The sequence below is a fragment of the Magallana gigas genome, chromosome 1, assembly GCF_963853765.1.
Source record: "Magallana gigas chromosome 1, xbMagGiga1.1, whole genome shotgun sequence".
Classification (NCBI taxonomy): domain Eukaryota; kingdom Metazoa; phylum Mollusca; class Bivalvia; order Ostreida; family Ostreidae; genus Magallana; species Magallana gigas.
The window spans coordinates 9,325,103-9,469,281 of NC_088853.1; the positions used below are offsets into that span (position 1 = coordinate 9,325,103).

Consider the following 144,179-nt stretch of genomic DNA (forward strand, 5'->3'; position numbering starts at 1 on the left):
AAAAAATTACTATACTATGTTCATGAAAGACTAGTACAGATAAAGAAATGCGAGGAACCTTTTGGGAGTGTCAGTGATAGCTGTGGGAGATTTCTACCAACTTCCACCTGTGAAGCAGCGTAAAGATGAAAGACTTTATAAAGACAACGCTCTTTATCCTTTTGATTATTGGGTAGACCTTTTCATACTGGTGGAGTTAAAAGAAATTATGAGACAACGTGAAGACATCCCGTTTGCAAAAGCGTTGAATACACTTCGAACGAGAGAATTAAAAGAACAATTGGAAGAACCAACCAACGCTATCCTAAATGACTGTGTACGAGAGGGACCTGAAGATGTTCTCCTCGTCTATTCAACAAATGATGAAGTCAACGCCTATAACTTGTCAATGCTCAGGAGGAAATGTGAGGATCTTGTTGAAATAAATGCTCAATACTTCACAAAAGATAAAACGACTGGCGAACTCATCCTGAGAAGCAAACCTATGAGTAGGTCTAGAACAGATAGTCTTCCAAGCACCTTATTGTTGGGTCTCGGTGCAAAGGTCATGCTCAAAAGAAACAGCAATGTAGATGACGGCCTTGTAAATGGAGTTATGGACACTGTAACAAAATTTGTTTACGGTCAAAGACATGCACAAAATACTGTTGTTGCAGTGGTAGTACTGTTTAAAAATATAAATGTTGGGAAGAAAACTGGACAGAGAAGTAAAAATGGAAACCTTGTTCTTATTGAAAAAGTCCAAGAGGATATTCCTGAGCAAAAAACAAAAAATGTTGTTCGACATCTGTTTCCATTACGATTGGCTTGGGCTTGTACAGCTCATAAAGTACAAGGAATGATAGTTGACAAGGTGGTAGTTAATTTAGACCAAACATTTTCACCAGGACAGTCTTATGTTGCGTTGAGTAGAGTAACGTCAAAGCAGGGATTATTCATTGAATCGAACAAACCAGAAGAGAATGCCGAAATTAGAACTACCAACCTTTGAAACATCTCAGAATGGCATTGAAATTTATCTTCACAACATTCAAAGTCTAGGTAAACATTTCGGAGATCTCTTAAAGGATAGCCGATGCAAAGATGCAGACATTATCTGCCTAAAGGAAACTTGGCTAAGATCTGGACAAAATATCAATATGTTTGATATCAAGGGTTTCAATTTCTATCCAACAAATAGGCAAGATTCTTATGACGACACCAATGCCCAAGTTTCAAAATTACGTGCCTCAAAAGGTGGTGGAGTAGCTGTTTACATTAACCAAACCACAGTTAACAAAGTTGTCAGTTTCCTTCCTGTAAAGAATGTAGAGGTTATCTGTGTAAAATGTTTGCCAGAAGATATAGCAGTTCTCGTTGTCTATCGCCCGAACTCTGTGGATGTTCCACAGTTTTTAGCGCAACTCGAAAAAGTGATTGCATATTACAGATTTCAATGTAAATTGTTTGTTTGTCTTGGAGATTTTAACGAAGATGCAACGTCTGCAGGCCCTATTCAGAATTTTATGATTAATAAAGGTTGTAAGCAGATTGTTTCAAAACAACAGAGGGAGCTACTATTTTAGACCATGTATATGTGTCAACATCTTTAAAGGCAGAAGTGGTAAAAATGTCAACATACTACAGCTACCACGATGCATTAATTCTGAACATCAAATCCAGAAAATAATTATTAACTGTTTCAACTCCTTTTTGCGCCAAAAAATATAGTTTTTGACAACAATCAAGTCTCAACTATTGTGGGCATTCTACATGTAAATACCGGTACTTACTGCAAGTAAAAGCCCAATTCAGGAGGATACTAGTAATATTTACCAATCGTTCTAATTAAATTCACAATTTTCGACATCCGATTTGCAAAGACCTGCATATAATTTTAAAATTGATAAATTTAACGCTCACTTTCATCTTGAGATCTTGCGAATGATCCTTATATATTATGTTATAATTTTATCATCTGTATTGTATAACAAAAAATTCACATTTACGGCTGACATATGCATTTCAGTTTATTTATGAAATCATGTTTAAAAATGAATTATGTGACAAACTTTTAAACTTATTAAGGACCAAAAAGAGTCTAAATCTATTCTAGATTTCTCAAGAACGAATTTCTAAACACTTGATGAGCAAATTGTGTTTAGAATTATAAACCCTTTATTCAGTATCAAGAAAAAAAGAATGGTCCCTCAAACAAGCGACTAAGAGAGAATTTTTCATTTGTTTCATTACATATTTTCTGATAGATTATATATTATTATATATTACATATATATGTGATATTGATATCATCATTTCCATTATTAAGGTAAGGTTTGCGGCTTGCATTTTTTAGAGGTTGTACCAAAGTTACATACCATTTTGTTCACTATACTAAAGTCTTTTTTCTCATGAAATTCAAATGAATTTTGTACGTCCCGTTTTATAAGTACAAAAGGTCAAAGTTCATTTCCAATTTTCATTTTGAGGAAATGTAAACAATTTCGTGAAAATATGTACATTTTATATGTGACTATTATGGGGGTTATTTATGCTTAAAATGTTCGAAAATAATATCACTATTAATATCATGATTCACTTTTATTAATTTATGATGAACTATTTAAATATAGAATAAAATGCAACAAAAGACATAATTTTGGACTACTATTATGTAAACGAAAACATCTTATTTGAAACCTTTCCAAGTCCACCGATTTCAGGAAAAACATATCTTAGAATATGTGTAATCTGATGTTTCTAAAATACTATTCAAAACCATATGATGCGGATTTCGTTTTCGTGAAAATTGATAAAATGCTTGTGTCCTCTTGTTTTTTCATTTAAACTCTAAAAAACCCGCGAAATAAAAAAAAACTGAATCAATTATGACGTCATATAAACTTTGACGTCATAACTGAAATAAAGGGTAGTTGGTGTTACGTCACAATGAAAATGTGTAAGTTATCTCCCTGTAACCGCAAACCTTATCTTAAGAAATTGACGATTTTGCGATTTGCGGTTTGTCCCTGGAACTTCTCCTGAACGATAAAAGATATTGAATTCAAACTCTCGGCTATAGAAGACAAAAGATCGTTGATTTTATTTTCATTTTGATCCGACTTGAATGGGGTCGAATCTCGCTTGGACCCGAAAATCGAGATTAAAAAAAAAAAGCCGTATTTTTTTTCTGGATTTCTTTGTTTATCTATTTTCTGAAAAATATTTTGTTAAGACATGTAATGTAACAAAAGTTTATAATAACAAGAGATCTCATTTGATTTCAAGAAAAAGAGGTTGGTTCTATCAAGTTAGGGGACCAAAGGGCTCTAATGTCTTTTATTTGTTGCCCTTTACTGAGAGATGTTCTTTGAAATGCTTTAGAACCAAATATAAATATCTAATAGTTATTGTTCTAAGAAATGTATTGATTTAATCATTTGTACGTAATAAGGGATTAAAAGTTAAACATTTTGATCATCCATATCGCAAAAAGGGAAACTTTTTTGAAATGCAGTATAAAAGAAATAATGTTCAAAATGATATACTTAACAATATGCAATATTCACAATTTAGTTAAACAGCCCCAAAATGGCGGTACGGGATTGGCTCTTTAAACGTTATTTCCCATAGATCTCAAGAATGGTAACGAATTTCTAGACATAGCGATACAAATAGCATTAGTACTTTACACCATTTTCCAGATTATGTTTTGTTGTCGTAAAATTCAAAGTCGATGATGTCTTATCACCTTTTAAAAATTTGACGGAAGACCTCCTCGTTGCTCGCAACGAGATCGTGTCTAGTTATTATTATTATTAGATAGAGCTCGCTAAAAATCGTAAAAACTTAGCTTTACCTATACAAATAGGTTATTTTGTACATCATTATGCAAAATTGTGTATGCTCGACTTTTACTGTCTTGCTAAAAGTTCAACTTTGTTTGAGCCTTATTCCATAATATAGTAAAAATATCGAATGTTTTGTCAAAAATAATTTATTTCATAATATTTTTGTGGATTTTAAAATAAATTCTACTAATAAAATTAAACTTTATAATTATCCTACTTTGAGAACTTAAACTCTGAGTAAACAACGTTCTTAGGTAATTTAGCACATTACTTCCTTTTTTTATTCTCACCAAGGCCTTGACAACTGACTGTCAGTATTTTCAGGAAATTATGAGTTGTCTTTTCCATTATCAAACTGGAAAAACAGGGTATTCATCACCAAAGAGAAATCAAAGTACTGAAAGTACTGAAAAGCGCTAAGCTTTAAAGATGAAAATTAAATCATATTTTACATTTTTTTTTTTAAATGTAACCAAAGTAAGAAGTTACTAAATCATATAGGTAGGTTTATTTTTGAATCATTATGTATTCCTCTTTTGATGACTATCAGGATAGCAGTAATTCTAATATGTAAACGGTGTGACCGTTTGACCGAGCGCAGATTTAACACAGTGCAGTTTGGCTTTTGTAGAACAAAATTTATTTGAAACGCACACAGTAGGATCCGCCTAGTTGCCTAGTCAAATCATAAGCCAAAGTTTAACTAAACGTCGCGTGCTCACTCTACATTATGACGTCATGTTTCAGACGTAAAACGTACACGTACGTTTTGTCTTCGGAAATAGCCGAAGAGAGTTACGTTATTCCAAACTCTTTTTATTTCTTCGTTCATTGTTTATCAATTTAATTCATATAAATGCCTCGGCAATAAAATTGAATACTTTATTTAGTATCTAAAAGATCAGTTCCTTGATGTTGATGTTTTTATTTTCCATCTGATAATTTGATAAGATATACTTAGAATTAGTCGTGTTTCTTGATGAAAGCAGTATTGAAACTTATCTGGTGTCGTCTTTTATTTCTTTTAATTCAAATTACCTTTTATTGAAAAACTAGAAAGCTTTAATCGAGTTTAGGGACAATAATCATCGAAAAGTACCAGTCAATCAATGATCAAACTAACTTTTTAAAAACAAAATGGCTGCCAATATGGCGGCACCCAGGGCTGGAAGAATTTTTCTTTGGCCTTAGTACCCCCGATTCATCTTTAATTTTTCACTGATTTTCTTATATATACGTGTTACCATTAATCCTCGCTTCGCGAGGCGGGCTTTTTCCGCCTCTCGCTGCGCTCGGTAATATGGTAGAGTTAGTTACAGTAGTTGTTAATGTGTAGCAGTGAAACTTAAGGTCGAGATATAGTAAATGAAATATGCCTAAAGGTTTATGAAATTTAAGATATTATTTATTTCAATGATGCCTCATAACATTACTTTAATTGATATGGTGAACCGGGCCTTAAATTTTTGGTAAACACAATGAAAAATCATGTTTTAAATCGTCATTCTCAAGGAAATATGAAGGAAATAAGTCACAAATATTGGAGTTTTGTCTATTTTTGACTAATGAAATATGTCTAGAATGCCTACAGTCTCTTCAAAAACGAAAAAAACAAGCTGTTGTCCTCCTCGTTAAAATGAGGTCAAATTGAATATAGGTATACAATTTCTTTTCCCCAAGATTTAATATAGAATTTTTAGAAATTGTTGCATTTTCTACATAATTCTTTAAAAGCCGTAAAGCACGGTAAAGAATAAGTCAAATCAATTATTACGTCATATGGTTCTAGTACCAAAAAGACACTCTGGTCTTGACCTTAATACATGACAGATAAGTGACTCTTTTAAAGGAAATTAAAAAGAATAAGATTGTAGTCAATGGATTTTATATTTATTTATGTTGTTCTGCTTCATAAACTTTTGTATGTTAAAGGTAACATATATTGCAACAGCAATTTCTTCTATGGCAATCCTGTTGATTTGTAGTCTTGTTTGCTTTGTTGGTTTGATTTACTGTAAAAGAGGTAAAACAGAAAGGTTTGGGTTAATCTAATTATCCATGTATATTTATTAATTAAACAATATCAATTTGCAAAACAAACATATTCTCACCTTTATTATTTGGTCTTTTACAGATATTATGTTGTAAGAGGGTTTATTTTCTTGAGCAGGTTGCACTGTCTGTATTACATGTATTTCAACTTGATTATGTCATTTAGGTTGTATGTGAATTTTAATAACTGCAATGTTTTGTGTTAGCTGTGTTCTTCTTCCCAAATGGTATTTGTTCTCAATCTGAAAATAAAAGAATGTATATTAGATATTGTTATGAATTAAGTTAATGCAATAGTTATGGAATTGAAAGTTGAATACTGTGGAATGATTAAAATTCACAGTGGCTCAATGCTAGTGATATCATGGTAGTCATTTCCATAAATTTACATCCTTGATGTAAAAAAATTAAGGAAGAGTTATGTTTCTAGACTAATAGAATATGAATTCACCCATTCACAAAAATCATTTTCACAATTATAATGAATAAGCAATTCACAAAAATTGGTCCCAATGAATTAAAAAGATTTTACTGTATATATTAAGAAGAAGTTGGTATTCAATTTGAATTTTTCATTGATATGGCATAAGTAATTTAGAACTTATTGGTTTGATATAGGCATGATGTGTTAACTTGCTGCAGAGAAAACAACTCTTATACTGTTACATTATGATTTGATGCATGATTGTATTTTGAATCTTGCTTAAGTGAGAAAAATAAGCAAAAATTGACCTGCAAAATTTCATGTGTAAGGTAAATAAGCAACAATTGGTTTGTGATCAGAGTAATAAGACTCTAAAGTAGCAGCTGAGATTTCAATACCGGACTGCATGTTTGTGTACAGGTGGTCTAAACAACTGCCATAATCTGTTGTTGAGGTCTGAATAAGCTGTTGCAAACTGTTATTGTCCAAAAATCGTCTCAAAGTATTTTGATTCAGAAAGTCTACATTTGTATCCCCCATTATGATGATAGGCTTATCATTGTCAAGGATGTTTAGCAAGTGATGAAGGACATTGCTGAGTTTTGACAGACAGGTATTTTGAGGTGAACAGTATAGAAAAACAACTTGATACAATCTGTTATTGTGACAGAAACAACATTGCACAGTTTCAACATCTTCACTTAAGAATAATTTCTTTATAGCTATAAACTCTAATTTGGAATACACAACAATTCCTCTGTATGACCTTGCACCATTAGTTGCATTAGTTTCATCAAATCGGTGGATGTGGAAACCCGGTAGTTCATAATCCTCATTTCTATCAGTATCTTTTAGTCTGCTCTCAGATATTGCAATTATGTCACTTGCATGCATATTTTTTTCATGTACTAGTTCTTGAATGTGCAAGTGAAGAGACCTAGTATTATGGTATACAATCTTAATATCCTCAGAGATATCTTTTAAAATTGGCACACAGGAATGCAACATGGAGTCTGCTCTTAATCTGTCCATTTCTTCGATGACATGCATAGAGACTGTAATCTTTTTTTCATTTAATTCCAGGATGTGGACATCATCTAATTTTCTGATGCGACTCAGACCAACATAATGCATGTGTTCAGTCTTTCGATTGCCAAAATGAAGGACTGCTTTGTTCATTGTTGATCCTTGTGATTTGTGAATAGTTTTTGCACATGCCAGGCGTAAAGGGAACTGTCTACGAATAACAAAAGCATTTCGAATTTGACCAACATTGAAGTTTCTAGTTATTTCTAGAATTGGGGTCCATGTCTTTTTACAACTTGGGGTATACAAATGTGTATACTTTTCCCGAGTTTTAGCTCCAATTAGCAAACTTTCAAATTCAACCCAGATTATGCTACAACGACTGAAGTTTTCTACTCTGAAATCTAGCTTCTTTACAATACAAGAAGTACCATTTGTAAGGCCATCCTCAACATCAACATTAATACAAATTTCTGCAGGCAGGTTTTCAACTATCAACAGTCTACCTACCAATCCCATTGTCTTTGAAGGATCATCAGGTACTTTGTTTAAGAGTTTTGTCTTGGATTCCTCTTTGGCATCACCAGCAACAGTATCTATAGCAGGAACAGTACATTTTCTTTCATTATCTGATCTTTCAAATGCTTCCATATTGTGCAAGTCAACTTGAGCATTAATTGTATATAAATGTTGCAAAGACAAGATGTTTGAATTGAGTGTGGGTTTAGATATTATCCTTTGCTTTAATTTAGCAATATCATTGTCTGTTTGCATGCCCTCTCTTAACCTATTTAGCAATTCTGCAAAATTGCCATCTTCCTTCTGTCGCATAATTTCTGTCAATTCAAACATTTTGAAGTGATCTTGCCAAAGATTTGTTGCAAGAGGTCCATATCCATCTTGCAATTGTTTGAATATCCAATTATCAAATACTGGCTTTAACTGAAAGAGATCTCCTATAGCAATAATACTCACACCTCCAAAGGGTTGTTCCGTTGCAAATATTTCCTGAAGTCTTAAGTTGATGAAGTTGAACATTTTGTTTCCAACCATGGATATTTCATCTATGAATACCACTTTTAGTGATCGAAATTTTACGCGGAAAGTGTCTAGCTGCTGTACATCTAATGGTTTGAATTTCAGGTTTTGATTTGCTGGAATACAAAATAGGGAATGAATTGTGTGGCCACCAATGTTGTGTGCAGCTTTTCCTGTTGGAGCACATAATACTGCTTTAATCTCATCAGGGCAGTCTGATAGAGTCTTTGTGTAATATCTTGTGATTGCTTGGTATAAAGCTGTGATCAACACACTTTTACCTACACCTGCTCCACCAGTTAGGAAGCAATAAAATGGGAAATCATCATTTTTTATTTTATTCAAGATGTGATAGAAAAATATCCTTTGTTTTTCATTCAAATTCCTTGTTAGACACATAAAGTCATTTTGATTCATACAATTAACAAGTGTTTCACAATTGACTTGCTTTCTTGTAATTCCAAGGTCAATGCCTAAATCATATTCATGACCCACTTCTTTTGGGTTGAAACAACCATGATATATACCTTGGTTTTCTGACTGTTCATTCAAGTCTATTTCTTCAGCATGTTGAACTTCTGGTGCAACCAAATGGCAATCATTATATAATTCATCACTGTTGTTTTCCACCATGTCAGCAATTCCGTCATCCATTTCATACTTTTTTTTGTTTGCATTTATGACAGATATTCTTTTATCATATTGTGCTTCGTAGGATTCAGATTCTCCTAGCAGGTCTTCCATTTCTTTCTTCCATGGATAAAATAACATCAACTGTTCTCGGTAGAAATTCTCAGGATCTTGATCTTTATTATACCTGACATAACGAATAACTTTATGCTTTTTTCTTTTTTTCAACAATGTTCCATTTTTCAATGGAATTTCTTCAACAAAAGTTTGGCTTTCATTGTTGCTTTCATCTAAACTGATAACATCTTCATCTTCTTCAATATGTTCATCTTCTGGTAAAAACTCTTGGTTTTCTGTTCTTTGTTGACCCATTTTCTTTGGATAAACAATATCATATCCTGAAATATAGTCAGCCAAACAGCAATTTTGTAGCACTCTTGGTCGACGCTGGTATCTTTGCAGAGCATTATCTGACTGAATATCAGTTGAGTTCTCTGGCAAGTCAGCTAAAACATCATGAGGCTTTAACAGGAAAGTACGAGTTTCACAAGGTGAAGTATTGATGAAGACAAAAGATCTGGTACATGAGCGCAATGGTAATTGCAAAACTAAATATACTGCCTCTTGTGCACTTATTTCAACATGTGAAAGAAATTTGTTTCCAATATGGCGTACTTGTTGTTGCAAATTTTTGTTTCCTTGTCGGGCTTCTTTGCATGCTTCATACATGAGGTTTGACATTCCTCTTTGTGATTTTGATATATAAGAAACTACATAAGCAGCACATGCATAAGCATCAAGAATGAACTGCACATCAATATTTGCTTCCCAACATCTAAGAATGAAGTTGTTGTATGCATTAACCCTTATTTCTGAAACATTTCTTTTCAAAAATACCTTTGGGGTATTTAAAGAAGACCTAATTGCTCTAATGTACAAATCTTCATTCATATTTAATGCCTTCAGAAATTCAGGAAATGTCATCTCTTCCCCTGATTTCAATTCACTCAGATATGAACAAATTTTATCATACTGTTTTCCAATATCTGGAAATTTTTCCTTTTCTAACTGTTCTAATGGTTCTAATATTTGAGTGCTGGACATAGGAGGCAAAGGGAAGTTAAAACGGCAAATATTTTGTCCCTTTTTTCTGCAAGTTCTGGCATGCCTGTGAGTTTGATAGTTAACTAATTTTGGTATGTCTTTATTTCTTTCACAAGTAGAGTGTTGGTGTACAAACTCAGCAATTTCTTCATTACTGTTTTTACCAAACGTTGGTGCACCTTCTATCAAAACAAGCATATGAATGTGGGGTGAACCTCTTTGCTGGAATTCTACACGATAGAAATAGTCCAACACATTTCCTAGTGGAGCCAATGGTGATTTCAATACATCAGATATAAATGCCTGCACCCTGTGATTGAAGTATCTTGTGCAAGTTACTGGGTCTGCTTGGATGAGCTCACACCTTTCAGTCCATGTCAGGTTTTCTATGTCATTTTCTGTAAACTCTTTTTCTTTGACCAATTTACCTAATGTTTTAAGCAAGTCAATCCACTTACTCTCAGCAGCTGACAAAGAGCAAAACCAAGAAGGTATGCCAAGCTGTCTGATCATTGCAAAGAGATCTTTTTTGGCATTTTCCCAGTAAGCTGGTGAGCCGCGCAGTTTTCTCAATACCCTGAAACCTTCATTTAGTCTTACAATATTATCAAATTCCCCAGGGTTGAGTACATTTCCAACAGTAACCTTCCTCCCTTCAGTCTGACATTTTCGCATTGCTAGAGACACTTTATCATGAATTTGCTTTACCTGAATTTTCTTTAGTTTGAAGAAAATATTTGGGATAGAACTTGCTGCCCGCCTGTCAATGCTACGCAGTTCCCATTTACATATGGAGCTATAATGAACAGGAGTTTCCCGGTCTTTATTTTCAGGGCGCAGTTGACCACAATAAATTGTGGGAAATGATAATATTTCTGCATATTTGTCTTGGTACAATCCAAGAGGAGTCTGTCCTTCACCAGGTGAAAATGACATGGTTTTACATAACGATCGCACATCAATTGGATGCAACAATGTATCGGTATTGCCAGTCAGTCTAGTTTCAAAATTAGGATCTTCTGTCCACACATCAGAGTTTGTATCATCTGAAAAGCACTCATTTTCCTTCTTTACACTTAATGATTCTTGTTGATCTGTTGTACTTTGAAAATCAGGCTCCTTGTTATTTTCAATATCAAATCCTAACCAATCCTGTTGCTCTAACTGTATGTTCCAGTGTTGATTGATCGTAATTCCCTGACTTTGAAACAAGAAACTGTTTTGTATCAGCCACTGAAGAGCTTTAATACATTTGTTAGGTCGAATAGCTTCTTGCAATACACAATGTTTAAAACTCTGTTTCCTCTTCAATTGGACTTGTATGGTTTCAGAGTCAGATAGTGTTCTTGGTAATGTGGTGACTGTTGTTGTAACATCCGACGGAACATTTACAATATTTCCACGTAAACGTTTTTGACCTCCACGAGGTTTTTCAACAAGTTGCATGAATGGAATTCTGGGGCTTATTAACCTTTCTTCTAATTCAGTTATGAACAACTCTTGAGGTTTAGGAGGAAATGCCATTCCATTTACAACAGCCAAAGCTGGAACTTTGTTTGCCTTTACATCGTTGTAACATGTATTGCAAACCCATTCAATGTTATCTACACTGATAAATCCTGTCAAACACTTCATTGCAAATGAAGAATTTTGAAGATGAATTGCATTGTGCACACTTTCTTTGAACCATGTCTGGGTACAACAAGAACACACATAAACTGGACCATGGGACACTTTTTTGTGAAAACTTTGAATTTTGTTTTCAATTCTTTTTTCATTGCTAAATGTACCAGAATTATGGTGTACATTTTTATCACTAATGAGTAGATTTATGTCTAGTAATTCCTGGTCAGAATCAATTTGATCTGAAACATTGATATTCATATGTTCTGGAGGAGAACTATGATTTGTGTGTAAGGTTTTATTCTGTGTTATTAATGTTCCACTTTCAGAAATGATGGACTCATTTTGGTCTGCAACAGGTTTTACCAAATGAAATTGTAAATCTAATGTACAATCTATATCTACTGCCCCTCTTTTCCTCTTTTTGCCATTGCTAATTTGGAACAAACAAAGTTCATATTGCACTTTTTCTAGAGGAATTGTTCCATTCAAAGACACACACAGATTTCTCAGAAATAAACAAATATTCTCTAGCGAATGAAATACTGTTACTACAGCTGTTCCATCTGGGCAACACAATCCATCCGATCCTCTGCTATGCGAGTCAAAAACATAGTATGCACCAGTTCTTTTATAAAACTTGATTGCTATTGCGGCAGAATGAAAAGTAAGAAGCAAAGGTACCTCCTGACGTATCATACTAGAAACAGAATTCAAGCTTGATTCTAGGGAAAGTCCTAATCCATCTAACCCACCTTTTTCACACATAGTACCTACATATGTTTTTTGTCCACGAATTGTGAAACATCTACCATGGTACACAATGAATTCTGGCAAATCTGAAAAATGTAAGAAATCTTGATTGTGTCCATCACTGCGAAGCTTCTGGTACAAAGTATCTCCAAATATTAATACTGAATTGACATCATGTCTGTCAAATTCTTCAATTCGTTTCAGATATGATTTCATAATGAATGTAATGCAATTGGCCACACACTGCCTTCCTCTTGAAAAGCTTGAGAAACGCTCATTGCCTTGACAAAAGTCTGCACAAACAATTTTTCTTTGATTTTCTACTGAAACTGATGCACCAGCCATTTTACTGCATAACATGAAGTACAAAACTTTTCACATTGGATAAAGCTTTTGTTATATTCTCTGCATGTTCTCAGCTGTTGAATTTGTTGTCCTTTATATTGTTCTCAATATTGTTCCAATGTTGTTGTCAATTTTTCTCAAAGTTTCTGTTCTCAATTGTCCTAGTTTTATTTTCTATGTTGTTCCAGTATTATACTAAAAATTTTGTCTCAGTATCTGTTCTCAATGATTCTCAAATTGTTTGTTCTCAAAAATTGTCTCAGTTTTTTTTCACATTTGTTGAATTTGTTCTCAATATATCTCAATTTCTCAAAATGTGCTCACAATTCTATTCTGTCAATGTTTCTTAATTTCCCTGTTCTCAGTTGTGATCTCAAAATTCCCCTCAGTCTTTGTTCTCAATTGTTGAATAATGTTAATAATTTCCTGTTGTTTGTTACAAGATTATTCTTTTAAATTTGTTTTAATTATTACATGTTTTCAATATTTGTCAATTTATCTGGAACAGTGCTGTTGTTCTCATTCAAATAGCTATGAAATTTTAAGCAAATTATTTGTTTTCAAATATTAACAGGTTAAATAAATATGAAATTTAATGCTTTTCTTTTATTGTTTTAATTGTTCTCATGCAGTTTCTCGTTGCCTTCCCATTATTTGGGTTTTGTTGTAAGATTTTCTAATAATATTCTAAATGCAAAAAAAATTTGAATTTGATATTTATTTGTTAATACTGTTATAAGTTCTTTCAAACGCTAATGAAATTCTCCACTTCTATGTTGTCAAAATTACTGTCTGTATTTCTTACAAATTTTTAGTGCAATGGTTTTGATTGTCAAAAAATAATATATAACAATTTGTTTTGCCTAAATCAATTTTTAAAAATCACAATATGCAAAAAATAATAAACGTCAAGTAATTCACATCTTCCGAAGTTGAAGAAACTAACATGTGTGATGTACACTACCAACAGCCTATACGTCTTTATGGATAACGACGCAGTGTTATATATTCAACGAAGACTATTAACTAACATATTCATCTATGAGCAAAAGAAATAAACTATAGTAATATTCATATACAGAACAGTAGTCTGCACACAATATGTTTTAAAATACCTTGATATTTTGCCTCGTCTTTCCTTTCTTTTCTTTCTCCTTTCTTTGTTTACAAATAAACCAACGTTCTCTGTGTGTATTCCTGCGCGGGTTTTGGAGCATACAAATTAAAGATAACTTTTAAAACTGTTTACAAATTTCCAAGTTAATTTTTAGTTCCTAAGATAATTTTTACCGATATGCCACAAATTTCCTTTAATTTATTTTATGTTTGATATGCGAACTATTTTTCCACACTAGTTCTCCATGCAAAGGATTGACTGGTCCCCATTAGAAGTGAAAGTACAAGGTGCGTTGAGTGGCAGTCAAGTCGTACACACACCAATTCGTATACATGTCAAGTCGGTGTACAAGATTGGTGTAATAACATTACAAAATGTCGTGCGAAGAAAAATGAAAGTATCAGCATTATGTTGAAGGTTAAGCTCGAAATATCTAACGTTTTGCTGTCCTTTTTTTACGATTTTGATATTTTACATCCCTGGGAATGTAAAATATTAAAACCGATAAAAGTTAGGAAATCGGAAGACTGCACTGATATTTTGGAGTATCGAACGGTAAGGCTAGCCTATCTTAGCCGGTGCGTAACTAACTATGCTCATACTTGGCATCAAAATAAGGATGGCTTCATGTACTTAAAATATTCTAAAAAGACAAATTTATTATCATATTCAGCGATAATAATCTTGATCCCAGTATATTTTATCAGTATGATATTAGGTACATTTCTTACCAATTTAAAATCACAGACCTGAAAGCTAAACTAGCGGTCCTTTCAATACGTCAAGGCATCTATGACTTAGCAGCTACGCTTGTTGCAATGATCTTGATTGCAGTCCAGATAAATAAACTTACAAACACAGTCTTTTTTGTAACACTATTTTACTTTAATAATGCATTCAGTTGCAATTGCATAAAAAATAATAATAAAAAAAAAACAACTAATACAAATAGTTAAAATTTCAAAAAACTTATAGCACCATGCTAAAATTAAATGTCAAACATAAAATTCTGAAAGTTCCTAGTAACCCACACTCCCTTCTAAAAAATTAAGGAAGGTCTGCAGATAAATATCTTTAAATATCTGACTATTCATGCTGTAATTGTTGATTCATTTATACATACACGTATAAGAAACATATAAAACATATACTTTTCACTCCTTTTGCAAAACATTCTTATAGACACATTTTAATAGTTTTCTAGATAGGCGCTATGATAGCTGCTTTAAAAAACAAAACTGTCCTAGAGAGGAAAAGAACATTCATTTAGACTAATTAATATAATTGTGAAAAATATGAGGAATGGTTGATTATAATAGAATGGGGTTGTCTTGTGTAGACAAGAAATCTTACAATTTGAATTTCAATCTTGCATTGACCAAAAATTACAAATTAATGAAAGGGGTTTCTTTGATTTGCTGAACAGCAAGCTTCATGAGTTGAAGTAAACACAGAAATCGCTCATTTGGTATTCAGTAAAATATTAGAAATACTGACCAAAAAATGAGGAAAGCTTGTCTGGCTACTATTCAAAAAATTTGCTAAATACTAATATAGACATATATAAATACTTTCAACATACCCTCTTGTACCAGCATTTTCATTCAATCTCAACATAAAAAGTTCAGAATTGTCATGTATTTTTCAAAATACAAAAAGTGTGTAAAAATACTTCCTAAATTTGCAGAACAATAAATCTTTGACCTGCTTCAATGCACACAAAAAATATAAATGCTAGTGCTACATCTATATTTACATACAACATACTGTGTAGTACATGCATTTCCATTTAATCTGGACAAGAAAGACCAATATTGGGATGCATATTCTAAATTCAAATATTTAACACATACTTTCCTCAATTTGTGGAACAGTTGTGTTTTGTTTATTGAATAATTTTTCAGAACTTGATAGATTTTCAGAAAAATTGTAAATAAATATAAGTAGCTTGTCCAGCTACAGTACAAACAAAAGCTATATACTAATGAACTATGTACATTTACATACGACAAACAATGTAGCATGTCCATTAAATCTGAGCACTGGGAAAATAACCAATATTGGCATTTTCTTTCTTCCAATTACAAACAAGTGCAGAAATACGTCCTGAATGCTGAGCAGTCAAATTTTGTTCGAGGATAAACTATTGTGGTGAAATAATCAGAACAGTCAATTTACATTGAATCTAGATACAGAAAGGGACAAATGTTGGAATAATTTTTATCTTGAAACAAATTAAAATACTTTAGCAATTTTTTCCTTATTTGTTCAACAGACAATATCATTTACAAATTTAATTCCATATTCTCAACTTGAACTTGTTCATGAGCAGAGAAGGCAAGTCTTAGGCCCAACAACCTCGGTCCAAGCATGGTTGCATCAATTTTGAATGGTATTCTGTTGACCAAAGAATTCTCGATTTCTTCATCAGTCATAAGGCACACTTCCTCGGCTCTACCTATAGCACTCCTCAACATGTCGTTTTCAACAACAAGATCTTTATATCCTTCTTTATCTTCTTCTCTTACGCAGACTTCCCACATAGATTCGGTGAGGCTCAGGGCCTCAACTGTCCCTTTTATGGTGACTTCCAAGGGTTGTATTTTCTGTATATAAAAATACACATTTGCATAATGAATGAAGTCAATAAATTGGTAGGGCTGGGGCGATACTGTACTTGACATGAGATGCGATATGATACATATCACGATACATTGCAACGTAATGATAACATGAATAAGGGTTACAAATTTATTCAATCTGTCATTGTATTACCGCATGTTCAAAGTTATTTTGATATATTTAAAATGAGCACTGCACAATTTAAAAATTACTTTAGTCTCGTATACACTACTTTTTCATAAACAAGTAATCCAAAAGCTTTCCACACTCCAGATTTAGCTTCCTAACAGTTTTAACAACTTTACAAGGTTTTCCACCATCTTTGTACTTTCATATTAGGCACGCGAACTAAAAATAGCCGATATATGAAGCTCGGATATTTTTGGAAAATAAAAGTTTGCTTAGGTATCGTTGTATTAATGGTAAATGTATCAATCCAAATATGGTCAAAATAAATACAGCGATGCACCGGTGCATCAGTGGATCGTCCCATCCCTACAAATTGGTAAATTAAGTTACCTAATGTTAATTAAAGCTTTTAGTGTAATACAGTGAGACTTTATATTTAAATGTGTAATTATTTGTAAAATTAAAGTATGACGTTTTATTCAAAAAATTTTGAAATAAATTTAGTCTTAAAGTTTTAAAAATGCACCTCAATTGTTGTATTTCTTGTGCTGTTTAATGATCGTACTCCTTGCCACTCATTAAGAAGGCAGTGTAAGATTTGGAGAAACTCTCCAATGCTGTACTCTTCTTCCGAGAGTTCTCTCCACAGGGTCACATCAATTTTCGCATTATTTTCTTCCAATGTAATCGTCTTAATAGGAGTATCATTACCATTAACTTTAACAGTTCTTGTTGCCTCATTCTAAAAGATAACACAAGTAATATTACAGACAGATGCACAGATTTCCACATTGAAAAAGCATCATAACAGATAAAGATTTTGCATAAATTTTTTGACTTCCTGAAATCATCAAGTGGTTTCTTAAGGCTGAAAGCTACTTGTAAAAAGCATTTAGTGCTAGTCAACTTTCATCGACATTATCTTACAACCCCTACATAAGTAACTAAGTACTTATTTAATTGCATATGTTCTAAAAGTTCATATTATACTATTTCGATGTAGAGGCCTAACCTTTGTGGACATGTTTTGACTCGCCATTTACTCAATGGCAATGAAATTTTACGCACAGTTTCAAGGCGGAAAACACTAACATTAAATGAACAGGTCAATACACATAAAACAAGAAGTTTGTTAAATAATAATGTCCCCCTACCTTGGACATATATTAAAGGGTGCACTAGCCCTTATTTTGCACAGTATACATTATGCATTATGGGCAGCATACATCATAGCAAAAACCCAACTTGATCTAAATGTTCTTATAATAAATCTGTATTTCTTTCTTGTTATTTTTTTTTTCTATGTAAGCAAGTAACCATAAGGCATTAAAAAATACATTTAGGTAATTATTCATAAGGGTGGATATGTGTGTGTGAATAAATGTCTGTTTTTTTATAAATAGAAATATTTAAAATCATAAAAAAAAAAATAATTTCCTTTCAGTACCAGCAACTTCTGCAAAGAAAATGAATGGAAACTGTTTGTGGAGTGATACACATCAACAAAGCAATATGCCTTCCCTTCTTTGAAAGGGGTTTAATGAATACGCAAAATCTAAGATCACAAAAGCAACAAGCATTCTGAGAGTATTGCATAAGCAATACACGTCCCCTACCGGTTTGTGGAAATTGTGAAAACAATGCACTGTTATGCAGAAAATCGAACCCGAACATTAAAAAATTGGAATATAAAAAATTAATTTTCTCGAAAATATGTCAACCAGACGCTACAAAAGTGTAAACTTGATCTGTAGTTTGACATTTTGAAGCTGTTCAGCAAATTTCATAGTATTTCTCAAATGCATAAAGAAAAAAAGTGTGGAAAACTGAAGTGGGACAGACAGACAGAGGGACGGACAGACAGACGGACGGACAGACGGACGCAGAAGAAAGCTATAGTCCCCTCCGGTGAAAACCGGTAGGGGACTAATAATACATGTTAGCCACCAGTTTCAGGTGCGCAATTGGGTGAAATGACGTGAAGAGTTTATATATCTATGTGACATTGCCTATTTACTATGCTACTGTATTGGTGTTCAGCTTTAAATACCTTTAAATTATGCCAGACATAGTTTAAGAATGACAGTCAGCAGGAATTAAAATTTCAGGAAAACAGTACAATTTGCAAGCAAAAAAGAAATTTGAACAACATAGTGACTTGAGCAATTTGGCATAATATTGTATTACGGATTCAAACTTTGTGATTCTAATGCCGATATATTTTCTGTGCAAGAATTCATATCTGAAAAATTTAGAGGCCACAGGATCATGGAGCATTTTCAGAATAAGTTTAGATCTCAATCCTTAATCAGTGGCGTCGGAAGCAAATTGAAAGTAGGGGGGCTAGACTAATCCTCAGAAATCATGACAAGCAAAAAACAAAAACAATCCGGGGGGAGGGGGGTGGGGGTGTAGTATACCTATGCCTCCAGCTTCTCAATATTTCAAGGTAAATTTAGGAACAAGGAAAGGAACAATTATGTTTGCTGCGAGAAAAAGTGGGGGGGGGGAGGGGGGGGGGGCGCTGAACCCTCTATGATGCTATGTGCTTAATGGTTAGGTCTAACTTTGCAACGCCTATGTTAATAAATTGAATATTTATCATTTAAATTATGCTTAAAATTTGTAACTTTGATTGCAATATAGAGACACATTATATAGCAAATCATCTTTTAAAAACAGTTTTCAAAAAATTGGCAAATAAAATAAGACAATGTACAAATTTGGTATCAAGTCTTTGACTATCACTGCTTCATTTCTCCTGTGCCAGTGCTTTTCAAAAATAAAATAATACAGAATATTTTACAGGCAATTTTTTACCTTGATTATCTGGCCTTTCACTGACAAAATGCTCCTCAGCGGTTCATATTTAACTTCAGCCAATTTCTTCTCTGGGGAAGGGGGCAAGATGAGTTGAATTGCATTTTCAATGATCGAATGAGGGATTTCCAAATTGGGTCTCCCCATAATGGTGGTCTTAGAGGACATTGCTATTTTCCCTCCTTTCAGAATAAAGTTCCTGATCATTAATGTCTTTCCCTCAACTATTTTGGGTTGCTTGGACTTGTCCGTTAGCGTCGCCAACATTGGTCCCGATTGATCTGCGATACTGAAGTTGAGTAACTCTGCCTGTTGCCCGTTGGCATCTGTAAATTTTGCAACATGCCCCTTTTTAACAACCTTAACAGTAATACTCTCCATGTATGGGGTTGGCCTGGTGCTGTTGGCACCCTTTAGCTCCGAAAGGCTTTTCTGAGCCATTCTGAAAAAAAAATATAAATATCTAAATGTAGAATTTTTAAGAGTTCCCTATATCAACATTTGATAGACAATTTCTGTTTACATGCAATCTTATCTAAAAATAATAAAGAAAAAAGAAAAAAACAATTATACTTGACTGGTTGACTGTAATTATATTGACAAAATTATAAAAATCTTCTCTTTCTTTGAAGCAGGCATAATAATATTAATTACTGAAGTCATTTTTTCACTCTATTTTATTACAAGTCTATTTGGGTACGTCAGATTGGTTACAAGTTGACTGTAATTCAAATTCTCTAACATAGTTGTAAAACAGTCACAATTATCGATATGACATGTCATTGTTTTCAGTATTCCTGATCGATCATTTTAGAAACCAGCCTGACATGGCCATGTGACATGATTTTTCTCAAATTCTATTTCTTATTGTTTACAATGCTTTTAATATAAGTAATGCATTTCAATGATCAACAAAAATTTGAGTGTCAGTTGTAGAATTATTCATACATATTTATATTTATACATCGAATAACCGAAATATAAATTAGTAATTTTTTATTAACAATACATATAACAATTAATGATGAATTTTACTCGCATGCTTTTATATATCAGAGAGTTCAATTACATGCATGCTCATCTCATAATTTTCCAACTATCTAATCATTTTCCGTCTTGCAATTAGGCCTATACAAATTATTTACAATGATTAAGACATTAATTTAATATATTTGTGGTGAAATTTTTTTAAAATAAGGATTAGGTGTCATTTCTGTAGATTGAAGTGTCATTCCGGTAATTCTAGGCGTCATTTCGGTAAATACTGTCATTTTGGTAATTCGGCTTACCCAAGATACAGAACTCCGCAACTCGTCTTACTATACAGTATGCATATATAGCTTTTTAAAATTGAAGAGAAGTAATCTAAATTTTGATTAAAATCTTTATCATGCTCCTTAAACATGTTAAACGTTAACAAATAATATAGAAATCTAAATAAATGACGTTCAAATCCAAGAGGCCTATGGAGTACTGTTGTTGACAAAAGTGCTCGCGGTGGATATTGTACAATCTTACGATTTTTAAATGTTCCGCCATAACGTCGTATATTCGTGTAGTATTTACCTTTTCTCGGTCTACTGCCCACTTCTCCGCCTTCTTCAATACAATTCGTTGTTTACAGTCGATCTTGTCCAGCCCACAATATTATCTTCTCGTCTGATGGAAAGTAAATAATGTATTCCTCCGCATAAAAATGAGTATGTTAAACAGCTTTAACAGTGACAATTTTATGTACAGAAGATTGTCAATTTTCATACTTTATACTTTCATTAAAATGAGGCAAATTTTTAGTTACAATAATTTTGTTTTACTGATATAGCTTTATTTTTTAAGAGAACTATATCTCGCCCCTGCAAAAGTAAAAATAAACCCCATATTTTTCTTTCATAACTTAACCTGGTTCCCGTCCGTGTTGAACGCCACATAAGCATATATAATGACTAGTCCTCTGTTTCTATCTCAAGTCATTCGGATAACGCTCGCCCTTTTCCTTAACCGATAAAAGACCGCTATTTGCGGTGACGGAAATGGCCGAACTGTTACGATTGTATCTCTAGTCAAAATTGTTGACGCCAGTAGGTGGCGGTATATCGGAAACGCGAAAACGAAACTGAAAGTAAGTTTAGAAATCTGATGACAGAAAAGCGCTACAGCTATGCTTAGCGCTTTAAAAATGAGGTATAAAAAAATATAGTCAGTAACAACTCTAACGAATGTCAGAGACATTTGAACAGTTACATGTACGTTGTTTTTTGTTGTTGTTGTGGGTTTTTGTTAACGTAAACGTTGTGACAAAGACGCACTATTTGAACATGTATTACATCTTTTTGCATATCATACTGTTATAGAATATTCTTTTTTTCCAAAGTATAAATGAATCATTGATATCATTGAATCATTGATATCAATTTGTGGATATTGTTTGTCAAATAATCATAAAAATGCGCACGTCAGATAGAATTGCAGCAAAATGTTTTAATTCAAGAATGGCATTCAACAATAATCTTATTCACTTTTTTTAAGATCAAAGGTATAATGTATCTAACACTCGTTATAAAGTTGGTTTAATTGTTTTACTTCAATAAAAAAGTATACCTTTGTTTTCATATTGTTGATTCAAAGATATTGACAAACAACGAAACAATTACCTTTGTTGCAAAAGGATCTTGACCAACCCACGTCACAGCCTTTTTCGCATTGACCAGTCATGTGATTACAGAAAGTATTGCGTTTACAGTACCCAATACATCTTTGTTCACAATCTTGTCCATTCCACCCATGAGAACACGCTGTTAAAGGAAAGTTTGCATTCACTATATTGATATATTTTAAGCATGTTGTAAAAAGGCTAAATGACGGATTGTTCACATTACTTTATCAAAAAAAAAAGAAAGTACAAATTGCATCTCTCCAGCCAGGTTTACATGATAAACATGTTCCATTGTGTATAAAACATGTGTTGTCTGCACAATGTGCTGGACAAGGTGTGTCACAGTTACTGCCATATACACCAGATTTAAAACACCCTTAAAATAAAGGTATACTCAAATTTCTTCACATCAATTTTAATGCTTTTTAAAAAGTATTAAAATTCTATGTAATTGTTTTTGCAGTTTTATATATTTTTAAATGTTTTCACCCTTTTTTTGAGTGAGGGGTATAAATTGTTACCTGACACTATAACCTCACAAAGTTCAGTGTATACTGCATTGATCCGATAATCTACAGGATAATGAACCCTGTCTACCCGTTCGTTGTAAAAAGTGACATAACGTCCCTGTTTAACACAAGTTGCTGTGAAGTTAAGAGGTGGCAACAAAGGGCCGTCCTTGTAGCACAGGGTAGATTTTTCTTTAGTACTCAAGTTGGATATGAATAATGAAAATCCAGCAAAGCGGCCTCTTTGTCGAGTCTCTTTGAATCACAGAAAATATAACAACATGGAATTCAGCCATATTAACATTCTGACTAGCACCGCAATTAACTCTAATCAAATATCATTTATATTTATTTATCAAATTTAAAAAAAACATGATTATTTTCTTCCTCCTTAAACAGACATGCCTTTTCATAATTGCAAGCAAACCAGATCTAACATATGAAACCAGTGTGGCAGCAGTGAGGGAGGATATACAATTTAAAGATTTTTTTTTAAAGTGTGTTAAATTGACGGATGATTTAATGCACTATTTTATAGAAAGCATTTTTTGCACAGTCATTTACTTTGATTTCATTTTAAAACTCCTTATGAAATAGGATTTTTATCATAGCGACTCATAATACAATTGTATTTTATATATATATATATATATATATATATATATATATATATATATATATATATATATATATATATATATATATATATATATATATATATATATATATATATATATATATATATAAAATATACAAGTATATAGAACCTGAGCATTTAAAAACTATTAAATACGATCGAAGTTATTGAGAAGGATGAGGGAGCAACGGAATATACAGTTGGGCTATCTGTTGTTGTTGTTGTTTTTTTTAAAATAAGTTGACCCTAGGAATGATACCCCTTACCCGTACGTACCCTTCGATATAATATAACGAAAATATTGTTTACGTTAACAAACTACAAAATATAGTGTGTTCAAAATAAAGAAAGATAATCTGAATAAAGATCCAAATGACAAAAAAAGCTGCAAAAAATAGATTTAGTATGATGTTATTTGAAGGATATAAGTGTTAACTAGGCTAGATATATTACTTATGACCTCTGTTTTAAAATCTAATTGATGGGAACATCAATGCAATGTAATGTGAATGTAATTAGTTGTCATAATTTGAAATGTCAAGTCTTTTAAACAAACACTACACATTTTGTTATTATCGACAACTTCAAATATTACATTGCATTGACTTGGACGAACAATTAATGTCCATTAAAACAAATAATGTGCCACTGGTTATTTTATAAATTAAAGTGCGCTGTAAGAAAGCAGTTATCTGTAATCTATTTCTGTTCTTAAGACTTAAGATATAGTTAAGTTTTGACAAATTTTGCTAGATTCTCAAAAGAGATGGAGAAACAAGTGCGAGGAAGCTTTTTTTGTCTTGTAAATGCAACATTTTTACTACCTGTTTAATTCTATACAACAAATTGTATTCTTAAAAAAAACCCCAAATCGAATTCTACTGTTGACTGGTGTCAAACATTTATACATCACGTGATATAATTTAGATTCAAGACTTCATGATATACATTTTGAATTTCGGAAAATGTATCACATGCAATTGAATGCTTATTGATACAGATAAACAGTTTTAACTTTTAACACATATACTTAATTATTGTATCAAGCTAAGTTTTTAAAAAGCCAAGGCGTGGAAAACTAGCTGTTATATCTCTTCTTATTTTATTCAACATTATTTGTTTCTTATTTTAAACATGAAAATCATAAATCTAACCGTGACTCTCATATTCTTTGAACAGGATTGTTATGCTGTAGATATTGTAAACTCCACCAAGATCCACCTGCCACGATACATTCTTGTCAGGGCTTGTGTTTCCAATAATTGCTGTTCGTGTGCAAGTTGTAACATTCCTATCTAATGCATTTTGCGCAGAAAAAGCTGGTACTGGATAGCCTTTGAATCTGTCTGTTTGAATCACCTTTTTACCGTACGATAGATCATCTTTTTAAAAGAATGCGATCATTAGATTAAACAAATTGAAGCATATAATCGTGATATATATTTAAACTGTCGTTTAATTAATTGACCTTTGTTGATGGTGTGTACACATTGATTTCTATTGTTTTATATATTTGTATTGGGAAAAGGCAGTCTAAGTTTTGAAACTTGTGGCATATACCAATTGTGTTATATATTTTATAAGCTGTGGAGAAACCTGTAATTTGCAACTAAGAATGCATTCTCTAATGGAATTTCGTTATTAAAAGGCGTTTTTTCGTTCATTTTTTTGTGTATTCGTTTCTTTCACATTTACCTTTTAATTAAACAACCTACCATAAGCAAGTACCGTAAAAAGTCCTGATAAAAAATTGATTGACGTTTTCAAGTCCATACTTGTTCACAAAAGTGCATGTAAACAAACTGCATGTGAATCAGGAAGTTTAATTCAAGGGTCGGTGTCTTTGCATTACGGTGCGCCATTTCTGGTATTAAGAATCCTAAAAGTTATTGAACAAAAATATCATTTACCTTTACTATTCAATATTTGTAGGTGCAATTCTATTTTCTAATATAACACTATTAGAGCAATCCGATTTGAAACGGATATGATTTATCTAATAGGCAAATACTTTTTCGATGTAATCAAGCTAACCGACTTACACATATATTATGCATGTAGGTAAACTCCGTTTAGCGCATCTATTTTCTGGATATACGAAAGTTTATTTAATCACTTTTTACGGCTTCCTTCATTTCAACTGTTACCTCTAGTTGTCAATATCACCCTAAAATCAGTAAGCAATTACGTCTAGGACATTGAACTTTGTTAGCGATGCATACATTGATATAGGGGTAAATGTGGTTAATTAAGTCAATGGAATACGCCAATAAGTTAGAATTAGAATGTTCCACAAGTGATAGTATAAATAAATGTCATATTCATAGTCATAAATCTAGTATTTCTTATCTTATTTATATTTTAGTTGCGTTCAATTTTACATTTAAAAATGTCAATATTGTCCATTTCTAATGCCGATAAAGTATTAAATAAATATCATCTCTCCCGTTTTAAAAAAAATAAACTCAATTTAGTTCAATGTGTACATCTTTCGAGGTTTCTTAACTTTTATGATGAAGTGATAAATCTGCATTTATATTGTAAATAAATATTTTCATCCAGATGCAGTGACTATTGTTCTATGCATTGTACAGGTTTTCTGGTAAGGAAAAGTTTGGCTTTTGATAATTCGACAAGTCTTCCTTATCTACGCTCTCTTCTTTAGCAGGCGTGGATATCAAACACAACTTGAGTACACCAGTATTTCACATCATGCCAGCCTGTAACGTGTGTTGGCATGTGTCAGGTTTACAGTTACTCGGGAGCAGTTTGTTCCTTACAAGCTACCGGTCAAAATGAAAAACAAAAGAAAGATAATCATTGAACAAAATTTTAGAAACAAATATGCCAATACTGAAAGCTACAACATTTGTTACACCGAATAACAACCAACGACTGTTTAAATATAACTTAATAATAATGTTTGCTGTACTCTCATCTATTTAAATGTATCAATATGGGAACATTTATGAAAAAAACCAATACTACATACTACTATATATAATACATCGAGCTAAAATAAAAACAATATTTTTTTCCATTTCCTGTACTTTTGCGGCCAGAAAAGAAAATTATATAAAAAAAATAAATATAATAATGTAAAGAATCTGATGCTGCCATATCTGTTAAACAATGAAACTTATAAAAACAAAGAAGTAGTTAAATGGACAACATTTTGACTAATCAGTTATTTGTGTTTGACACCAGTCTAATATATAAATCAAATGGATATATGTATGAATATTTTTTTCGGCCAAGGAGACGTGAGGTTTTGTTTTATACACTAATAAATTGACTGATACGTCTCACCATTGTTAAAAAAATATTCCGAGAAAACCATCTTGACATCCAGTTAAACAAACTCCAGTTACATGGTAACATGGTTCATTGTTTACACACTTGCCACTAAAACGTTTTCTGTATTCCATTCCAAAATATTAAGGTGAACACTCTGTATAAAGATAAATGTATATAAAAAATCATCAAGAATAAGTGAGGTGAAAACGATTTAGTGAAAAAAAAACGGACCATGCACATCTATGAAATACATTTATTGTGTTAGGTGTTAGAATAGTAAAGCTGTTAAACAGAAACGTATGAATAATGATGAAATAACCTTAACTACAATTTCGAGAGTATATCCCGGTTTACATCCTACGCCACAGCGACCTGTCTCTTTATTACAGGGATAACCATCCAGACAGTGTCCACTACAGTTGTTGACACAGTTTTATCCATAGGTCCCGTCATCACACTCTTTAAGCGCTGTTAAGGTGGCAGGGGACAGTTTTTTTGATACAATTCATTGTAGCCAAGGGATGCATGTCTTCGGAACTCTGTAACTAGAATTTCCTCAGTTCCCATTCAGCACAAATACCTTTAATTCACTCTTTATAAGGCCAATCACCAATTTCTGAAGAAAATTACTAGTCAAAACCTGTAAAATTCTCTACATACTGGTTTTAATGAGATTTTGACCCTTTCATATTTTGCTAACTTTTCATCATTTTTCAGCTTTTTAGACCTCCCCCAGCTAATTCCCTGCAGAGGGTTGACCTTCCGTACCGCCTGCATGTTGCACTATCACATGTCAGAAACTTACCAGTGTATAGTTTACAATGTCCCATCCACCTACTTTTCGTGTTATTTTACCTCCCGTCTGTAACTTGCAATTTCACTGTGTAAAGTCAGCACAACAGTCATAGCCGCAAGTTTCGCATTTTACTTCTGATTCTCATGTACCTAACATAAGGGGCCTACACATTGCATATCAATTTCAACAACAGACACCCCTCTAACTAATGATAATCATTAAAAATCATTTCATGAATTTTAGCAACACTCATAAGCCTTCAAGTACAGCAACTCTCAATTTTACAAAAATATTGACCAGGTACTTTATTCGAAACTGTCCCTTGCTACCTAAGATTAAGGAACAATATCGATGCACATACCATTGGAAATAAGGATACCAATTTCAAAAAATTTAAATAAAAAAATCACACAGTTTAAAATGACGCTGCGTTCATTCCTGTTTTTATTTCAACAACAACAAAAAAAAACCCTAAAAATTTGCTAGTATGATAATAATATATGCTATAACATGACATACAATTTGTATATATTTAGAGTGACGGTCTGATTTCTGATTCCTATGCAAAGATATATATATATATATATATATATATATATATATATATATATATATATATATATATATATATATATATATATATATATATTATATGCCAATATAAAAGATGTAAAAAAAGAAAATAAATTGCCGTGAAATAAAAAATTGTAATATAGTATCAATTCATTTTTTGTGTCCAAACTTTTATTTTATTTTATTCATGTTCACTGGGGGAAGAATTCGGCCACTTTCCTTTTTTGTGTGTGTGTGTGGGGGGGGGGGGGGTTCTACCTAGAAATATATAGAGAAAAGTCTATTAAAATCGTATTCTTAATATACTCTATTTTGCAAAAAAAAAACTGTAACTTGTAAGGAATCATCTTCACGTAGTGTAGGCTCTAGTTTGATCAAATCATGATTCCTGGGGGTAAGGTGTAGTAACCATAAGTGCGATTAACATTTTACACATTAAATTGACACAATGCTAAATATGTTGAACCACACTTTTGTTTATTTATGTATATATATTATGTCCATTTTTTTCTTATCTGCTTTTTTTACATGCTAAGATTAAACTAAAACAAGGGGCCACATCGCTCACCTGAGCAACAGTTGCCCTAATTCTGATCTAATTAGCATTACAGTTTCAAAATATCTTGACAACTAAGTACAGTAGATCTTGCTAAAAAAAATGAAAATCTGCCAATTTTTATCCACCTCTTTTTTTGGTAAATACCAAACCCCTTTTGTTGTTGTACCTGTAAGAAGATTTTTCTTTATTCCTATATACCCCCCCCCATTTCGTGGCCCCATTTTTCTCTAGGGAATCATGGTTTCATCATACTTAAATCTGCATAACCCGTGCTTTCACTCTAAGTACTGAGTTTTGGACCGAAAACTTTCCAAGAATATTTTTAAAGATTTTCTCTATATATTCCTATGTAAAAATTCAAACCGCCATCACGGCCCCGCCCTACCACTAGGGACTGTGATTTTGCAAACTTGAATTTACACTACCCAAGGATGCATGTACATAAGTTTAACCTTTTGTGGCCTATTAGTCTTTAAAAAGAAGATTTTAAAAGATTTTCTCTATATATTTCTATGTAAAAATTCATCCCCCATTGTGGCCTAACCCTACCCCTGGACTATTTCTTAAACAAACTTGAATCTACATTATCATAGGATGGTTACACGCCAATTTGAGCTTTTTTGGCCAAATAGTTTTTAAAAGAATTTTTATTTAAGATTTTTTTCTATATATTCCTGTATAAAATGTATCCCCCAATTGTGGGCCCACCCTACCCCGGGGACAATGATTTGAACAAACTTAAATCTACGCTATATGAGGATGCTTCCACTCAAATTTGAGCTTTCCAGGCCCAATAGTTTTTGAGAAGAACATTTTTAAAGATGTTCTCTGTATATTCCTATGTAAAACTTGAACCCAAAATTGTGGCCCCACCCTACCCCCGGCGACAATTTTTTTGACAAACTGGAATCTACACTATCTGAATATGCTTCCACTCATATTTGAGCTTTCCTGGCCTAAAAGTTTTTGAGAAGAAGATTTTTAAAGATTTTCTCTATATATTCCTATGTAAAACTTGATCCCCCCATTGTGGCCCACCTTACCCCCTGGGACTATGATTTGAACAAACTTGAATCTACACTATCCGAGGATGATTCCGTTTTAATTTTAGCTTTTCTGGTCTAATAGTTTATGAGAAGAAGATTTTTAAATATTTTCTCTATATATTCCTATGTATAACTTGATCCCCCCATTGTAGCCCCACTCTATCCCCGAGGACCATGATTTGAAAAAACGTGAATTTACACTATCTGAGGATGCTTCCACTCAATTTGAGCTTTCCTGGCCTAATAGTTTTTGAGTAGAAGATTTTTAAAGATGTTCTCTATATATTCCTATGTAAAAATTGATCCCCCCATTGTGGCCCCACCCTACCCCCTGGGACTATGATTTGAACAAACTTGAATATACAATATCTGAGTATGCTTCCACTTTAATTTGAGCTTTTTTCGCCTAATCAGAAAAGCTCACTTGAGCCTTTGGCTCAGGTGAGCTAAAAACACCATGTTTGATATAAAGTGGAGTTGACAGGGATAAAAAAGATAACTGAAATAGATGATGTAAACATGAACGTGGCGTTTATTCTTTTTGCAGCAGCAGATTGAAAAAAAACCCGAACTTTTCATTTAATTTTAAACCAGTAATTCGGTATTTAATGCGTTGTAACTCCCAATTAAGTTCTTTTGGTCAAATTTCTCTATAATATTTGCCACTGTTCCATATAATAATTTCATATAATAAACTGTTTTAAAGAAAGAAAAAAATTGCCACCCCCACCCATTCAACTTCTTCGTTTTGTACATTTATCATTTATTAATTTTAATGCACAGTACAATACATTCGCACATGCTGTTACAGCCACCTTTAATCAGCAGCCACTCGCCATGATCGGCCAGTTTTAATACCGCCCGTTTTTTCACTATATTTTAACTCTTTTAAGCGGCCACTTGTCTAACGCGGCAAGAGGCCAGTGTTTTTAGATCCCATACTTTCAACATGCCTGTTTTCAATGGCCATTTTGTCTGTTTTGTCACATGACTTCTGACTCTGACATGTGACAACGTATCAAAAGAAGTCAAACTTAGACAGCTGATAATGGGTTAATGAGAAATATTTCAGTGTGTAAAATGAATTCTGCTATAATTTAAAGAGATAATAAATTATAATACCAGTTTTGTGTTGTTCATATATATTTATGTACTTAATTCGTTACAAAGTAATTAGATTGCCAGTCTTGAGCTTCACAGCTGAACATGTACCGCAATTTAAAAATAATGTCCGCACCTTTTTTTCCTGAAAATTTCTTCGTGAGAAAGGGGTGCATGTTATACACCCGAATTGGATTTTGGCACTTTTTTCACGGTAAAGCATTGGCTATCGTAGTTCAGTAGACAGCCTTTGTACGGAAACACTACTTCTGTTTGTTTACCGCATTAAACATCTGAAAATAATTGTTTGAGCGTATTTAGCAGAAAATATTTTGCTCTTAATCCGCTGTTAGATAAATTGAATTAAAACGGCCATTTAAAATTAATATAAACTGTTTATTTGGCGACGCGAGCTACGCATTCACCATCTCTGTTTACGCCACCATTACATTTGTTATTAATATATCTGTGCAATAGAGCCAAAATGAATATACTCGCTATTTGTCCTTCATTAATTTGAAACCTTGAATAAAAAGCCACTTGTCTTAAGCTACCAGTTTATAATTGTCCCACTAGTGGCCTCTTAATACAGGTGCGACTGTATGTCCATTATGGACAAATCTATGTATAAGGTTTACTACTAATATGTCATGTTAAAAAATGTATGAAATAACAAAAACATATTTATTTTTATGTGTTTGCATACTTTAAACCAAAGTTGTCAGCACCCGTTCTGGAAAGTTTGTTTTTTTTCATCATAACTAAAATCGCATCAGATTCTTTCATTCCATTTATTAAGATTTTTTATTAACCATGGATTGCCGATCAAAGACATCAGTCTGCAATGCATGGATCTACTAACTCGTCCTGTCAACTCGCGTCCTTGATTGCACCGTCCTGGAAAGTTCTCTCCGGTTTTCTCACCAGAGGTCGTGCTTCCCAAGCGTCTCTTAATCAAAACTAAAATCGCGCTTTCGAAAAACAATCGACTCATTTTATCTATTCAATATTTTCGAAATTGTTTTTCTATGTATACCCTAAATAAGGTCCGAGTATAATATATATAAACTTTTAACATATTCATTCAATATTATTTCATTGCAAGCATATTTTTCTTATGAAATTCCCACTGACTTGGATCCGCCAAAGCGTGTCTACCACCGTGCTCTCATTTTTGCTATTTCGGACAAGTTTATCTAAAATAAAAGTAGGTTTTAAATTTACTTCTCAAAAATTATCTATCTGGTAAAATCCAATGATAGCTTACGGACATCATAACACACGTGTTGAAATATCAAATACATAATCAGTTAATCTGGTGCAGGCGTTTCGTAGGTTATTGGCAAAATGTCTTAACTTATAAGTTTAGAAAGAAAATATCTTTTAAAAATGATAAAAATGATAAAAAACGACTTTTTCAGATTTAATAATTTCAAATCACATGCAAATAATCCAAATCTGTTAACAAGAAATGGTTTTGAATATTGAGGTCCTATTTCTTCTTTCTTTGTCTCATATAAGCTACGGATTACAGGTATAATGGCAGTTAAATGAGTTAAAACGACAATTTGGGTTTAGATTTTTTGAAGTTTTTGTTTATTTTCATAAAACTCATAAGTATCCCATAAGTATCCACAGTATCCATACTGTTCACACAGGTTTGCTGTCATATTGACAGCTTCTTTTTTTCAAAAATTAGTTTTCCGATTTTGATATTTACAATGCTTCAGTAGGGCATTTTTGTTAGGCAATCAAAATTAGAGTGTAATTAGTTGAGTTATAAGTTTCATAAATATTATCTTTTTTAACACTGGCTTAAAATTAATTATATGAAATTCTTATAATCTAAAGGCATATTTTCAAATATAAATGTGCATTATAATCAATGTTGAACTGTTCACTTGTAACGATAACAAATATGGTTTAGCCGACACATGTTTGGTCAGTAACCAAATTGTTCGTCTCTTGTCCCCTAAAGAAAAGTGTTTCTATTGATTTCATAAATGTCCATCTTTTAATATCTGTTATTACACATACATTTTTGCAAATTGTTGAGAGTTATTTCATCATTGCAGTACAGTATTTTGATAGGTTATTGAAATTTCTTCTCTTGGTGGACCAAGTTCTTGATAGTGTTGATCTTCATCAGTTTTAATGACTGAGTCTGCGTAGTGTTTGGACCTTTTCCAGCATGGATAATTGAAACCAAGAATAGAGACCCTATTGGTGTAAATTCCCCTTAAACAAATATGTAACACAATGAAAGCGATGCTTGTTATAATTACTACATAATTATTTAGTTTTATAGTGTAATCAATTAACCACATATTGTAAAAGAACATTGCATTGCTAAAACATAAGAAGACGAAAAATTTTGAATACTTTGAACAGTGAGATTACCTAAAGAAAGACTCACCATATAAGTGCAAAGCAGCCGGTGAACAAAACAACGTTTATTATTACCGATACTAGAAGAAATATGGTTGGTGTTGAGATGTCTTTATCATCATTTGAATTTTGTAGAACATCTGTCAATCAACATTAAATATGCTCACAGGATGAAGCTCTGCCATTCAGTCAACTGAATGTTAACTGAATGGTCTGGAAAGGTGACTGAATAGCACAGCTATGCCATTCATGCATCTTTCAATTATCTTTCAGTCACATTTCAGTTGACTGAATAGCATAGATTCATCCTGTGACTGAGATTACTTTTATAAAACATTAGATGAAGTTTGCATGAATAATTTACATGTATGGTTTATTACTTACGTCCACTACATAACAAATTAGTATATCCCGGATTACAACCATTTTTGCATTGTCCATTATGTTTTTCACACGAGGAATTGTTCAGACAGTGACCACTACAGTTATTAACGCAGTCAAATCCGTATGTTCCGTCAATACACTCTGTAACAGAAACAGATTATTTAAGATGATGTTCCTTGAGTTTTAAAGTCCCAGAGCAAACGTTCAGCTAAAGAAAAGCAATTACAGAATGAGCAGTGCCAGTACACTGAACGGAATTTGTCGAACGATTGTCGAGCGTAAACGGTGGGCGAACTTAGCACGCAAATAGTGTGCAAACGCAAACTCAAAGTGAACGGTGAACGCACAGAAGACGAGATGAACACTTAGTTCAGAATAACTCGGAAGATATTACCCGACAGTATCTAAACAAGTATAGAGATTAAAGCAAAAAGTTTTATTTTGATTTATTAAAGAACGTGGTCAATAATGCGTTTAAATTCTATCCATTAAATTCTAAACAAGGTTTGAAAAAAATATTGAGAATGAAATTCAATGCAAACGTGAAAGATATTCAATCCTTGGTAATGTTTTCAAAAATCCTTTACAGTGTGTATGTCGTACATTTTAACTATTTGTAAAAACAATATCGAGCTTATGTATTAATGTGGTAACTAAAATGTAGGAAAATGCTCTTATAGTTTAAAATATACAATAACATCGGGGTAGTTGATTTCAAAATTTATGCAAAATAAAATTAATATTAAAATTTATTCCTGTTTATTAAATCGCATGTTTTTTCCTTTTGCTTTGAATTACATGTCGTTTTATGATATTTTTATGGGCTAAAAAATTCCTTAATTTTCTGTTGTTATCATTCTGAATTCTTAGTATGCTAAATGGGTGTCATGATCATTTCTTAATCAGATTGATATTTATGTTCAATATAAAGATTATAAGACTTTCTTTCATGCAGTGACAAAAAGCAATTCCTACATAACCTTATTCTTTCTATATTCATTAAAATAATAAAATGTTTTCTTTAGTGATTCCTGAGTGATATGAAAGTTCCAACATTGTAGAAACAATACAAAATCCATGTTAGCGTGTAATGTATTTTTTCTGCTACCTTTATAACCCGCATGAATCATTAAAAACAACACTTTATTGTTTATATTTACATCTTATATTTACATCTTTTCATTTGACAAATTAATGTATTTATTTAAAAAAAAATAATTAATTTAAAAAAAACCCTTTTGCCGGGTCGCATGCTGATTGACGTTTTTCATACTAATTGTTTGGCCATAATTAATCATCTAATTGTCCACGGACTACCTTTTTTTCCCCGATTACGACAAAGAACACACGGCAGGTGTAACCGGTCAGAAGAAGTTTGGTCACTCCTCCTACGCACCTGATCCTACCTCTTTGAATTTGTATTTCGTGTTATGTTTTTTTTTAGATGATTGACAGTTTTTATATTAACCCCTTCACGGTAACTGCGGTACTGCTCTTTTGCAGGGCAAAATGACATGGTTTGGTGAAATATGACGTAACGTCAATTGTTTCATTTACGTCATTTAATTATCTATCTTCTGAAATTTCGGCAAAGTATATCATTTTGCCCTGCAAGAGAGCAGTACCGCAGTTATCGTGAAGGGGTCTATTGACATTTTTCATTTTAACTATATACATAAGTAAGTGGGATTTTTAAAAAAAAGCTATTGCTTTGTTTTAAAAATTCATGATTAAATATATTCACACTATCGAGAGATGTTTACTCCGTTAAAATATTTATTATCAAAACCAGCAAGTTTTCAAACTTTCTATGAGCCAAAAGTTTTGTTATAGGAGACTTTGAAACATGAAATTCATAACATTCTTTGTCTTTTAAGATCAATTCTATGTAAGAATCAAAGATTTATAAAAGTGGTGGCCACGCATAGTCACCAATTTTCCTTATATTTCATAAATGGACACACCTAGGTGTAAAACGCAAAGAACCAATAAAAGTTGGTTGCTAGGGGTAGCCGTTGCCATTGTAACCTAGGCTAAAGATGGAAAACTAGGAAAACTTACCTAGTTTGAACCCATATTAGAAGGCTTTGTAAACAATCAAAGACATTAAACAGCCTATTTTCAATTATTTAATTATATCAAAAAATCGACGGAGAAACCAATACTTTACAAATGTTACCATGAAAACCGTTACAAATTTTTGAAATCATTATTTTGCGTTTTTTTAATAAGCAGAAATAGGAAACTGTTAAATTCTTACATTTATATCAATGTCCATGCTATATAAATTTTATTTTGAAAATTGACATCCGTTGCTATAGCAACAAGGCCAAAAAATAGGAAAAACTGAGAAAATGAAGCTGATTTTGATATGCTTTAATTCCCGATTTTAGAATCTTATTGCAATTGTTTAGTTGGAACTTGTAATAAATATATAAATTTTCATTATATACCACAACAAGCTTTGTTATGCAACAGAGAAGTGTTGTTTTTATGAAAAATTAAGTTGTGTAAAAGTCCATAACAACGGCAGTTATTTTTAGAAAATTTCAGATATTTTTCAAGTGTCATTTAAGTTAAGAGCATACTTTTTTTCTCACCATTTGATTTTATATATTTATTTATTTTAAGTGAATAAAATCCATTCAAAGATGCTTAAAAATATTATAATTTTCCTTATTTACAAGCTTGTTACCATAGCAACGGTTCTCAATTTTATATTTAAATACTTAATTGCACAATTATAATAGTGTTGGCCAAAAATCAAAGATTTGCACTTTTTATAAGTGTTTAGCTGACAAAAATTCTGGCGCTTTTAAAAAAACCAATTGACATCCTCGCTGTTTCAAATATTTTCCCCATGTTATAAAGATTGTACCTCTATTACAGAGAGACCCTGTCCAACCTGCATCACATCCTCCGGCACACTGACCAGTCACGTGATCACAAGTATCATTGTCTTTACAATGACCTGCACACCGATGACTGCAGTTTACACCATACCACGTTTTTTCACATTCTGTTAGGAAAAAAAGCCAAAATAAAACAAAACGTCATCACTCTTTCATGTTTTGAAATTGAAACCAAGCTTTTGCCAAATATCGATAAAGAAATCACTACTTAAAACTTTTTATGGTCTAATGAGTATTTTAGTCGAATTGATGTTAACTGTTTGTAAAACAATGTATATATTTAAGCAGAATTTCTCCGTTATTACACGTTTACATGATAAACACTTTCCATCGTGAATATGGCATGTATTTCCGCTACATTACTATAAATACAATATACTATCTACCTTTTGTGCAATTGTCTCCATTCCAACCTGCATCACACATACACAAGCTATCTGTTTGTTGACATGTGTCAGATTTACAGTTAGGAAAACAAACCAGTGAACAATTTCTGCCATGATATCTTTCCTTGCAAGCTGAAATATAAAACTATTTAAAGCAACAGATGGTGGTGACTGTATTTTCGGCTCTTTTTTTTCCCTTGTTGTTGTAACGGTGTGTTCAAGTAAAAACGAGTATCTGCAAACAAATAAAAAATACTTCCATGAAATCACATGTGTTTACTTTCTAATAAATGTAACTGCATCCACTTATATATACTGTATGTAAAGTGCTAATCGAGGAAAGAAATAAATGTACATTGTATGCAAATTTCTGCAAAAAGCAAGTTATAATTAGAAAAAATCTTACAGAAACAATGGCCATCTGTGTGTCGACATACTATACAGTTAGGAGGGCACCTCAAGGAGCAGTTTGTACCGTAGAAGCCTTCAACGCATGCTAAATAGTAAAAAAAAAAGGTATAAGCCATCAAAAATATATTTTGAAGTTTTTGAATTGGACTTTATGAACACATGACGATGCTCTTTTAATGTAATTAAACCCAAACTTGCAAAATTAAAACAAATTTTAAGTTTCAAATTATTTGAATTCTTATTTGATAATTATGTTCAAATGATGAACTGTTTGTTAGCTTATGATATGTTGCATATTAAAAAACAGTAGAAAACACTGTCCTGATCAATGCATGTGAATGAACTTCGTACAATTGTTACATAGTTGTCCCGTGTAACCGTCTTCACAACCATGAGGACATACACCGCTGACGTGATCACAGGGTTCATTGTTTATACAATGACCGCTACATCGTTCACTGCAATTTGTTCCGTAATATCCAGATAAACATACTAAAACATAATGAACAAATTAAGATAAAGTAAAAACAAATTTCATTTTCCACAGTAGTTATCTTTGGTATTTTTCATAGAAACCCCTGAATATATTAAAATATGTAAACAATTTACTTTTGCTACAGTCCATGTTAGCATATCCCGGAGTACACCCAATATCACAGTGTCCAGTTTGTTTGTTACATGGAGAGTTATTCAGACAATGACCACTACAGCTGTTGACACAGTTATATCCATATGTACCGTTAACACACTCTGTAACCGGTATATATAATTTCACACATATAATGTGTATGTTAAAAAGATAATCCGTGTTTTATACACACGAGTACATGTATATATGAATTACATACATGTATCTATAGTAGATCGGTCACACTCTCCCTTTTAGTAAGCAAGTATATGGGGTTTTGAATGAGTTTTTGTTCTTAAAATACTCCAAACGAAATTGATGATAGCATTTGTTTTGATGACAAATGTTGACAAAATGCCATTACGTATAATTTTATCTTTATAATTGTTATAGGATTTTTTTTTATCAAAAAGTAAATAAATTTATCTTAATGTATATGATTATTTGATATTAGCATTAAAAATATACAAACTGTACAGGGATATTTTTTTAAAATTATAACCCTTTTCACAATAAAATGTTTATGTAAATTAAAGCATTAAAGCATGTTTTAGCACAGAAGTATATATAAATAACATTCATGTATCTTAAATTATTCTGTCACACTCTCCTTATTAATGAACAAGTATATGGGGTTTTAATTGAATTTTTTTTACTAATTATACTCTAAACAAAAGCGGATGATAATGTATTGCTTAAGGGTCCAGTATCTAGCAAAATGACATTTTGACGACAAATGTAGACAACAAGCCATTACATAGATATTTATTAATATATTTGTTATTATTTTTTAAATTAAAAAGTACATACTTTTGTTTCAATGTATATCTTATTTTTTTTTATTTTAGTAATAAAAGCTATTTAAATTTTATAGTGATTGTTAAAAAGAGATTATAAATAATTACCCATTTCACACATATATCCAGTCCACCCAGAATCACACCCTCTGTCACATAGACCAGTCACGTGATTACAGAAAGCATCGTCTCTACAATGTCCTGAACACAGTTGGCTACAATTTTCACCAAACCACCCTTCTTTACACTCTATTTAATAAAAAAGGACCTCTGTCACAACTTAACCTGGTAGTAAACATGTATAAAAACATAGTTAAAAAGTCAATGTATTTTACAAGAAAAATAAGAATAATTATTTACTCTTTTTCTAAAACACCGTTAAACTATCACTTTGCCTATTATATACGAGTTGTTTTTTACTTGAAATCGATATAGGTCTTACTTGTTTCACACGATATTCCAGTCCATCCGGGTTTACATGTAAAACAGTTCCCATTTTGTATGTGACATGTGTTGTCTCTACAGTTGGTGGGACATGTCATGTTACAGTTAAAACCGTATACTCCAAATTTGTTACACCCTTTATCAAAATTATGATAAGGTTGATAAAGATATTGTAACATATAATTGTTGTATACATTTCTAGGATATTTGAGAATTTGTTGATAATGTCGTCCTCAGATAAAAATTCCATAATGTTTCTATCCTCCTTAAGACGACTTTACTTAATCAATAGTGATTTAATGATTTTTTAAAGGTAGAGTTACTAAAGATATATTTATATCAATAAAACAATAGATAAAAAATATAATTAGTAAAATTTTTTTATAATGGACCATTTCAAAAAAGTGTTCGCTCTACTTCTCTTTTTCAATCGAACCAAATATGGAAAAAAAGTTTTTGTGAAAAAAATATGGATATGTTAAACAACAAATTAACTTATAATTCATTTATGATAAGATTAAAAATCATTATTTAATATCAAATTATACTTTGTCTTGTATACAAAAAATATAATATATATCACTCTGTAAACTGGTAATACTATATTCTATAAATAATTTAATTACACCACTACCTGACTTTGTATTTTGGGAAGGGTTTACATAGGTTTATTTTGTTGCCCGATCCATTTGATTACTCAATAAAATATGTTTAAATTAAAGAATAATGTTTCTAAAGAAAAATTGCAATCAACTTTCGAGTAAAAATCTATCAAATATATGATGCAACAACCTAAACGCTGCTGATAAATTTACATGTAGTTAACATAAGTTGTTCCCAACCATTGTTTTCTATGTTATCGACTGAAAAATGTATCTCATATATGCTGTTAAAACACCATGTTTTACAATTAATTAACAATTAAGTTATTTTGTTGTTAAATGCAGAATTTCACGGATGATGTATTGAAGGTTCTTTTCTACAGTCTATGTGCACCAGTTTATATCGGTTAAAAAAAGAAAGAAACTGCTGTACTCGCTTTTACTCATTTACTTACTCCTTGATGTGCAATATTACTGATATATAATTAATCAAATAGATAATTTCATGTATAATGGAATGTAAACATGAGTATTAAGTGATATATCTTTATCGTCGTCGTGTCAATGACTGTCGTCACTTGAGTGGACGAATAATCATAACGTGCTTTCGTGCGTTTTTCAATTTTTATGATCACCTGCAGGCAGTTATTGAGACGACGACGTCAAAAATATCTCATTTAAAAAGATATATCAAATGATGGCATGGCGTTGAACAGCTTCATATTTTGTAATGAGCGATTCTTCATTAAGCGTAAGTAGTTGTTACGTGGTATGGAGAATTCGATGTTTGTAACAATCACCCCTAAAGACAGCATCAATATGAATATAATGGTATCTAATAACGTAGTTCACTTTTAAAACATAATATTCTAATTTTGTTTCGTGTCTATTTGATTGTAAAGACATGTATATAATTTAATAATAAATATAATATAAAAAATCAAATAGTTTTTATCAAATATTTATAAAAGATTTACGACAATATCAATACCTGTGTAACGATATTTGTTACCCTAACACTTTAAAGTCTATCTCATATTTAAAAACAATAAGATAGATAGAACTGTGATTAATGGGCTAACACATAATCGAACGATAAAATATTCTCATTAGTGGTATGCATTTGCATTCTGAGTAAAGTCATTCTTTACAACCTAAACCCATTAATTACTTAATAGCTTGTGAACTTGTGTCAATTAAGGGTCCGTGCTGCTGTGAAATTCAATACTGGTCTATTTTTGAAAATTTCATTAAATTAAAAAAAAATCATAGAAGGTAGTGTACCTTGTATTATTACTTCACAAAATGCAGTAAAAACATTTTGCAGTTCATATCCGTCTGGGTAGATAACTCCATCAAGTCGTTCGTTGTAAAATATGACGTATCGTCCATGTTCTATACAAACTGTTGAAAAGTTTAGGGGCGGTAAGTGTGGACCATCTTTGTAACAGAGAGTAGACCCAGATATGTCACCAGTATTTGATACATGCAGAGAAAATCCAGCAAAACGGCCACGCTGTTGGTTTTCTATAAAACAATTTCAAAAATATGATAATAAAAATAATAATCAAATTTGTGGCAAAACCCTACCCCAGATCTAGAGAATCTAAATCATGGTTTAAACAAATTAAAATCTATCCTATCTAAGAATGATTCAACAAAAGTGACATATTGCTTGACCTATTTGTTTTTTTAAGAAGAATTTAAAAAATGATCGCCATATTGTAGTCCAATACTAACCATGGGGTCATGATTTAATACCTCAGGATGATTCCATACATACAATTTAAGTCTTTTTGTTGTTAGAATATGCATGAAAGCAATTTGATCTTATTCCTAAAAACACATTTATCATACTCTTCCAAAATAAATAGACTACATTAAATACTCACCAAGACCTTTATAATTTTTAAAGAGAATGTTGATGCTGTAAATGCTGTACACACCACCAAAATCCACCTTCCACCACACTGTCGTATTAAGAGATCTAGTTCCTATGTCTACTGTCCTCATACACGTTTGTGTATTTCTATCCACGGCATTGCCTGCGCCATACAGCGTCTTACTACCAGGGGGAGTCGTTGATTGGGTGGCAGTTTTATGGTAAGATAAATCATCTTTCCAAAATAAAATACAACAAGTAAGAGTAAAAATGTTTTAAAATTATTGTGAAAGAAAACTTCAAAGAGAATTAAATCATCCGCGAAATTAAACATGTTCTGAAATACTTAAATACCGGGAATGTCTTTGTATAGGTTGTTTATGGAAAAATAAATTGTTCCCATTCATTTTTTTTTTAATTTTTCTATAGATATCTTGTCCTCCCATTTATGTTTTTACGTTAACAGGGGTTAAATAGACATATCAAAAAATCATAGAGTAAAATGGTGCTGACACTTTTGTCGCCTTTTTAACTCTTCTAATATTGACATCACATAGTTCTTCTTTTAGGATATAGTAACAACCGTTATTAGTGAAGCTTAATGATATAAATGTTATTAAGCATTGCAACTGCATAGCCTAATGTTATAAATTATTGCATTTACCGGGGACCTTGCCAACGCCAAAGGATATATATCTGCCTGATAATACAATTGTATCATTGAGCGTCGCACAGCAGCCCATCTCCACCCACAACCGCTAATGATGCAAACATTTTTATCATTACGTGTTCAGTCGCACCCTTTAATGATTGAACATTGTAAAATTGAAAGCTTTTTTTATGAATTAATATGTTCAGTTCCTTATTTATATTTAAATCTGCTCAGCATTGTTCATATGTTATTTTAACCATAGCATGTACCTGCACTGGTTTTTTAAAACAATTTTGCATTTATGATGAAACTTGATAAAGACAGACAGACAGACAGACAGATAGGTAGTTAGATAGATAGATAGATAGATAGATAAAACATTCCTAGTGATATTCACTCTGTTCATAGAGCTCCAGATATCTGTAGGACTAATTTAAAAAAAAGGTATAAATAATGTAAATACTTTATATTATATGAGTACTTTATTCCGCGATCCCATCCCGCTTTTTTTTTTTTATCAAATCGCGAAAATATATTACTGCGAACGCGTAACATCCTCATTTCTTTTAGTTCCCGACTCTCAGATAATAATGGCGAGACTTTAAAGGATACTTTTTGCAATCTTACTCGGATATTATATTATTTCATTGCGTTTAAGGCGTTTACTCAGGATTTGAGTTCCCAAATTTGGATTATTATTAAGTTCAATGTAATTAGTAAAATTTGTTCTAAACACAAAACAATATTTGATTAAATGAATTATTATTGTCATAACGTTCGATAGTTTTACTTTTTTATGGAATGAGGCTCAAACAAAAATAGATTTTTTGCCAAACAGAGGAAATTCGGAATACATTTTGAAGATTTTGTTTTTTCCACTAAAACCTTTTTTGGCAGTACTCTAATATTTAAAGTTAAGGTTTTATATTTTAGTCTATATAATTTTGCATATTTACCGTTGGTTTTATTTTACTTTTTCATTAAAAACAAGGGTATTGCACGAATTGCAAAAATATTGATACATTCTTAAAAACGATAAAAGACACCATATCAAAAAAATTTGATCATTGACCTCATATAAATTTTATGCCAATAAAATAAAGTCAAAATTAGTAGTTTGATACTATAAATGTTTTTTTTTTTATTATCGTTAATTTTTTGTGTAAAATTGGATCAAAAATAGGTGGGGATTTGAAAACTGATAGAGGAAATTTGGACTAAATATATATAAACATTGTTGCTAAAATCTAAATGCTTTGTATTTATTTAGTGCTAATACCATTCATAAGCTGTATTTCATTTTTTAAAGTGTTTTATTATTTGTAATACTTTAACAATTAAGAAAATCTCAAAACAACAACAGCAACAATGGATGCACTTTCAGCAGATGCAGAACTATTGAGCCGAATTTTATGGATTAAACACAAATAGTAAGCCGACTGAATTGAAAAATGAAAGGAAAATACATGCGATGGCTTGTGATATTATTCATTTTGCAGAATGATTTGTAATAAAACTAGTTTTCATGTGTTTAGGCAACTGGACATAACCATCCAAGAAAAGGCGATCGTGGACGAAAATAGTTGATATGTCGACAAAGAATAGTATGTATAGGCGACTTTTGTAAACGTTGTGGTAAGTAGATTGCCAGTGATGTACTTAAATGGTATATCTGCCGCTTGGAATGCGCCAAGGGAGTTGTTGCATTGCTCATAGCTTTGCTTTACGATGCTTATTCTGATGACTGATCACGTACGTGTGAAAATTTAAAAATCATCGTTACCAAATTTAAACAGCAGAGTTACCGTTAAAGTGTATAGGCCTATATGTTCGTTATAATTATTCTGGAAAAGGAGCAGCCAGCCTCAAAATAATGTTGATTGATCTCAAGCAGACGAAATCGTGAGAAGACGATTAATTTTATATTTCGTGAATCAAATAATGTGTTTTGTTTATTTTCTAAGGTTAAACTTTCAAAATTTTATGTTTATAAAGTTGTATTTTGTTTGCTGACAATAAACAGACACAACTTTACATTTTGTTGACAGTGTTTATTTTGGAAATTCCCGTTCTATAAATAGTGTTAGATCAGAACGGTTGAGAAAAGTAAATCCGGCAAAATTTTTATTGATGCAGGTATCAAAGAAATTTTTTGACCAATCAGAAGCGCCAATATCTCATCAAACGAATAAATATTGAATGATTAGACAATCAAATCAAGACAACAATGTAATATTTGTGTTTAGTACTGCTGATAGTAAAGTCAAATAAACAAAAAATCTATTACAGAATTAATAATCAAGGATACCGACTTTAGTCCTCATTGCGAATGTTTTGCGAGTTTAAGTAAAAAACAATGTATTTATACCCTTTCATAATTTGTTTTCGATTCCACTTATTTGATTGACCAAATAAAACAAAATACAGACAAAATGTATTGATTTAGTTTTTTAAAGGAATATATTTTTAAACCCATGTTTCTGTTGTTCGTTAGGTAAGAATTTTCACTATTTTTTTTAAACGTTATGATAAAATAAAATTTATAAAAAATAACAAAAAAACGAAAAAGAAAATGTGTACACCTATAAAATCTTACACCCATATTAATACTATCCTGAGGGCTGTTTTACTTAATTGAATACATTTGTATTATAGCAAATATTTAAGAAACTTGGTGTATTCTGATATTTTGAAAAATGACTCCCATTAAAAAAAACAGTCGGTATATTTTATTACTTTTTAAATATAAGGTAGAAAATGATATTGCTAATCACAGTTTATAATTTTAGGATAATTGCTATTGTAATATTTTTAATCTGCTTCGAAGTGCGGAGAATGACAATTTTTTATATATTCTTATGTACCTGTATTTTAAGAAGCACCAGATTGTAAATTTTATTATTTACCACACTCCTTTATATCATAGTTGGTGTAAATTACCTACGGATAAAAGTTTTGGCCAAAAAAACCCAAATCGGCCTCCTTACACCTTCAAACGAAACCGTGACGACTACTTGATATTTATAATGCTACTTACCATACCCAGCTGCCACAAAAATTCCCACTAAGTACGTTTTAAAAGCAAGTAAGTTCATTATTGCAAGATTCATGGTTTATGGTCCAACCTTACCCGGACCAATCTTACCCGGAAGCTTTAATTAATATTTAAAAAAATATATTGATATGGGGCGCCATTTGTGAACAAAGGAGATTATGTTAGGAAAAGAAAAACAAGTATAGTTATTTCCTAGTAACCTGTAAACACCCCCCCCCCAAAAAAAAAAAAACACAATTTAACAATGAATTAATTTTAACATTTTAACATTAAAAAAAGATTGTTAAACAATATGAATTGAGCTCTGTGCTCCATCAAAAATAAAATACTCACATAAATGTTCAAAAAATGTTTTAACCACATATTCCTAATGGTCATAAGCTAATCGTATGATCTATTAGTTTTTACTGTCAAACTGTTAATTGTTCGTTACTCTTTAAGTGTACATTAAGGATATACATCAATTTGTAAACATCTCCTTTTCTTACTCATAGAGTTATTACAAACAAGTTGAGTACACACAAATGATGAACTAGAAGGTATCTATGAAGATATTAATTAACTTTGACATTACAATCAGCATTATTTCGATACTTCTCAGTAAATGATTTGTTTGTATCACAGTTTTTCACAGTAAATGTACATGACTCTTATTTTGTTTACGTGAGCTGAAAGCTCAAGTGAGCTATTCAGATCACTTCTTGCCTGGCGTCCGTTAGTTTTTTTGTCCGTCCATATGTCTGTAAACTCTATACATTTTTGACTTCTTTTCCAAAACAACGGGATCGACTTTAACCAAGCTCATCTCAATTTTCAGTTTAAAAAATTCAAATGCATATCTTTTTCAAGTTATATAAATAAATATTTGTTATTTGCTAAATTAAAAAAAAAATGTTTAAAAAAATTGGCCGGAAAAAAAAAATGTAAAATAGTATAGATTCTTTTTTGTGTCCAACCTTTCATTTTATTTTATTCATGATCACGGGGAATAGAATTGGGCCACATTTTTTGTGTTGGGCGGGTGATGATTTTCTATACATAGAAATACATAGAGAAAACGCTATTTAAATCGTATTCTTAAAACTCCATTTTGCAAGAAAGACTGTATATTGTGAGGAATTAACCTCACGTAGTGTAGGCTCTGGTTTCATCAAGTCATGATTCCTGGGGGTAAGGTGTGGTAACCATAAGGATCTAATTTTTACATAGGAACAGAAACAAATCTTAATAAGTAGATGATATCCCGTGCAAGTGCAAAGATTAGCCTTTTATTCATTAAATTAATACAATGTTAAATATGTAGATCCACACTTTTGTTTATGTAATATGTATATATATATATTATGTCCAGGTTTTTTCTTAATAGCTTTCTTTAAAAAAAAAACCCAACCAGCATGGCTGGATATTAAGGGGAGTAGACAGGGATGAAAAAGATAAAGTTAAATACCTGTAATTCTTTTTGAACAGTAGACTGAAAAAAATAGCGGACTTTTCATTTAATTTCAAACCAGAAAGTCAGTATTTAATGCGTCGTATTTCTTAATTATGTTCTTTTGGTCAAATTTCCCTATAATATTTGCCACTGAAATAATAATATCATATAAAAGATTGTTTCAAAGAAAAAAAATTGCCACTCAACCCATTCAACTTACTCTTTTTTACATTCCTCATTTATTGATTTTAACGTATAGAACGGAAGAACACAATATGTCCGTTATGTACAGATTTTTGTATAAGTTTTACCATAATGTCATGTTAAAAAATGTATCAAATTATAAAAAAAGAAATATTTATTTTTATGTGTTTGCATAGTTTAAACCAAATTTGTCAGCACCCGTCCTGGAAAGTTTTTTTTTCCATCAAAACTAAAATTGCATCACATTCATTCAATTTATCCATTAAGTTTGTTTTAATCAACCAAATATTTCCAATCAAAGGTATCAGTCTGCGATGCATGACTTACTCGTCCTGTCAACCCGCGTGCTTGATTACACCGTTCTGGAAAGTTCTCTCCGGTTTTCTCACCAGAGATCGTACTTCGCAAGCGTCTATCCATTAAAACTAAACTCGCACTTTCAAGAAACAAATCGACCCATTTTATCTATTCAATATTTGTCATTTTTTTTTATTTCTATGTATACTCTAAATAAGTTCCGGGTAAATATATTCACTTATTACTTAATCATTCAATACTACTCCAAGCATATTTTATGAAAACTCCAACTGACTTGGATCCGCCAAAGCGTGTTTACCATTTTACTCTTATTTTTGCCATTTCGGGCTAGTTTATCCAAAATAAATGTAGATTTTTAATTTACTTCTCCAAAAATTATTTATCAGGTAAAATTTAACGGACATCATATCACACGTGTTGAAATACCAAATGCATAAGCAGTTAATCTGTTGCAGGCGTTTCGTAGTTTATTGGCAATAAGTCTTACAACAGCTTATAAGTTTAAAAAGGAAATATCTTTTAATAATGCATAACATATTCAAATTTAATAATTTTAATCACATACAAATAATCCAATTATGCTAAAAAGAAACAAGCATGGTTTTGAATATTGAAGTCCTATCTCTGCTTTCTTTGTCTGATATAATTAAAGGTATAATGACAGATATGAGTTAAAACGACAGCTTGGGTTTAGATTTCGATTCCCTAAAGACATTTTAATCCACCTTTTTTTTTTAAAGGTTTCGTTAATTTTCTGAAATATTCTCTTTTTTACAACACTGGCTTAAAGCTATACACGCTATAATTTGCGTCAATTTTGAATAAAGGGGAAAATGTATGTGTTTGATTACTAATAAAAGTTACCTTTATTCTGTTAATTATAATGCTCAATTCGATCACGTATCAAATATATCAAATATTAAACAATAAAAAATATTTATTTTCCTGCCAGGAAAGTAATGCCTCCTCGTGAATATCAATCTATCACGTGATATCGACAGCTAAATTTAGCCTATCATACCAAAACTGGTGAAGGGTCAACATCTTCATAATTGTGATAGTTTCACAAAGGAAAGGATATTTTCAGTAAAGCATAAATTTGTCCGATATACGAGTACAAACAAAAGAAAAAAATACAAGCCTGTGAGTAGATATGAATACTTCCTTTAAAAAAATGACGTAGACCTGTGTTTTTCCCCTATGTGCTATTTATAGATCCTATAAATGTTAATGCAGAAGTAAGGGTATCGTGAATGGCAAGCGTATTTTACTCATTATACATATACATGTATGTATTTCAAATTAAAAACTGTTAAGCATATTAAAAATCAAGTTGGATATTTAATTAGGCAAACAATAACGACCACCTAGTTCTCCGCGGACATGCGCAATGAGGTCGGTTTGCTCTTCCTTCATCAATATTCATGAAAAGGTATATTTTCCTGGCAGGAAAATAAACAATTAAAAATCTATATCTTTGTAACGAGATGGAATTCACTCTTGTAATTTACAGATTAAGGATAACTTTTATAAGTAGACAAACACATGCGTTTTCACTGTCATTCAAAATTGACGCAAATTATAGCGTGTATAGCTTTAAACTTAATTATATGTAATTCTTATAATCTAGAGGCATATGATACAATATTAAGAAATGCGCATTATAATCAATATTGAACTATTCACTTGTAACGACAACAAACATGGTTTAGCCGACACATGTTTGGTCAGTAACCAAATTGTTCCTCTCTGGCCCTCTTAAGCTATGTGTTTCTATTGTATTCATAAATATCAATCTTTTAATATCTGTTATTATACATAAATTATTTTGCAAATTGTTGAGAGTTATTTCATCATTGCAGTACAGTATTTTGATAGGTAATTGAAATTTCTTCTCTTGGTGGACCAAGTTCTTGATAGTGTTGATCTTCATCAGTTTTATTGACTGAGTCTGCGTAGTGTTTGGACCTTTTCCAGCATGGATAATTGAAACCAAGAATAGAGACCCTATTGGTGTAAATTCCCCTTAAACAAATATGTAACACAATGAAAGCAATGCTTGTTATAATTACTACATAATTATTTAGTTTTATAGTGTAATAAATTAACTACATATTGTAAAAGAACATTGCATTCCTAAAACATAAGAATACGATAAATGTCGAATACTTTGAACAGTGAGTTTACCTGAAGAAAGACTCACCATATAAGTGCAAAGCAGCCGGTGAACTAAACAACGTTTATTATTACCGATACTAGGAGAAATATGGTTGATATTGAGATTTCTTCATCATCATTTGAATTTTGTAGAACATCTGTCAATCAACATTAAAATACTGAGATTACTTTCATAAAACATTAGATGAAGTTTGCATGAATAATGTACATGTATTGTTTATTACTTACGTTCATTACATAGCAAATTAGTATATCCTGCATTACAGCCATTTTTGCAGTGTCCATTGTGTTTTTCACAGGAGGAATTGTTCAGACAGTGACCACTACAGTTGTTTACGCAGTCAAAACCGTATGTTCCGTCAATACACTCTGTAACAGAAACAAATTATTTAAGATGATGTACCTTAAATTATTTAGTCCCTGAGCGGAAGTTAGCAAAAAAAGGCAAATACAGAATGAGCAGTGTCAGAACACTGAACGGAATTTGTTGAGCATTTGTCGAACGGTAAACAGTGGGCGCACACAGCACGCAAATGGTTTGCAAGCGCAAAGTGAACGGTGAACGAACAGAAGGCGAGATGAACACTTAGTTCAGAATAACTCGGAAGATATTACCCGGCAGTGTCTCAGAAAGTATACAGAATAAGACAATAAGTTTTATTTTGATTTAATTAAGAACGTGGTCTTAAATGTGAATTAAATCATATCCATTAAATTCTAGACACGGTTTGAAAAAAACATATTGAGAATGAAATTAAATGTAAAAGTATGCTCAGTTAAAGGATATTCAATCCTTGGTAATATTTCCAAAAACCTTAACAGTGTGTATGTCAAACATTTTCACTGTTTGTATAAAAAATATTGAGCTTATGTATTAATGTGGTTACAAAAATGTAGGAAAATGGTCTTATAGTTTAAAATATACAAAAACATCGGGGAAATTGGTCTCAAAATATATGCAAAATTAAATTAAAATTAAAATTAAATCATGTCAGTTATATCGCATGCTCTTTCCTTTTGCTTTCAATTAAATGTCGTAATATGATATTTTTTTATGGGCTAAAAAATCCCTTAATTTTCTGTTGTTATCATTCTAAATTCTTAGTATGCTAAATGGGTGTCATGATCATTTCTTATTCAGATTGATATTCATGTCCAATATAAAGATTTGAAGATTTTTTTCATGCAGTGACGAAAAGCAATTCCTAAATATCCTTATTCTTTCGATATTTATTAAAATAATAAAATGTTTTCTTTTGTGACTCCTGCATGATATAAAGGTCGCGACATTGTAGAAACAATACAAAATCCGCGTTAGCGTGTAATGAATTTTGTCTGCTACCTTTATAACCCGCATGGATCATTAAAAACAACACTTTATTGTTTATATTTACATCTTTTCATTTGACAAATTAATGTATTATTTTAAATTAATATGTTAAATTGATTAAATTACTGTTAATGTACACTAGTACGTAAGCAAACCCCCCCCCCCCCCAAAAAAAAAAAAAAAAAAACCAAATCAAAAAAACAAAAAAAAACCCCCAAAAACAAAACAAAAAAAAAAAACAAGATACATAAAATCAATTAAAAAAACACAACCACGTCATTTCTTATGGGAATTTTCTTCACTTACTTATGAAAACACATATGTTAATTTAGTTAACTATATACATACTATGAATTTTCAAAAATATCGTTTCAAATCATCTTTTCGTAAGTTCTATGGTCGATACAACGACCTTGTCAGCAAATACAATTTTCCACTTGGTCGCATGCTGATTTACGTTTCTCATAGTAATTGTTAGACCGTAATTAATCATCTACTTGTCCACGGACTTCCTTTTTCTCGCCGATTACGACAAAGAGCACACGGCGGTAGTGACCGGTCAAAAGAGGATGCTCACTCCTCCTTGGCACCTGATCTTACTGCTATCTTCTTAAACGTCCGTGTTGCTCTGCTTTGAATTTGTATTGCGTTTATGGTTTTTTGAGATGATTGACATTTTTTTATTGACATTTTTCAGTTGAACTTTATACATAAGTAAGTGGGAATTTTATTTAAAAGCTATCGCTTTTTTTTAAAACTTCATGATTAAATGATGGTATTAACATTCATCCACACTATCGAGAGATTGTTTACTCCGTTAAAATATTTATTTTCAAAACCAGCAAGTTTTCAAACTTTGTTTGAGCCAAAAGTTTGTTTTAAAAGACTTTAAACAGTAAATTCATAACATTCTTTTTCTTAATTTTAACTGACAAAAATCCTGGTGCTTTTTTTTAACCAATTGACATCCTTGCTGTTTCAAATATATTCCGCATGATATAAAGATTGTACCTCTATTACAGAGAGACCCTGTCCAACCTGCATCACATCCTCCGGCACACTGACCAGTCACGTGATCGCAAGTATCATTGTCTTTACAATGACCTGCACACCGTTGACTGCAGTTTACACCATGCCACGTTTTTTCACATTCTGTTCGGAAAAAAACCCAAAATAAAACAAAACGTCATCACTTTATCAGGTTTTGAAATTGAAACCAAGCTATTGCCAAATATCGATAAAGAAATCACTACTTAAAACTTTTTATGGTCTAATGAGTATTTTAGTCGAATTGATGTTAACTGTTTGTAAAAAAATGTATATATTTAAGCAGAATTTCTCCGTTATTACACGTTTACATGATAAACACTTTCCATCGTGAATATGACATGTATTTCCGCTAACAGTCTATAATTACTATATACTACCTACCTTCTGTGCAATTGTCCCCCATCCAGCCTGCATCACATGTACACAATCTATCTGTTTGTTGACACGTGCCAGATTTACAGTTAGGAAAACAAACCAGTGAACAATTTCTGCCGTAATATCTTTCTTTGCAAGCTGAAATATAAAACTAAAGCTTTCTATAACATGATCGAATTATTTTATGCAACCTATGATTTTTTTTCTAAAGTTACAGATAAAAATGACTGTTTTATTTCCCTTTTTGTTGTTGTTGTTGTTGTTGCGGAATGTTTAAGTGAAAACATATGTCTGTAAACAAATAAGATATCGATTCTTCTATGAAATCGTACGCGTTTACTTTAACTGTAACCACATCGACTTATATAAGTTTTATATTAATTTTGGCTAAACAGGTGACAAAGTTTTAATGTGAATACTTTTATCTGAATATTTGTATTTTAAAACACAGAGACAAACTGCACACATGTAGGATGGAAATAAATGTACATTTTATGTAAACCTCTACAATAAGCAAATTATAGATACGGAATCTTACAGGAACAATAGCCATCTGTGTGTCGACATACTATACAGTTAGGAGGGCACCTCAAGGAGCAGTTTGTACCGTAGAATCCGTTAGCGCATGCTAAATAGTAAAAACAAATTATATTTCGACAAGCAAACATGAGCCAGTAAAAATATATGTTGATGTTTTTGCATTGTACTTTGGTTAGGGACACATGACAATGTTATTTTAATGTAATGAACCCCAAACGCGCAAAATTAATGCAAATTATGTTTCAGATTATTTCAAATACTATTGATAATGATGAAATATGTGTTAGCTTATTAAATGTTGCATATCTAAATGCAGTAGAAACTCTAATCAATATTCGATTCAAATTCGTACAATTGTTACATAGTTTTCCCGTGTAACCGTCTTCACAACCATCAGGACATACACCGCTTACGTGGTCACATGGTTCATTGTTTATACAATGACCGCTACATCGTTCACTGCAATGTTTTCCGTAATGTCCGGGTAGACATACTAAAAATAGAAAATACAATTTACGATATAATGAAAATAATTATTTTTTTTCTACAGCAGTTAACATTGCTGTTTTTAACAGAAAACTCTGAATATAATATAATGTGTAAACAATTTACTTTGGCTACAGTCATTATAAGTATATCCCGGGTTACACCCCTTTGTCACAGTAACCAGTCTGTTTGTTACATGGAGAGTTGTCAAGACACTGACCACTACAGTTGTTGACACAGTTATAGCCATAGGTACCGCTAACACACTCTGTAACCGGTATATATAATTTCACACATTAGTGATTATTTTAAAAAGATAAAGCATGTTTTAGCACAGAAGTATATATAAATTACATTCATGTATCTTAAATGAATCGGTCACACTCTCTTTATTGATAAACAAGTATATGGGGTTTTGAATAAATTTTTGTAGTAATAATAATCTTAACAAAAGCAGATGATAATGTATTGCTTTTAGATCCAGTATCTAGAAAAATGACATTTTGACGATAAATGTAGACAACATGCCATTACATAGAATTTTATTTATATAAATGTTATTATTTTAAAAAAAAAAGTACACATATTTGTTTTAATGTTTATTATCATTTTTTTAATTTTAGCAATAAAAACTATGGAAATTTTATAGTGATTGATAAAAAAGAGATTATAAATAATTACCCATTTGACACATATATCCAGTCCACCCAGAATCACACCCTTTGTCACATAGACCAGTCACGTGATTACAGAAAGCAGCCTCTCTACAATGTCCTGAACACAATTGGCTACAATTTTCACCAAACAACCCTTCTTTGCACTCTATTTAATTAAAAAAATGCCCTCTGTCAAAACTTTACCTGATAGTAAACATGTATGAAAACATAGTTAAAAAGTCAAAGTATTTTACAGAAAAAAATAAGATTAATTGATAACTCTTTTTTAAACACCGTTTAACTAACACTTTCCCTATTACATGTATATATTATTTTTTTTACTTGAAATCGATATACGTCTTACTTTTTTCACACGATATTCCAGTCCATCCGGGTTTACATGTATAACAGGTCCCATTTTGTATGTGACATATGTTGTTTCTACAGTTAGTGGGACATGTCATGTTACAGTTACTACTGTATACTCCAAATTTGCTACACCCTTTATCAAAATGAGAATAAAAATATATCTAATAACGTAGTTCACTTTTAGAACATAACATCCTTATTTTGTTTCGTGTATATTTGATCGTAAAGACATTTGTATAATTCAATAATATATACAATATCAAAAATGAAAAGAATTACGACAATATCAATGCCTGTGTTACGATATTTGTTACCAAAAAACTTTAAAGCAAGTCAGTTATCTCACATTTAAAACAGATTGGTAAATAGAACTTTAATTAAAGGGCTAACACATATTCAAAAGAGATTATATTCTCATTAATGGGATGTATTTGCATTATGGGTAGAGTCATAATTTACAGCTTAAACCCATTGATTACTTAATAGCTTGTCTACTTGTGTTCTGTGTCAAGTAAGGGTCCGTGCTGCCGTGAAATTCAATACTGGTCTATTTTTTATAATGTCATTAAATTAAAAACAATCATAGAAGGTATTGTACCTTGTATTATTACTTCACACAATTCAGTAAAAACATTTTGCAGTTCATATCCGTCCGGGTAGATAGCCCCATCTTTTCGTTCGTTGTAAAAAATAACATATCGTCCATGTTCTATACATACTGTTGAAAAGTTCAGGGGCGGTAACTTTGGGCCGTCTTTGTAACAGAGAGTAGACCCTGATATGTCACCAGTATTTGATACATACAGAGAAAATCCAGCAAAACGGCCACGTTGTCTATTCTCTAAAAATATTTTATTAAAAGGATATAATAGCTTTAATGATGACATGCGTATAGTGTTTTGAGTCTTGTTAAATGTTCGAACTTACTAATAAAGTTTTTCTGGTGATTATATTTTTTAAAAGAAAAACATGTTCAGACGATAACAGTTTCTTCATTACAATTGTACGGTGTAATTTAACATTGAATGCATCTGGTATAACTTCTTTTCACGCCATTGTGATAGTTCTTTGAAAAAACGGTAAATGTTCTTGTTCAGATTACATGTATGTTAACTTTCATCTGTTTAGTTTATTCTAACTTTCTATGTTTAAAAAAAGTGTTTTCAGAAGTATTGCTTATTACATCCGATTTGGATAAATGTAGGACTTATTTTAAAGCTAAATGGAGTGTACTTGCATTTATACCAAATATACTAATTAAATCTAAATATATTCAGAGGAATGACTTAAAAACATATCCAGTCCCCTGGAGAATATGGCGATGAACCTTGTTTCTTATAAGCTACAAAAACAGCCAATTTATTTGTGAATGTGTTAGAGAGTTCAAATGAGATAAAAAATCTAAAGAACAAAAGGAAGGAAAACATTGTTCATGTTGAATTTTTGTATTTTTTTGAAATGTTATGGGATGCATCATTTAGAGATTTGATGCATTATTTTAGTTTGATTAGGATGTACAGTGTCACTTTCGATTAATAACAGATGTCCTGACACCAAACCATGTTCATCTAAAACGCGTTTTAGATATTAAAAATTAATACCAAATTCACCATTTTACTAGCACCTGATAAAAAGATAAATTACATAATCTAGAACACACAGTGTAAAATCAAAAATGTATTCCATGAATGATATACATCGTATATTAAGATAAACATTTTAGAAATCAATATATTTTTATACGCTATGAGATTGTATCTTTAAATGCGATGTGAAATTGCATCATGTGATTTGTTATTGTAAAATCAGTGTACTTATATTGTTCAATAACATAATTTTTTTAATGTTTTTTAGGATATTGTTTCATATGAAACGATAATGCATTATGTGACACCACAATGTATGATGATAATATACAAAATTGTTTTATCTTAAAATTTACAATATTGTATCATGTAATAGAGTATCATGTGTGTTGTATTACTTGATTTTTATGTTATTGTGTTGTGTTGTGCATGTGTTATGCCTAAAACGTAGCCAGGGTTTGATACACAGGGCACGACAGGGAAACTCGTGCACTCTGTTTGAAACTACTTTTTACTCATAGTACACGCAAAACATATAAATATTGTTATAATTATGCTGACTGTTGTGCCTTGCTTTTAGTAGTTGTGAAGTTTGAGTGTTGTCTAGTCCCTAAAAATAATCATCGGAAAAGCAAGTGTTTGTCCTAATGAATTAATTAATTTGATTATTTACTTAAAATCGACAAGCGTGTATTTTCTCCCCAAGAAATGAGACCCGTTTAATCTTACCGAGAGAACTCGAGTTGTTAAGCAGACGAAATCTCAGTTATTGCTTTCGGTCCAATCTTTTTCAAGCGTCAATGAATAAAGCGTTATTAAAATCCTTATGTACTATTTCTTTGTAAAATGTCAAAATAATCATTTCAAAATTTTATGTGGTTTTTATTATGATAAAATAAATTTTGACATGGTCCCTGTATGCACAGGTTTGCGGGAGTTATCGCTCTTTGCGCAATCCCATGCGCAATTTTTGCAGTTAAGTTTTGGCGCCATATATATGCAAGCTGTTCGGCGAGCAGCTCTTTTTTCTCTCCATGCAGGAGGGTTACCCATACGATCTTCGTTCCAGAGACCGGGCGGTTCTTGACTTTATAAGATCGTGTGACGACTCGTCAGACGAAATGAGCGACAGCCATGCAGAATTAGAGGCCTCCGGCGGCTTGGCAACAACGGTATCAACAGAGGAAGTTCGGGCCACCACGCCGCGGATACATGCAGTCCCAAGAGCCCCAAATATATCAAGTGAAATACTCGTTTTAGAGAAGGAGCTCCAGACCTTAGAACTACATAAACAAAAGATGCCACTTCTTCAGAATATTGATGCTTGCAAACAGACTATAGCGGCAATGCAAGAGAAAGACAGCCCTGGCCAAAGCCCAAGTACAACTCGCGCACCTAAGAATCATGCGACTGCTTCTGGAGTTGAGCCTAACCCCTGCAAGGTACGGTTGACCTCAGTAATCTTATGAACGTGTTCCCCTCTCATGTTTCTACTGCATTTACACAATGCCCATCCAGTAATAAAGGGAAAGTAAGACTCGTTCATAACTACGTTTGGCTTGACCCCATTATGCAACAAGAGAAGGATGATCTTCTCACTCTTACCAACACTGGAGTGAAGATTAACAAAAAGCTTGATCGTGACTATTATAAACTGTCCATTGAACAGTGGGGCTATGGTAATGCTGCCATTATGCAGGAAATGATCATTAATAAGGAACTGGATGACCAGGGAGTGCGCGACTACCTGGAGTATACCAAGTACATTAATCGCTTATTCAACAAGTATGTCAAAGGTAGTGTCCTACTCTTTGACCGTGAGTACAGAGAATTGCAATTCAAGGAAAAGTTTCGATGGGGTGTATCTCGTCCTCACCTTCAGGATTTTCAACTGATCTCTAAACCCAACAGCCTTACCATGCAGACCCTGCAAGGATCATTGGGAACAAACGCTAAGAAGGAGGGTACCTCGAAGCAGAAAGGAAGTCGACGTGGTCCATTCACACCTGACGGCAAAGAGATTTGCAGGAAATTTAATATGGAAACATGTGACTTTACCAACTGTAAATTGCAACATTGTTGTTTTGTTTGTTATTCACAAACTCATAATGCTCTGTCTCACCCAAAAAACTAGAGAATGGGACAGGTTACTGCTCTGACTCCTCCTCAGGGTTAAAGTATTCTGTTTGGGAATTTTATTTACAAGATGATTTTGATCGCAACTTTTTATGTGAGGGGATAAAAGAGGGTTTTAGAATTATTGATGAGGGAGCTGAGCAGCGACTTGTCCCATGTGAAGTTGATAATTATCAGTAATGTTTTCAAAATGCAGAACAAGTTGAGAAACAGATACTGTATGAATTGTCAAATGGAAATTATGTGGCTACTTGTGTCAAACCTACTATTGTTAGTGCCTTAGGAGCTATCCCTAAATCACATTCTAAGGTTAGGCTTATCCATGATGCTAGTCGCCCGTTGCATATGTCTATTAATGATTATGTACAGTCGGATACTTCATGTTCATACATGGATTTACGTGTTGTTAGTAAGCTCATTAGTGAAGGTTGTTATCTTGCAAAGATAGATCTACAGTCTGCTTATAGATCAGTCCCCATTCACCCTTCTAACTATTGGGCTACTGGGTTAAAATGGCAGTTTGTAAATGCTACGTCGCCAACATATTTGTATGACACTAAGCTTCCCTTTGGCGCTGCTAAAAGCCCTCAAATTTTTCAACGGCTTAGTAGTGCAGTCTGTAGAATTTTAAAGAAAGTGTATGGTTATACTGCAATTGCTTATCTTGATGATTTTTTGATTTTTGGGAAAAACTATTATGAATGTTCAAGAGCAATGTATACCCTTCTTAGCCTACTTAGAGAGCTAGGTTTTGCTATTAACTGGTCCAAGGTTGAAGGTCCTTCCCAGCAGCTGGTATTCCTGGGGGTGGTAGTAGATTCAGTGACAATGACTCTATCCTTGCCATCATCAAAGCTACAAGATTTCAACAATTTACTGGGAACTTTTTCTCGGAGAAAGCGAGCTAGTGTTAGACAGTTAGAAACACTTATTGGAAAGCTCAATTGGGCCTCTCAAGTGATCTGTGGTGGTCGTACCTTTCTCCGTCGAGTTTTGGATTTGAAGAATGCTGTGACTGAGAGACATCATAAAGTGTTGCTCACTGAGGATTTCTTTGCAGACCTTCAGTGGTGGATATCATTTATGTCGATATTCAATGGCACGTGTCGTTACAGGATCCACGCCCCATCACCTCGCTCCAGACGGATGCTTCTTCTGAGGGAGGTGGAGGATACTACAATGGAGACTACTTCTACATTAATTGGCCATTAGATCTACCAGCTTGTGCCATGGCCCATATTAATGTTAAAGAATTAATCGCTATTTTCTTGTCTGTGTGTAGGTGGGGTAAATACTTTGTGAATAGTAAAGTGATCATACATAGTGATAATTCTTCTGCCGTGTCGTGGATTAACAAATGAACTTCCAGGATTCCCATTGTACAGTTCATGTGCCGCATTCTGTTCTGGATATCTGCCCTGTATAATTGTGTTATCAGTGCTAAATACTTACCAGGCAAACAAAACAACATTGGGGATGCATGTTCCCGTCTCCGTGAGCCGGGTCAATTTACAAAACTGTATTCCTTAGTGCCTTCCCTGCAACACGATAACTTTTCTATTGCAACATTGTTGTCTCATATGTCATTACCATTTATCTTTGCCAGGTGGATTCACTGTTCAGTCCCTACAAGACCAAGCATCTGCTTTGAAAAGAAAGGCATGGGCTAACTCAACAACTTCCACTTATCGCACTCATATGAAGACTTACCTGGATTTTTGTGACCATATCAGTGTGCCCCCACTACCAGCAACTTCAAAAACATTACAGTTATATGCGACTTACTTGGCCAAAGTGAAGTGTTTCAAATTTTGTTCAATTCAGCAATACTTGAATATTATACCACACATGCACAAACTTTGTGATCTATCAGACCCTATTCCAGAGGATTACCAGTTGAAATATTTGCTCATGGGTATTAAGCGAGGATTGGGTACCGCCCAATTTCCTGTCGATTCGATAACACCATCACATCTTCTCCGGATGAGATCTTTCCTTGACTTTTCATCAGTTGAAGACTCGGGCTTTTGGTGTGCTTGTTTAATAGCCTTTTATGGTCTGCTTCGTCCAGGCACAATTGCAATTACAGGACCTTTTGAGGCATCAAAACATGTCAGAAGAGTTGATTTGATGCCCTGTTCATGGGGCTACCTACTTTGCTTACGACATACAAAGACAATTCAGTTTCGAGAAAGAGAGCTTAATGTTATCCTTCCTCAAGTTACTGGGGAAATGTGTCCGGCATCAGCCCTGCAGGCTTACCTTCATCTTACAAGAGGAGCAGATCTTTTTGGGCCTCTTCTTCTCTCAGGAAAAGGTTCCGTTTTTACCTACAGCATTTTCCGCCAAAAGCTACATTCCATACTTGTACAAGCAGGAATTGATGACAGTAACATCAAGGGTCATTCTTTTCGACGTGGTGGAGCCACCTGGTTAAGTCGGATTGGTGTGCCGGTGGATCAGATCAAAGCGATTGGATACTGGTCGAGTGATGCAGTGCTAAGATACATTGACCCTCACTTTTCAAGTTTACTAGATACCATGGTCCTCTTTGGTAAATCACTTCCCAATGCTAAATAGACTAGTAATTTTGTTACTTATAACCTTCCAATTCAAGATATGTTACAAATCAGTTTTCTTATCTTCCCCACAAATTTTGGGATTGCTTTAATCATGTTTTACGTGTATATGCGTTTGATGTATTTTTTGTCAATAAATTTCACGCCACTTTGATTACTTGTTCTATTGGTAAGAGGACTTGAGTCAAAGTGGTTTTTATTATGATAAAATAAATTTTGACATGGTCCCTGTATGCACAGGTTTGCGGGAGTTATCGCTCTTTGCGCAATCCCATGCGCAATTTTTGCAGTTAAGTTTTTGCGCCATATATATGCAAGCTGTTCGGCGGGCAGCTCTTTTTTCTCCCACCCACCCAACCCATTTTTGCTTCCATTTAAAGTAGCGTTACTTTGTGGCTGCACTGCCTTTTTGTATGTTTGGTAATTTTTGTAATAGTGTGTATGGGGTTTTTGTAACTATTATTTTTCTCATATTCTTTAATCATGTTTTACGTGTATATGCGTTTGATGTATTTTTTGTCAATAAATTTCACGCCACTTTGATGACTTGATCTATTGGTAAGAGGACTTGAGTCAAATAGAAAAATTAATGCATAAATCCCGTTCATAATAAGGCATTTTGGGAAAAGTTTTCAATTTTAATTGCTGGATGTCAAGTGTATGCGTCTACGTTTTAATACAGTCTTGACTGTACTGATCGTTTACACAGGACGAAAAACCACCTTTAAGCAAGTCCTTAAAGGTGGCTTAAAGGTGACTTAAAGGAGCTTAAAGGCTATACGACCTTTAAGCCGCCTTTAAGTCACCTTTAAGCAAGTGCTTATAGGTCCTTAATGTCCAAACTTCTTTAAGCCACCTTTAAGCCACCTTTAAGCATCTTTAAGTGGCATTTACGCTCTCTTTACACTGCCTTTACACTGTTTTTAAGTGGCCTTTAAGTCAATATTGATCAAGCTGAACAATAAACACATATATTAAATGCAAAAGCTCTTTTATAGAGATGGAAGGGGGTCATCCGAGTGATAATATAATTTCCAAGGAAGGGGGGGGGGGGTGTTCCAGGCGGTTTTAATCGTCGCTCCATTAAACACAGGTCGCTATCATCAGCACCGCTCCGATGGACAGACACAGCTTGCCGTTATAAAATTCTTTATAATTTTTGGGGGGTTTCAAAATTATTGTAGGGATGAGCGCAGTCTCTGTATCTTAATATGTGCATAAAACTAATTAAAGTATGTTTGTTTCCTATTATAAATTAATCGGTGAAAAAAATCTCTCTCTCTCTCTCTCTCTCTCTCTCTCTCTCTCTCTCTCTCAGTTCATCCGGTTATTAAACAAAATAAAGATAATGAACCAAAAATGCATGATTTAATTTGTTAATCGGTTTAAGGTTTGTATTTTTTTTTTCAATTTTCATTATTTCTAACTCTAGATCTGCTAGATACATGTTAAAGATGAAAAGACTCTCAACTGCCTTTGTTATATCGGGCAGGATATTACTGCTTTGTTTGTCTAGACATAGTTTTGTTCGTTTGTGTATATCTAATTAGAGTCTATTGTTTGTACAACTTAAGAAAACCCCTGGAAATAACACAGAATATACAAGATATACACAACAGTTGTGTCGTGTGCCCAGGTGCATGTTTGTGTATATCTAATTAAAGTCTATTGTTTGTCCAACTTAAGAAAACCCCTGGAACTAACACAGAATATACAAGATATACACAACAGGTGTGTAGTGTGCCCAGGTGCACGTCAGGGTTTCTAAAGGCGTTGAATTTTAGTATGTACGAGTATACGATAAGTCTAGTGAATAAAAGTTAATTTACATTTGTAATTCATTTTCAAAGTATTATTTCCTAGCTCTGGGTTTCAAAGATGTTACGTCTACAAATTAACGATACATGTATGTAAGAGTAAAATCTTGAGGCTAATTAATTAATGTACCTGTGATCATAAATAGGGGTTGATTATTTAAATATATGTATAAGGGTAAATATGTCAAATATACCCGGCCTGGCACATCATACAATTGTATGTACAAGTCATTTGCAATTGCCACATGCAGTAAATACGTCACCGGTAATTGGTAATTTTGTTTGTTATAGAATTGATAGTTTATAAATCATGTACATACAATTACATGTAAATATTTAAACATATTGGAACGGCGCCGCGATCATGAAAACCTGGAAATTGCGGGAAATTGAACAAATACCCTAATAGTATCAATGCATTTAATAAAAGAAATGATTTCATTTTCTTTCTTACATTTTTATAACTATAAATAAGATGAACGTATATCTACTCGGTTTAAATTTATTAACTACATGTCAGAAAGCCTACTATAGTGAACCTAACGGTTTCCATTTAGGTATAATATATTTTTGTTCACTGAAGACCAAGTTCCGTATTTCATTCTAAATACATGCATGCATGTAATTTATAAATTAGATATAATTGATTGTTACAAACTGAATGGTTTGTCAAAATCTTTTCAAGTAAACACATTCAATACAGTGATTCAATATCCACTGATATATAGGATATAAAAACGCTTATATATATGTAAGTTGCCGGGGCGCAGAGGATGTGTGGTGATGCTAGTAAACTAAGGGTCCCGGGTTCAATTCTCACCGTGGCCGGTTTTTTTTGTGTTTTTTTTTTCATTTTTCTTTCTAGAACAAAAACCGTTTTGATACCTTTTCTTTCATAAAGTTAATACATTTTGTTGGAAATTAAGCACAACATTGAATTAAATTTTTTTTAATGGCTTAAAGGTGGCTTAAAGGAAGCTTAAAGGTGGCTTAAAGGTGGCTTAAAGAAGTTTGGACATTAAGGACCTATAAGTTGTCCTTAAAGGTGGCTTAAAGGTGACTTAAAGATAGTCTTTAAGCTGCCTTTAAGCCATCTTTACGCTTTCTTTAAGCCACCTTTAAGCAATACATATAGCTTAAAGGTAGCTTAAAGGTGGCTTAAAGATCGTCTTTAAGCTACCTTTAAACACCTTTAAGCTATCTTTAAGGAGGACTTAAAGATGGTCTTTCATCCTGTGTTAGTTCCATGTTCCATGTTCGATACAACGACCTTGTCAGTAAATACAATTTTCTGCTAGGTCGAATACTAACTGACAATTTTTATTCTTAGTTTTTGGCATTATTGATTACTGCATTGTCTACGGATTTATCCGTTTTTACCATTACGACAAAGAACACACGGCGGGTTTGACTGGTCAGCACAGGATGATTACTCCTTTATAGCATCTGATCTTATCTTACCGCAAGTAGTAGAACCCTAATTAGATAATCCTTAATACATTAACACGTTTTTACTAACATGTAGTGCCGATGATGCATCTTCAAGCCATAAACATATTTTTTAAGTCCAATAACGTAATGTTGGTGTATGATACACATTGTGTAACATAGGTAAGAGCTTTTTTCCTTTCACAATATGAACACTATGTGTTTGCATAATTGATACCATGTTTTTTTGATGAGCATTTACATTTTTGAAATAAAACAATGTATTTTAATCACAATATACATATATCAATTCAAAAACTATACAGTTTCCCGTTTTTACTCCCCGTAACAATTAAACGATGGAGCTAACTTTATAATTTTTTCAACATTTGGTTTCAATAATTATTGTTAAAAACTGATCTCTGAGTCAAAATTTGACCCTAAAGGTTTTTCGCTACAACTGAATTAGTATCTTGTACGGAATATAATTGAGACTCAAAATGCATTCATAAGCATCTTATTTAGTGATAAAGACAGCAGAACTATTTACGACGTTAAGCATCAGTTTAAAATTCCCACAACTACGCTAACACTAACCCACTAACAACTGATTTAAAATTCAGACTTAGGCACATATATGTATTCGTCAAGTGAAAGAACATGCTCTGTTTGCTTGATTTAGCGGAAAGTCTACCCCCATTACTTCGGGCAAAAGAACGGTCTCAATTCGTAATGGTACCTTATTCTTCAGAACTTGTAAATTTAAAAAGAGCAAATATCATAATTAGTTAATACTTATGCTTCTTTAATAAAACAAACCCAATTTGATTGTGTAACGTTACGAATTACAGTTTATTAATAACTCTTAAAGATTTAGATACATATTTGTTTCTTTTTATATGGTCAATAATCACAGCCAATGTTTTTTTATTTGATTTATTATACTACTTTTTTAACGGACTTCTTAATGTTAAACATATTTTAAAACTTCGATAAAAAATACCACGACAATATATTTTGTATAGATTTTTATTCGAATCTGTAATTTCCATATATTGTATGATATCATACGTATGATACATATTATGGAATAAATATGATTATAAATGTAGAATGCATAATACAGGGTGCGGGAAACAGAATGGGATAAAGATTATTAAAGGTATTAATCTTTATTGGCTGCTACCCTGTAATACTCCGAGAAGAGTGTTTTGAACTAAAAAGTAATTCGTTATGAACATTAATTATTTACAAAAAGTTGTCAACAATCTAGTTGGTTAAGTTGGTCATGTTTTAAAGATTTTACCAACCAATAGCACACTCATTGACAATCACTGTTTATCCCCTTTGCCCTTTGCTCACTACGTCGCTTGCAGTTATCCAGTGAATGCATCTAAATATTCATGCCATTTATACACATACTAGTTGTAATAATATATTGTCTGTAATCTGGAAATAACATGTTATTTATTATCCGTATAGTATGTTGTCAAATACAAGATGTGTGCTCAGTTCAGAACCAGTTTCAAATAAAGATGTCACCATAAACAAACGTGCTTGTGTCATTGAGTCAAATCATAAGTCATCCGTCCTTCAGAACATTACACTAGTACTAATCATGTTTTATTTTTCGGTGCATGGTATTAACAAGATGCTTAGGAGCCGCGTTGCACACATTAGCAACAATATTCAAACCTCTGACCCATACAGCTTCATTAACTATTATGTGATTAAAATTTGGTAGAATAGATCGTGTTAAACAGGATTTATAAATATTCCTTTCGATATTCTTATGTTAAATCGTATGCCCCTGTTGCTGCTTCAGTGATTATCATTTTTAAATTTAGAATAACACTATATTAAACTAAAGCTTTATGTGGCCAGTTCGATTGCGTCAAAATGCATAAATCTTTGGGTTTAAACGCACAGAAGTTATATTTAAACTTAATTTTTTGCTAATATTGCGTTGAATTGCAACAAAATATGACGTTTTAAACGCATTGAATTTGCGATTTAATTCAATGATTATTGCGTTTAAAGACAAAAGTCAAACGTTGAAGCGCAAAAGCTAATTGTTTTTTTCTCTTTGATAACAGCCAATCTCTGTCTAGGCACTACCCTTTCATCAGCAATAATGATTTTATCAAATTTCAATTTAATCAACAAGAGAATGCTTATTAAGTATTTTTAGCGAAATTATTATTGAGAAAAAGATTTTTCATTTTAATTTGCCAACTAATTTCTAGTAATTCAAAAATATTTCTCTTGAAAAAAGGCGTGACCATTCTGTTTTACTGATTTCAATTTCCCTTTTACGAGAATGATTTTTGCTATTTTTTGTTGAAATTGACCAACTGGTTCTGATACAAATGTCACAATTAAAAAAAAGCTTACGGACAGACGATTGTACATGTACGCCTGCAAAAAGCGATGCGTTTTTATCTTTGAATCCGTTCCATTGCGTTTGTAACTGTCTTAGTTGACACATTATTACAGTTTCTTAGATATGCATGGAAGCAATTTGATTTGATTTTATTCCTAGAAATTATACTCTTCAAAACATTTAGACTATATTAAACACTTACCAAAACCGTCGTAATTTTTAAAGATAATGTTGATGATGTAAATGCTGTACAGACCACCCAGATCCACCTTCCACCACATGGTCTTTTCTGTAGATCTAGTTCCTATGTCTATTGTCCTCATAAACGTTAGTGTATTTCTATCCACGGCATTGCCTGCACCAAACAGCGTCTCATCACCAGGGTAAGTTATTGATTGGGTGGCAGTTTTATGGTAAGATAAATCATCTTTCCAAAACGAAAACGTTTCAAATTAGCAAGTGAAGTAATGAATAATTTCAGATTAAAAAAGCGGAGACATGTATCAACATTTAAAGAATACAGCTATTGCGGCTTTAAATGAGAACAAAAGTATGTAAAATTTAACATGTAATACCATTTTGAAAAACAAACAAAATATCAAGCAAAAAGAGCTAAAGTTAAATTTTAAGAATGCAATATTGAATTATCGGTACATGCGAATAAGTACAACGTAAGCCATTTCCAAAAACAAAAGTAATTTCTAAGAACAAAGCAATAATTATTGACTTTAACGCTGTAATTCGTGTTTAATCGCAAACAAATTTGCGTTTAATTGCAAAATTCATAAAACTGTAAATTGATTTAATTTTATTCAGACTAAAATAATAGGTTCATATAGTTACGACATTCTTACATTATGCTACAATCCACCTCAATCTGTCCATCGTACGTGATGTTTGACATTTCTTACTTTTCTCATTGTCTCCACTCCTCTATTTCTAATTGCATTTAATATTGTTTCCTCAGACCGAAATTAAATCATTAAATTAAATCATTTGTGACAAATATTATTCAATCTTTAACCCGTATTATATCCATATAACTCTCGCTTTTTTAGCCGGGCTATAGAAATTGTCAGGCAATTGTTACGGTGCACGGTACCGGATGTTTACTGAACAACTGTTGAAATCGTTCTTAGTACAAAAATGTAGTTCCAACTTAAAAGAGAATGTTGAATGCATATCATGCCATTTGGTCATTTTAGTTTACATCTGATATATTTAAACATCACATGGTACTCTTTTTCTCAGTAATAATCTAAACACTTCGAGTTTGCAATTCAATGTTGCTAAGCGGCGAAATACACTGTTTACACTTGTAGCCTCGATCATCTCGTTGTCAAGCTGAAAGTATATTGACAAAATATTGCGGGAGTTTTTTAAGGAGCATAACTTTTCACCAGTTAATCTTAGTTAAGGTTTTAAATATCTGACCCTGCAACCATTTCTTTATTCATCGGCGATATTAAAAAAAATATGTATAAACGTGCCTATAAACTCAGTCAATTCATTAACATTGATTCAATGTGTCTTATTAAATCTGTAATAATGTCATATCATGATATATTGGGCATATCATATGTACACATCAGATGAGCTTGGATATATGTACGTTAATCTTTTCTTTTGTTAATTTATTAGATAATTACCTATCCTAAATATTTACATATACTTTCAGTAAAAACCTTTCAAAATGTAGGCTCCAAAATTTAGTTTCAGAGCGTGTGATATGCTGAATTCTTAAAAAAACTAATATATTCATTATTGTGCAAATGGCGTACATTATAGAATGTGATTATTAATTTTTACATTTGCCATGCTGCTGTGTTTGTTTTAACGTTGAATCATGATTTTTTAAAGTATACAGTGTCATATCTGCACCGGTGTGTGCATACAAATTGAATAATAATGAAACTTCAGAGAGTCATGATTTAATGCTTATATTTACATTTTTGTAATCGGCTTCGGCCGATCACAGTTGTGTCCATATGAGGCATCCGGCAAATATTACTATCTGCGCACGCATTGCGCTTTGCACTATTTCATTTACTTCGCAATGCCAGCCTTATTAGAATTATGTAAACTACTAAAATGTTACTCTTATGCATTTGCCTTGAAAGTAATTCAATAATACAGTTACATGCATAATTATTCAAATCACGCTTTTCTTCACGTATGCGTAAGAATATCAATCGGAAGTATAATTTGCCAACTAAAAGTAAAGCTTATCCACAATCGCAACTTCTCGGGCTTTTCCAGCATGCTCGGAAAAAACACCTCGAATGTATTAACATTAATACCGGATGTTAGAATTTTATACAAAATGGAGTCGCTTCCCATTAAGAGAAACATTGGCTAGACAGCCTTCTACGTTGCCTCTGTATTATAGTTTAGGGTTTATCATTTACTTTAATTAACTCTAGCATCCATCTCAACAGATCGTAAAATGTGTAATATTTTTAAGAAGTTTTATAAAAAGGAGGGGATATCATGGACGCCCATGTAATAGGTGTTCGAGGTGTTTTTCCGAGACTGCCGGAAAGGCCGAAGAAGTTGCAATTGGCTTATCCATGCATTGCAATTTCGGAAATAAACAAATCAGTGCTGTATATCTTGTTTATCATGTTGAATGCAAGTACCGTAATACTTTTGCATTACATTAACATAGCTGACCAATGATATAACATGCCGATCATTCATTAGCAGAGACTTGTTTTTTTTCCCTGTACAAATTAATAGCATCAAAGCATATATATCAGGACATTTGCCACGTGAACATGATGCTAAAAAGCTGAGGAACTTATTATTTCATTATAAGTTTATCAAATAAAAAATGGAATGCATATATCAGAAAGTTAGACTCCATTCATCTTCCCAAGTCAAGGGTTTCTGATCCGCTCTGCTCTACATAAACCCTTGACCGAACATACAAAACATATGCGGATTAACGATTGTGCCATCTGAAGAGAATACACATTAATAAACTCTTGTGATCTTTTCTTCTGACCAATCAGATATGCGTATCAAACAGAAACACTATAGCAAAATGGCTGCTCTCATGAACAATTTGAAAAAGTGATCGGATGGGTTCTCTCTGACTAAAAATCGATAGCAGCTACTTAATCACTTACCAGTCTGTCTCAAAATTATTTGACAACGGTTCAACATTAATCAGAGCACAATTAGCAAAAGTATTGAAACAACTTTTTTTTTATTAGCTCACCCGACACATTTGATTCCCGCGAGATTTTAGTCTCACAAAAAAATATTGCTTTCATTTTGCAGAAATTAAACACCATGATAGATTTGTGTTTAAACGCTAAACCTTTTGCGTTTAATTGCAATCGCCAACGTTTAAGAAAAATACACATTGCAAATACACCCCAAAATATTGCTTTTAATTGCCGCAACTGTTGCGTTTAAAAGCGACAACTTTTACGTTTAACGCAACGGCTTAATTTTTCTATCAAACTGACCCTAATAAGCTTCCGTAAAATACCCACGTTAACAAAAAAAATTAAACCTTCTTTAAACAGGACTCAAACTCAAATGATGCAAAATTCACCTGCGTTCAGTGTAAAAATAATTTAAAGTAATGGTCCTAACCGTATGCTGCCACAAGAAAACCCGCTAAATATGTTTCAAAAGCAAGAATGTTCATTTTTTAAAAATTCCACAATACCCGATTACCCGGAAGTTAAATAATGTGTTTGTAAATAATATGGTGTGGTGCCCTGTTTATGAAAAAAATCCAACAAATATTGGAAAAAAGAAATAATTTCATTTGGTTTCGCTCTTACTTTTGACAATCAATTCTTAATTGTAAAAAAATATTTGATTCATCCCAGGCAGCAGTGCGTACATCATAGTATTGCCAGTGGTGTTATTAATAAAGAAGTATCACTGTGTATTAATTCTCTTTTTGATGTAGAGCATTATCACGATTTATACAATTTTTTTTCTTTTATAATTAGATGTGTTATACAGTAAAACTGGTTTAGTGTGAACACGGATATTGCGAATTTACGGATAGAGCGAAGTCATCTTGGATCCCCAGCTATGTAAATCTAATGAATTTCTTATACGGTTATAACGAATTAAATAACGAAGTAATTTCTTCGGTCCCAGTGAATTAAATATTGAAGTAATTTCTTCGGTCCCAGTGACTTCGTTATAACCGAGTTTTGCTGTACTCATTAGTAAACTTTGAGACCTGTGTGTTTCTTCTAGTATTGCCAGTGGTGTTATTAATAAAGAAGTATCACTGTGTATTAATTCTCTTTTTGATGTAGAGCATTATCACGATTTATACAATTTTTTTTCTTTTATAATTAGATGTGTTATACAGTAAAACTGGTTTAGTGTGAACACGGATATTGCGAATTTACGGATAGAGCGAAGTCATCTTGGATCCCCAGCTATGTAAATCTAATGAATTTCTTATACGGTTATAACGAATTAAATAACGAAGTAATTTCTTCGGTCCCAGTGAATTAAATAACGAAGTAATTTCTTCGGTCCCAGTGACTTCGTTATAACCGAGTTTTGCTGTACTCATTAGTAAACTTTGAGACCTGTGTGTTTCTTGTTCATATTTACCCCCCCCCCCCCCAAAAAAAAGTGTTATTGCTGTTAATCCTCTTGATTGTATATGACAGAACAGTTTATGTAGTCATAAGAAAATATACCTAATGCATTTAGATTTAGAGATTAAGCACTAAGCTCGTATAGCGATTGCTTAAACACATTGCCACAACGTAAACTTATGTCATAATATGTTTGTGAAAAACTGACATAATCTATCATCGTCTACAAAAACAATCACAAACATGCTACAGATTTTGTTGGACATGATAGTGAAATGAGCTGAATTAATTCTTATGATTTAATTTTTCATATTTTATAATTTCATTGTTTATGCCAGATCTTTCTTATGATCAGCCAACCTTTTAATGTAAGGATTCGGACAGTAAATGATAATGAAACAAAATGTAAACAAATTCATTTAGAGGTTTAGCAACTGACACGCATTGCACATTGTGCAAACTAGATAGAGTTTATTGAATTTTCAAACCAACAGTAAAAATGCAAATAAAACTTGCCAACAATTTACATGCGTTATGTTAAATCAATTTAAATGTAGTTCTTTAACTCATGGCTCACATATGATTCAAAGTTAACCATGTGACGAGCTGCTCAGAACAGAAACAAAATGATTCTACAATTTTGTTTTTATTTCTGGTTATTTTCCGTTCACCCTTCTAGATTTTATCATTTTAGAATTTTTCCAAATCTTTTTTGAATTAAGTAAAACTATTTCAGCTGATTGTTTTCAAAATAACTAATTAATACGTTTATGTGGTGGTGGTTTTTTTTTTTTTTTTTTTTGTTTATTTGTTTTTGTTTTGGTGATCGGCTTCTGCCGATCACAGTTGTGTCCATATGAGTCATCCAGAAAATTTAACTATTTGCGCACGCATTGCGCCTTGCACTATTTTATTTACTATGCTATGACAACCTTATTTAAATCTTTAATTAGACGTATATTACTAAAACGGTAATCTTATCCGTTTGCTCTGAAAATAAAACATTTATAGGGTTACCTACATAATGATTCAAATCATGTTTTTTTTTCATATATGTGTAGGAATATTAGTCGGACGTATAATTCGTCTACTAAAAGTAAAGCACATTCATGCCTTGTCATTTCGGAAATCAATAAAACGGTGCTATATAGTTCACTGCATGTTGCGTATATTATATAAACATACCTGACCAATGATATTTGATGCCGATCATTCCTGTAAAAGGAATACTTGTTTTTTTTATTTGCTGCAAACTTTCTCTATTAGAGAATGTTATAAGAAAAACAAAATGAAAATGGTGAAATAATAAAAAAGAATTATTGATAAGGCTTAAATGGATATTGATAAATAGGAGATTAACAAACAAAATGATAAACATATGACAAAATTAGCCTTGTCACTCACAAAGCAACAAATCATGCTACGTTTCTGAGAAATCAACAATCTATTAAATGAACCAGTCAACTAGTTAAACTATGCTCATTCACTCGCATATACGCATGTGAAAATTTACATATAATATGCATGTATATCATACTTTGGGAAACTAATCATCTTTTGTACGAAAACATTACAGTGAAATGTTTTAATTAGATAAAAACCCAGACGAAATCGAAAGCATCACATGTCGTTGTACAAAGAAAATGACTCTACTAAAACACTGAAATAATCTGCAAAAAACATCAATTTGGATAAATGTTGATAGGAATATAAAACCTTGTTACCATGATGTTACTAAACAGCATTGTATATCCATGTACATATACCAGACAAGTTAACTAACAAATTTAGAAGTACAAAGATATCAAATTAGGAAGTTTAACTTAAATGTTTCGTGAATTGTTATAAGTGCTAGGGATTGGATCTTACAGTTATCTACTGCTGAATGACTCTGAAATGCCAACGGCCTTTATGTTGAATACAGATTTCGAAAAGAATCTGAAATGCAGTTTGAATAAAAATTGGAACAATTTATAAGATAATTGAAACAAATAATTGGTTATCTTTTGTATTTTTTAATACCTACTAAATTGGATTAATCAGTTTTAAAACAGTAACAATGATTCAACGTTTGTTTTAACATTTATTAATTATGCATAACAGACATCTAGATTAGAAATTAATTTTAAACATGCATTATGTCCAAATTAAAGCGCGATAAAAAAAAATAAACAGTAAAAATGCAAATAAAACTTGCCAACAATTTACATGCGTTATGTTAAATCAATTTAAATGTAGTTCTTTAACTCATGGCTCACATATGATTCAAAGTTAACCATGTGACGAGCTGCTCAGAACAGAAACAAAATGATTCTACAATTTTGTTTTTATTTCTGGTTATTTTCCGTTCACCCTTCTAGATTTTATCATTTTAGAATTTTTCCAAATCTTTTTTGAATTAAGTAAAACTATTTCAGCTGATTGTTTTCAAAATAACTAATTAATACGTTTATGTGGTGGTGGTTTTTTTTTTTTTTTTTTGTTTATTTGTTTTTGTTTTGGTGATCGGCTTCTGCCGATCACAGTTGTGTCCATATGAGTCATCCAGAAAATTTAACTATTTGCGCACGCATTGCGCCTTGCACTATTTTATTTACTATGCTATGACAACCTTATTTAAATCTTTAATTAGACGTATATTACTAAAACGGTAATCTTATCCGTTTGCTCTGAAAATAAAACATTTATAGGGTTACCTACATAATGATTCAAATCATGTTTTTTTTTCATATATGTGTAGGAATATTAGTCGGACGTATAATTCGTCTACTAAAAGTAAAGCACATTCATGCCTTGTCATTTCGGAAATCAATAAAACGGTGCTATATAGTTCACTGCATGTTGCGTATATTATATAAACATACCTGACCAATGATATTTGATGCCGATCATTCCTGTAAAAGGAATACTTGTTTTTTTTATTTGCTGCAAACTTTCTCTATTAGAGAATGTTATAAGAAAAACAAAATGAAAATGGTGAAATAATAAAAAAGAATTATTGATAAGGCTTAAATGGATATTGATAAATAGGAGATTAACAAACAAAATGATAAACATATGACAAAATTAGCCTTGTCACTCACAAAGCAACAAATCATGCTACGTTTCTGAGAAATCAACAATCTATTAAATGAACCAGTCAACTAGTTAAACTATGCTCATTCACTCGCATATACGCATGTGAAAATTTACATATAATATGCATGTATATCATACTTTGGGAAACTAATCATCTTTTGTACGAAAACATTACAGTGAAATGTTTTAATTAGATAAAAACCCAGACGAAATCGAAAGCATCACATGTCGTTGTACAAAGAAAATGACTCTACTAAAACACTGAAATAATCTGCAAAAAACATCAATTTGGATAAATGTTGATAGGAATATAAAACCTTGTTACCATGATGTTACTAAACAGCATTGTATATCCATGTACATATACCAGACAAGTTAACTAACAAATTTAGAAGTACAAAGATATCAAATTAGGAAGTTTAACTTAAATGTTTCGTGAATTGTTATAAGTGCTAGGGATTGGATCTTACAGTTATCTACTGCTGAATGACTCTGAAATGCCAACGGCCTTTATGTTGAATACAGATTTCGAAAAGAATCTGAAATGCAGTTTGAATAAAAATTGGAACAATTTATAAGATAATTGAAACAAATAATTGGTTATCTTTTGTATTTTTTAATACCTACTAAATTGGATTAATCAGTTTTAAAACAGTAACAATGATTCAACGTTTGTTTTAACATTTATTAATTATGCATAACAGACATCTAGATTAGAAATTAATTTTAAACATGCATTATGTCCAAATTAAAGCGCGATAAAAAAAAATAAACAGATCACATATAGTTTAGTTAGTGAGTTACACAAAGTTAAACCAATAGTAAAACTCAATATCAAATTAGGAAATTGAAATAGGTTTTCAAGTTAAAAAAATAAATTGCTTTTCTTATAAACAAAACCACAAAATCAATATAAATGCAGTCTTCAGTTTTAGGAACGAAAAAATTACATGTACATAAAAAGACAATAACATTTTTATATCAGCCAAAAAAAGGGATCATATTTTTACAAAAAAAGAAAATGTTTTTGTAAAAACTAAAGTTTTTAAAGGTTACAATTGTTTACTGCTCAATTGTGTATCTTCAACAATTTCCATATACACAGTCATTCAGGAGATACTCTGCTACGGCGTCATGACAAAGCTGGTATTCTTCCTTTAAAAACCCCAAAACACTCCATTTATTTACCAGATACTGTGATTCATGCATACATGTGTATGTAACTGTATAGAATAAGTGCATGCTACTAATGTTGTAAAAATCACCTATGATCAACATTTAACATATATTTTTGATTTTAGCTACGAACAAAATCGGAACAATAATTAGCTTCTTTAAAAGACAACATATCTTTAACGTAATAATTGTCGGCTATTGATCCAATGATTTTTTAAACTAAACAGTTAAAAAAAACCAAAACCAAAAACAAAAAAACCCCAAAACTGCCTACCACAGTGGAGACACACTCTGGTCTCCGTATCTGGATCTGACGTACAGCTGTAAAGATGTCCACCTCACTATCCACGGAGATCTGTTCCAACACGTTGTATACAACAAAGAATGGACCACAGCGTGTAGCTCCATCACTTAGTAGTAAACAAAATATAATGCTTTAAGTTAATTTGTTCAAAAGAATAATCGAGCACATCTGTACCCCCTATATGATTGATGCATGATGTTTTATGTGGATAATAAATAAGATCATGTTTGAAAATTTGTATTTTAAATACTTGTTATTTGGAAATATTTACATTTTCAACTTGTCTGTGATTGCATTACGAATAAACTTTTGAACCTCATTGCCCAATATTTTCATAAAAGATGAGCGACACAACATGTGCGTGTAATATAGCATAACGGATAAACAGCATTGGCTACGCTTCGTAGCAATACATAGCATGTGCTACATGAAACATTTGTGGTTTTAAAATGTAGTTTCAAAGTGTAAAAATTGAAAATAATAGATTTAAGCAATAAGAAACCAGTGTTTGAATATCATGATGTAATAATTTCCGTCAGTGCGTGGTCAAACTTATCATTACGCCCTTCGAGCTTTATTGGACTTGATCGCACCCCGACCAAAAGTATCACCTCATCATACCCAAAGAATGATTCTTTATTCCTTACAAAGACCGTATATGCTCATTTACCTTATAATAATGCATTGCGTAAATGTCATTTAATTTTAATGTCACAATTTTATTCTATTAAAGTTTTATATAAATTGGAAAATCACTTTTCATTTTTTTAAATTCTTTTATATGATTGTATTGTTCGTAATGTAAAAAACATTTTTGTTTAAATATAAGGGAAGTACCCCATTCGATCATAGCACTTTAAACGCTCAGTATTACCTCGACAGAACTAGAACCCGTCCTTTTGCGTTGGTCTTTTCAGTTTTGACAGCTTTGATCACATCCAAAAGAATTCTTTTATCAGAAGCTTTCTGTTTTTCTCCCCATTTTGGGCATTCCAAAACGGTTATGTCCATTTGGTTAAACCCCTGAACATAATAAAAACATAAATGCTTTATTATGTTTGAATAATTATAGTGTAAGTTGCTGCACGGTTCCTTCAGATATTTAAATTATTTGAATGTTCGTATATCTAGTGCTTAGTTGTTACTGAATAATAGTTGTTGCATGAATGCTGTTATTCCTTTCTTAAATACTTTACTTTAGTTTTCCTTTAAAAAATATACCGTTGGCTGTATATTTAATCTGTTAATTGTGACGTTTGAGGCCTTAGTGGAGGATATGTTCTTCATGTAGAACATTCCGTCATATTTTGTTTGGCCTTCCGATGGATACCATTTGGATGTCTGTAAAAAAAATTACAGCATGTTCCGAATTTGAGATTTATAGATATAGAAATCTATATATATCTAGATAGATAGATAAATAGATAAATGATGTTAAACAGAGACAGAATTGTCCATACAGATTCTATGTCCTTGAGTGGACACAGGAAGACGACAACACGTGCGTCAAAGTCCTTGACCAGTCTGAGGAAGTCCTCGGTGTTGTCTGGTAGAGGGTACTGGGCACTGATCAGAGAGTCCTTCTCAAGAAACGACTGTATAAAACACATAAATTGACAAAAATATATTGTTTCCGAGTAAATTTCAACTTCATTAGTTTATGACAGACACCTCATTTGACTTGCCTTGCGATGTTTTCTTTTTAAATTAAAATTACTATTTATTGAATTTGAAAGGAATTTTTGTTTATAGGAAAAATTTAAAAGGTCAACTTAAAATCAGCCTTATGATATCAAAATCATTATGTCAAAATCAAACGTGTATATTTTTGTTATATTCTACCTGGAGAAGAACTGCGTTGTAGTATGTATTATGCCCCTTTATGTAGGAAAGATGACACAAGAACTCTTCAACTACGATATACAAAAGTCTAAAAACATATAATCTGTAAAAGTCTGACAAATGTGAAATTGATTTCATTCTTTGATGAAAACTTATTTAATTGTTTTTACCGATACAAATTCATGTGTAGATGTGATATAGTTCGTTGACGTATTGATTTGATATTCTTTACCAGGAAGTACGCTCTCTGAGTAGTTAGCTGATATCTGAGCCCGACCAGATATGTAATCTTGCTGTGTATACTCCTTTCTCAGAGACAGTAACTCCTACAAATGTATATTGAAGACTGCATTCTTTTAAGCTTATTGATCAACTTGACGTTGAAACCAAAGAGTTAGTAATAAACACTATAAAAACAACAACAACAAAATCCAAGTGTAAATCTAAATTTCGATGTTCAGGAGTTTCTACCTCTAGATCGGAAGAAAATAACTTCTTTTGCTCTACATCCCCACAATTGGTATAACAGGAATGTTCTTGGTAGTAACTCAGAAACTTTTCTGTTTTCAAACATTTGGACCGACCACTGAAGGCGTCTCTAAGTGCTAGATATACCAACCTGTACTGGTCCTTAGAGAAAATAAAGTTATAATATAGATATATGTAGGTATATTGATATATTTCAAGAAAATTAAAAAAAAAAAACATGAATTTACTTCTATAACTTAACATTACGTGAAACGCTTAACATTTTGTTCAGATTGTGTTTTTTAAAACAACATAGTTATTATTTCAGAATGCATTTAAACCACAATAAAATAAGTTAAATGATTGTTTCATGAATATTTTAAATAATTTAAATGTTCTTGTATTAAATATCATTATGTTTAACGGTATACATTTCCAAAAATAAATGTTTGATGAAGTTTGTAAATTTGTTTAGGTGGTGTTTTGTAAAACATCACTCGACGTATTGGGCGAGATATTTGTCACGAGGAAAATATGTTGATCAAGGAAGAGACCCGGGAAAAGACCTTAAAGGAAGATTTTTTTAATCAGTCCATATAAACAAAGACAATAGAGTGCTTTGAAAGAGTGAAAATTATTTCCTCTAAGTCAAATGTCATTTCCTTGATTTCAAATAAGATTCATTATACTTAATTTTTCTTCCAATGAAAATGTATAACCTAAATTACATAACAAGCTTTTGTTTTTTAAGGAAACTCACATTCTGTATTCAATCAGCAAATTACAAAAAAACCTGGATTGAGGATATTATTTAGAAGGAAGTCTTTTCCACGCGATAACAATATCATTTCATAAAAATGCGCAAATGCGTTTTAAAGCAACACAAACAAAAAACTATCCAGGTTTTTATCTTTAATATAAAAAAGAACGAATATCACCTTTGTAGAAGTGAAAATATTGGATGTAGAGAAAATGTATCAAAATTATATTTATTTTTAGTTGATTTAAGAGCAATTAATCACCAGAAATAATAATGTATTAGTTTATATTAACTCTACCATAAATACAAACGAGAGTTACAGTGTACTTGTAATTAAAATCAAGGTACTGAAGTACTGATGGGAGTTGATTTTATCGATTATTATTAATTTTAGAATCAACGATATGAGATTTTGCATGGCAAGTGATTTCTAATCTGTATTTGAATTACGCACATTTTTATAATATGAATTCTCGACCTTTTCCGATAGGAATTTCGAGAAAACCCAATATGAATCATGTTGTGTAATATTTAAAGATAAAATTTATTCCACCAAACTATGTATCAGTAATCGAAATATTTCTAAAAATTGTACACATGTCTGGATCCAAGCAATATTGAACTCTAGTCTCGTTCAACCAGACGCTTGGCTGTCTCCGTCAATCTGCGACTACCAAGAGAGACTATCTGTTCGTCTGAGATTTGCGGATACAGCCGAGCATCTGGTTGAACGAGACTTAATTGAACTCTGGCGTAGGAATACATACGACTACAAAAATATCTAAATTATTCGTACTATTTAAAATTTGACTATTTTCAAGGTATCTATAAATACGTTTCGTTGCAAATAATTGGTTCAGCATACAGTGCACCGATTTTCTGTTTTTTCGAGATCTAAGTCTTGTCAGCGGTAATGATTTGTGCTTAGGTCTAAACACTGTTTCACTTTTGGCTTGCCAGAGTTACTGCATAGGAGAGTTGATTAAAATCAATTCCCAAAAAATGTAACAATGATAATATGTCAGCCGCTAAGAGAAATATAGTGAAATGAGTCCCATAAAAATACATATGTAAGAATAACACAAACACCAAAACATTGTCACTTGTCTCGTAACTTATTCATTTCTTGGGGTTTTTTTTGACACTTTAAGGAGAGGTAAAAATATAACATGTTTAGACACACTTAAATAAAAAACACCCTACGTCTCCTTGAATCATGTTCATCCGGTCCTTCCGCATTGTTCTGACGTACATTGGGACGTTGATTTTACCAGTTCTCTCCCCTTCCTGGTAGAGGGCGTCTAATCCAATGTAAGTCCCGGTTCTACCAACTCCTGCACTAGAACCCAATTCATACAAAGAACTTAACTTTAAGGTTTATTGGAAACTTTACAATATTAATTGATGGTGAAAATGAAATTTCGGTAAAACGGTTTGTTGATAATAATAATAATAATAATAATAATAATAATAATAATAATGAAAAAAACCAAAAACCAAACAGAACAAAATTACTACTTGGACACTATGCAACTAAATATACAGCTCTTATGTATATAAATGTTGTGATTTTTAAGCTGCTGACATATTCATCAGAATTTATTGATTTAATGAATTATTCTTAATAATAACATATGTGTTCAATCATACTTTCATATTTTAATTTTTCTAGTCATAGAGAGTCACTTCTATATAGAACTCCTAGTATCATACCACTACCCAACTCAGTGGTTGGTTAGTATGTGTATTATTGTTTTCAAGATCGAGTTAACCGAGAAAAAAAGAACAATGAAAAATTGCTCAGTAGTTTTCTTATGTCTCTTGACAGTAAAGAAAGGTTTCAGGTTTTTTTAAAGATGGCAACACTGTGCTTCTTTTTTGTCTAGCTGAAACGCAAACTTTCCTCTAATTGTTACCTGCAGTGTACTACTGTGAACTTTCCAGCAGAGTTAGCGGTGGCTCTGATCACGTGACGATGGAACACGACCAGACTGAGAGGGTCGGCTACTCCGTGGTCTGACCACGTGGTGTAGTGGAACATCGTTACTTGACGGTCTGTTCTTGACTACAAAAATATGATGGTTAAAAGATTTGAAATGCCATTAATAGATAACTTGCCTAAATATAGATGAAACATTAAATCGAGCTCAAAAAGTATGCAAATAAATTGTGTCTTAATATGCTTATACTTTAAACTTTTTCACATAATGAAATGTTCTAATATATCACAATTAAAGCCAATCAATATATATAATTAATATACTCTGTTTAACTCGCATATTTATCAATCATTTCTTAAAAATTAAATTTAAGCTCATACGACAATATTTTCGCCCACTCTAATTTGGCATTTTCTAGCTAGCAGAGTATAAACGTTTGGCAAAAAGTAACAAAATTCGGAAAAAAATGGGTATTCAAATTCACGTACATATGCAATTCATATTGCAAAAATATTGAAATTTGAAAAAATATAAATTCCTTTAACTAACTTTGTATTCGCTTATTTAATCTTTCTTGAAAAAACCTTGTAAAATCTGAATGTAAATTCGAGTAAAAACTTTTGACTTTTTAAAGAATAATTTCCTCCCGTTTGTGTATACTTTTATTAAAAGTGTGTTCGAATATTCATTAACACATTTATGGCGGCCAATTTCCGACCAATCTGTTCATAATGTACGAAAAGATTTTCCAAATTTGGTTTGTGTAATATAGACATTGGAATGAAAAAGAAACACCCTTTAAAATGTATTTGAATGCTACTCGAAACCATGCACAAAAGCTAATACAGTCCAATTCAGTTAAAGCGTAGTCCTATGGATAAGCTGAATTACTCTGCTTTATCCGTGACTCGTTTATTCTCTTACAAATTTTCGAAATAATAAGTATAGATAATTTGCTTTACATATCGTTTCTCATTATTAACTCGCTATATCCGCAAATTAGATACCACTGTTGTGTTATAACCGTTAAAGTAATTTGGTAAGGATGTGGTCGGTGATTGCACAAAAGTTCGTTATATCCTTTGTTTCGCTATAACCACTAAAAGGGTTTTAATGATTTAAACCTTCAGATTTAAACCAGTTTTAGATTCGGTTCATGCTAAATAAATTTGATGTCACTTTAGATCTATTTCTACTTACGGCCATGGTAGAAATTAAATAATGATAAACATATATAGCATTTATAAAGGTAGTTTTTTTAAGTTAACACCTAACAATGGTATGAAAGATTAGATTAGATTTAATCATATTTTCATAAAATTATTGTATACAAATACTACTCACAGAATTAAAGAAAAACAAGTTTGTGCTACTAATTGACACCTTTTTGTTATAATATTTCATAAATTGCTCTCAGAAATATTTTGTTATTTTTATACAATAGGTTGTACATGTAAAGTTTAAATCATTACACAAATTTCAATAAACTATCGACAAATCAAATCACTCCACTGAGACTTAAAAGACATACACACATTATAATGAGCAAACATTTTTTCCGATGTTTTTTTTTCTAACCGTTACATTGCATACGCACCGCTTTTAAAATTCATTTTCGAAAGAAGGGTTTATGTAGGTTACTATAGTGCTGAGCAATATGTGTATCAGAACATTTTGCTGTTTTACAAAGTCTCATATCATTGGTGTATCTAACCACAGGGGGCTGAATTTACTTGTGTCAATTAAATGTATCCCCTTTTATCCTCTTTATTGATATATACGAATTCATTCATAGGTTCGTTAGCACACATTATTACATTTTGATTAACAAAACCATACAAGGGTTTATTCTCCCATTAGTGCATGCAAGGCAGACAACGTCAGAGTAAAGATGACCGTGTACAGAATGGGTTATCAAATGATCATGTAAAGAGTTAAGTTTTCCATCGTGTATAATAAGAAATTAAAAAAACAACAACCACGGAATGGACTTGAAGTCAAAGTAAGTGACAATTTGGAAATACTTTTCATCTTGGAATAGAGAGGATCTAAACTAGGTAGCATTTATCTCAAAAGCGTTATTTCCTTTCCTTTTATTTTGCTTAGGTTTGTTACCAACAGTTTTATTTTGATTTATCTAAAACTATCGTTTAATATTGTCATAACTACATTATGAGTATCCTGCACTTATAACACTTTATTTATTGTTTCTGTATAGGAAAAGCATGGAGCTTTGTCTCAGTCAACGACTCTTAATCGGTTTTTGAATTAAATAAGAAACGATTTTAAACAGTATAATGATTTTGTAATGTATATTTGTAATAAGGCAGAATTCCATTTTATGCATTTATTATTATTTGTCTAAATATTCTGGTAATACAAACATCGTCAGGCTTTGTTTCTTTATTTATGACGTTTATGCTGTTTTATTCCTCAGAACTTTAAAAAAATCGTGTATTATTTTTTACAAACAAACCTATGTATAAAAGGTATTCTTTTCATGACAATATATTTTTACGAAAGGTATGTTTTAAGATTTAAGAAGCTATCTTTTCCAAAATTCTAACTAACAGATGATTGCAGTTATGCTTATAAAAATATGTCGATATCGACCATAATTGTTAATATCAAACTTTTTTTGACCTGTGAATACATTTGGACAAAACATTTCATTATTTTAACAAAAAATATACATAAATATTATGTACTGAATAGAAAATTAAAAAAAAAAAAACATGATTTTAACCTGCTGATAAAACTCAACCCTGATAACAATTACGGTATTTTCTATGCATACACACATGATTCATACATGCCATTTTAATTCTGATGCCTAACCGTTTTATTGTGTATCTTGAATCGTCTGATGATGTACTCAGCGTATGTTTTCTCCTCCAAATGCCTGACTGTAAGTGTCCCTCCTTGAAGTTTATCGTTAATATCTGGCCAGTACTGGGCACATTTATTCTATTGTAAAAAAATATATTTACATAATGCTTAAAAACAAAAAAATAAAATGTTATTATTCTGTTCATTCCATTAAAAGCAATGAAAAGTTGACCTTAACGTTTAGAATGTCCAATAAGTTCATTTAAAGGGGCATGGTCACGATTTTGATCAAAAATTAATTTTTTCGATTTTAATGTTTACAATGCTTCAGTATGGCATTTTTAATAGGCAACCAAAATTTGATTGTCATTTGTTGAGTTATAAGCGAAATACCGAGCTCACAATTCTTCGCTATGTAAACAAAGCTTTTGTTTACATTTTGAATGATGAAGTGAAAATTCCAGTTTTAGACCTTAAATAAATGTGTTAATCATTAGTAACTGTATATTTATGCTTAAAATGAATAAAAAGATCGACAAATCAGCTTGAAAAAGATTTTTTACTGGTATATTGAACCTATGTAAACATAAACAGGGCACGAGCCTTGTTTACATGACGAAGAATTGTGAGCCCTGTATCTTGCTTAAAACTGGTCGACTGGCACCCAAATTTTATTTGGTCATTAGAAATGCATTCCTTAAGCATTGTAAATTATAAAAACAGAAAAATAAAATTTGATCAAAATCGTGACCATCCCCTTTAAAGTGTTCGTTATACAAAATTTCAAGCTATCATTCATGATGACATTGGCTTTTGTTTCTAATTCTGAAGATACAAGACAGGTTAGTATGATAGCTTTAGATGAACCTGTCAGAAAATACCATGCTTGCATTTTACGCTTTACTTTGAAGTCTACTAACTGTTATACCCGCTGTTTTTATCTGATGTTTGAAAACATTAATTTATGAAAAAAGAAGAGAGAAGTGAGGAATCCTTGATCATCTATACTTAAGATGCAGGGTCAGAACAGTCTGGTAATAAAAGACTTACATGCACCTAATGGTCGATCTGTTAATGCACACAGCGTGCATACAGTTTATTGCTAATACCATAAAATGCACACTAAATGAAAGTTATCAAGATAAACATAAAAGTAAAGAGATAAAAGCGAACGATACACGGCCAGCGGCAATATGTTATCCGATGGATCAAAGTGACTCTCATAAAGTACATGTTGACTTAATGGCAATATGTGTCATCCCCTCTGAAATTAAAATGCTACAACCCCTGCCCGATGGGTATTTGATTTCATAATTTAAGAACATAACAACATGGGCATAATAATAATGCATTTAACTTATCTACAACAAATTATGAAGTACAGAAGAAAATATCATACAATGTTATATATTTTGCATAATGTGGCAATATTAGCCAGGACCATGAATTCCATCTTAACCATGCGTTTAGTTGTTTTCATATATGTATAGGAGTAGAGCAGAATATTATCTAAGGTTTAATATATCTTCAATACATGATAATATTGGCCCCAACCAAGGGCTTGAATCCCATATTTAGGGGCAATGATCTTTCTTAAATTGGTAGAAGGCTTTATTGACATTATAACCATGCATTTAATTTATTTCCCTCAAAATTTATTAGAATTAACCCATTTTTTTCGTATTTAGAGTTCCGTCCATACGACAATGGTAAGGTCATAAAGGTTAAACATTTTGAGTTTTTTTTAATACTAGAGATGCTCAAACCGAAAATGGTAAACAAAATTATGTTATTTGTAGTAAGGATTTTAGAATAAGATAGAAATGTAAAGTTATTGACAGACGTCGAACGACCCACGTTGCATTAAAACGGACGAACGGAGACCAATTGCAATAGTTAACCAAAATTACTTAAGTGACACAAACCTAAAACGCATTAAAAAATCATTGCGTCAATGTACTATTACATGCGTCAATGTACTATTACATGTACTGATATCATAAAAAATATCGAGACAATGTTTAAAAGCAATACTATAATATGTACGCATGCTATTTTAACCTTTGTTCCTTCTGTTAAATTGGTTAAACAAACAATGTTACAGACTTCCTCCTGCCAAATCATGGTCCAGAAATCTGCTATTGTTTTTGGTTTAGGACCTTTCGAAGATAAAACAGATAAAAAAGTTAAAAATAAAAGTATTATTAAAAACTCAAATGCTAAAACTGTTATAAAAACTATGAATTCCAAAATAGGTTACCCTGGGTGGCAATGTATATCCGCCTTTCCTTCGTATCCTATAAATACACGCTAACAGGATTGTAAAATGTAAGCTTTACTGATTTAATCAATCTTACGTTTAAAACCGCAAATTAAAAAAAAAATCATATTTTTTTACAATACAAGGTATGCATTTAGTTCTTATTAAAAGTTTTTTTTATTTATTTCATTAGCTGCCATTGGTTTTCAAATGATTACATTACTTTTTAAGTCATACACACACATTAACTACAATGTTTAGGATTTGTTTACATGTAGAGCACTCATAATCAAATACTTGCTTCAATGTAGTTAGCATTGATATATCCCCCTTGATCACTGGCCGCGGTTTTTAGAATAACACGTGAGTGGTCATCTAAAACCAGAAACAAAATCAGTTATCAACTGTTTTCATGCAATTTTCTACCCATTAACAGTATATGGAATAGTTATAATACATACAGGGGAATATGGTAGTGTATCGATTTTTAACTTTGTTTTCCGGTTTCTTTCCCTCTACACATGGATGAAGCTCTCCTCGAGGTATGTCCTGTGATGTTTACATAAAACACATTTTTACTTCCTAAGAAAACATAATTTGTTTCATCGTTTTCAAACATGCTACGCAATCAGAAAAAAACAGTTACAAACTTATCTTACATGATATTCACTCTTAAATCCAGCGTTTTCATTCAAAGACATGTTTGCAATCTGTGCTTTCATATTCCTGACAGGAATGTTTTTATTGGTTGGAGGACCCCGTTTGGTTTTCTCGGGCAAAGCATATGTCGTCTCTCTACTTCCATTTGCTTCCAACATTTGTGATCTACAACCTATTATGAATACTTACAAGTTATTGTGAGTTTAATATGTCACAATCCCCCCCCCCCCCAAAAAAAAAAAAAAAAAAAAAAAATAAACAAATAGCTGTAAAATAAAATATCATAAACTTAATTTTGCTTACTTTGTGGATTAGGAAGGTCCTTTTTCGATTTCTTTGAATCAAAAGTCTTGTTTTCCATCATAAATGACTGTCTTTTTGCCATTTTTGTTGATTTCCGTTTAAGTCTATATTAATTGAAAAGAATGGTGTACAATGTGTTTAGTAAACACCTTTTATGATATTGGCGGCAATGTTCAGCACAAATAACTCAGAATAGAAATGTTTATTAAAGTGATTGCTAGAAAAATTGCCAGGAATTCATTGTCTGATTTGTAAATGTTTGTCTAAATGTCACTTAGGCATACCGTATAGCAACAAAGGCCAATATAATTCCAATGGCAACAATTACGAAAGAGCCGACCGTTCCTCCAACAGTTACAGTCATATTGTTCGGTGAAGGTGAAGCTGATTTGGTAAGATTCGAAGAATCTAATGAAATTAAAAAGAGCACCTTTAACATAAAAACTATGATGAGTACCTAAGTAAAGAGATTAGGATATAGATTTATCTAATGAGAGCATGTATAGAGAAGACATTGGAAATCCATACCATCAATAAATATCTTCATTCTTACAGCCTTACTGCCTCACTTTTAAGTTGATGCAGTGTTCATTGTAACAAAACCGATTATTTAAAATTGTCTATTTGGTGATAGATCCATCATAATATCATTATTGATTTGATGATATTTTACCGTACTTCATTTCAATTTAGTTTAAAAAGATATTCAAAACACTCCAAACAATGTAATGCAGATTTTCTTAAATATAACTAATAATATTCAAAGCAGTTTATTTAAAATAAAATTTGCTGAATTTATGAATAAGGAATTTCTTGATAGTGAATCAATTTCAAAATCCTTTAGCTCAATATTTGTTGAATGTGCAAGAATGTCAACCAAATTTATTATAGAAACATCAAGAGTTAAACATAAAACAAAAAAAAAAAAAATCCGTGGTTCTCACAGTCATGTTTTGATCTCAGGAATACTGTTTAAAATTATGAAAAACTTGTAAACAAACACCCATTCGATAGTAAATACAGGCAAATGTTTTATACGTATAAAGCAAAATAAAGAAGACTATATAAATTTGAGGAACTAATTTATAGAAACAAAATTTGTAATGCTATTTACAAAAATAATAACAATAATCCTAAATCATTTTTGAATTATTGAACAAACTGGATAAATCTATCACTAGACAGGTTTCTTCTCATGAAGTTATTTCTGAAGAATTTGACCAATTCTTTTTTACAAAACCTCAATAAAGCTGACAAAAATCTTTATGAGTTTCATAAAGATATATTAAAATATTCCATGCTCTGAAAAATAAACTACATCAAAGCAATTTCCTTGAAGCATAAATCAACAACAACAAAAAAAAAAGAAAAAAAAAAAAAAAAAAAAAGAAACTGCAATAAAATCTCTAAAAAATAGGAAAAGCTCACCTACAGGTATGGTATCAAATGCAATGTTAAAAAATAGAGGGTATTTCATGTTAATTTTTTGAGAAAGTTGTTAATTTTTTTTTACTGAATTCTGGTACATTTGCTGGAATGAGAGTTATTTAGTTTTTGTTATATAAATCTGGAAATAGGCTTGATCCTAGCAATTACAGGGGTATATCAATTACCTCAAATCTTGGAAAACTTTTCAATTAAATAATACATACTAGGTTACTTGAATTTGTAAAGTCCATGTCACTTATAAGTGTAAATCAAATTGGCTTCTAAGAAAACTATAGAACATCAGACAACTTGTTCTCCATAAAAACTATCATTGACCATTATAAAAGTAAAAAAGTATATGCTGCTTTTATTGACCTTAGAAGCGCATTGTATGGAGAGAAGGTTTATTTTATAAGCTCCTTAACTCCTATACTTCTCAAAAAACTTCTCAAATATTCTTTTTTCTATGTACAGCAACACAACCAGTAGAATCAAATTTTCTGATGGGTTAGGTAAAATATTTAACTCTGAATATGGTGTCAAACAAGGGGGTGTTCTTAGCCCCACACTTTTAAATATATTTATTGATGGGATTGTCAGTGACTTGAAACAAAATGTAAAATGTGAACCTGTACATTTGAATAATTTCTATGTAAACTGTCTGCTTTATGCTGATGATATTGCTATTTTATCAGAGAGCAAGAGTGGTTTACAAACTAGTTTTGATATTCTTGATGAGTATTGTTCAAATTGGACATTACAAGTCAATGTTGATAAAATCATGATTTTTAACTCAAATAGTAAACATCAAAGCATCAATTTCACTTTCAATGGAGATACTATGCAAGATTATCAAAATACTGTTAATTGGGTATTGTATTAAGAAGTTATGGGAGGTTCAATTTAGCAACATCTGTGCTTGTTTAAAAGGCCAAAAAAGCATATTTTAAAATGAAAAAAATAATTTGTATTGATAATCCATGTAAGCTCTTAGAAAAACCTTTTAATTCTATTGTACTTCCTGTACTTCTATATTGTTGTGAAATATGGGGAGTAATATTAGTAGAATAAGATTAAAAGCACATAAACTTCCAACAGAAAGTTGAATATATAATGCCACATTTAGTAATGAACGATATTGTAATGCTTGTAAAACTGTTGCAATTGAAGATGGAATGGAACTCATTTTCTTTTTCAGTGTAAAGCCTATTCTCATCAAAGAAACAGCTATTTCATTAATGTTTATAATATAATCAAAATAAATTACTTTGACAAAGAAAGATAAATTTTACATTTATGTTGAACTAGTGAAATACATACTATTTTTAAAAAATACTGTTAATTCATTAATGACTGCTTTGTAAAGATGTACAGATGTAAATTATTCTAAGGAAATGTTAAACTGATCTACATAGATCAGTAAAAAATATACACAAGATGAATCTCTGCAATTAAATCAACTGAATGTTAACTGAATGGTCTGGAAATGTGACTATGCCATTCAGTCACCTTAAAGTTACCTTTCAGTCACAGTTTAGTTGACTGAATGGCAGAGATTCATCCTGTGATATATACTGTACATGCAGTTATTGTCTATATACAATAATGTTCCTGTACACCCATTTGGCCTTTCCCAATTATTGTAATTGTGTTTGTGCCAATAAAATATTTGTATTTGTATAACTCTCAACGAAAAAGTTTGTCTCAGCTCATAAGCAGGTCACTGCGGCCTTATTTTGGAATTTATGGACATACGTATTCATATCGTATTTTGTAGTGTATTTTTCTTTTCACAAAAAACATGAAAGATGGACAGCTTAGCCATTTAAAGAAAATATTTTATCGTGTTCATATTTACTTTAGTTCAAGACAATCTTGAGACAATTCAATTGAATTGTGTCATGTTCATGTACCAAAAATGTTAAGTTGTTTTTTTGGTTAATGGGTAAACATGTGTTTATTTTGTTTATTGCATTTTGTTTTTAAAAAAAGGAAGATCCTTTACACTTTTTAAGGGAAGTTTGATATGCAATTGATAGAGAAGAAAACAAATACTGTGGAATCACTGGATTTCGTGGTGGCTCATTTTTCGTGGAATTCGTGGGTACCTCTCAACCACGAATTAACATCCTCCACAAATTAATAAATTAAGGTTATAAAGTTATATTTCCTTTGTGTGTTTAAGAGAATACACGAAATTCCGTCCCTATGAACCTGTAAAATTTAAGCAATCAATGAAAATTGTCCCCCACGAAATTTAATGATTCCACAGTATAAGTACAAAATTACAATTTTTTATTGGAAGTGTTTTTGTCTTGCAATTTTAAATAAAAGTCTTTAATTTTGGATTTGCTATATCAATGTTTCTCTATTATTGTATCTTTGCTGTATTTTCTTTATTATTGGAAACTTTTTTAGTTCTGTGAACAAACTAGAATAGAAAATAGAACTGTTTTAAATTTTGTTGTTTTTACATGTATTAGAAACCTTATTGAACCTTTGTCTAAAAAAAAAGTTTCTGCAAGTTCCAGTTGCAGAAACCATTTATAAGCAACATATATGTCATCGGTTTATGGAGGTTACAACTGTGCAGAAACTTTAAGTTTCATTTGCGGAAACCCTTTGTAAACAATAGGTATCCCAATCGTATATAGATGTTGAAACTATGCAGAAGATTTAAGTTTCAGTAAATTTCAGTGGCGGAAACCATATGAATTCATGGACAGCTTAAGTTTCAGCACTGAGGAAAAATGACTGTAGAAGTTTCCATACTGAAACCTGTCAGAAACCTAAAGTAACTTTAAGTTTCCGCAAAGTTTCCGAAGGGTTTCCGCAGCGATAAAACAAGATTTTTCATCCATTGTATTATACATAAAGTTTTTACTCACTTTACCTAAAAGATATGTCGACGCTATATTTTTCACAGTATTGCAAAATCTATTTGTTTTTTTTATATTATCTTTTTTTTTTTATTGTTTTTTAAGCTTCTAAATATAGAACTTCAAACGATTAGAAAACGTTTGTTTCATAGTTCAGATTCTTGCACGGTTTTCTTTTGATAATCATCGTTTAAAATATATATAATTATTTACAATACATATAAAATCAGATTTAAATGAACACAGAAAATAAATATTATTAAAAAGAAAACATGTTTACAGTGTTTTAAAGACTGTTTAAGAAATATATGAATTAACTGCGAAAGTTCTATATCTGTTATATGTTTTTATAAAATACTTTTGCGAAAAGTACCTGTAGTACAATTATGACCCGTCCATCCCGCAGCACATGTACACAATCCGTCCGTGGGGCGACATGTGTCAGTTATACAGCTAGGTGAACACACTTGTGAACAGTTTGTGCCAAAATGTCCTTCTTCACAGGCTAGATGATAAAAAATACAGAGGTCATAGGTGATGTAAAAATTCAAACCCACAAAGAAAACATAAAGAAGCGAAATTTATATAAATCAAGTCGATGTCGAATGTGAAAAAAACCCCATCTAATATTCATTTTAAAGGGACTGTGATCTGTAAATCAAAGTAGTGTAAAAGTTGTGTCGTGTTTGAAGTTTTATTCATCAATACCGACACATCATTTCAAGGGTTGTATCTCTATTGCTAACTGATTACTTCTTCTTAATAAGAACACGAAAAACTATCTTAATTTTAAAACGTTATCCCAGTATGTACAATATGATGATAAACATATGCTTTTGTCCGTTTACAGTCTCGGTACAGTACAGCCGTATCAAAAGTATTTATTACATAAGAAAATGATTTTTGTCGTTTTCATGGGCTGAAATGACATCATGTGGCATTCGTTCTTTTTTACGATAACGGCGCAAAAATGCGACCGCGAAATATAATTTCCACGACTCGGAAGTATCAAGAAAAATATGCATTGTAAAAACAATATACCAATGGTAATTAATAAACACATAATATCAAAAAATAATAACGTGCAAATTCTAAGTTGCCTAGTTATTGTGTTCAGAAAGATGTTAACCTGAAAAATATTGTTACCATCACAACGAAATCGTGAATTGCGGGTTTCATCAGACATGTAATGCGTTATGAGCAATTATGAGCAATTATCAGAATTTAAAACAAACCTTCAACTCGAAAAATAAATATATGTAGTATTATCTTTAATCCAAATTTTATTCTCTTTCAACAAACAAAAGAATAGGTCAGTTTTAAATGGAGACTCCCTATAAAGTTTGTTTATGATGTCCGTAAGCATTTAATAGTGAAATACACAATACATCAACATGCTTTATACAGCTATAACAAAATATTACTTTTATAGGACAAAACTCTAAATTAACTATAAGTGATACTGTGATGTTGTAATAAGCATGCATTTTTTACACGATTAGATTGTGTACAAATACCACATAACATCGGACTTTGGCTAACTGGCTGAACCTGTCAATCAAATTTTGAGCACTTGATTTTATTAGATTGTAACACGCCTCCAATTGAAACGAATTGACCTAAAACAGTCGGAATCAGTTTTTCAGAGTATAATTTGAATGATAGAAAATCCAGCAATTTTAAAACGAGTGAAAAATGCGAGAGAAGAAAAATGTTTGGAATCTCGATGGATAAAAATACAGTCAATGATTTGACTCTTGCAAACTTGATTTACGGTATAAAACAAAACGATGTTTAAATACAACGATTACAATAAACTTGTACAAACAATTTAACTTGAAAATCTGTTTGCATGGTACTTTTTAACAATAGTTAGTGGTAAATACGCCGATGTACAAATGTTGGATCAGAAACATTTTGTATGCACAATGGTATTAGGTATACAAAAAATAAATAAAGAAATTAAATAAAGTCATACGATTAATACACCAAATCTACGAAATCAATAAATAAAACGATTTATTTTTCGACGGAATACGTTAAAACGCACTGCAAACTTTACTCTATAAATTAGGCTTTTTCTTTACGTTATCACAAGAGAGCCAGCAGAAAGATTAACGTTATACAATGGCAAATGGAGTAATGCTGCTTCAACGTCATACGTAGCGTAAGGAGAATACGTTTATTTTGTTTTAAATGTAAGAAAAAAAATCTTGCACGACTTTATGCATCAATTCTTTACTTTTTACCGTTTAATATGTTAAATCAAAAGTAGTGCGACATTTTGAAATAGGAATAAGTCTACGTTTACAGAAACCATCACAAAATCATTGAGTGACGGCCAAAAAGACCCACAGTTAAACATGTGTTTGTATGTATAGTCGATGTGTTTGATGTCCCCACAAGACATAATTTTTGTCAAAAAGAATCAATGTCGGATTTATCCATTATTCCCTTCAAAAAGTTTGGCCCAAATAAACCGCAAATTCATTGTGATAGTATTCAAGTTTATTCGTAGCTTACAATTGGTTCTCGCAAAAGTTTTATCAGACTGCTACCAGGATCATGTATACATGCACATCTATTTTTAGAAAGTCTTAGAAATAGCTTCGAGTACCTTACAATAGAGACCATATTTCGGAAAACAGTCTGATGGCTTGCTATTACCTCTAGTCAACATGGAAACTCATATACTCTGTATTTCTTTTTCATAACAGAGGAATATCATATATATATATATATATATATATATATATATATATATATATATATATATATATATATATATATATATATATATATATATATATATATATATATATATATGACGTACATGTATTCTTACAATTAACGTAAAACTGCAAGTATTAATTTACGTTTTTAATCCTGTTGAAGAACCGGGATGTTGGGGGTTGTGGAGAGGTAATCATTACTGAACCATTTATTTTTCATTTTTCTTTGGTTTGTATGATGTTTCAATACTGAACACAGGGCGAAAAATAATCTTTAAGCAAGTCCTTAAAGGTGGCGTAAAGGAGGCTTAAAGGATATACACTCTTTAAGCCACCTTTAAGTCACCTTTAAGCTGTGCTTATAGGTCCTTAATGTACAAACTTCTTTAAGTCACCTTTAAGCCACCTTTAAGCATCTTTAAGTGGCATTTACGCTCCCTTTAAGTTTTCTTTAAGCCATCTTTAAGTTCCCTTTAAGTCAAGTTTGATCAAGCTGAACAAAAAAAACATACATGTATATTAAATGCAAAAGCTCTTTTACAGGGGTGGGAGGGGTGATCCGAGTGATAATATAATTTCCAAGGAAGGGGGGGGGGGGGGTGTTCCAGGCGGTTTTAATTGTCGATCCATTAAACACAGATCGCTTTCATCAACACCGCTCCGATGGACACAGATTGCCGTTATAAAATTCTTTATTCTTTTTTGTTTAAAAATTATTGTAGGGGTGAGCGCAGTCTCTGTATCCTAATCTGTGCATGAAACTAAATAAAGTATGTTTGTTTCCTATTATAAATTAATCAGTGAAAAATCTCTCTCAACCAACACAGAATATACAAGATATACACAACAGGTGTGTCGTGTGCCCAGGTGCACGTTAGGGTTTCTAAAGGCGTTGAAATCTTAGTATGTACGTGTATACGATTACTCTAGTGAATAAAAGTTTATTTACATTTGTAATTCATTTTCAAAGTATTATTTCCTAATATGTTTTTAACATGTTACGTCTACAAATTATAGACACATGTATGTAAGAGTTAAATCTTGAGGCTTATTAATTAATGTACCGGTGATCATAAATAGGGGTTAATTAATTAAATATATTTATAAGGGTAAATATGTCACATACCCGGCCTGGTACATCATACAATTGTATGTACAAGTATATGTATACATCATTTGCAATTGCCACATACAGTAAATACGTCACCGGTTATTGGTAATGTTGTTTGTAATAGAATTAATAGTCTAAAATCATGTATACAATTAGATATTTAAACATACCGGAACGGCGCCGTGATCATGAAAACAAGGAAATTGCGTAGAACTAATACCCTAATAGTTTCAATGCATTTAATAAAAGAAATGATTTTATTTTCTTTCTTGCATTTTTATAGCTATGAATTAGATGTACGTACATCTACTCGGTTTAAATTTATTAACTAAGAAGGCCTACTAGTGAGCCTAACGGTTTCCATTTAGGTATAATATATTTTTTTCACTGAAGACCAAGTTCCATGTTTCATTCTAAATACATGCATTCATGTAATTTTTAAATTAATCAATTGCTACAAACTGAATGGTTTGTCAAAATCTTTTCAAGCATTCAATACATGGATTCAATATTAACTGATATATAGGATATAAAAACCACTCAAAATGTACAAGTTATCGGGGCGAAGAGGAAGTAAGGTAATGCTAATAAACGATTGGTCCTGGATTCAATTCTCGCCGTGCGTTATGATTATATTTTTTTTCGTTTTATTTTCTAGAACAAAAACCGTTTTTAATAACTTTTCTATCATAAATTTAATACATTTTGTTGGTAATTTAAGCACAATATTAAATTAAAAAAAATTTAATGGCTTAAAGGTGGCTTAAAGGTGGCTTAAAGGTAGCTTAAAGGTAGCTAAAATGTGGCTTAAAGGTGGCTTAAAGAAGTTTGGACATTAAGGACCTATAAGATGTCCTTAGAGGTGGCTTAACGGTGGCTTAAAGATAGTCTTTAAGCTGCCTTTAAGTCATCTTTACGCTTTCTTTAAGCCACCTTTAAGCAACGCATATAGCTTAAAGGTGGCTAAAAGATCGTCTTTAAGCTACCTTTAAGAACCTTTAAGCTATCTTTCAGGAGAACTCAAAGATGGTCATTCATCCTGTGTAAAACAGGGACAACTGAAAAGGAAAACGAAATGAATAGGTACAATATTTACTGTAAACAGTCTTTTTTTTATTTTCGTACGACTCAATTTCACGAGACCGCAAAAAAACTCGAAGCTGGATATTTAAATCACCTTAAACTTTTATTTTTATATCACATTTGTCTGATATTACCAATATTAAAGGATGCATCAGTCTCAAAAATGATAACCGTAAACAAGTTTTCAGTTATTACTTACTACATCAAGTCGTCGCGTATTTTTTTTATTTTTGTGAAATAATTCAAGACAAATATGTCCCTCTCGCAGCCAGCGGGAAAAGGACACATTTACATTTGCAAATTTGTTTCCTTATATCAACCTAGAGAATAGCAAAAACGTTCAATTCTGAATGAACTTTCCCATGACCTCACCGTGATCATAGCACGTGCTTATTGCTTGTCACTTGGATTCTGGTCAACTTAAAATCTCTGTAATTTTAACAGTTCTGAACGATTTGTCTTTTTCAAACGTAAATATAAATAAAAAACAGCAAAGTTAAAAAGTTCACCAAGATATGAAGTTGGCAAGTACCTGATAAAATCTACTGAGAAGCCCTTTTGGCTTCACATGATTTGATCACGTGACCAACCAACTTCATATCCGGGTGAACTATTTAAATTGCTCTTTTTTCTTAAATTTATGCCCTTGCCTCAGTCAGAGGGTTAAAGACTGTTATTGAAAGCCCGATATCTGTTCACTTTGTGTGTCATCAAAGGGCAGATGGCGTCACTGTAAGCTGTTCAACGAGATCTGCCTCGCGCTTTTCTTCAGTATGTAGGACTGATAACAGTGTGGTAAATAATGTTATATGTTGGTAGTGATTTTAAAAATATGGATAGTTTGAAATTCTAATTGATGCGCTAAGTATTTCAAAAGGTTAAAGATTATTGTAACATCATAATTTACAATTCATTAGTTTTCTTGCATTAATAAACAAATTTCTTGTCATTCATAATTGTGTTGTGGGTGATTATATAATATTATGGACTTCATTGTACGGCCAATAAGTTGTAATATGGAGCCAAGTCAAGTAATATCGACCTTTAACACAATATATCGACCTCGCAAGCCCATGACATGAGTCCATTTAATCGACCTACAATGAAGTCCATAATTGTATAATATTATCAAACAGTTCAAAATCGAACGATTTGCAAAATATTTGACTTCTCGTAGAAATTTAGCGATTGAATTTGTATATAATCAGATACGTTTCAACATTGCTAACGTTTATTAAATAGACAAAATTTTACTTTGAGTCTCGATAAGGTATTACCTTGTGAATCCTTTGTTATTACTCCCAAAATTAATGTAACTGCAGAATATTCCTCGCAACTAATACCATTTCTATAACTTACAGGTATCACAATTGTTCCCTTGGTATCCATCCTGACAACCACTATTACACACTCCATTGACTCGGTCACATGGTTCTCTGTTAGCACAGTGTCCGCTACATCGTTCTTTGCAGTTCGATCCAAAGTGTCCCGGTGAACACTCTTTGCAAAGAAATAAAGCTTTTATATTAGATTATATATCATTATTATTTATAATAATATAGAAATGAATGATTTCAAGTGTGAGCCTTTGAGGTAAGCGTTTGTACCATAAAAAAATTCAATACATTCAAATCAGAAAGTTGTAGTCTTCATAAACCTACCCTCGGTACAGTCACTGTTAGTATATCCTGGATCACATCCTTTGTCACAGTGTCCAGTCTGTTTGTTACATGGAGATGTGTCAAGACAGTGACCCCTACAGTTGTTGACGCAGTTGTAACCAAACGTTCCTTCATTACATTCTATAACCGGAATTGGTATAACGTAACTTTTAAAAAATCATATTAATTAAGAAATAGGCACTTTTAAATATTTTCGTTTTTATTTAAGTATACAGGATACATTACAAAAACCCAACAACTCATTTTGATGTGGACATGCTATCAAGTAATAGAACAAATCAAAATATGTGCCTGATATGGCCCATTGATATGAAACTATCGATTAACCTCATTTGTACACATGATGCTTTTTTTTATTTCTTAAATTCAATCAAGATACAAACAAATTTGAAATAAGACATAAAGGTATTTGTTTCCCAATATTTGTGCATTTTTAGCATGAAACGACTGGTTTAAGGAATTTTTTCTTTCAGAAACATTAAGCATTTACTCACACAAACAAACTTTTTATGAAGGTGTATATATCCAAGAGGTCTTAGCAACAAAAGGTGTTCTCTTATTTATAGCGTCGCTCGCTCTATATTCAAATTTTTTCTTCGTATATTGAACCAAAACCATAAACAAGCTGTCGATTTGGACTAATTTTGAATCAATTACAAACTTAACATTACTTTTGACGTCTTATACCGCCAGTTAGTGCAAATAAGTCAAATAAATACGTTTTAAACATATGCATGTGTATTATATCAGCTTATCCTAAAAACAATAACATATCAATTTAGAATACACGCACCTGAAATACTTTGAATGAGTGCAAATTATGGGGGTAAATTTGCCTCATATTATATATAGTTTTTAGGGTTATAAAATAACATTGATGAAATTGTATCCAGGCATGAAGCAATACTACTCAATATTTACATTTGCAAATATGTTTCCTAATATGAAGCTATAGAATATCGTTAATGTTTAATTCTGTATGAACCTTTCCATGGCATCACAAAGATCCTAGCACGCGTTATCGCTTGTCGCTTGAATTATTGTCAACATTAAATCTAGGTATTTATAACAGTTTTTCACAATCGTAAATATGATTAATAAAGAGCAATGTTAGAAAATTTCCCGGTATATGAAGTTGGTTGGTACGTGATCAGATCTACTTAGAATCCCTTCGGGCTTCACAGGATTTGACCATGTGACCAACTTACTTCATATCCCAGTGAACCTTTTAATTTGCTTTTATTTCTTTAAAATATTATGGCACTTTTTTTTTTTTAGGTTAAATTAGAGTGTTATTTTTATTGAATGATGAACATAACCTGAAATATAGGTGGAAGCAACACCTTTAGTTGAGAATATATTTGACAGTATCTTTAATTAAGCTATTGCTTTTTAAAATAAAATCTATATGACAGGATATCTTAAGAAGTAATTGGTAATTTGAGGTAAAACCCTGTGTTACCATTAACACACATAGCCCCTTTCCATCCAGCAGCACACCCTCTGTCACATTGACCAGTCACGTGGTTACAGGTAACACCGTCTCTACAATGTCCTACACACTGCTGACTACAGTTAACACCGTACCATCCATCCTTACATTCTAATGAAAGAAGTGAAAGGTACACTTATGCTCATAAAAAATAGGGTATCAAATGCGTCACAATCATTGTTTGTATATTGGAATTGTTCAATTTGTTTAATCATTTTAGCAGTTTTGAGTATGTTAACATTATATAAATAGTGCCTGATTGGGAGGGTAACAGATGAAATTGACACCCCGAGAAAACCATTGTCAACCGACGCGAAGCGGAGGTTGACAATGATTTTCGAGGGGTTTCAATTTCAACTGTTATCCTCCCAAACAGGCACTATTTATTTTGTTATACTGAATGTCTTAATTTTTAAGAAAATGTTACTGCTTTTATTTAGGAATAACGTGAATTCTACAGCGAACCGTACGCGCATAATTTTCGCGCATGTAACATTTTTTATTGTTATACTTTCATGTTAAATACTGAAATCTAATTGGTTAAGACGCAGTTAATAATATTTTCTATTACCCTCAGCATTAGCAACGCACTTAGCAACGGGTAACATTATATAAATAGTGTCTGTTTGGGAGGGTAACAGTTGAAATTGACACCCCGAGAAAACCATTGTCAACCGACGCGAAGCGGAGGTTGACAATGGTTTTCTCGGGGTGTCAATTTCAACTGTTATCCTCCCAAACAGGCACTATTTATTTTGTTATACTGAATGTCTTTTTTAGAATTTGTAAGAAAATGTTACTGCTTTTATATAGGAATAACGTGAATTCTACAGCGAACCGTACGCGCATAATTTTCGCGCATGTAACATTTTTTAATGTTACCCGTTGCCAAGTGCGTTGCTAACGCTGAGGGTAATAGTAAATATTATTAACTGCGTCTTAACCAATCAGATTTCAGTATTTAACATGAAAGTTAGCTGCAGGACTGTAGCTCCCGGTCTCAAAAAATTCGGATGGACGACCTGGGAGCTACAGTGCCTCCCATAGTAAAAAACTGCAATTTACGGCGCACAAAAAAATGCGCTAGTTTTGGACTGATTAATCTCATTTACGAACACATTCTGTACAAATCCTTGATCACAAAAAATTCCTCGGACATTTTACTACAGATATCGTCACTTTACTTACTTCTGATAGTCTTTTAAACACCATCACCAGCCCTGTAAATTAAAGAGGTGCAAGTTTGTTTACATTTTAAAATGGCGACTCCCGATCTCGACGTAAATTAACATACTTCTTTTCCGAGGTCGGTTATCATGTTTAAGAGAAAATCTGAGGCAAGTAAAATGACAATATCAGTTGTAAATTTGCTGAAGAATAAATGGTACTAATTATTTTTACCGAATTTGTGTGAAAATAAGGTTAATAAGTCCAAAACTAGCGCAATTTTTTGTGCGCCGTAAATTGCAGTTTTTTACTATGGGAGGCACTGTAGCTCCCAGGTCGTCCATCCGAATTTTTTTGAGACCGGGAGCTACAGTCCTGCAGCTACATGAAAGTATAACAATAAAAAATGTTACATGCGCGAAAATTATGCGCGTACGGTTCGCTGTATAATTTACGTTAATTCTATATAAAAGCAGTAAAATTTTATTAAAAATTAAGACATTAAGTATAACAAAATAAATAGTGCCTGTTTGGGAGGATAACAGTTAAAATTGACACTCCTCGAAAACCATTGTTAACCTCCGCTTCGCGTCGGTTGACAATGGTTTTCTCGGGGTGTCAATTTCAACTGTTACCCTCCCAAACAGGCACTATTTATATAATGTTACCCGTTGCTAAGTGCGTTGCTAACGCTGAGGGTAATAGAAAAGATTATGAACTGCGTCTTAACCAATCAGATTTCAGTATTTAACATGAAAGTATAACAAAAAAAAATCTCCATTAAAAGATTTTTCAAATGTTCGTAATTTTAGTTATTTGCACACTGAATTGTACATTGAACTCTATAGACAGCGCATGCTTTATTTTTTTATTTCAAACAGATATATAAAATTCAAACACATCTCTTGATTGAAATTATTTCAACTTGTTAATTATTAATATAAGTAGTCAAATCATTTTCTATAGATATTATAGCAAAATTTCCACTTTCAATCATTTGATATAGCGATAATCCTTTTTATTTTTAGATATTCAATGTATAATGAAGGGATATTGAGTAATTTTAATTATCATTCTTAAAAAAAAGTAAAATATGTACTACTTAATAACATTGAAAGTGAGTTAAATCAAATATTTTTGACTGATAACATAAAAACAGCAGACCATTATGCATCTTACACATTTTAGAGTCTTACTTATATCACATTGTATATCAGTCCATCCAGGTTTACACACGAAACACGCTCCACTCTGTATGTTACACGTTCTGTCATTACAATTAGTAGGACATGGGATGTCACATTTACTTCCGTAGAAACTGGCATTATTACAACCTGTATAAAATCAAGATACAATACAGTCAAATTCTTGTAAATATATGAAAGTAATCATAGCAGCAAGCAATGGAATATCTTAGTAAAGCATTAAACAACGCACATTTTTAGCAGATACATTGTTGTTCGGTTATATGTTATTAAAAGTTTTAACATTTGATAACAATATGGGATAACAATGCAATTTAAATTGAAAGCAATTTGAATACTGGAATGGATGTTTCTTTGTACAATTTTTTCGTTTGTGTCGTTTGCTTTTTATTACTCTGCAATTTTACATTGTAAAAAATCCATTTTCCACAGATTAAACAAATTAAATAAAATGGTACTTAATATGTTTAAATGTTTCATGCATATGAGATTTAAACAATACACTTGACAACAATCAATATCATCATTGACCGTTGACGTATTAACTGCATGTGTGAAGTGCTCATGATGTACATATTCGATTCACCTTTGTGTGACATATTAAGTTACCACTAAATTAAACCATACATTTGTTATAAAGTGCACACAAAGTAATTTGTTTCTGTTTTTTTTTACTCTTCCATGTATTTTATTCATTTATAATGTAATAAATTTATAACAGAGTAACAAAATACATATAGAAAAACAAATTGAAAAAAAAAATCAACGGACTTCTTTTATCGTACACATGAACAAAAAAAATAACACATTTTGTAATTCTCACGTGCAACTTGGCACTAGACACACTTGTTGTTTATAATTTGTATATTCAGGTGAGATACATAGTCACGTTAAAAAATGTAAAATTTTTCATTCAAGAAATTTTTGAAGTTGTGTTAAAGTTTTATTGATTTTTGTTATTTTTACCAAAAAAAGCCGGTCGGAACAAATTTTATAAATAAGGTATTTGTTACTGGTGGTATGGTTGCAATTAATGATTGAAATTGTATAGCTTGAATGCATTTTATTTATTTATTTTGACCATTAGTTCTCAGTTCTTAACGCAGAGTCACTAACAATATTACAAAACTCGATTAACGAAACCTAAACGATATTGCATGAGAACAACATGGAGAACTTAGATTCCAGGCTGTCCAACATAGAGGGTATCTTTAAACGTCCTGATAGTTTGTAAAACGAAATGGCAAACTGTGAGGCATCAGTCTGTGTCAAGAAAAAGACGCATGGGGAACTTATACCGAAATGGATATAAATATGAGCGGCGTAAGCAATATGTTTGCTAGTGCGGCAAAAGGGATAAAGTAAATCAGAAAAAGGTACAACGCAACCGACATAAAAAAAAAGATTGTGACGGATATAAAACTGAGATTAACTTCAAACATTGATGCGATCAGCCATATTACGGAGGGAAAGAACAAATGTCACTGCAAATGCAATGATGTCTTGATGTGCAAACTCAATTATGACGTCATAATTGATTTAGTTGTATATTGCTATGATGTCATTTATTCATTATGACGTCATAGAGGATTTTTTAATTCTTTCCCCCGTATTAGAAGGCTCTAAAGTATTCATTTTCAAATCATAAGCTGGTGGAAAATTAACATTTTTGATTTTTAGATGTAAATATACAAAATCATAAGCGGCTAATAATATGTTTTACGGTGCTACCGTTTTGGCAAGCGCAGCAAGAATTAAACATACCTTGCATCATTGTCAACTTAGTGTCATATAGGTATCAACGGTCGCCAAAGAATTCTAAGAAAGTATATCTCCACAATAAGTATGCCAAAGGTACTAATTTTAGTGGAGAGAGAGAGAGAGAGAGAGAGAGAGAGAGAGAGAGAGAGAGAGAGAGAGAGAGAGAGAGAGAGAGAGAGAGAGAGAGAGAGAGAGAGAGAGAGAGAGAGAGCCCAGTCCCTCTTTGTAGATGTGTAATTTCCCACTTCCAAATTTAATTTTATATGCAATATCTGCATAAATTGTTTAACTGTTTATATTTTCCCCTTTATTTTTTTTTATTTAGTTAAAAATGTTCTATTGTTTATTTCCTCTGCACTCATAAACTTACCTGCCTACTGTAAATGCATGCACAATAAGCTTAAAAGGGAATCGATATGACAGTAAAGTATGGTTCTCGCTAGAATATATATATAAATATCTATCCCCCCCCCCTGAAAAAAAAATCCAAAATAAAAACACATCATATGTCAATGAGGCAGGTATCACAGTCTGTACAGAAATAGCTATTACACGCATTACAGATGTTTGATCCACCTTTAAATCTACCGCGGGAAATATAGCGTGAGAGTACTGTGACGTTATCCATGAGCTTTGTTTTTTTTGTTTTCGTATCTCCACTCAATAGGAAGGTGTGGAATTATGCAACAATTGTCTTGGGTCTCACAAAAGCTTGTGAGTTACTCAAAACATATTTTCAAACCTCAAGACACCGTAAATTACGAGTTAAATGTCGGCCATTTTTGGCATAGCACCACGATTGAAAACATTTGAGAGCATTATAGGACGTAGACAAAAAATTTTGTTTGATGAATCTGTAGGTTTAGCTCGTTATTCATCCCGCGGACACTGGTCCTTAGAGCTCGCTTCGCTTGCTATAATCAGATACATATTCGGAAAAGGATCTGTTCAGGTAAATTTATAAATCTAAATAATGCATTACATTTTTGATTTCCAAACAAATTTTGTCACAAAAGTTCATAATTACAGAATAAAGGGTAGATATGATTTTTATTGTAGTATCTCTCCTAAATTCCAAGAAAGTTGCCATGAAAATTTTTAAGTTATAAAGCAAATGCTAAGATTTATATATGAATATTGAAAAACAATATCAATTGACAATTGTTTATGTTCAGTCACATTTTGTTCAAATTTAGAATCAAAAACTTTAAAATTTGAAGTGCTGATGTCAGCAATATATAGATAGAATTATGATATTGCTATGTAAAGAAAAAAACAGTGTTGTAAACAAATTGAAAAATTGTTTTCGTTCTCAAAATTAATTAATATAATTTGCAAATAAATGCCATCAAATAGAATAATTATTGCAGAGAATAGAACTTGTTTTAAAAAATTCATTATGCCAGAAAAAAGGCATGATTCCTTTCAAATTTCTCCCTTGTAAGGTTAGAAAGTAGTCATGAAAATGGTATGTGTTGTAGAAGACATCTTATTGTAAATGTGTTTTAAAAAGCAAAAAGCAAAAAAAAAAAAAAAAAAAATCATTGACAAATAATTTTACAATGCAATCCTCTGTTCCCCCTTAGAGCCGTGAGGTACGTGATGAGCTAAAACAAGGTATGTTGGATTTAGGATGTCGTTCCATAAGATACATTTACTTTTCCATGACATTCCGAATATAAATTCAGACAGTGAGGCAGTTTATGTGTGACAACATGCATGTCAGGAAAGAAATTAATATTCAAAGAGAGCACTGAGTCATACGAAACTTGACTAACTCAGATGTACCATCACGAAATATAGTCGCCAAATTCTCGTACTTTATTGATAGAGTTAGTGAAAAAGCAGGCTCCAAAAAAGATGGAGGTAACCAATTACATTAAAGATGAACAGTTCACAGCCAAAGTCGACCAGCACAGAAGTGCCGTATTTCAAAAATGCAGAGGTGCGCAAATGATACAAGAGACACTTTCATCGACGGAGTCGAGTATACGCCAAACGAAGGACGCAACAAACCTATCATGTCACTAAGCCCTGCCAGAACCCCAAATTATGTAGGGCAAGACACAGTTAGTACAGACAGAAGGGCCGAATAGTGAGTGTAAGTAACATTTCTTAGCTGGAATATTAATAAGGGAGGAGAAAACTTAATGACCCTTCTTTTAAAAAAAAACATACACAAATGTTTTATTCTTTTCAAAATATAAGTAAAGAATAAATTTGATTTTGATCAACCTTGTTTGACATAAAGATTAATACTTAGACTATGTTTGGTACTAAACAAGGAGGATTGATGAATATTTATACAGGTGTTGTAACTATATTCCGCCCTGTAGCAACCTCTAATGATACACCGTCCACTAATGATATAATGTTGCATTAGAGGTCAGGATGTTGACCACTAATGATATAATGTTATCATTAACGAAGTACCTAACCGTCCGCTAATGATATAATTTCAGATTTATATCATTAGCGGTCAAAAATCGTAACCTCTAATGATATGGGAAAAAAATGTGAAATAAATACTACCTTGACCACTAATGATATACGTTTACACATTTTCAATTGCATTAGAGGATGGATTTGCAACCTTTAATGAAAAATATGATATGATTTAATTCTGGTTGTAATGCGGCATTTGATAGAAAGATTTAGTTACTCTGGATAACATGGTTTGCACCTCACAAGACACGTCACAATGCACCAACGTCAAAAACGTCGCTTGACGTTACGTTTGAATTTTGAACAGATTAATATCATTTTAAAAAATAAACGCTCTTAATTTGTACAGTAAGTTACAGAAGATTAAATTATAAGGAGTAAACTCAATGTCTACCCAAGTTATACTCGTATAACCTGGATTTGAGCAATTTACGCTATTTTATAATCGTGCTTGAGTAAACATGCACTCTGTTCTTACAAAGGCAAATTATCAAGGAAAAGATGACGACAGTTGCACTTGCAAACACAATCTACTTAAGTGATGTCATAGATGGACATGTCATGGATAATGGTGACTAATGTTGAGTCTAATATGTTTGACAACCTCTGTATAATGTTAGATAGGGCATGGGGGGCAGTTATCTGATCATATATATAATCATTTATTGTAAAATACATCATTCTGACATTGCCCCTGACATTTTGCCGTTTTACTTGACATAAAATGGTCGCATACAGACATAATACGTACAACTTATGACTTCGTCTGTTTACTTCAAAAAATTCAAATTGATCACCATTTAACAAAAAGGAGTTGTGCTAGATATTTCTACTAGAGTTGATGAAAAATTTAAAGAAAAGCAATTTTATAATATTAAAAAATAATTGTAAAACTTCGAAAATTGAGACCAAATGTCGTGAAATTTATACCCGGGGTCGTTTTTCCACAGCTTGAAAAATATATTTCAAACCTCTTATGACATCAACACGTTGAAAATTGACCTTGTTGAAAATTGACTCCGACTTCAGAGTTTTAAACTGTCTTTGAACATAATTGTAACTTGCTCCTTACGGTCTTACTGTACATGTATGTACTTTAAAGTTTCAGTTTCAAAACTATAACTCTTTCATACTGTCCGCTGTATTTGCCGACTTATGTAATTTGACATTTCAAAGGTTGATTTTTCCGACTTCAATCATTTAATTTTTCATTAAATTGAAAACGTGGTATGTAGCAACCTCTAATAATGCACCGTCCACTAATGATATGATGTTGCATTAGTGGTCAGGATGTTGACAACTAATGATATAATTTTATGCCGGGTCAATTTTTAACCCGGGTCAATATTCTTTGTTACACTGAAATGATCACTATTGTTTTTAAGTAGTTGTAATTCAACCTACTTTAATTGATATTCTTTGTTGTTCTTTTCTATAATTAACAAACCCACATATTCAACTTAACAACAGATTAGTGATTCAGTTGTACTACAGACCACAATAGCAAATAGTCTTATCAATTGGACCTTTTTATGTTAACGTAATCCCTCTAAAAGTTTTACAATAATTTATTAATATCGTAAAATTGCTTTTCTTAAAATTTTTCCTCTACTAAAAGTATCTAGCACAATTCATGTTTGTTTAATGATGATCAATTTGGATTTTGAAGTAAACAAACAAAGTCATAAATTGTATGTATTTTGTCTGTATGCGGCTATTTCATCTCAAGTAAAACGGCAAAATGTCAGGGGCAATGTCAGAATGGTGTATATTACAATAAAGGACTATAAATATGATTTAATAACTTGAACCCCCCCCCCCCCCCCAAATTTAACCAATTCTTATGTTGTATCGAATCAATATCAAATCTTTATCCAACATTATACAGAGGTTGTCTAACATATTAGACTCAACATTAGTCACCAATGTCCATCTGTGACGTCACTTAAGTAAATTTTGTTTGCAAATGTAAATGTCGTAATTTTCCTTGATATTTTGCCTTTGTTATATTATATTATATCATGATATATCATTAAAGGTTGCAAATCCATCCTCTAATGCAATTGAAAATGTGTGCAAATGTATATCATTAGTGGTCAAGGTAGTACTTATTTCACACTTTTTTTTTCATATCATTAGAGGTTACGATTTTTGACCGCTAATGATACAAATCTGAGATTATATCATTAGCGGACGGTAAGGTACTTCGTTAATGATAAAATTATATCATTAGTGGTCAACATCTTGACCACCAATGCAACATTATATCATTAGTGGACGGTGTATCATTAGAGGTTGCTACACCGCCCAATGAATCCTAATATGACAAGGAATTTAACTGTGATATTTTCTAAAATTTCAAGTCAGAAATCGCTTAATTCTTCAAGAAATGTAACAAATTGTAGCAGGCTAAAATCAGAACAAAAAGCTTTAAACAGGTTTTGATTTTGGGAAATCTGTTTAATTTCCTGAGCATTGTATGTTTTGTAGCAATAAACTACACGTATGATGTGTGATTGTGATTGTTGGATATTTGAATAGTATAAATGCTCGGTTAAAATGGTTACATTGAAAGCGACATGTACATGAACCAATTTCTGATTTTATATCACGTGTCTGTAATTACACAAAGGACAATAGAATAAGTGAATGTGTATATATCTACAAAACAGTAAATGCCTACATGCTACAGGTTAATGCAGATGAGAATTAAAACTTGATAACGAATTTTGAATGGGAGATATGCAGATAACATGACTAACAATTTAACATATTGTGGATAACGGATATGCTTGTAGTGTTAGCGATTATGTATTGAGCACCCTTGTCATTTTACTCATATTAATAAGTTCATTTGTAATGTTAACGGTTATTTTGATCACGCACCATTGCACATCAAACAGAGGACGGTTAGAAATATCACAGTGGATCAGTCAAAAAGAACTTCATTCAGCAGACATTATCATGAAAATAAGAAATAGATAATGAAAGGTTAAATAAATGAAAGTTGACTGCTCTAGCAGCAAAATATGAATTAATTAAAAATGTTTAACCCAGAATTATTTTTCTAGTAATACATGGTTAACAAAACTGACTTTCAGAAGACACACATTCTTTGTCGCAGTAATAGACAAATAGAATATTAAACTTGAACATGGCCGACCATGGTTTAACTAATGTAAACGACTATATAATATTTATCGTAAAGCGCTAACTGACTTAAACAATAGTGAATATGTAGAAAATCATGAATGTTTAAAATCAAGTAGAAGGCAACATAACTTATTTAAACGAAAAATTAAGAGAAAATGTTTCAATAAAAATCGCAGTTTGTTAGAAAGAGTAAGAAAATCTTATCTTTAAGTATTTTTATTCGGAATTCAGTAGGAGAAAAGTTAATGACGTAAATGTTTGACTTGAGGATTGACACGGTCATTTCATATCACTTGCTGGTATTGATCGCACCGCCGTAAGTAATGCTATGGTCGAAGATGAAAAAGATAATTTTGATGAATTCGAAAATATCGTATCTTTAAAAGAAATGTAATATGCTATAATGAATTTAAAACCAGGAAGGAGTCCTAGATTGGATGGTTTAATAAGTGAATATGTCATTGAATTTAAGAATTTTATATTACTATTTGTAGTTGTACGTTCTTTGAATTGTAAGTTCACTTTGTTTCAATATAAAATATTGTGTTTTATTATATGATAAATATCAGATTTTTTTTGTAGATAACATAGGAGTTTTGCAAGATGAGATAACCTCTTCCATTACTTTTTCCCTATATGTTAATGATTGCAAAATGGAAGTCTTAAGTGACAAAAGTACACTAATTAAATCATAAGAACTCTCTTTATTTTTACTGATGTACGCAAACGACAATGTTACATTTATACATTAAAAAATTACACAAAAAAGTGCTCATTAACGGTTAATGCAAACAAAACCAGAATAATGGTTTTCAGAAATGGGGGAATTTTACAAACATAAGTTGTGTGATTTTATAAGTGTGAACTTTGTCTTTGGATAATTTTAAATTGGAAGTTTCATGTTACGCAAAAACAATTTGGCATTATAATGAATGAAGGCTCTGATTTTGTTCTAAGGTTAATGTTGTGATATAATTCTTAATTTTTATATGCTGTTTCCTTTTTTTAAAATAATAATGTAGACAGTATTGTGAAGTCTGGGGCTTTTATTTTGCCCAAAGAAACAGATCAAATTAATTGCTGTAAAAATATACTTCATGTTCCAAGGTCTACCCCTATTGTAACTATAGATTGTGAATTGGGTAGAATACCTCTGCAAAGAAAACTGCGTAAATAATTTAAAGAGACTGGATCATCTTTTTTCATTTATAAACTGTATTTTGAATTCCTGTTATGATGATAGGTATATTAGATTTTTATGTAAAAACAAACTTGGCTGCGTTAAATAAAAAAAATGTTATCAAGTTTTGAATGTATGGGCTTTTGGATGAGTCATGTTCGGTCCCCTACCTGAATTGTGACTTTCTTCTGCGTCCGTCAGTCCGTTCATCTGTCTGTCCCACTTTATTTATCCACACTATTTTCTTTATATGTTCGAGGAATAATAGGAAACTTGCTGAACAGCTTCAAAACGTCAAACAACAGATCAAGTGTTTAATTATGATCTGGCTAACATATTGAATGATTTTTTATTTTCCATTTAAAAAAAAAATGTTTGGCTTTGTTATCGGGTTCGGTGTGAATCAACGAGGCCAGTATGTAGTCATTAATAATATCGTGTGTTACTTGTACCATTACTTTCATCATTTCTAACAAACAAATAAGTTTTGCAAAATAGTGTCAAATTAAGTGTTGTGAATCTAATCGGCAGGTTTATGTTTTTTGTATATTTACAGTCGGGTTTGTTATAGGGTTGGGCTGTTTAACTGTTTGGTTTGATTTGGGGTAAAGAAAACGGTAAAAAATGAAATTGTGCATAACATTGCATTGTTTTCACAAAAAAATTACGAGTGAATACTTAAAGAAATTGGCAAAATTACAGGGGATAAAATAAAAATATAAAATTTCTGCTGTTGCGACAATTAACATGCGTAGTAGAGATCCCCTCTAAGAATTAATTTTCGATCCGCGCCTGACCTAGTAATAACATCAATGGTGAAACAGACTGTACTATTTTATGCAGAATGTTCCTTGAAAATGGCTCGATACACAAAGATTTTATGCAAAACGTTCACCCATTGATTTTTTAAAAACATGGTATTGCATACCACAAGCATCAAACATGGCTACGATTTTATTAAGCAACCCAATGTTTATATTATCAACCACTCTACACGTGGTTGAACACGAACGATAACTCTGTTCTGAATATCATCGTTTAATTTAAAAAACCGCTAGATGGTGAAATAAGACTTACATCTTAAAAGATGTTGATGTTTTAACATAAATCAAAGTAGAATATGGTATGAAAATCGACCAGTACTTACGTATTTTGAGAATATTATCCGAACACTTATACTTCCGCTCAAAATTTCACAGGAACTGAACAAATCTTGGTGAAGTCTCGTGAACTTTCATTCGAGCACCTCTGGATTTATTACATACTTAGCAACGATAAAGAAAACATTCCGAACACATTCACAGGGGTGAAATAGAGAAAAAGAACAAATCTTGGCTCCGGCGAGATTAGAACATACAGCCTTTGCAGGTGTCTCAAAACATGACTGATGCGAAATAATTCCCGAATTTGTCTTTGAATTTGGGGCGTTTCCGCCCGGAAGAAGAGCTGAGTTTTTGTATGAGATGAAATACAACGTGTAAGATGTCTGACTATTCAGGTTCGGTAACAATGCGAGGTCATTTGAAATATTGATGCGTGTTTGTGTCTGGAGGGGGGGGGGGAGACCGGAGCTTGATGTTCGTCGTAAATAAATCGGAAATAAAATTTTGAGGTGTGAATCTCGGATTCGTTTAACAACAATTAGGGGAAGTCCTAAAACAATGACTGATGCATTTTACCCATGTATTTCTGTGTTGAAATTTTTTTTTCGTGGCGTTTACTATTATGTTTGACTGTTTTATTTCAGCCGGATTGATAAAATCTTGATAAATGTAGAAATAACGAAATCAGTAACACGTAAATTTATTCGGTAAATATTAATGACAGTAATTTCCACAGTTCTAACATTCATAATTAGTTCACACGCTATCGTAGATACAGACTAAACGGGAAACAAGAAATATACATGCAACAGAAATATTATGCGGCTGCTTACATCCCTTACTCTGTGTAAATTTTAAATCCCTATATTCGCCGCTCGATCTCAGGAATTTCTTCTTAATTGTTCAATCCGCTGCGTATTTGGCAGACAATAAGAATGGGGTCCGAGGTACATTTACATAAAATTTCATTAGGATTGAGTAATGGGCTCGGGAGTTAGAATTTTTTTCCCCCGGGGGGAAAGCTACTATATAGTAGCTTTTCCCCCATAGTAGGGTTTCTCCCTCACGTTTTTGGTTTAGATTTTATAAAAAATATTTATGGAAATCCAGTAAGGATTAAAATCAATGTTTCTACACTCCCAGGTTGCATACATGTATATCTGCATTCATCTGTACAGATTAAGTTTCGTTTTGCCGATTTATTAATTTTATAGACAATGCTGAAAATTGAACATGTGTGTAATGGAATTACACATAGAACTTTATTTAGGTAATTTTTTGAAAAATGTTTTACAAGTTATACACTTATATGCATAATTCATAAACTACAAACGATATCAATTTCAAAATTTCAGGGATGATAGACAAAAGATTGTTTGTATGCACAAAAGTATTCATGTTTGCCTAGCACAAAAAAAACGCCGGAGCTCGGTAGGGCTCGAAATATATATGAGATATGAAAAGCGTCGTGAATTTTCGTGCTTTTCTTTGTTCATCTCTTTTCTGGAAAATATTTTGTTATAAAATATAATGTAAAAACAGTTTAAATTTACAAGACCTTTTAGCTGATATCAAGAAAAAGGGACTGGTCCCTTCAATTAGGGACCTGGAGGGGTGTAAAGTCTTTAATCTATAGCTTTTCACCGAGGGATATTTTGTAATAAATTATAGAAGCAAATATGTTTATCTTACAGTTATGAAGCCCAACAGTATAACGATTTTATCATGTGTTACGTAATTAGGGGATTTTAGGGGTCAAAAGTCCAAAACTTTGATGCTCAATATCTTAAAATGGGGGAAAATTTTGAAAAGCAATATTGAACAAAAGATGCTCAAAATATTGAGCTTAACAATCTGCAACCATAATTTCTTTGTCATGCGGTTCTTAAAAGGAGTTACAGGGTCGGCCCCTAAAACGACCCTCTCAAGATATCTCGAGAACGGTACAAAATTTGCAATTACTTTTTGAACAAAAAGTGTTTGAATTGATGAGAGCTTTTATTTGAAATCATGAAAAAGGGGCTGGCCCTTCAAATAAGGGGCTGAGGGAGCTATAAAGTCTTTTAATGATAACATTTTACCGTTAAATATTTTGTGATACGTTCTAGAAGCAATTATGTTCATTCTAAGGTTATTTACCTATACAAGGCAATCATTTACTCCTATGTTACGTAATTAGGGATTTTAGGGGCCAGAAGTCGAAAACGTTGATGCTCAATATTTCAAAATAGAGAAAAATTTTGAAAAGCAATATTGAACAAAAGATGCTCAAAAAATTTAGCTTAACAATCTGCAACCATAATTTCTTTGTTATGCGGTCCTTAAAAGGAGTTACAGGGTCGGCCCCTAAAACGACCCTCTCAAGATATCTCGAGAACGGTACAAAATTTGTAAACACTTGTTGAACAACATGCGTTTAAATTGAAAAGAAAATTCTTATGAAATCAAGAAAAAGGGGCTGGCCCTTCAAATAAGGAGCTGAGGGGGCTGTCAAGTCTTTTAAGGATAACTTTATACTGTGAAATATTTAGTGATACGTTATAGAGGCAATTAAGTTCATTCTAAGGTTATTTACCTATACATGGTAATCATTTCCTCCTATGTTATGTAATTAGGGATTTTAAGGGTCAGAAGTCCAACACTTTGATCTTCAATATCTCGAAATAGAGGAACATTCTGGAAAGCAGTATTTTACAAAAGATGCTTAATATAATGTGCTTAACAATGTACAACCATATATTGTTTGTTATCTGGACCATAAGTTTTAGGACCGGATATCAAAACGATTTTTCCCAGATATCTCAAAAACGGTAACTAATTTCTATACACTTATTAGCGGTACACAAAAATACCTTTTAACTAAAATGAATGAAAAGGAGCTGATCCCTCAATTAAGGGACACCAAAGGGATAGATAGTCTTTCACCCATTACACTCATAGATTCCGCCTCCTTTTCCGAATAAGTTTCGTTGACGAAGATCAAGAGTAAGGTCATTCCTTATTCTAAAAATCGGACGGAAGACCTCCTCGTTGCCCGCAACGAGACCGTGTCTAGTTTGTATTATAATTCATTGGTACACATAATGATTACAAAATTTGTTTAGAAAAGAACATTTTAGTGTAAATATAACAGTCATATAAGCCGGTGTCTCATATTATCGTGTTACCTATTAATTACCTTTTTTACATACATTTATTGTCATCATTTGTTTTGTACAATGTAATTGTACACACCTTTTTGCCAAAACTATACTGTAATAAAGATAAGACACTTCAAACATTCTATAAATCCCTTCAGATAATCAAAAGTAAATGGGCAAAACGATATGAATGGATCTTTTTTAAATGCTCTTTTTATTTAATTTAAATTACAGAAAAGTAGTTTTATGCGGCCTTCATTTTAATAACAAATGATCTAAAGGAGTGCCACTAAGAGGCAACCTCTTTAGTGCGGGTATTTTCCTGTGACAACATTTTTTTTTATTTTTTTACCTTGAATGATGACTTCACACAGCTCAGTAAATACATTCACGAGTTCATATCCTGTAGGGTAGATAGCTCCATCCAATCTCTCGTTGTAGAATATCACATAACGTCCAAATTCTGCACATACTATTGTTAAGTTAAGGGGAGGTAAATGTTGTCTGTCCTTGTAACACAGAGTGGAGCCTTGTATAACACCAGTGTTTGATACGTACAGGGAGAATCCGGCCAACCTTCCTCTTTGACGCTTTTCTGCAATTATTGTAATTCCACTTGTTATTTCTTATAATTATTTCATGTTAAATTCTATATAAAACGTTTTCTTGACGACAAAGTTATATTTTATTTTAATATTTTTGTTTAATTTTTTTAGTATACATCTATTTCTACTTCTTTGCTAACAGTTTACTTTCGCCACTATTTATCCTCTTTTCACACAGAACATGTACCATTTCCATAAAAATTATTAATTCGATAAGTCAAGTTACAAAAAAAAAAATTTAAATATTTTTGTTGTTAAAAAAACAAAAAACGAAAAACCAACAACAAAACAAAGAAACGCGCGCTTTCTCTCTCTCTCTCTCTCTCTCTCTCTCTCTCTCTCTCTCTCTCTCTCTCTCTCTCTCTCTCTCTCTCTCTCTCTCTCTCTCTCTCTCTCTCTCTCGGGGGATTATGTATAATACTATCATACATACGTGCATGATTTTGATATTAAAGAACACACCGTAACCGTTGTAGTTTGCAAACACTATGTTTATGCTTTGAATGTTATACACTCCCCCAAGATCCACCCTCCACCAAACCGTCTTTTCAGGAGTGTTAATTCCGATTGGAAGCGTCCTCATACAAGTTGCTGTGTTTCGATCAACTGCTTTACTAGCGTCGTAACCCGTTCCTATAATCGTATGTGATTGAGTGGCAGTTTTGTTGTTGGATATATCATCTATTGATATACAAAAATATCGTTGCTGAAGACCGCACAGGGATAATATATTATTTCTATAACTTCGTTGAACATATGTTTCCATCATATTTTGATCTTTTTCTTAAATCAACATACAGACTTGCTTAAAAACGAAACTGCAAACAACACAAAAGCCTTTTGCGAAACTTTGGTATGACATATTTTCATTACAAAGGTAGAATGGTACACAAAAAATATTGGAAACGCAAGTTGCTACAACTTTTGCAAATTACTAATTACTAATTTTCAAGCTGTCATTTAAAAAAATGGATATCATATAACACAGGCTTTGTTTTCTTTTTACCTAGATAATTCTTGATACCGATATTGTAATAAATATAAGATTAACATACCATACGCAAATGCTATAAGCAATCCAGCTACAAGGAAAATAAAGTGTTCACAGTTCATGATTCTGAATCAAAACTGTACTGTTTATATCTTGTGTCTAAAGCAAAAACAACCAGGAAGTATTTGTTTTATTTACCTGTATCCGTATTATATGGAGTGCCATTCATGAAATAAAACAAAAAGTATGTTTCTCATGATTATGCATCAACATGATACTCACAGCCAATGTAATTGTCACCAATAATCTAACATTTAACGATAATAACCACTGCAATTCTTTTTGCTGAAAATAAAACACATTTAAAACGATTATGTTTAGATGACGAACCACCATAAATCAATGCACTGAACTGCTGAAACTATGAATCTAAGGCTTGTGTTATAATTGTCTTTTTTATTTATATGATGCTCGAAAAAGATTGTTTAATTCGACGATCCGTTATATAAGGGTGTTTCAATTCTACGTTGACCATATACACGTATACACAGATACAGAACACATGTACAGGCATGGGTTTAGTTAAGCCCAATATGATAAATGCATAATATGTTCGTCAATGCAGTGTAACAAATGAACAAAGATTTATGTTCACTAAACACAGATTGTTGATTATGATAAATAGATTATTTCATTTCAAGCATATCTTTACAACATACACAATATCAAAACATTGGATTCTCATAGCATATTATTAGAATCTCTCAACAAAACAATGGAATTTTATGGCATACAATCTCATAAATTATCATTCGACATATCATACCATAGCGAACTATAGCATAGCACACAACATGATTTTAGCCCGGTTTTTAATGTTTTTAAGGAGCTTGACTTTATTATTTAAATATTCTCAATTTTGATTAAGGGGCATGAACGATACCTGAGGACAGTTTTTGAGAGGTTGAGACATGGACTAAAGCTGAAAGCCAGAAAGTGCTCCTTTATGAAAGAACAGGCATAGTATCTTGGATTCATTATAGGCAATAAAGTACAACCCTGATAAAAAGCGGGGGGAAAAGCTAAATTTAGCCTGCAGTGAATGATAACATATAAGGTCGGTTAAGGCCCCATTTAAAATTTCCAAAGTTACCAGCAAAGAAATCAACTTAGGTCTAGTGATAGAAAAGCTATTTTTTTTATTTGGTTGCTCAGCGAGTGATTAAGAAACATATCAAATAAACATAAGATTCGCTTTTTAAAAAGCTTATCCTGCATGTTTTTAATATATATTTATCAAATGTAAGTTTATTATGTAATGTTTCATTGGTTTGAACAGTGAGAAGGCAATAACATTAGAACACAATAAAATATATAAAAACCATATCTTCCTTTATTTGTTTTTATGTGATAAACTTGCGTTCTTTTGACTCATTATAAGCTTGTTCCTTTAAGAAAATGGCAAGAAAAAAATAATTTTTCGTATATCGAGTTAGCTATCAAAGAAAACACAGATAGTTTGACGCACTTTATTTGATATTGCAAAATAATGATTGAATTGAAAGAAAGTTGTCCGATGGTTTTTTTTTCTTTTTTAATTCTTTTGAAAAATCTCTAAGAAACCGTTTAGCTATTAGATCTATATTTTTTTCCTTTTACTTAATTAATACATACAAACTTAAAGACAATTAAAACCAAGAGAGAGAGAGAGAGAGAGAGAGAGAGAGAGAGAGAGAGAGAGAGTTCTGTTATTACAGGTTTTTCTTTCGGGTCACATACTTGTAATCACATCCACTTATCAAGTTACCGAGACCGTCGCAATAAAAAATCCAGTACCTGCATTAATCAAACTTAATATAAAATACACATTCTACATTTATTATTGAATCTTTATTAACACTACAAATATATAAATCGCTTCCAGTAACGACATGATGAGATGACGGACATTCTGAAGTTTTAAATTCGTCTGTTAAGAAAAATAGTAACACCATAGTACTCTAGCAAAAGATTCTGAAATACGAGGGTTGTCCCAAAATAGCGTAGACAAATGGCGTTATTCAGTTAATCGAAGACAAAGGAATCTAAAATTTGGGCCACAAAGGGTTCAAGATATTTTCATTCAAATAATGTTTTTAAATCAAAAATTGTTTAAGATTAAATTAGTAAAATGAAAGCATGTTAGATCAGAAATTCGACATGCGATGCAATGTCAAAAACAAAAAAAATTAAAATCAACATAATGAAAAGAAAATTGCGAGGAATAGTACTTTTCGAATGAAAAAAATCAAATAAAACATACATTGATTTTTTATAATGATTCTATTATTTACCCAGAAAATGTTTCGGCTATAACAACACTTTTAAATATTTTATAGCGCGTTTTGTGACGAGTCGAAAAGTTAATTCGTAATAAAATGACGATGTCAGCGTTTAAGGCGTCGCAGCAGTAACTGATACCATTTTGTAAAGACCATGAAATAAATCCTAAGCGGCTTTGGAAATAAATGGAATTAACAAAATCGATTAGAAATGCGTTTTGTGAATAAGTAGTTAAACAACATTGAAGTCTTATAAAATTGCAGTGAACAGATTATAAATTATGTGTCCTGTCTACATTATTTTGGGACAACCCTTGTATATATTGATTGATGGTTTCGAGTATCTCTCAATCCATTAAAATTAATCAAAATTAATACGTTAACAAAATGGCTATTTAGTTAAATTTAAATTTTGTCCATATGCCCTTTAATATATTTGTAATTCCAAAACATTAAATGACTCTTTTTTATCCAAACTATTACATGATTAAAGAATATTTCTTGTCCACTCTGATTAAAACCCTTTCATAAATATGCCAATTTAGTTTTTCTGTGATATATACTTTAAAATGGTATCAGTTATCTTGTCACAATGGACATTGGTCAAAGTGTTAAGATATCTCACTGAATTTATTGCGCATATATTCATTATATTTTAAAGAAATATGATTTTATCAATTTAAACCTCATAGAAAGATCATTATTTCAAAATTACACAAATTTATAAAGAAAATCCATTTGAATTTAAGAAACGAACAGGTTTTATTTTTTGGGTTGTTTTTTTTTTTTTTTTTCGTTTTGTTTTTTGTTTTTTGTTGGGGGGGGGGGGGGACTATTTTCTCCTGTAGAAGGTTTTAAAGTTAGAAATAACTGGAACAAGCAATTTTATGATTTTTTAATATACCTTTATTTTTATTTTACTTCATTCATTATTCCAATTCTAAACATTCGATAGTTTTGTGAAATGATCTATAGGTCCTGCGTGAATTGTTCATAACTAAATTTTGAGAGAGTGATAGACATTTAACATAAAATCATGCAAATATATAGAAAATGTCAGATTTTTTAAAGCCCAATTTTGCGAGAATTTTTCTTGGAAGCCATATAACTAAACTTTAACATCACTGACCCCCACGTTTTATAATGTTTAAATGATAATGAATACATATTTAGGAAAACTGGATTAGTCTTATAAAATTCTTTACATTTGAAATGTTTTTATTTTAATTCAAATTGTAACTATTAAAGAATTTGTCTATTTAAAGTGCGAAAAGGTCCCACAAAAATTTATGCAGCTTCGCATTTTTTTTTTCGTAATCCCTCTATACAGTGGGACCACTATGCATAATTCAAACAATATTTTAAGAAAAACGTTTGCTTTATCAAAAATACTGACAACATATTCTAATCATGCTTAAACCGCATTTAAGGTGCCAAAAGGTCACACTAAATTGGCCATAACTCAAAGGAATGAACACTGACCTCCCATTTTCTTTGTAATTTTTAGGTGTGCTGTATATACAGATTTCATTGGTATACATCTCAAGAAGTTCTTGATACAAGAACGTTTGGGATTGGGATACCTTAATACACTATTACGTCAAGAGCAATCATTGAGTTCTTCCAAAATTTCTCAAAAAACAGGTTTAGACCGAACAAAAAATGCACAAACAGGCCGATAAGCGTCGTGATAAATGTTTAATTTCGTATTAATTCAAATATTTTCATTGAAAAAATTAGAACACAGAGTTATGCATGTGAATAAGTTCACATCTTATCAAGCCTTGTAATTTATTAGCAAATTACCTAAATTAAGTTGTATGTCTCCATGAAATACTTTTCAGCATTGTTATTCAGTATACAAAATTAAAAAAAATCGGGAAATAAAATTCAATATTTACAGATGAATGCAGGTATATGCAACCGGGAGGGGATGTATTGATATTGTTTTTATTACTTACTCATTTTTTACATATATTTCTGAAATGAAGCGCCCCCCCCCCAAAAAAAAAACAAGAGGCCCATGGGGCCACATCGCTCACCTGAGCAACAATGGGCGTTCAAAAGATATTGTGCCATACGGTCCCTCGGTAGAAAAACAAAAAATAAATATTGTAAAGTATTCGAATTTTACACTTATTTTTGTATACATGTAATCTTTGACATTGTACCTTCATGAAATATTATTTTTTACAAGAATAAGAAAATTCTACGCAAGATATAAAACTAAACATTTGGTAGAGATATACTGTTAAGTTGTTAACTTCCAAATCCCTATATTTTCGTTCTGCCCCCCCCCCCCCCCCCCTTTGTAAAGCGATCAAAATATATGAGAGCATATAGGTACATTTTTTTCATCAACTACTCAGTACTTACTAGTTATTGTATTTTAAAAAAATAGTAGTTATTGTTTTTATTTTAAAAACCCTACATGTATAGATGTGAAGAAGAAAACTGTACCTCAAATGTGCTCAATTCCTCAAATTAAAAACATTCAAAAATTTTATTTGTCTTCTCCATTATAATTAAATGACTGTTATTTACTTCGCGTACAAACCAGGATAATTTTCCGCTGTAGTATTCTTAGGAATAGCGATAATTACTTTATCTCCGCAACAGAAATGTGTCAGAAATATGGAAACTGTTTTAAAGATGTCGTTTTTATTTACTCGTGTCTGAAAAACTATCAAAATTGATGTAGATTTCACATTATTTATTGTATAAAGAGAGGGCCCCAGAGAGTAGATATATACAGAATACTAGTATCATTCTTTTATTTTGTTTGTACAAGTATTTAACATGGTCTAATTCATAGAGATTTTCTAATGTTCAACCAAAATTTCAGCGTCAATTGTAGAATTATAAGCAAGATACAGAGCTCACAGTTCGCCTAGTTTTGATTCATATTTTGTTCACATGAGTTTATTACATTCAGCTTATGATTTTTAACTTGGTATTTCCTATTCAGCATTAAAAATGGAAAAAAAGAATGGCCTAAGATTTTATATTCTTTTATTAACTCAAGACCAGTTCACTGGTATTTGAGGTTCAAAATCAGTGTATACAAATGTACACAAACACAGTGAAGGATCACATGTACAGTAGGAGTAATAATGACGAAAAATGTTAAGTTTACAATACAATAAGATGTTAAAGTTGGTTTCTGAACGAACAGACTTTGAAAATTTTCTTAATAAATATTGACAAATTTTTTACTTTTTTAATTTTTAGTTTTTAAGATCTGTGTACAAACATAGAATTGTAAGCAAATCTCTGTATCTTGCTTATAATTTTAAGCTTAACACTCAAATATGGTTAGTAAATAGAAATTGAAAACAATTAAACACAAGAAACATTCACTATAACAAATAAAGAACACAATTTTTTTTTTCGAAATGAATCATATATATATATATACATGTATATACCTACATATTTCCGTCAAACTTTATTTAAACTGAATAAACTCGAGAAAATGCCGAGCATCGCAACAAAACCTATTGCATTAATCTACCATTACGCAAAAGATAATGCCGATCGAATTACCGATAGAACAAATTGTATTTCATTATTTTTTGATACATCAGATTTTGCTTAATTTGCGCAGGTAAACAGTTAACTGTTTGATTTACCAAAGTCTCTGTTTGATTAGATACGTGAAAATCACGAAATAATACAGACGATAGTTCCCAGGTAATGAAAACGAAACGAAAATCGGAACAAGCTAACACCAACGTCATGTGTGAAAACTGTCAACGTATTGAAATATTTAGCCTCAATTTACTTCACAAAATCGGCAACAATATATTTTGCATGTTTAAAAATTTCCCTTCATACTGTTGCACAACAGGCAAATTCATCATAGTCAGATCGACCCTTTTTCGTATAATGTCATGGCTGCTTTAAACAAAGAACCTCGTTTTAGAAGTATGGAATACGAGTCTAGGTAAAATGGGTATGCAAACCCGGGCCGTGGCAAAATAAAAGCCAAGGCAGATCGACAATCGTCAATTCCAAATACGCATTATTTTGCAGCAATATTTACAGCGATACAAATATACTACTCCATCAAATATCCTGAAATTTTAATGAGATTGGCAGTTATTAATCTGCCAATCTTTGTTTTGCCCAGATCAAGTCTTGCCTACCTATTTTACCGGATGCCGGATTACCGGATGCCGAACCCGAAGCTATTAAACTGATTGAAACACGCATTTCCTTTATTATTATTTTCGTAATAACTCAGATTTGAAACAGAATTAGCACTTAATTTTTGCAATTTGTATTTTGCTTCCAATAAGGATAATTTAGGCTAAACTACGTTGAATTGGAATCAGTAGTTCTTGAGAAGAAGATTTATAAAAATGCACCCCCCTTTTTCTACAGTTTTAAGGTTTTCTCCGCTTTGAATACAGATCGGACTTTTATTTTTGCAATTAATATTTGCCCTCACATAAGGATGCTTTGTGCCAAATTTGGTTGAAATTGGATAAGCGGTTTTAGAGAAGAAGTTCAAAATGTAAAAAGTTTACAGACGGACAGACAGACGGACAGACGGACAGACAGACGGACAGACGGACGACGGACAAAATGTGATCAGAATAGCTCACTTGAGCTTTCAGCTCAGGTGAGCTAAAAAAGGAGAGGGAAAAACCCTACTATTACGAAAAACTTCTAAACTAGTAGTTACTGTTCATTCCGGGGAAAAGTGCGATATAGTTAGTTTTCCAGGAATAGGGGGGGGGGGGGCTATTATTGTTTAATTGGTTAACAAAAAACTGTCATAGAAGAAATCGTTTTCTTAAAGTTCTTTGGATGCGATATTACCACTTTAATGTGTTTGAATAGAAATATTAGCATGCTATTGTCAGAACTTTAAAAATAGTAAAACAAATTTTATTAGGCAATACTTCAAATTGCCACATACCAAATAAAACATTTGAAATTAAATGGATAAAGGAGAAGGATAAGGTGTTAGGGACCCCTACCTGATAGAAATAAAGACTTGGCGTTGAGAATAGGCTTGCTCCTCTAGTTCAATATAGAGCATGGTGATTGGCTATGGCTTTTTTTGTTAATTTTTAACTGATTTTTGCAATGTTATTGGTTCCCTGTCTATGGTTTTCATAGCCACCTCCTTTTTTTGAAAGTACCGTAGAAAGGTTTATGTTGCAATTTCTTCAATCGTGTTCCCTTCGCAGTTTTTTTCTAGCCATCTAGTGTTAAAAAGTAAACGCGCTGTGCAAATTCTTCACGTTTTAATTTGCTAGTTTCCGAGAATACTCCTAACCAATTAAGGAGTCGAAAAGCTTTTTTGTTAGTAGACAGTCATCTATGCCCTGCAACTCATTCAAACTTGTAGATGAAAGATTCGAAATTTAGGGCTATCACTACTTTGAATAGCGGCGCTTTATGCATCTGCGGACTTAACTCGTTGACCTGCTTATTGAGAAAACAGTCCAATTTGTTGAGGCATTATTCGAAGACTCTGTCGCATGCTTTCTTTGTAATTCTACTTGGCTTGATTCCAGGTGAGTCTGAGACCCCACAACACTCGGTGTGTTCTGTGAAGTTTGAGACACATAAATATTTGTTTCTAATTGTTTGTTTTTTTTTCGTTGCGTTTTGATCATTTGGGATGTGCATTGAGATCTAGATTGCATTTAGAATATGCCTGTATCGGAGAAAAATTTATGCAGTTTGCATTTTCCTTTGCCGTATTGTGGGGTGTAATTGCTTTATTCCCTTGAATTTCGATTCGTAGCCATAATTTTTATTTTGAATTTTTATTTATAAGATATATGTTTTCAATAGAAGAATGAGCCAGCTGCCAAAAAAAAAAATTAGCGAGTTAAAGCAGAGCCAGAGGGCCAAATACTGACAAAACGGATGGGGCTATGGTGTGTACAATTAAAATCAAAGTACTGAAAGTACTGATATGCGGTAGCATGATTGCAAGTTGTCAATGTCATAGTGTTATTATAGGTATTTTCTCCTTACAAATTAGTTTGATAACAGAAAACACTATTCTAATATGTCAGTTGATGTATATACATGTAGTAATTGTGGAAATTTATTTAGAAAAGCAATTTAAGCATCAAAACATTTATTTTGTTAAGTACATTCGTATAACAGTTGATACTTATATTGATACTGATGTGCAAGCTGAAATTACAGGTATACATTTTCATTTATTATTCCGATTTATTAAAAATGTTCATTTTGACATCAAACTGATGAAAGAATTATATTATTATTATTTTTTTTTTTTTAATAAGCCAACTGCTTCTACATACATCACGTACATACATCAAAAATTTTCAAGGACACAAAGTATGTTTAAGAAAGCAACGAAAACAATTACATCAATAATGCATATATAATGAACGTTTACTAGGAGAAAAAAAATACATATTGAGCACCTTTTTTATTGAGAGAGAGAGAGAGAGAGAAAGAGAGAGAGAGCACTCTAGAGTGAGTTAATCACAGGGGTCCAAATTTCTCAGTCTGTATTGAACTTATCCATTTCACTTCTTTCTTTTGCACAGAATTGGAATACTTTATATAACTGTTTTAAATCATTCATAAGGGCATTTACTGTTAATTGTTTTTTTTTGGCATCTACTTATGTATATGTATTGTTTTTTCAAGATGAGTACAATATTGAACACTTTTGACTTCACATCATCTAAGACACCAAAAATAAAAGTTTTATTATCAAGGACTATTTTATTTCCTTTAGAGTTGCAAACTCTGACAAATTCTGCTAATAAATGTTGTACCCTTGGACATTCCCATAATAAGTGATATATTGTTTCCTCAGCATCTTCACAAAAGGTACATAGATTAGTATCCACGTTACCAATTTTATACATAAAACTGTTTGTAGTTAATATATAATAGTTTATTCTGTACTGCAACCATTGAAATTTAGAGTCTGGGGCAATAATAAAAGGTAAATGAAATATTGAAACCCATTGTTTTTCTGTAAAAACAAAATGTCTACTCAATTTTTCTTTTCCCACTGGTGTTACATTTGTCTGATTTAATAAATCATACATTGGCTTTGAACCTTTTTTTAATACAAAGGTTTTAATATTAAATGGTATAAAAGGTTTGAAAACTTCATTTCTAATGAAGTTGTATTTCCTTAGATCTGAAAGTACAGCTTGTCTTACTACCATATATGTTAAATAATTCATTTGAATATTAAATTTTCTTTTCAACATTTCAAAATCTAAAAAGTTTTCATTTTCATCAAACAAGTCAATTACACATCTTATTCCTTTAACATACCAAGGTTTATAAAAAAAGACTGATTTCCTATCTTAAGTTTATTATTGTTCCACTATGGCTGGCAACAATAATCCTGCCATGATTTTACATTTAAGTTATCTTGGATTTCTTTAAAAGCTATTGTAACTTCCTTCCAAAAATCATTTTTTATTGATTCTTGCATTTGCATAATATAATCTAAACCTGTATTTAATAGCTTTTCTAAATTAATAGAATTCTCCAGCAGTGTTTTCCATTTTGAATTATTATCTTTAATTAATCTCCTAATCCAAGTAGACTTTAATCCTTTAATATAGGAATTTATATTAACCATCCTTAACCCACCATGTTCATACTACTGAGTACATACTTGTCTTTAAATTTTATCACATTTTGAATTCCAAATAAAATTGAATAGAATATTGTTTAATTCTTTTAATTTTTTACTCTGAGGGTTTGGTAAGGCTATAAACAAGTGGTTTAATTGTGAAATTAAAAGAGACTTAATCAGTGTTATCCTTCCAATTGGAGTCAAGTGTCGTTTGCCCCATTGTTCTATTACATATTTTATCCTAACGAGTTTCTTGTCATAATTAAGTTCTACAATTTTATCTAAATCTACATCATAATATATGCCCAAAAGTTTGAATTGAGTTGCCTATTGAAAATTTATTTCTGAACAGATTTTTTCTTCAGAATATTTTTTACTTCCTATCCACACAATCTGAGTTTTTTCTTGGTTTATTTTAAGACCAGATAATTTATAATAGTTCTCTATTTCTCTCATGGTTGCCCTTAATGATTTCTCAGTTCCATCAAGGATTATTGATGTATCATCTGCATATTGTGATATTAGATATTGGGTGTTATTAATTTTAATTCCTGTAATATCTTCATTATTTTTAATTTTAATTGACAATATTTCCGCACATAATAACAAAATGTAAGGCGATATTGGATCACCTTGTCTACAGCCTCGCCCAAGTTTTAAAAAAGTTAGATAAAATGCCTGCCTGGGACACACAGGACATAACATTACATTGAAAAGTTTTAATCCAGTTACAGATAAATGGGCCAAAATTAAAATAATTGAGTGTATTTTGTATAAATTCCCAAGCAACAAAATCAAATGCTTTCTCAAAATCAATCATAACTAATACCCCTGAAATATAATTATTTTCTGTATAGTTCATCAGATCATAAATCAATCTAACATTTTCCCCTATATATCTTCCAGAGATGAAGCCAGTTTAGTCATTACTGATAATTTTTTTTAGAACAGTTTTTATCCTGCTTGCTATACAACCTGACCCAATTTTGTATATAACATTGAGCAATGAGATAGGTCTACAGTTACCAAGGGAGAATTTACTCTTTCCCTCCTCGGGTATACAAGTTATAATTCCTTGTTTCTGAGTAGATGATAATTCTCCTACTTTATATCCATAATTTAAAGATCTAACAACAGAGGAGCCTATTTTATTCCAAAACATTTTTAAAAATTCAACTGTGAACCCATCACTGCCTAGACTTTTATTGTTTGACATACTATTTAAAACCGAAGAAGCTTCCTTATGTATTATATATCCTTCAATTGATTTTCTTCCATTGTCAGATAATTTAGGGACAGAATTATCTTTTAGAATGTCACTTAGTGAAATATCTATACTTTCTACTATCATCAAATTATTTGCATACAAGTTTTTATAAAAAAAAATTCCAGTTCATTTAAAATATCCTCTAGTTTAATTATTTCTATCTGTTCATTATTTTCTCATAGTATTATCTTTGGATTAATTTTACTAGTATAGTGACGATTTTCTAAATTTAGAAAATATTTAGTTGGTTTTTCTCCCTCATTTATCCATTTAGAGCGTAAACGCACCAAACTACCCATGACCTTATAGTTTCTTATATTTTCTAATTCTTTTTTCTTATCATTTATTTTATCTATATGTTTTTCGTATTCCTTTCCCAATTCTAAAAGCTCTACTAGTAACCCCTTTTCCTTTTTTTTCCTTTGCTTTTTTATATAGCTTGCATATGAGATAGTTTTTGATCTACTTTCCATTAACAGTGTCTCCAGAAAAAGCTGGTTGTTAATTGTAAATTGGATTTTAGAATCTGGAATATCTAGAATAGACTCTTTTTTGTACACTGGAACTGCATATTGCATTTTAATTTGATTAATATGACAGTTAATACTTTGCACATACTATAAATCTTTTAAAAGGGAGTTGTTAAATTTCCAAAGGCCACTACCATGTTTAAAATCATTAAACTTTAAAGAGATAAAAACAGGAGAATGATCTGATCTATAGCTTATCATGATATCACTATTTCTAACTTATTTTATAAGTGAAGCTGAAATAAGAAAAAAGTCTAGACGTGCTTGTTTCAGAGGTGTAGGTTTTCTCCAAGTATACCTCTTGTCATATGGATGAAATTATCCATATATATCTACTAAACTGTAAGACATCATATGCTCTAAGACTATTTCCCTCGCTTTCGGGAACATGTTAATAATTATAATAATATTGACTTGTATCTAATACCAAATTTAAATTTCCAACAATAATCATCTCATCGTTTTGTAATTTGTTAACAATATTGCTCAAATTCTGGTAAAATTCCGGAGAATCCCCATTAGGTCCATACAAACATACTAAGCTTAACTTTCTATTTTCTATTGAGATACTAAGTGCTAATAAATTCCCTGTATTCCCTACTTTGATTTGCTCATGCATTTTGAAATCAAAATTGTTATTAAAGAGAATAGCAACTCCTCTCGATTTCGAAAAAAAAAGAACTTAAAACAAGCCTCATAACCCCATTCGTTTCTAATATCTTGTTCCATCTCCTCAGTAAAATGTGTGTCTATTAATATAGGATATTACATTTTTGTTGTCTATAGAATTGAAAAATATCTTTTCTTTTCTTAGTATCATTTAATCCTTGCCATTTAACGGAAATGATTTTAATTTCAGCCATTATTAATTACAGGTGTATAAGTATATTTCATTAAGATCTGTAAACACAGACTGGGCAAATATATATGCAAATTATCGGCTCGTAGATCTGCATTTCCTAGGCGTATATTTTCCAGGATAAGTCTCATTTCAGTAAAATGAACAGAAATAGAGAGAAAGAAAGAAAGAAAAGAGAAGAGTATAATTAGTTTCTGAGGATATGACTGCATATTCTATATACTATTTGGTATTTTTTAGCCAAAAAAGAAAAACACGCCAAAATACCTCGACCATATCACTCAGCGACACTACACCGGATATTTGCAACGAAAAGGAAAATACAGAATATTAGGTTGACGACAATAGACAGAATATTTCCGGCGTACTTAGGTAACACAAAAAGAGATATAAACTAGAGACGAGCTCGTTGCAAGCAACGATTAGGTTTTCCGTTGTAGCTGCGTAATACTTGTGACGTATTACAAAAAATTGATAGCTGACCATAGTACAATATTAGATGTGTAAACACTGAGAAACAAAGTATTATATTTCTGTGACCGCGTAGATTTTACGGTGATAGATAATTCGTCTGGATCTGCATCGGTCGTGTGCAGTACGAACCGGGTGAGGGAATGTTGGCGTAAAGTGTCTAGAGTAAAAGGTTGGGGCGCGCTGTGGGCCGTCAGCAAAAAAGAAGGGTAGGTTTGCGGTATTCCCGAAGGTCCACCAGTATACAGTTCCAGAGAAATAAACAGGCAATTGATGCAGGATTCCACATTATTGGACGAGACTCAACGATGGCAACACTATAACAATTGAACAGACAGACATGTTACAAACAAGTCGGATATGGCCAGAATTGGCCTTCAGACTCAAGACTCTGGGAGAGTCGGACGTGGCCGGGGCTGGCTGTCGTATTCCAGACCGGCATTGGCAATTGTTCATAACTATTTATAAGAATCTTAACAGTGAGTATAAATTGACAGGTAATGATATAAGTAAGCTGAGTGAAAGGTTCACAGATATAAAATAATTAAATAAACTCAATGAGTCTTTGATGTTTAAGAAATGAAAATCTGATAATTGCACAATGTTGTTTTAAGAGATTAACAGTCCTTGAGACATGACACTCTGTCTCTTTGAAATCACATATAAAGTCTGAAAAGTGTCATTCACTAGATAAAAAGGTACCTATGTAAGAAATAAACTGTGAGAAAAAATTACGATACAGTTGTTGAATTTTACAAGTAAAGTAAAAAAATATATATAATTGAACAGTGCATTTTGCACGATGATACTACATGTTTATAAGCAAATACAGATCTTAACACGTTGTCTCTAGTTTGATTCGCCGCATTTTATTCACAGAGTAGGACTGTGGTTATGCCCGGTACGAAGGTAAAAAGACCAATGGCAAACGTTTTACACGCATTTTTATCGAACGCAAGCGCCAATTAATCTCTTAGTATATATGCGGAGATCCTGAAAATTTTACAAGGGGATTTGAAGAATAATTTTGTATTTCGAGGAGGGGGAACATGCGCGGATCAGAAAATTTTTCCGGGGTGGGGGTTGAAAAGTCAGACGGTTATTTGAGTTTGCCAAGGGATGTCCGAGGCATATTTGGTAAGTTTATAATGTACACGTAATTGAAAGAAATTTCGCTGGGGGGGGGGGGGGGTGTCAGGAACCCTTCCTCTTCTAGATCCGCGCACGGAGAAGACCGATGCCGGTAATTTTACTGTAATTTTAACCATTTTTACTTAATTATTCATGTTCATATTTATCAGAAAACCAATATTACCTTTCAAAGCAGTTAAAACTTAAGATACGAACCATTTAGTCTCGGTGAGTATTGCGTCCGCGTACAAAAATATGGCAATTTTCAAGAAATTCGGATGGACGATCTGTGTCCTAGGTCGTCCATCCGATTCTTTTTCTGCTACATACCTGCAGTTAGAGATTGTCAAAGTATTATTGATTATGTCAATTTGTTTGTCTCAAAGAATCATTTTTTAAATCAATAAAGTTTTACCTTAAAAAAAAGAAAGAAATCGGGCACAATTTTCAATAATAGCATTTTACAATTTTATGGTCTAATAAAATTTCAAAAAACAACTCTTCATTGCTTTATCCGAAATATTGCATGAACAAATTTTACATCACATTTTTTAAATTACAAAAGGATATTCAAAATGAACTTTGATTAACCGCTAACAAACAGGCATAAAGAGAGACTGAGAACCAATTTCTTCTCTTCTTTTTTTACATCAAAAAAATTCAAAAATAAATCAAAATATATTTTTTCTTTGTATGCGTTAATGAAAATGTAGATCAGCAAGGGGTTCTTTTTTGTGCAAGCACCTACTTAACAGATTGTTACACGGGTCTACAACGATGACAAATGTCGAAAAGACAATATTGTGGGTGACGGATGAATGTGTAGTTTGTTTTTTAAGTTTATTTTTGATACATGTAATTATATTTATCTGGATCGGTCATGGTTAGTTTGTTTTGTTTATTAAAGAGGGGAATAAAGAAATGAGTAATTTCCAAGCACGTAGCATCGTTTTTGAAAGTGTTGGGGGTGGGGGGGGGGGGGCGGGGGGCAAACTCATCCAACAAATCTTGACAAGCAAAAAAAGAATTTTTTTTTTTTAAATTTTCCAAAATTTTCAAAATTTCAATCATTATTTCATGATTTTCATAGCATTTTTTACATGCTACCAAAATGGGAAGGGGGGGGGGGGGTGGCAACTCCATGATAATTCAATTTTTTAATGTAAATTTTATAAAAATAGTTGCTTCGAGACAAGAGGGGGGAGGACATCTTTATGTCATATAACATGTGAAACTGATTTCGTTCCACCCACAAGCTTGAAATAATGAAATAATTTTTATATGTAAGTTTAAGAAAAATGTCTGCTGCAAGAAAAGAGGAAATAAACTGCATTAATTTAATTCTGGTTGTAACACGCTTTCTGATTGGTTGAAAAATTTATTTTATATCGTATAAAGTATGTTGCCTACGTCATAGTAAGACTAACGTCAAAAACGTATTAACCCGCCTGACGTTACGTTTGAATTTTGTACAATTTGTTGTCATTTTATAGATAAAATGACTGTTTTTATCAACTATCGATAGCAAAAAAATTAAATTATAAGGAATGATTTCAATATTTGTTAGTTTTATACGATATAAAATGGTTTGGAACAGTTTACGCTTCTTTATAAACCGCTTCGCGGTTTATAAAGTGTAAACCGCCCCAAACCATTTTATATCGTATAAGACTAATAAATATTGAATTCATTCCTTAAATAAACATTATGTTAAAATCTTTATTATTCAACAACATTGTAAAAACTGAGATAAATTCTATTTTTAAAAATAAAAAAACAATCTTATAAATTATAAATAATGAAAAATTACTAGAAAAAAAAGGCATGTATATATTTTATTTTGCATTCAAATTCATTTACGTTACGTTGATACTTTTATTTTTATTGATTTATCATAATTCATTATTTGATCACATGCTGCGCTCGCCCCAACGGTCGCACCGTAAAACATATTAAACATGAAACTAAATCGGAAATAATATTTCCGGAAACCGTGACTAGGTTATGTTATAGACTCTACCTTACAAACATATATGCAGCTAAGGTAACTTCGAATGATTCCAATAAAATACTTTGTTGAGTAATGCAAGCTTTTAAGAGAGCAATACTTATATTTGTTGTAAAATATAACACCCAAATACTTCGTCTTACATTCGCTATTTGTAGAACAAGCAGAACCAGTATCAGTCTGACCGGCCTCACCATATACATTGTTGGAATTTTATTGTCCTAGCATTGCATTGCTCTGCATGTACACAATTTATATGGCTACACATAACGTATACACATGATTCAAAATAACCCAGACGGAAAACGGTAAATTATATAGTCATTGAGTCCACATTTTATAGAACTTGTAAAAAAACACATTGCGGGTCTGAATGTTTGTTGATATGTCAATCTATCATATACAGTTTGCTAATTATTTTCAATTGCTAAGGCTAGAGCGTATTTGATGAACATTGAACAACATTTTTTCCATGCCACTTTTTTCCATGGAAGATAGCGAATACAAGTATAAAGCATTTATAAAATTTATCTAATTACCTCTTTAGAATTGTGTATGGAATAAATAATTTATAAGTTGCTGCTGAAGGTTGTTTGGTATTTTCGTTTGTAGATGTTTTGCAAGTTAAAAACCTGAAACGCGGGGCAGGTCATACTTAATATCCCTAATAACCGTAACTTAAAACTAGCGGCTTTGGATTCAAATATTATCGTATACGAATATTAAGTTCACTTTTTAAAATCATCTCCACGATGATAATTATATTATATCGATCGCAAATCAGTTTTTTCGTTTTTTTTTGCTTTAAAAGAATTGTTCTATCGGGAGAAATCCCGCGTTCGTTTAAATTGCCAGCGTACATTTGTCATGTCAGTAATACACATTGTGCTTTATATGACGGCCGTGTATACGTATTGTAGAAAAGTTGAGTTTAATTACCATGCATTGGAACCATTTTATTAACACATCTCCCAGTACTGACACAATTCAAAATGTCTCTGTTACAGTAAATCGTGTACGTCCAGCTCTACAAGCACATGCCCTGTCGTCTAGGCGACGGCCTGAATACAGCTAGCGGCTCTCCTATCGATCGGTTACCTGAGTCTCGTAATACATCTAAATATAGACAGGGGCACAGTTATGAAACTAACAACAAAAATAAGGTCAAAGCGGTTTATCTATATGAAATGAAAATGTACATATATATAAAAACATTTGGGAATTTTATGTGGAATTATTTTTGCGCGCTACATGCATCAGTTAGTGCATTACAAGAAGCCCTTTCATAACCTCAAAAACGTGCGCACCCCCACAAAAAATGGACCGAACTGACAACAATTGTTTCTACAAATACTGACTATAAATTACGAAAACATTAAATTGAATACCATAGAAGGATTCAAAATTAATTTCTTTACAACTTTGCTTCAATAATGCATTAGAAATGTTTATTCCTTTTTAAGTTATTGACAATAAACTTTGGACGCCTCTTAATCCCTAATTGTAAGGGCCAGCCCCTTTTTCGGTATACCGAATGAAAGGTCTAGGTAAGACCAAGAACTTTTAAAATACATGTTATAACAAATTTTCATCAGGTAGAAAACTAACACGGAAAATACGCGATTTTTTTTGATTTTTTTTTCTTACCTTTGTTTCAGCATCTATACCACCCCTTTAATTTGCATTTAAATAATAAATAAAATATATCTCGCACAAATTCAATGTATTAGCTTTCAAACCAGCCCATTTTTGAGACTCTGCCAGTCATCGTTAAAGCTAAACCCCCTGGACAAAAGAAGTCGTTAACTTTTACTTAAAGGAGAATAACTCAAAAATAGATGCGTATTTTCCTCAACTAAAATATGCAACGATAACATCACGCGGCATGTTATCAGTCCTGAAAATTTGAAAACAATCGGTAAACAAACGAGCGAGATATTAAGGATCAAAGTTGGCGTCTAGAAGAAAAAATTAATAAGAAGAAATTTGAAAAATTTTCAGAATAATAGTAAGGTTTTCCGCTCTCAGCGGAAAACCTAAATTAATAATTAATACATTAAAAAAATGATAGGTAAATAGCATTGCTGAGATGTATGCGAATTACTTCAGAAAATGTTTTAATTCAAACTTTATAAAGAAAAAAAATAACACCAGATAATTATACAAAGAGAAGGGAAGTATAGAATGAAAGTTGACGACAATAGGCAAACTATTTCCGGCGTACTAAAGGTAGCATAAAAAGATAAATAAAAAAGAAAATAAATAATACTAAGGTAGCACAAAAAATAAATAATTATGAAAATAAATAAATAAATGAAAAAAAAGGAGTTTAAGGAAACAATGAAAAAACTCATAAATTTAACAATATTTACAAATTACATATATGTAATCGTTATTCCTTGTCATTGTAATGGCTAGGTTGTATTTTAACCATACGAAATAACAAGTTCACCCATCCAGAGTATTTGCTACCTCACACAAGTGTTCCTCCATGATTCGCCAGCGGTCCGGACAAAGGTGTCTGGGGCCACTCCAGCGCGTAATGACCACACCCACGTTGCTTATTTGGTTTGTTTTAATGTATTGTAGAAGGCGTCGGCGGCACCGTGCTCCCCGTCATCCCAGAAACTTTCATGAGTTTTCCCCGCAGAATCCACAAACCTATAGATCAGAATACGGTGATCCGCCGCCGCAGAATATGGATCAACACACACCTTTCTGTACAGGTCCTGGACCTCCTCCACCGAGCTAACTTTTACACCCGTTGCAAAAATGTCGGAACCCTTAACTTTAGTAGGCTGCGTTGAATGTGTTGGTAGTTGTAGGGCATCAATCGCGTCTGGTGTTAACTGCAAGGCATCTTCCGTCTCAATCTTTGGAACAGGATCTCGGTAATATTCCCCATTAGGTAGGATCAACCGCCCTCGTTCCACCTTTGACTTAATATTTTGCTCCCGGAGAGAATCTGAAATGGCATAAAACCTTTTGCGCTCTTCAGGGGCTACAGGTGGGTCTTGGGATGTTATAAAGAATGGTAATTTAACCCTTTGTAGTTTCTTAGCTTTCTGTGCTTGCAGAATCTCGACTTTCTTGCCTCTGTCTGCCATTGTTGCAGTTATTGACACTGGTCTCGAGTTCACGTGCCCTTTACACTGTTCCTGTGAATACGAACGAACGAGACATGCACCCCTAAAACTTCATGAATTAAGTGAGGAATGCTTTCTGATAAGTTCTCGCCGGGGGTGTAAGCAAAAATATGAATCAAAATGTTATTTCGCATTGAACGAGAACGTAAATCTGTTATTTCATGTTCGAGGTGGCCCATCTTTCGATCCATCTTAATAATCATCGCACGTAATAAATCGACTTCACCTCGAAGTTGCGCATTTTCAGAACGAATACAGTGAATCTCATCGTAATTGCATCCCGATTGTTCGGACACATATTTCAGTGATTTGACTACCCCAGAATCCTCATCTTCGATTTTTTTTTTTGGTAACATCGTCAACCAAAGTATTATACTTAAAGAGTTTGTGCTTTAAATTGTTTATCGAGGTCTGTAACTCCTGAATACTTGTGATACATCTTTGTTTACCTGGCTCGATGAACTCAGTGAACACTGCTCGGATTTTTAGTGACCCTTTGTTGTTGTTGGTTTGTTGACATTTTCACAAATAAACGTCTTTTCAATATTCAAAATTGTCAAAAACTTTATCCGAAGATGTTCATAACTTACCAATAGGAATTCTGTAAAATTCCAAAAAAATTGCCACTGCAAATCACACTTTTTCGGCCAAACTTTGTCCGGTAAAATTTACGTGGCCATTCCTCAGGTAGGTCACGTGAAAGAATATTATAGTATTTAAATTTAGTAAACTGAACTTCTGAAACTGCAGTATTTTATTCTTTACAATAATGTTTTACCAAAATACAGAAGTTACATTTGTACATCAATTTTATTTATTTTACACAATCAATTAGTCTGTGTATCACTTTGCTTACATAAGAAGCAATCGCTATTTAGAAATCAGCTTTATAGAATAATTCAAAAAATATCTGGACAATGTGTAGAAAAAAAATGTAATCAAAAAAGAGATTTTGAAGTTTTCTTATCATATTCTCAAGTTTAACAGTAACTGGTGATTTCAAAGTCACTTATATGTAGAGAATTGCAGGCCTCTAAATTATCCTCAGATTGCCGTTCATACATTTTGTTGACACCTGTTTAAAACTTAGAAAGAATGTATTTGCTTACTGTACTGTACATCAAACATATTTTACAAAGATCAAACATATGTCCAAATGTTGAGAATTACAATACAATGTAAAAGCCCAGTAATTTATGGATAACTGTATATTGATATTCAATAATGTACAAATTATATGTCCTTTACAATTGCTCCATGTTGTACTTTCAAATCACAAGTCTCTAGTACTGAAAACATTTGAACATTTAACTTTTTTTTTAATACTAATGAACTCTTCAAGAGAACTCCCCCATTACATAACATATACTTCCAAAGAATCCCTTTACAGTTGCATGCCGTAAATTATGTGTGGTTTTACCTTAAATGATTTATTTTCAAAGTATACATGTTTTTTGCAAACAAATAATCAATTATCAATAAACACTGCACTTTCATACACACTCTCCAAAAATTTCGAATAAAGTTTTAAATTAATAATCAGAAAATAATATTACAAATCCCAGACACGCGGGAAAAAATGTCTCCCAGAAACAGCTTACCGAATGTAAATAACACTAAGTAAATTCAGAACCCAAAACTGACCGGCACCGTAAATTCCAGAGACGTTACACTCCCCGCCTGATGTTCTATAATGTCACTCTTCTTTAGGTGTAAATAAGTGAACCTATCTCGGTGATAGGTCACACATAAGCGATACAAGTTCCGTTATTAACGGTGCGTAGCTCTACTTTCCGAACATGTCCATTTTTACTTGGGAAGGTACGTTGAACAACTGCCATTGACCATTCGTATCTAACGGTGTCAGAATCCTTTAAGAGTACTATGTCATCAACTTTGATGTCTTCCTTAGAATAGGTCCACTTCCGCCTGGTTTGAAGACTGTAAATGTATTCTTGCTGCCATCTTTTCCAGAATTGGTTGGCTAAAAGTTGTGTGTGTTTCCATGATGATCTGTACATGTCCTTCACATCAACTGCTTGAAACGGTCCATAATCAACTTCAGTCATTTGTTTCAGCAATACTGACGGGGAAAGAACTGATGGCTGTGTTGGATCTACCGACACGTTCGCTAATGCTCGACTGTTGATGATAGCACAAACTTAATACACAAATGTATTCAAAACATCATGTGTAAGTGGTTTCTTTGACTTTATGATGATAGCATTAAGAATTCTGCACGCTGTTCCAATGATGATCATTTCCCATATCCCTCCCATATGCATGTGGTGGGTTAAATATCCAAGTAGAGCTCTTTTCCACCATATACTTCTTCAGGGTTGGAGATTCTATGTTGATTGCATTGATGTTAAGTGCATCTATACTCCCAACAATATTAGTTCCTCTATCTGAATAAAACTCAGTGACTTTACCACGTATTGTTACTGTTACAAAAAGCCTAAAGGAAGTGATAAAGGCACTGGATGTCATCTCGTCCACCAGCTCTATATGTACTGCTCTGCTCGTCAAACATGTAAATAAGATTGGCCATCTTTTAGCATTAACAACTCCTCCGCTTGTTTTTCTAGCTGTCACCTCCCAGGGCCCAAAGGTGTCTACTCCCACATACGTGAACGGTGGTGATGGCTTGCATCGAAAGTCAGGTATATTTCCCATTTTCTGTGTTTCAACTTTGCGTCGTAACTTTGAACAAATTACACACGAGTTTAATAATAATGAACTAAGTCTTTTAGCACCCATTACCCAGTAACCTGCGGATCTCACAGCACCTTCAGGGAGGTGACGTCCCTGATGTTTACATTTTTGATGATGGTGCTTTATAAGCAATCTTGCCACATGCGACTTTTTCGGATCAATAATAGGTGCGTTGGATCCAGCTAGTACATCTCCGGTGAGAATTCTGTCTTCTACACGTAGCAGACCTTCGTTATCTAGATAAGGGTCCTGTTGTTGTAGCGGACTACCTGTGGTGACTGGTTTGTGATCCTTAAGTCTTTCTTGATGCAACCGAGCAGAAAGGAGGCAGATGGTAATTTCTGTCGATTTATTAAGTAGATAAATAAAGCATTGACCTATAAACAAAGAAATAAAACATTAGACATAAAAAAGAGTTTATCATGTACATTTAATATGTTTAGCTTCTGAAATCTTTGACAATAAGCTACCGTTACTCCCGTATTCATTTAAAATATAAAAACATGTTTTGTAACAATTTAACATTTGAACTTACAAACAAGTTTTAGAAATTACTATGACCAGTTTAACTGCAATATACGCTAAAGTATAAACTTTGCAATTAAAATAAAATGCCCAAATCACTAACATGGTAGTAAAGAAATATATAAGTAAATATAATATTAACATACAACAAGATGCAGCAGATACACGCTGGATTGACTTACGATGTTGAAAATGAAATACTGCCTAATTTTACTTAGTTTAAACGGTTACTTATATCAAATAGAGAATTAAATTTATTGGAAAATGAAAAAAAGAAAGACCAATGAAATTAGAGAACCAATGAAAACGAAAGACTTTACTCAGCCAACTCAATCCAGTTGCGCAGTGTAACTGGCGGTTTTTTAAAATGTAAGACTGTGTTTAACAAAAACGGATAATAAATTAGATAAAACGAATAAATACATATAGAAATATGTTTGATACTATCACATACTCCCCCGGAAAATTGTTAATCTGTCCTCAGATTATAAATATATCATTTTAACTAGAGCAGAGCTCGTGGCAAAGCCACGAGTAGGTCTTCCGTTGTTGCTGCGAGTTGAAAATATATGTGATGTGGTGTCAAACGATTATAATTACTAAACTTTCAGTTCTGCTTTTGTTATAAAAACGTGTTGTGATTGAAAACCTGCAGATAAAACGTGTATTGAAAAAGAAAATAAGAAAATGTTTTAGGAAAACTATTTGTCGCACACAGATTATGTAATCGTAACAAACATTATTTAAAAAATGAGATATTTAATGGCGAGCTAAATTTTCAGAGGGTAGCAAGCATTGTTGTTAACAGTATGTACTCATGGGTCATGTCAGGAATTGTGTTTTTTTTTAAAAACCGAACCCGTTTACAAAACACGTAACCTTTTCTCTAAGATAATTTCTTTATTTGAATATTTCTAAATTTTTAAAAACAATGTACAATTTAGAAATGTTGCGTGCTCACAAAATTTACAGACCCTGAAACGTACTACTATACCAAAAAAGCGTGCGATTTACGTGCAAGAAACGTTTCGTCTTAACCGTTTAGCGTTTCGTGTGAATCGTGAAGCGTTTCGTGTAAACCGTTTAGCGTTTCGGACAAAGCGTGCAGTTTCGGACAAAGCGTGTATATAAATTGTTTCGACCAAAGCGTGCGAGAACCATGTAAACGTTCATCAGATTTCATTCGGAACTCTCCGACAATTTGTTTCAAAATGGCGCCCGTGTTTTACATTACATGTACTTTAAACTGTTTGTAATTGGCAAAACTCTTTTGTAGGTATTTACATGAAAAAAAAAATCTAGAGGAAATGATATACTTATCTTTTTACAAAATTGAATTTATTTTTAACAAACAAAAGAAAGGTATATGTATTAAAAGACGACTAGTTACAGAGTACATGTATACATAACGTTTTTATACGATGTTTCAGTACTGGTCCAGTCGTTTTACCGGTAACGAATATTTGCCAGTATCGAATAATTTTTAGAAAAATTACTAGTGGTAGACAAAGTTGAGGTTTTGAAAAATCCTAGCTAGGTAATTAAAAAACAGAAATAAATATTCTATCAGTGCGTGAAGTCGTTTGCCACTTTGCATTTTGGAGAGGATTTATATAGGCTTTGCCTGTTGCCTAATCCATTTGATTACTCAATAAAATATGTTAAAATTCAGTTGTTTGCCATTTGCACGATTATTTACCGAATTGTTTACAAATTATAAATGTGACCCAGATATGAGCTGCCGGAAGATCAAAGCAGAAAAAACGAAAGTGTGAAAACAATTAAACCTAACTATGAAAATAAGTTATTGATCCCTATTTAGTGGATAATTAGTAAATATAATTCATTTAAAAAGATAATGCATCATATCAAATAATAATGGAGCTTTGAATGAAATTACGACTTCAAATAGAACCACGTGTAGTTTTCCTAGTTTCGGTTCATTGCGACAGAAGTATTATTTGGCTGCATATATTGATTATAATAGATATACGGGAAAAACAAAGAAAAATGGCAACAACTTATCATCAATTACTATTATAAAGTGTTTTTATGAAAATTCAATATTATAAAGTAACGCAAATGAAAACTGTCCAAGTCCAGTTTTAATTTGACGGGAAAACGGTATGTTAAAAATAACGATCATATTATTTGTTTAACAGACATATTCCCACAATTGTTTTTCCTTCTTCATTTATAAGTCCATTAACATGTACCTTTAGTATATTTTTGAAATTAATTCGCCTCAAAATATTCGGTCAGAAGTGATAAAGGGCGCTAAATTCGATACTGGGAAACGAATTCGAAACTAGGAAAATGGAGGGGGTGTTGAAATTACTTCCTTTATATTTTCGGAAGTTTGATACTACAGTTTAGAACGACAAAGAATCGCGATTTAAACATAAAATAAAAACATTTGGAATACCGATAATAATAGTTGCATGCACGACGAAGCCGCATACTGATTCGTTACCGGTAAAATGACTGTACAATATTAGAATTCGCTATACATAAACAATATTAAATACAATTAGCAAAACATGATTTCTGTTGGAACAAGCCTTAAACAACTTTAACTTACACGAGCATGTTTTGATAAGCTTGTATTTTTTTTTGTTTATTTACATCGATAACTCTTTCTAAGACCATTCGGCTTTGTATAAGCGGCACACATGACATCGGGTGAGACCTGCACCTGGTTGAACCTGTCAATCAAACTCTGTGTATTTGTTTTCATTGGATGGTCAAGCGTCTCTTTTTTTGTCAATAGCCAACGGAAAAATTAATGACTTCAAAGTAATCGGAATCAGTATTTGTTGAAGCACACTGTAATATTATTATCTAAAGTATCTATTCGGAATAATCAGTGTTGTACGTGTATGACTTTGTCTACTTTCATTTATACATGTAATACCAGTTTAGGTACCAGTTTAAAAATTAAATGTCGAACCAGAACAAACGTGTGGTTCACTTCTTGCCGTATCTCAACAATCATTTGATTGTTGTCTGTCATCTGTCCGTCATAACATTACATGGTGTCAGATGGAACACTTAAGACCACCACCGGAGCTCGATTTCTCATCATCGGATGGAAATCTACCCGAAAAATGGAGGAAATGGGAACAGACCATGCGACTGTATTTGAACATCGCCATGCATGAACGGGATGAAAAGGACAAATGCAGTGCATTCCTCTATATAATCGGACAGGATGGACGTGAAATTTTCAACACGATGACTATTTCACAGGATGATAAGGACAAAATTGAACCCTTGTTAAAAAAATTCAAGGATTACTGTGCACCACGTGAAAATATCACGGTGTGGCGTCATAAATTCTACACGCGACAGCAAGGTAAGACTGAAACGATAGATCAGTATGTGACCGATTTGCGTGTAATTGCTAAAAACTGTAAATTCGGGGCACTGGAAAATGATATGTTGCGTGATCGCATTGTGTGCGGAGTAAATTCGGAAAAGGTCAAAGAGAGACTGCTTCGTGATAACAAACTGACATTAGAGAGTGCTTTGAGTGCATGCAGAGCCAGCGAAGAGTCTGTGATCCATCTGAAAGACCTACATAGTGAAGAAGCGACAGCAGCAGCAGTGTTTAAGAAACCGAAAGACAAACATTCAGCTTGTGGAAACTGGAGGAACAAAAAGAAACCAGGACAGTCTACAACAGCCTATGTACCTAAAGGCTCACCCGCATCGAGGGACAAAAAGTCATGTGGAAGGTGTGGTAAGACACATGAGGAAAAGAAATGTCCGGCATTTGGAAAACGTTGTCACAGGTGTAATGGAGCGAATCATTACCAAAAATGCTGCAGATCAAAAAATGTGAATGTTGTTGATCATGAGGATGATGAAGACTGTCACTCTACAGATGACGAAAATTACTTCCTATGTGCAGTTACCAGAGAATCCGACAGGAAAGATGAAGCCCACACGACCATAGCCTTTAACAAGGTGAAAGCTAAATTTAAAATAGATACTGGATCTCAAGTTAACATTATCCCCAGAAGTATTCTGAGTCAGCTTCTTGTGAAAACCAATGTCACACGGACTTCAGCAAGAATAACAAGTTACACAGGAGACAAAATACCCATCCTAGGGAAATGCCACCTCCGACATGGAAACCATGTGTTAGAGTTTTATGTGACCGAAACAGATTCAGTACCTATACTAGGGCTCAGATCATGTAGAGACTAAGGCTTAGTCAAGCTGACATTTGCAACACAGAGACAGTCAAAGGACTACAGTAAGGAGGACATATTCAGTGAATTCACATCAGTATTTCGTCGATTAGGGTGTCTACAAGAACCTTATCACATACAGATAGACAGCACAGTAGAACCAGTTGTGCACCCACCTCGAACATTTCCCGCAGCACTCCGAGACGAACTGAAAGCCTCACTCGAGGGAATGGAGCTTAAAGGAGTCATAAAGAAGGTGGATGAACCCACTGAATGGGTGAACTCTATAGTTTGTGCTGAGAAGTCGAACGGCAAGTAAAGGATTTGTCTCGATCCACGCGACCTAAACAAAGCCATCAAGCGCGAGTACTATCAGTTACCCACGATAGAGGAGATCACCACCAGACTAGCAGGTGCGAAAATGTTCAGCAAGTTGGATGCCAACAGTGGCTACTGGCAGATACCATTAGATCCAGCAAGTCAGAAACTCACCACTTTTAACACACCCTTTGGACGATACTGCTTCTGCAGGATGCCCTTCGGAATAAAAAGCGCCCAAGAGTTATTCCAAAAGAGGATTTCACAACACTTCAGACACATACCTGGAGTAGAAGTGGACATAGATGACATTTTGGTCTGGGGAGAAAACAGAGAACAACATGATCAGAGACTTCGACAAGTGCTAGAGAGGTGCAAGGAGATAAACTTGACTCTCAACAAGGAAAATGTATGTTTCGTAGTCCAGAAGTGAGCTACATAGGACACATCATTAGTAGTGAAGGTGTGAGACCTGACCCCAAGAAGATAGAAGCGATCACAAAGATGCCCCCACCAGAGGACAAGAAAGGTGTAGAACGACTACAGGGACAATCAACTACTTAGCAAAGTTCATACCAAACATGTCTAAAGTCACACAGCCAATCAGAACACTCTTGAGGAAGGACATCACATTCCACTGGGAACGACCTCAGGAAGATGCGTTTAAGGACATCAAGAAAATTTTATCAGAAGCACCCATACTTACCTTCTTTGATGTCAAGAAACCAGTCGTAGTGAGTGTTGAGGCCTCGAAATTCGGTCTAGGAGCTGTGATTCTACAAGAAAACAAACCAATTGCTTACGCTTCAAGAGCTCTCACCGATGCAGAAACTAGATATGCTCAGATAGAAAAAGAGTTACTTGCAGTGACATTTGGACTTGAACGTTTTAACCAATACACATATGGAGTGGATATTGTTGTGGAAAACGACCACAAACCGCTTGAATCCATTTTGAAGAAACCCCTATCACAGGCACCGCCTAGATTGCAGAGATTGTTACTCAGATTACAGAAGTATACTTTCAACTTCAAATACCGACCAGGTAAAGAACTAGTCATTGCGGACACGCTCTCTCGTGCATGCCTACCAGCAGGCAAGGAGGAGACCCAGTCACAGGAGTTAGAGACTTTTGTACACTCTGTGTTCTTAAGAAGCATACCCATGTCACATGATATTCTGAACGACATCTACCGGGAAACGGAAAGAGATAATGAACTCAGTCTAGTAAGGGACTGTATACAGAACGATTGGCCACTCAGCAGAAAAAGATCTACACACAAATACTGGAAAATCAAAGACCAGTTAACAGTTGTTGATGATCTCGTGTTCAAAGGTAACAGAATAGTAGTGCCAACAGTCCTACAACCAGAAATACTGAAGAGGTTACACAAAGGACACATGGGCATGGAGAAGACAAAGAGAAGAGCTAGGAACATCATCTACTGGTCCAACATGAACAGAGACATTGACGAGATGATCTCACAGTGCAACACATGTATGGACTTCAGGAATCAAAATCCTAAAGAGCCTCTCGTGTCAATACCAGTTCCAGATGGACCATGGTAAACAGTAGGAACAGACTTATTCACGCTACATGGAAGTGACTACCTTGTAGTAACAGATTACTAC

At 32.3% G+C, this 144,179-nt stretch overlaps 5 protein-coding genes, 2 long non-coding RNA genes and 1 pseudogene across 8 annotated transcripts; 2 read left to right on the top strand and 6 right to left on the bottom strand.

Annotated features, from left to right (window-relative positions):
• Positions 1-208: 208 nt before the first annotated feature.
• Positions 209-991, top strand: LOC136275527 (ATP-dependent DNA helicase PIF1-like). Its single transcript, XM_066085001.1, has one exon. It carries the CDS (start codon positions 209-211, stop codon positions 989-991), a length of 783 nt encoding a protein of 260 aa, XP_065941073.1.
• Positions 992-5,698: 4,707 nt separating this feature from the next.
• Positions 5,699-14,211, bottom strand: LOC105341307 (uncharacterized). Its single transcript, XR_902325.4, has 3 exons — positions 13,941-14,211; positions 5,942-6,124; positions 5,699-5,842 (listed from the first exon to the last, which is right to left on the bottom strand). It is a non-coding gene; the product is annotated as an uncharacterized lncRNA (long non-coding RNA).
• A 904-nt stretch (positions 14,212-15,115) lies between these two features.
• Positions 15,116-21,621, bottom strand: LOC117687753 (uncharacterized). The gene is made up of 5 exons (XM_066082461.1): positions 21,413-21,621; positions 21,080-21,172; positions 19,514-19,955; positions 17,220-17,435; positions 15,116-16,548 (listed from the first exon to the last, which is right to left on the bottom strand). The coding sequence occupies exons 3-5, from the start codon at positions 19,952-19,954 to the stop codon at positions 16,228-16,230; spliced, it is 978 nt and encodes a 325-aa protein (XP_065938533.1). The 5' UTR covers position 19,955; positions 21,080-21,172; positions 21,413-21,621; the 3' UTR covers positions 15,116-16,227.
• Positions 21,622-22,170: 549 nt separating this feature from the next.
• On the bottom strand, positions 22,171-24,760 carry LOC117688146 (uncharacterized). Its single transcript, XR_004600891.2, has 3 exons — positions 24,467-24,760; positions 22,688-22,930; positions 22,171-22,542 (listed from the first exon to the last, which is right to left on the bottom strand). It is a non-coding gene; the product is annotated as an uncharacterized lncRNA (long non-coding RNA).
• Positions 24,761-32,776: 8,016 nt separating this feature from the next.
• Positions 32,777-45,317, bottom strand: LOC117688114 (multiple epidermal growth factor-like domains protein 11). The gene is made up of 12 exons (XM_066085005.1): positions 45,208-45,317; positions 41,529-41,753; positions 40,921-41,163; positions 39,033-39,170; positions 38,699-38,839; positions 37,775-37,915; positions 37,517-37,657; positions 37,161-37,250; positions 36,755-36,886; positions 36,335-36,475; positions 33,457-33,597; positions 32,777-32,904 (listed from the first exon to the last, which is right to left on the bottom strand). The coding sequence occupies exons 1-12, from the start codon at positions 45,278-45,280 to the stop codon at positions 32,777-32,779; spliced, it is 1,734 nt and encodes a 577-aa protein (XP_065941077.1). The 5' UTR covers positions 45,281-45,317.
• A 4,082-nt stretch (positions 45,318-49,399) lies between these two features.
• LOC136274808 (multiple epidermal growth factor-like domains protein 10) lies at positions 49,400-69,795 on the bottom strand. Of its 2 annotated transcripts, XM_066082469.1 has the most exons (12): positions 69,699-69,795; positions 66,295-66,519; positions 54,762-55,004; positions 54,159-54,296; positions 53,820-53,960; positions 53,265-53,406; positions 53,005-53,145; positions 52,651-52,740; positions 52,119-52,250; positions 51,699-51,839; positions 49,586-49,726; positions 49,400-49,494 (listed from the first exon to the last, which is right to left on the bottom strand). In XM_066082469.1, exons 6-12 carry the CDS (start codon positions 53,386-53,388, stop codon positions 49,409-49,411), a joined length of 855 nt encoding a protein of 284 aa, XP_065938541.1. In that variant the 5' UTR covers positions 53,389-53,406; positions 53,820-53,960; positions 54,159-54,296; positions 54,762-55,004; positions 66,295-66,519; positions 69,699-69,795; the 3' UTR covers positions 49,400-49,408. The 2 variants fall into 2 exon arrangements, with proteins under 2 accessions (XP_065938541.1, XP_065938543.1); XM_066082471.1 differs by lacking the exon at positions 51,699-51,839.
• Positions 56,784-60,531, top strand: LOC136275531 (uncharacterized; annotated as a pseudogene).
• A 4,450-nt stretch (positions 69,796-74,245) lies between the features above and the next one.
• Positions 74,246-91,107, bottom strand: LOC105331003 (receptor-type tyrosine-protein phosphatase alpha). The gene is made up of 19 exons (XM_066082414.1): positions 90,979-91,107; positions 86,583-86,706; positions 86,299-86,402; positions 85,995-86,167; positions 85,797-85,884; positions 85,637-85,710; positions 85,336-85,372; positions 85,137-85,234; positions 83,085-83,213; positions 80,223-80,371; positions 79,510-79,645; positions 77,550-77,708; positions 77,311-77,404; positions 77,079-77,149; positions 76,697-76,831; positions 76,458-76,577; positions 76,111-76,259; positions 75,207-75,342; positions 74,246-74,911 (listed from the first exon to the last, which is right to left on the bottom strand). Exons 2-19 carry the CDS (start codon positions 86,660-86,662, stop codon positions 74,840-74,842), a joined length of 2,004 nt encoding a protein of 667 aa, XP_065938486.1. The 5' UTR covers positions 86,663-86,706; positions 90,979-91,107; the 3' UTR covers positions 74,246-74,839.
• Positions 91,108-144,179: the final 53,072 nt, after the last annotated feature.

Coding starts and splice junctions, on each gene's coding strand:
- LOC105331003 (XM_066082414.1), bottom strand. CDS start 86,662: ATGACTGTAACTGTTGGAGGAACGGTCGGCTCTTTCGTAATTGTTGCC. Junction 86,168..86,298: donor GGACCTTCCTAATCCACAAA/GTAAGCAAAATT, acceptor TATTCATAATAG/GTTGTAGATCACAAATGTTG. Junction 76,260..76,457: donor GATTAAATATACAGCCAACG/GTATATTTTTTA, acceptor TATTATGTTCAG/GGGTTTAACCAAATGGACAT.
- LOC136275527 (XM_066085001.1), top strand. CDS start 209: ATGAGACAACGTGAAGACATCCCGTTTGCAAAAGCGTTGAATACACTT.
- LOC136274808 (XM_066082469.1), bottom strand. CDS start 53,388: ATGGCTATAACTGTGTCAACAACTGTAGTGGTCAGTGTCTTGACAACT. Junction 51,840..52,118: donor GGGGGACAATTGCACAGAAG/GTAGGTAGTATA, acceptor TTTTCCGAACAG/AATGTGAAAAAACGTGGCAT. Junction 49,727..51,698: donor AGGGTCTCTCTGTAATAGAG/GTACAATCTTTA, acceptor TTTCTGTTACAG/AGTGTATTGACGGAACATAC.
- LOC117688114 (XM_066085005.1), bottom strand. CDS start 45,280: ATGAATCTTGCAATAATGAACTTACTTGCTTTTAAAACGTACTTAGTG. Junction 41,164..41,528: donor TAAAAATTATAAAGGTCTTG/GTGAGTATTTAA, acceptor ATTGTTTTATAG/AAAACCAACAGCGTGGCCGT. Junction 32,905..33,456: donor TAATTTGTTATGTAGTGGAC/GTAAGTAATAAA, acceptor TTACACCAATAG/GGTCTCTATTCTTGGTTTCA.
- LOC117687753 (XM_066082461.1), bottom strand. CDS start 19,954: ATGGCTCAGAAAAGCCTTTCGGAGCTAAAGGGTGCCAACAGCACCAGG. Junction 17,436..19,513: donor TGAAAGGCCAGATAATCAAG/GTAAAAAATTGC, acceptor GTTATCTTTTAG/AATGAGGCAACAAGAACTGT. Junction 16,549..17,219: donor CAAGAAATACAACAATTGAG/GTGCATTTTTAA, acceptor TTTTATATACAG/AAAATACAACCCTTGGAAGT.